The sequence below is a fragment of the Coturnix japonica genome, chromosome 1 (assembly GCF_001577835.2).
Source record: "Coturnix japonica isolate 7356 chromosome 1, Coturnix japonica 2.1, whole genome shotgun sequence".
NCBI lineage: Eukaryota > Metazoa > Chordata > Aves > Galliformes > Phasianidae > Coturnix > Coturnix japonica.
The window spans coordinates 9,507,580-9,651,758 of NC_029516.1; the positions used below are offsets into that span (position 1 = coordinate 9,507,580).

The window sequence follows — 144,179 nt, forward strand, 5'->3', positions numbered from 1 at the left end:
ATGACTTCAGCAGGATGGGTCAGGAGCTAAGGGTTTGTTTTGTTCCTTGTATCCAAACAACAAACTTTGAGAATTAAGGAAATTAATTAATGAAGCTAACTGGACTAAAGAGCTCAAGAACCTCTTTTTGTTAGGCTGGAATTTGTCTATGTTAAATGTACAAAAATTATCTGAGACTTTCATCTCATGCAGAGAGAAAAAAACAAACAAAACCTTTTAGAGGCCTAAGTGGATAAACAGCCATCTCATAAAAAGAATATTAGAAGTAAACAGGGAGCCTATTCAGAATGGAGAAAGAGCTGATCATTACAGCAGGAAAATACAAGTATAAAGTGACAATTTCAAATGTCAATTTAGGTTTTCCTTTGCCAAAGAAAATTAAAATGAGTAAAAGTCTGGAATTCTGACTCCTGTTCAGTGAAGTATAGAAATTAAAGACAACATAACACGGCATAACATGGCACCAAACCCCAACATTCAATACAGCTGGAATAAAAAGAAAGATAGAATAAAAGTGCCACATGCACAATAGATTTTAACTGAAATCTAAAATCTATAATGGGGCTATATGAGCCATAGACCATGGGCTGTTAGCAGCTGGTCTCCCTGAGGCAGCTGGGAAGGGCTTCACAATAAGGGTCCATCCTCCACAAGAAGGAGCATAGTGGGCTGGGTGCAGCTGGGGGCCAGCTCTGCCCCAGGCACTGGGCAGCTCTCTGGGGATGGAAACAAGATGTTCCTCCCGGGGTTTGGGTTGCATTCAGGCCCCATGACAGGAACCAGGGTCAGATACATACCAGGATGCCTGGGAAGGGCTGTGGGGATAGGCAAGGGCTGGACATCAGTGGGGATAGGCAAGCTGGACATCAGCCAGAGTGGGGACTGTGGTCAGGCAGGACAGGGCAGTGATATGGCTGGGAATGGCTTTCTGCAGCCTTGCTGGAACAAGGACTGATGGCACTGGGGTTGGTTTGAGGTTCTCAACCAGTAGCGTGTGGAAAGCCCTGGGTTTGGGCAGGACACTAGGATCTGTAAGTGCATTCAGAGACCTGGCAGAGTTTCATCTGCACTCAATATTTAAAACAATTAGCAGCCTGTTTCTCCCATGCTCCTTTAGAATCAATGGGAGGAAAAAGCCACTGTAAAGATCAGTTTAAACTCACTAATATCTAAACTGGAATCTGAAAATTCCCATATATCCATTGATGACTAGGTATTTGGGCAGTACCCATTCCTATGTCTTTTACACTGAAGGTAAGGCTGGTAAGTCCTAATTTTTATTTATTTATTTATTTATCATTCCTATACTGCAAGGCTTTCAGTTTTGACTTCCTAAGAACTGTAATAATATAGACATGCTATAAGTTCATACAGTGACGAGACCACAAGACTCATTATTGGTTCTCCTTCTACCATATTTTCTCTTCATTTGTTGTCCTAGTTTGTTCCAAAAGAATCCTCTTCATGGTGAAGATCATTTCCTAGAAGGAACTTATTGGACTTCAGATATTGAAGTCCAGATGGCGACCCATTACAAGTGGTGTCCCCCAGAGGTCTGTACTGGGGTCCATCCTGTTTAATATCTTTATTGATTACCTAGATGAGGGGACTGTGTACCCTCAGTAAGTTTGAAGATGACACCAACTTGGGAGCTGGTATTGACCTGCCCAAGGGTAGGGAAGCCCTTCAGAGGCATCTGGATAAGCTGGATCACTGGGCTTAGGTAAATGGGATGAACCAAATAGAATTGGTGACTACTGGGGTGGAGGGATTTCGCAAAATCCATGCCTCCAGAGAAGGGAAACAAGGGACCCAAACGGCAGTTTCACAGGTTGTGTCAGGATTGATAAGTGGATGTGAATGTAATGCTGGTCAATATCTTTGATCCTGGTAATTCATATAGACAGTGGGACTGAACAGTTTGGGAGCTCTGATATGATCTAACTTTCTCAGTATTACTGTCTGGAAAGCAGGAGCTGAGGGAAGAATGGATGATGATTTATACCTCTCATGGAAAGAATGTTAATTTAACTGAAGGAAGTGAGTGTTTCATTATTTGGATACCACCTAATTTTATGAATTGTCTGTGAGTCATCCTTTCCCTGTAAGTTTGCCCTCCATGTCATTTGCAAATATATGAAGAACACTGTGTTTGTTTTATTAATTCTAAAATATTTACACACTATCTATTTGAAAAGTAAAAAACTTAGATTAATTATTGATGATTTTAAAAACATTGTAAAGTGTTCATTGTGTAACATGCAGCAAAACTAACTTTTGCTATCATTTTCTACTAAGAAAGCATAATGTTTGCAGAGAAACTCAAGCCAAGATTCGGATACCTGAAGTTAGGCATCTATGAGACAGAAAGTTATGTATGAGATTTGTAAGATTCTATTACTATCATTAGAGATCTGGATTCACATATCTAAATGCAAATATTAGATTCAGTTAGCTGACCATTTATTTTTTTTTAAACTCTACTGACTCTGTTGCAAAATATTGTGTTCACATAGGTAGCTACTGTGATTCTAGATGCTGTTCAGTGCCCAAGATAGTTGTGTAGGTTTAGTGGACATAAAAGAGGATTTACTGGACTAAATCTGAATTGAAATCTCACTTATCTGAATAAATTTCACGCCTGAAAGTGTGAATCATGGAGTATCCTCTGGAGGTGTTGCTGAGAAATTGAAAAATCAGAACATTTTGGCCCCTTCAAGGATGTGCTTGGTAGACGGGATAGTCCCTGGAGGGAAGTGTGGCCTAGAAACACTGATACCAGGGTCAGCTATTCCAGGCTGAAGTGCAGTCCATACCAGCAAGGAGGAAGTCAGGCAAAAATGCCAGCAGGTTTATAGAGATGAACAAGGAGCTCCTGGCAAAACTCAAACAAAAAAAGGAAACATATGGAAGGGGGAAGCAGAGACAGGCCTGTGAGAAATACAGAACCATTATCTGAGCATGTAGACGTGCAGTTAGTAAGTCCAAAATCCAAACTGAATTGAATATGACAGGGAATGTGAAAGATAGAAAGAAGGGCTTCTTAAGTTTATAAGTAAGAGAAGGAAAACCTTGGAAAATAGGTATATTGTTGTATGGGGAACTTGGTGACACAGGACATGAAAAAGGATAAGGTACTGAAAGACTTTATTATTTCATTACAGAATCATAGAATCATTCACTTTGAAAAAGACCACTAAGATCATCTAGTCCAACTGCCAAACCACCATGATCATGTTCTCTAAACCACATCACTCAGTGCCATATCTATTTTCTTGAAAATCCCCAGAGACAACAACTCCACCACTTCTCTAATCAGCCTGTTTCAGTGTTTTACTCTTTCAGAGAAAAAATTTGTCCTAATATCATAGAATCATAGAATGGCCTGGGTTGAAAAGGACCACAATGATCATCTAGTTTCAACCCCCCTGCCATGGGAAGGGTTACCATCCACTAGACCAGGCTGCCCAGAGCTACATCCAGCCTGGCCTTGAATGCCTCCAGGGACGGAGGTATTCACAATCTCCTTGGGCAACCTGTTCCAGTGCATCATCACCCTCTGAGTGCAAAAACATCCTCCCAATATCTAAACTAAGTCTCCCTTGTATCAGTTTAAAATCATTCCCCCTTGTCCTATCAGTATTCACCCTTGTATCCAACCTGAATCTGAATAGCTTAAGGCCATTACTAGTTACCTGGAGAAGAGGTTCCCCCTCCCCCCACTTCCTGCCTAGCTATTCTACAACCTTCTTTCTGGTAGATGCAGAGTGATAAGGTCTTTTCTAAGTTTCCTTTTCTCCAAATTAAAAAATCCCAGTTTTCTCAGCTGCTGCTTGTAAGACTTGTGCTACAGGCCCTTTAACAGCTCCACAGCTGTACTTTGGAGGCACTCCAGAGTGCCAGTGTCTTCATCTCAGCCTTTAATAGACTTCAGAAATACTAGATCCCAGGTAAAGACATGGGAGAAGTATGAAGCAAAGAAGACCACAAGTTGGTGGAACAGGAGTAGGTCAGGGAAAACTTAATGAGTTCAATTTATATCACTCCATGTGCCCTGATGAGATGTATTTATGAGTGATCACTACTGTGTGTTTCATGCATTTGAGACTGAATTACGTGGGAAATCTGCTACTCCAAGGCATAGCAGATTTCAGATACATCTTCCTTTTCAGTTTGAAAATTCCTGGAAGAATTTCTTGTAATAGAGTCTTAGTCCAAAAATAATAATGCCTTATCTGCTCTGTGTTAGAAAGTCACAGTACTACAGGCTCTTTTCAGTGGTGTCAGCTGACAGGACAAGAGGTAGTAGAAACTTAAACAGAAGATTCCATCTGAAAATCAACATTGGTTACGCTCCATTCTTGTAGTGGTAAGCACTGAAACTGTTTACAGTTCATTCTTGTAGATACTCAAGTTGTTCGAACAGTGTCCCTCAGACACCCTGAGCAATAGGGTAAGACTAGATGTTCTTTAGAGGTCCCTTTCAAACTCAAATATTCTGTGATTCTGTGAAAGTGACAGTTTTCATTTCCATGTTCTCTTTGCCATGCTTTCTTCCTGAATAGGAAGACCTAAAATAATTTCTATAAAGAAGACTAAACATCTCTTTCCATAATGTAGATGACTAACCTTACTTTTAATTTAAGAGTATTGACTGAAAACTTAAAATAGGTGCCTTTCAAAATTTACACTGAATAATCTACAAGCACAAAAATTACAATAAAATCTTAAACAGTGTCAATCCTTAGGATTTCTGTTCATGTTAAAGTCCTAAATAAATAATAAATACTTCACTGTCTTGCATGACTTATTTCCTTTCTGAGTAAAACAATTACCAGGAAAATCTCTGGGGCAGAGCATCAGAAGACATGGAATAATTTCCTGAAAACAAAACAAGTCATGAAATTCAAAATTAGGCAGTCTGGACTTTAACAGTTGCAATTCTGCCTTGAGTAATCAAATCTAAGGACGTTGACTGAAGAGATGAAGGATAGAGTAGCACAGATAAAAGGGTTAAAGAAACAAAAATATAATTTAAAAATGATACTAGGCAAATACGTGTAATGATAAGGAAAAAAATTACAAGTATTTTTAGTGTCATATCTGTTTTTAAATTTAGGTCTCCATAAAATGCAGCTGTATGTAAGATTAACAGTTAGTCTTCAGACTGAAATCCATTTGGAGAGTGAAAGACAGAAGAGTATATTCAAGCACTTCATTGCTGAAGTTAGACCTCTACTAAAAGAAAAAGATGCATGCAGGCTCAATGAAATATTGCAGACCTCACTTCACATATTTACTTCAATCTATTAAAAGTGGGATTTTTAATAGGTAGAAACAGGTTAGAGCCGAGTGTCAGTGGCACCTTCAGTTTTTCTCAGTGATATGGATATAGGAGAGGCTGTACATTGGGATCTAGATAGAGGAGCCCTGGGCAATCGGTAATGCATGAATTTCAACAAATGTGGAAAAGAGCTGCATCTGGGATGGAGTAACGCCAGACACAAGTACAGACGGAGAGATGAGTGCCTGAGAGCAGCTCAACAGGAAGGCACGTTGGGTTGCTGATGCATTCAACACAGAACATCCAGCCAGTCAAAAGAGGTGATTCTCTCACTATATTTAGCACTAGTGCAGTCTCACCTTGAATACTGTGTGCAGTTTTGAGCTTCACAGTATAAAAAGCATGTTAAGATAATTGTGAGCGTTTGAAAGGAGGATAAAAATGCAAGTAATAGGGCTGGAAGGCATGTTCTGTGAGGAGAGAGTGAGGACACATGAGTTGTCCAGGCTGGAGGAAAAGTAAGCTGAGAGGTGACCTCATTGCTTTTTGCAACTCCCTGAGGAGGGGAAATGGAGAAGGAAGTGGCAGTCTCTTCTCCTTGGTAAACTACAATAGGGCACGTGGGAATGGCACAAAACTGTACCCATGAATGTGCAGACTGGATATTAGGAAAAATTTCTTTACTGTGAGGGTGGTCAAATGCTGGAACCAGCTTCCTAGTGACGTGATTGATGCAATGTCTGTTAGTGATCAAAGAGACATTTGGAGAATACTCTTATTAATATGCTTTAATTTTCTGTTTGCCCTGAAATGGTCAGACTGTTGGATTCAATGATATTTGAAGATCTCTTCAAACTGAACGATTCTGCCACAAAACAAAAATATTATTTTTTCTGGAATGGTTTCCTATGCAAGCATTGGGTAATCACACATTCTTGTAAAAGTCTGTGGTAAATTGCTAAGGATAATAGGACTCATGTTCCCATTTACTGCATGTTTCAGCAATGATGACTGTTACAATCTTATATTCTGTATATTTGTTATCTCCTGTCTTTTAAGTTACATGAATGATATGTCTTTAGAAACTATGCATTTTCAGTGGTGACAATAGTAAATGAAAGACGTAAGGTGCTATGATGTATTTACCTTTGACTGCAGGATTCTCTGTTTGGAGAAACAAATTTGATTCTCTGAAGTTTGCTCATATGAACAGCAGCTGTTTGCCATATGGTTCAAAACTGCAAATGAAATCATTTCCTCATGCCCATCTGATTTTCATATGCAGTCATATATCTGAATGTTTAAGTTTGTGGATCTAATGAGGGTAGTTAAGCTGAGAATTGTTTATTTTGAATTCCAGTTTTCCTCATTTATTTATTTATTTATTTATTTATTTATTTATTTATTTATTTTCTAATAGAGCCCTTCTTCAGAAAACAAAACAAAACAGAACAAAAAAACAAAAACAACCAACCAAGTTCCAAAACTACAGGTGGTGGAATAGTGAATGAGAAAAATTCTTTAATCTTAATAAATTAAACCAAATAAAATCTTCCATATGAAATTCTAGCTCCAAGACAGCAGAAAACAGTCCTTCTTGTACATTTTTGACAACTATCAATGACATCCGTAAATTAATTAAGAAAAAATGATTACGTTTGCTTGTTATAATACTAGGGCAAGTAAAATATTGTCAGAGAAGTTCCCTGTTTACTTGGTTATTATTTAAGTCTATTAAACAGGACTATGCTAGTGTAAAGAAAAAATACACTTTCCTTTTATGGGTTATCAGTCCATGAACATGTAAGTTTTTATAGTTGTAGGCTTCTAGTACAGCTCATGAATTGCTGTCATAGCAGATTTAATGCTTTAATGAATGAGCAAAGGCTTACAATACTTACTGGATATTATGGATAAAGGTTGTTGCAACTAGTAACTAAAGTGTATGACATTAAGAAATTTATTCATGGTCATAACGCATATCCAGATTTGCATATTATGTTCATATGTTCCCATATGGATTCCTACACTAATAAAGAAAATCACAGAACATCATAATAATAATAAATACATTAAAATTAGGTAAAGTTTTATTGTGTATTAATTTATAACTTCAGTGCATTGTGTTTATGACCATTACACTGGTATCATTGACCTCTCGAGCTTTTGGCTCATGACTTCTTAATCAGAATCATTTCTACACAGGAAATAATCTTCTCTTATCATAAGCTTGCTTTTTGTTTTGCTTTGTTTCTGTTTTGTTTTGTTTTACACTTCCAGTTTTTTCCCATCTTTAATGAAGTGTCTAAATCTGATATTTATAGGAACTGACATTAAAAATGTATTGAATTGAACTGCAGTAATTAAAATGATTCACACAATTTTTTATTTTTTTTTTTCTTTTTCTTTCTGTTACACATTAATCTTGACTTTCAGTATAAATAACTGGAAAATTCTTCAAACTGGGAAATGTCATTTTAAATTCTGATATCCATCAAAAAGTTCAGATTATTATATCATTTCAGAGCTTTTTTAAAACAGAATAAAGAGACTTCTGCAATGCACTTTTCCTTCAGTTTTATTTTTTGTAGTCCTTTTGATTTTAAAATGCATGACCTGCAAATTCCCAGTAATTTTTAATTAATGTCGTGACTTGTGATAGTCGATTGATGCAATACATATGTATACTATATATGATTTCAAGAGAAAATTTCTTTATTGGTGCTCTGAAAATTTAATGCATTCATAATAACATTTCAATCATTCATTTAACAGGACAACTCTGAGGTACATTCTTCAGGTTTGGAAGAGATAAATCTGTACTAGTGATGGGATGTGCCTAATAGCTGAAATTTAATCTCAGAAAATCAAATTGCCTGAAAAAAATTAATAAATGCAGGATAGCCATGTCATTCCTATTTCTAGCTCTAGAAATACATAGGTTGCTCTTAAATTAATGCCTCCTATTTCTTTCCATGAAGACTACAACACATAGAAAAAGTACAATAACTCAACTCGGTAGACCAAATTCTCAGCTACAAAACACTGCATCAAATCTTGGGGCTTCAATACAGAAAGGATGTTGGAATGGGTCCACAAGAGGGCTATGAAGATGATCAAAGGGCTGAGACATCTTTCCTATTAAGAAAATTTCAGTAAATTGGGCTTTTTAAGCTTGGAGAAGGCTCCAGGGAGACTTCATTGCAGCATTCAGGTACCTGAAGGGACTTTACTTGCAGGAGGGGTCTGGTAGAGACAGAAAAGAGGGAAAGGCCTTAAACTAAACGAGAGAAGATATAGATTAAGATTTTAGGAATAAACTTTTTCATCAGAGGGTGCTGAAGTGCTGGAACAGGTTGCCTAGAAAGACTGTGTATCCAGATGGGATCCTGGGCAGACTGATCTAGAGGGTAGCAACCCTGCCCACAGCAGGTGCGTTGGAACTAGATGATCTTTAGCATCCCCTCCAACCTAAGCCATTCTCTGATTCGATGATTTTCACTACAAGGGAACTGCAGTTCTGATGAGAAGAGATAAACATGTGAAACAAATCCCAACATACTCTAAGTAAGTTATGTATTGTTTGAACATGTTTTATTACTTTTTCAAATGCTCCGCACAGAAAAAACAATTATACTATGGAGGAAGACTGAAGTCTAGGACAAAGTCCTGTTATATCTCTTCCAAAACACAGTGGAATGAAAGTCCATGTGAATTAGGATAACAAACAGATTTTATGTGTTTTTTTCTGGAGCTATGAAGTTTTTATGTAGAAGAGAATGTCCGTATGTAAAATTTAGAAAAACTGCAGATACAACATTTTCTTCTTTTTCTCCTGAAGAGTGATACAGAGTTTATATAAGGCATACTGGGGGTAATAATCCTGATGTGTCCCACATGTTCTCTGTGCAACAGAACTTTGGAAATAAAGACGTAACAGGCTGCTGTCTATCACACTAGGTGGTTATATTGATGTAAGTGGTAGAACATTTCAAGCTGTTATTATTTGCTTACCTCTTAAAAAAATTTCTTTCAGAATATATTGCGCTTTGAGGAAGTATTTTCTCTAGTTCTGTTGAAAACTCATATTTCAGTAGTCACCTGAGAATCTGCAAAGTTGACAAAACAAGGCAATCAAGGGGATTCTAGTTAACATAGCTTGATATGCCTCCTAAAATGCCTACTAGCTGAAAGTATAGTTACTAATTTTTTTCAAGAGATTCATGATGCTTTATAAAATTTTCTTCTAGCTTGTTTTATGTAAAAATAATTTATAAAACTTTGCTTGTATAACTACACTTTTAAATTCACATTACAAGAAGTATCCTGTAGTTGTTTAATAAAACTCCCAGAAGAGAGGAAGAGAATGAGACGGAGAAAGAAATAAAAAGAAAAGGAAAGTAAATGAGAAAGGCACGGAAATAAAAGGTCAAACAGTGAAAGTAACAGAGGTAGAAAAAGAGTGAGGCAGAGAGAAGAAGAAAAATAAAGAGAAAAAATAGCAAAGGATGCAAGAAAGATACAAAGCAGTAAAAGAAAAGATCGAAGGAAGGAAGGAAGGAAGGAAGGAAGGAAGGAAGGAAGGAAGGAAGGAAGGAAGGAAGGAAGGAAGGAAAATATGTTCCATATACACTGTCATTTAACAGCAATGAATCATACAAGTGGTTTACCAGAATAAGTAGTGCTCAGTGTTTTTTAAAATGTGATATTGGTCAGTTATACCAGACCTTTCAATGGGATTGTAACAGACATCGTTGATATAGTACAGGTGGATAGTATATAGTCTGTATGTTATTTTACTTCGGGAAAATAAATGCCATTTATTTATTCATTCGTTTATTTTCCAGATAAACTATAAGAAAAGTAGTTTAAATGTTGTTCATTTTCAAGCTGAGTGACATGGCCTTCTAATTCTTGTGGGTGCTCAATCACATTAACAGTAATTTATTGAAAGTGCTTCCACAACTAAAGGACATGTGCATAAAATAATCTCAAGCATATATAAAGACAGTTTAGTACCACTATGCTCTAATATGTGAAGTGAAACCACATTGTTTGATTTACTAGAATAACTAAAGGAACACATAGGAATGGTAAAAAATAGCTAATCAGAAATGTGGCATGGAAATTTACGTATTTTCAGAAGTAATGTTTCCATTTTCTTATTCAGAAGTTGTTCAAGTTTTTGCGTGAAAATCAAGTAAATGACAGAGGTTTATTTGTTACTTGCATGTTTTAATTTCCTCTTAAGGAATGGTAATAAATTGCAATAGGAAGCACTTATCATTCCATAGAGCATGAAATGCCTATCATTTTACCAGCTTTTTATGTAAAACATTTTTGTATCATGCTCAAAAGCAACTCACAAATTGTAATAATTGAAAATTCTTTGTCTGAGTAATTTAGTTCTTTAAATATATATTTATACATATTTATATTTATATATGTCTGAGTAGTAGCTACACTGAAACTATTATAAGAGAGAATTAAGCCATAAATGAGTGCAAGAATCATTAATTTTGGAGCACAAAAAATTAGATGACCAGAAATGTACATAGTCTGGAAAATAGTTGAAGGAAGTATCACTGCAAACTTGTTCTGCTTTTATACTTTTCCCTAGACATCCTTCATGGATTACTGTCAGATAAAATTCTAGTCTACACAAATTTATCCTTCAACTCAATCTGAGGATTCTTAAAAAACAATGTTACTGATCTGTGGAGGTGAAAATATAGTGAGTATTAATTTGTACATAGCTATTTCAAGAAAGATTTCAAAACAACTTGCAAAAATAATGCAAAATAAGAAATAATGTGTATCAGTTTAGGACAGACAACAACTGCTACTCAGCAGAAAGAAAAATTGGCAGTTTTCCATATTCTTTCTGTGCTATTATAAACACATTTGTTGCTTTATGTTTGTTAATGAATTTGAAATAGTCATCAACCACTTGCTTATCAGAATTCTAAATAAGTCTAAATAAATCTAAATCATTCTAAATAAGTCAAAGACTTATTCTGTCATTAACTGATAACTTTGGACATGAAGAATGGATCACAATGTTGGGAGAGAAGAGCAAAGTTGAAGCATGTAGCCAAATGGAGAGCTTTAGAATTGTAATTTCAGATCACAGACTTCTAAATTATGTTTTAGTATTACTTTTGTTGCAGAATTTCATATCAAAATACCTGGCAGGAGACTGCAGTAAAGTAAGAATTTATGCTGTTATTTATCACTTCTATTGAATGTGTAGTTGAAGGCTAATCATCCATTTCACCTATAAGGAAAAAAAAAAAAAAAAAAAAAAAAAGGAATAAATTCTATGAAAAGTGAGATCAAATGCTTCATAGATATAGATACAAAAATAGAATAAATTGCATATGCTTCATTGACATAGCCAATGCAAAGGAATCATGTTATTACCAATGTCATTTCACTATGCAGGGCAATACCAGTGGCTGACGATTTAAGGGGCAAAACTGTGCTGAAAAGTTTCTTTTTAATATATAAATAGATGAATGCAATCAAGAAATTTCAGTTTGCTCTAGTCTTCCTTTGAGAGTCCCTATCATGATTCTGCAGCCAAATGTCTCTTTTGATTACATGACTATTTTCCAGTAGCTGCATTACAAAGCTCGTATCCCAAACAAGGAGACTTTTTGATTCAAATAAAGTACCCAAAGCTTGTTCTTGAAAAGAATTCAAGTTGAGATTCCTCCTCTGATAACATCTTTCCTGAAGTCTTGGCAAGCTTTCTGTCACTGGGGTTACAAACCTTACCAGGAAAATCAGAGCTTTAGCCATCAATTGTAAGTTCTATTCTGTTGTTTGTGTCTTCTCCAAGTTGCTATTAATATGCTTTCATGTCTGAGAGACTGCAGGGAAACTGATGAATACCCATCATACAACAAGGTTTCTTGTTATAATCTTTAACAGCACCCTAGGTAGAAGTTCTCCTCTTTGATATGAAATTCTAGATAATTTGACCTTGACAAGCAGGATTTGGAAGGCTTCAATCTCTGGAATTAGTAGGACTAATGTCCCTGTATTTTGAATTGTTGACTTCAGTCCATAATATATAATTCAGAGTAAAATTACAAATTAAGTAATGTTTCTCTAAATATATTGAAAACAAATTTTCAAAATGCTGAATGTCTACCAGCATGGGTTATTTGTATTCTTAATCAGGAATTAAAATATTAATGTTATATAACAAATTTGTTTGTTTGCATGCTTGTGTGATTTCATTTTTGGATTGTTTTAGATTTCTAAGTAAAAATGTCTTGATTTAAATTTTTTGAAAAATATTTTATTCTGATAGCAAGAAAAAATAAACAATTTTGATATTAGATTTTCCAACAGTAAGACAGAGTGAAAATAAATTATTAGTATAGTTTCCTTTGAAAGTAATTAATCTTTGTAATTTACATAATTACATAATTTTGGTATGTAAACCAGTGGAGCTGGACCAAACATTTCATTTTGAGATCACTCTGTCATGGAGAATGTATTTTCTAATAAGCATGAAAAAACACTCCTTTATTTGTTAAAAATGGAACATTTACGGAGAACACCCACACAAACATACTTGAAGAGTTAAATAATATGGAGAATAGCTATCCTCTGAGAAGTAACTCGGTAACTATGGTATGTAAATTAAGGGCTTCTGGGGTTGTTGCCTCATAATGAATGTATTCAGCTTCTGTTTGTTTTTCCAGCAGCCAGTACCACAACTTCATTTTAGCTGGGAATAAAAAAAAAAAAAAAGGTCAAAAAGAGGTTAATTTTTAATTTTTTTTTTTCTTTTACATTCTTGAACAACAACAACAAAAATCTTTTGTAAAGGTTTTGAGGAACACGTTCTGTCTTGATTAATGTAGGCTAAGTACATTAGAACTGCCAATGGCATTTACCCATTAAATAATTTTTGGCACTGCAGAAAGTGATCAATTTGAAAACAAACAAATAAAGAAATGAACAAAAAAGCAAAAAGTTTAACATTCCTAATCCATATACTCTGAGCACATACATGAAACATCTCTTAGGAGTAGAGCAAATTTTTGGTTTTTTTTAATTCTAAATTAGAAAGGTCAGATCCTAAGAATATTTAACCACAATACAAAACATTACAAAAATCTTTCATTGGATATTAAGGGGAATTTTTCTGAAAAGAATAATCTTTTCATGAAAATAGTTTGAGGGACTTAAGTCTGTGTAAATAAAGCGTGTAGGTGTTAAAACGTCTGACTTTTTTTCTGATAAATTTTGATCAGACGATTCTTACTAAAATCAACTTGGTGTGCATAATTTATATGTACATATACACAGGTATTTTTGTTTTGCTTTGCTTATCCAAAATACTGAAAGTAGTTATTTCCAAACTAATCTAGAAGGATTAGTTTGGCATCAGCTGCTGTTTGGCACTGTGCCATAAATGGCTTACATATCTTTCATACTGTAACTTCAAAGCTCTTTTGTTAGACATTTTATCTATCCCTAAACATCACATAACATACATGTAAAGAAGAGTTACAGTGTGATTTACACAGGAAAGCGCTAAAATACTTATGCTACTAAATGAGTGCAGGAATGGACACTGGATTACCTGACTAGGGTTTAGGATTCAGAACTGAGTGCCTGAGAGTTTGAATATGGGCAGCTATGAATTACATATGTTGGAATATTATGAACATATGTGAAAGGAATGGGTAGAAAGAAACACAACCAGGTAACTTCATTGCCGATGTTCCTTTTTAACCTCACCAACACCAAAACTATACATTTCATATGCCAGGAGCATATATTTGTGTATAATGTGTTAACCTAGACATTTTTAGATATATCTTGCATAATTTTTTCACGTTTTGCACCATGAAAGTGCTCAGTTGAGGTATGAAGAAAATATAAAAATTATAAAATTAAAAGCCTGCTTTTGAGTAAAGTGCATCTGCAAAGGACCAAACCCTGTGCTTATAACACCAGGTAATAATCTCTGACTAATTTTTGTTCATAAACTATGACACAAGCTGAAGGGAAAAAAAAGCTTTTTAAAGCTGGATAGTTTAGACTACTGAATCCACATGGGATTTTATCTGTGAATGTATGTAGATTACTGCCTACATCTCAGAGGGAGGTGTAGCTCTTGTCATCATCCTGGAGTCTCCCTGGTGGGTAATCATCAGCAAGAAGCCTCATCTGAGATGCCAGACTCTCCTGCTTCACTGCATGGGGGTGTAAATACTTGACTGGTGGGGTGAGTTTGCCTTCTGGGACCAGCAATTCAGATCTGCAGCATTTAATATGATGACATGCAAAATTCTTTTGGCTGAATCTAAAATGTTGGACTCAGGGGACAGCTGAGCTTCGACATTCAACTAAACATACTAATCCCTGTGCTGGGATCTTGTTATCCTCTTCTTTTCCTTTTTCCTTTCAATTTCCATCCCTCTCCCCATTTACTTTTTTTTCTTTTTAACCTGCCTAAATAAATCTGGAGCTGGAAGGTGCCATGAGACCAGCTGGTCTCTGCCTCAGGTGCCTTAGCAGGGCTAAATTCTGCTTAAACTCTGCCTTTCTAAGCAGCATTAAATCTCCCAATCCATACTTTTGTCTTTTCCTTTCCTAGTCTCAATCTCAGTTGTTTTTTGGATTTTTTTTTTTTCTAGGACAGTAAAAAAAAAAACTCCTGCTTATAAAATGAAGCATAAATGAAGCATATATATATATATATATATATATATATATAAAATAACACATATATAATATATGTGTTATATTAATAACACACACACTAACACACACACACACATATATATATGTATATATGTGTGTGTGTGTGTGTATATATATATATATATATATATGCTTCTCAAGTAGCTTGTATCTTTTTCATCAATCAGCTCAGTGTTGAATAATTACTATGCATGCTTGCTTACTTTGTTGGTCTTACTATCCAATGGAACTAGGCATAGAAATTGTTACAAAGTAGAAAGGTTTATTTTGAACACAGCCGGTGATTCACATGACAGATACTGGTTCATATAGAAAAGCTTTCCTTTAAAGTTTATTTAGACTTGGTACTACTCTTTGTGTGTGAAAATTCCTGCCGAAACAGTGAATATCTAGCATTTCTGGGTAGCAAGTTACATCTGAAAAAAAGATCCAACTGTGGTTATGGTCAGAAAACAAAATATAAAAATAGCGATTTCTATGTATTTGGTCATGTCTGCTTACTTTTCCAACCAAAATAAAACTTTTTTCAAACTCATTATTAATGTAGGCAATCCAGAGCCAATATGTCTTTGGTAAAATATGTAACTCTTTTCTTTTTAGATATAGTTAGATACTTTTTAGATATAACCGTGACACATAACAGAATATTCTCACATAAAACCCACAACTTTGGTTACTGTATAGCTCTGTAGTTTCTCTATGTGCAATCTAAGTCCTGACATGGAATTCTTTTTAGAAAGGCTAAGAATGAAATGTGATATTTGCAGACATTCTTCATACTGAATTTCATTTCAAGGTAAAATTTCATTGAGCTGAACTTAAATATTTTGTTTCTCTTGTAAAATGCATGTGGCAAGAAGACACAGAAAAAGGATTGTTCTACATTTTGCCATATACAATGCAGGTCCATAAAGCATTTTGAATTCCCGGAGCCAGATGCAAACCTATGCCTTGACTGTTTATAAATGTAGCATCTGAATGTAACACCTATAGGATATTCTCCTTTCTAATCTCTCTTCATTCTCTGGCCTTGCACTCTGAATACACTAGTTTTCTCTAGTCAAGAGCATCTGTGCCCATGATTTTAATTCAGGCAGTATACAGGACAGTGTATTAATAATGGGAATCCATATAGATAAATATTTTATCCATCAGGGAACACCCTAGTCTTTATGAGACACAGCAGAAACCCTCCTCCAGTTCAGGACAAATGTGACTACAAGACAAATAGTCCCCCTTAAGGAAGCCAATGGCAAACAATATACTTGATTTTAATGGTGCATGATTCTGTGCTTTATACAATAAAAGGTCACTCATCACATAGGTCACTCATCACATGCATGGACAAGTCAAATACATTTGGTGAACAGAACATGGATATTTTGGGCTCAGCATGGTGCTATGACTTTTTTTTTTTTTTTTTTTTTTCCTTATTGTTAATATTTATGTCCATCTTAAAGCACAGGAAGAAGAAAGCCAGAATTTGAGATACCCATATCCTATTATTCGCAGTGGACAAGGATTCCACACAAGGTCAGTGGCACTGGGAATACAACTTCTATATTCTCTCAACTCCTTGCTGTCCCCTTTCTTTTTCTTAGCAAGACAGCAGTTCTCAAATGGGAATTTTTTATTTTGCCACTAGGCAATAAATAGGGTGATAGGAAAGAAGTGTGAATATAAATACATACATAAATACATACATATATGTACACATGTAGATATAAAAGAACATATATACACATACATATACTCATATATGTATTTTTGGGGAATAAAGAAAAAGAATGAATGCAAGAAAACAATTCATACTTTTTTACTTCAAAAACATCCCCACTGTTAAGAAAAGCTGCTTATCAGCAGTTTGGGTAGTAAATCTGGGCAAGGGAAACCGGTTTGGAGAAGGAGACCCATTTATGAACCATATGGCAAGGGTCCACATGCAAGGCTCTGATTTATTTGTGGAAAATTGAGAGGAACATTTTCCTGATGCCTGTGTTGCTACATGCTCATGCTATAGACAGTAGGTGGGTGCATGGGACAAAGAAATGGTTTAAATTAAGGCAAAACTTTTCCTGAAGTGTTTATTTTTGTACACCCACATGTCGGAAGGCCAGCCTCATGACTTTAAACAAACACCAGTGCCATTGCTTCCACGAAGTTAAAATGAAGTGCAAGAGAAGAATTACAGTCATTTTGTCTGCGATGGAAGGAAGAATGAGCCTTGCTACGGACTGAGGTTTGCCACCACAGAACACCAGACAGCTGATACTTGACCTTTAGATTCTCTTGAGTTGCCACAATTTTGGGGAAGTGGCACTTGACAGATGGCCAATGAGGGTGAAGGAAAGGCCAGGCCAATGGCCAAGGGGAGTCACAGGACGAAAGGTGAGTTTCCTAAGTGGTCTGGCTTTGTCCCTGACTGTGGGGCAGGAATAGTCCTGCTGGAACAGCCATCCATGAAATTGGCTGATGAAAAGCTTGATACAAGTGTGCTTGAGAGCAGTGTACGCTTGCGGCCTGGAAGGCCAAATATATCATGGACTGCATTAAATGAAGGGTGGCCAACAGGGTGAGGAAATTGACTGACTCCCTCTGCTCTGCCCTTTTGAGGCCCCACTTGGAGTATTGTGTCCAGGCCTGGGGCCCCCAGCACTGGAAGGATGCAGAGCTGTTGGAGTGTGTCCAGAGGAGGACCTTGCAGATGATCAGAGGGCTGGAACACTTCTATGAATAAAGGTTGTGAGAGCTGGGCTTGTTCAGTATGGAGAAAGCTCAGGGGAGATCTCAGTGTGGCCTTCCAGTACTTAAATGTAGCTTATTATCGGGAGGGAGACAAACTCTTCACGTGGGCAGATAGTGATAGGACAAAGGGGAATAATTTTAAACAAAAAAGAAGGGATATTTAGTTTAGATATGTGCAGATTTTTTTTTACTTTTTTTTTATTTTTTTTACTCAGAGAGTGCTGAGGCATTAGCAGACACAGACTCAAGAAGCCAGGGATGCCCAGTCCCTGGAGATGTTCAAGGCAAGATTGGATGGAGCCCTGGTCAGCCAGATCTGGTGAGTGGCAACACTGCCTATGGCTGGAGGTTTGTAGCTGGATGATCTTTTAAGATCCCTCTCAACCTGAGCCATTCTGTGATTCTATGATTCTATGCTACCTATGAATAGGGTCAAGGGGCAGGTGGAGAAAGGGAGAAGTCACAAGGGGAGATGTCTAGAGGAAAGGAAAGGTTTGTTCTGGCTGCAGGTGAGAGAGCAAAAGGGCTGCGAGCCAGGATGCAGCAGGGTGAAAATCTGAGGGACTCTGCAGCAGCAGGGACGAGCCCTGAGACAGCGGTGGGGGACCTGGCCCGCCCGGTACTGGCCTTGAGCCCCGGGAGGAACTGCGGGAGGGAGGCGGTGGGGGGAGGAGGGAGGAAGGAGGAAGGCGGTGGGAGCCCTCTCCTTGGGCCGTCTGCGGGGCGGGTGGGGAGGCAGCTCCCGGGGAGGGGAGGGGGAGAGGAGGCAGAGAGGATATGTTGTTGAACAGTTTCTTACCGTAAGAGGGAGTTGGGACCCAGATCTTTCCAGTTAATCACACAACAAACTTAGATCATCGCAATAAAAAGCAGCTCGGCTCGCTCTGACTCCTTTAGTGACCGGCTGTGCACAGGGTCCTTCCGAGGAGACATCTCCTCCCCGCCAGCCGCCGGGGGGGGCCGCCAGCACCATGTGGGCTACCCAGCTCCTGCCAGCCTTGCTGCTCCATCAGCTGCTGCTGCCTCCCATCACCATCCCTGCGGCAGGTTAGTTCTTCTATCACTTCTTTAGAGGCACCCTCCACCCCTCGCTAGCTCACAGCTGCATCCCTGTTCCCCTCTCTCCCTCTCTCTACCCGGCGCCCCTCAGCTCTACCTGCGCTGCACCAGCACATAGCACGGCTCGGGGTGAGGTGCTGAGTGCCAGTGCCCATCCCGGGTCGTCTCGGGACAACCTGCGCTCGGCGGGGACAAGCTGGGTGGTGTAGAAGTGTTGCTGCTTCCATCACCGCCCCACTCGGTGAGGGGCGTTCGGGAGTCTCTCAGGACAGAGAGATCAGAGAGCAGGAGGAGGACGTTTCATCGTTGCCTGTAGTCAGAGTATGAGGAAACGTCTGCCTATAATTGCCAAGTGCTAGGATAAATGTTAATTTAAATAAACTGACAAGGAATACCCAAAGCATAAAATAGTATGCTGCTGAAAGGGAAAACCCTTGCTAGAGTACAGCAGCACAAACGTGCTGTTTCCAGGCTGAAGTACTTGTAATTTCATTAGACGTTCCCGATGAAATCCAGGAGCGGAGGGGGGGGGCGAGTGAGGGGGGAACAAACAAACAATAAGTAATCAAGTGCTGGAAGCTCTTTAGCTGAATTTCTTTCCTGAAGTGTCCCCCTTGGACTGGATATCTGGAGAGCTAACTCTGTATTTCTATTGGTCCTCTGGGGAGATGCTTGAGGAAGAAAGTTTGCAAAGGTTTCTACAAACCTTTCCTTCCTTCCTTCCACCAACATTGTTCGGGTCAGACCTTTGCACAGACAGAAACAAAAGCAGCCAGAATTCAGGGAAAGGATCTGCCAGGAGTGAGCAGAGAGAGAGCAGGCGCAGGCAGTGTCTGGGTCCAGGGGTAAGGCTGGAGAACATTGGATATGGCAAGTGATGTCAGTGGCTTCCAATATATGATTAGATTTTCTAGTAAAATAATAAAAATAATTGTGTATATATATATATATATATATATATATGATATAAAATATATATAGTATTTTTAAGTGGAAGAGTTTGTGCTCTGAGTGTGCAAGTCTAAAAAATGAAATAAAAATAAAATAAAATAAAATAAAATAAAATAAAATAAAATAAAATAAAATAAAATAAAATAAAGTAAAATAAAATAAAATAAAATGGGTAGCATCATATGCAATAGACATGTAATTTTTCCCCTATAGTAAGAGTGCAGTTCTGTCGTGTGCTGAACATCTCATGAGAGCTTATATGTTCAGTCTGCTCAATGCTGATTCTATTTTCATAGGCATTAGAAGCAGGTGAAACAGAGACATAGCCACTATACTACTGCACTTTTCTGAATGCCTTTTCCACATACATTACAATTTCCATTCTATGGACATGTGACCTTTCAGTAAATGTGATGACTAGAGCTAGTTAGGAATTTTCTGAGAAAATATTGTGGTGTTGTTTTTTTTTTACTAGAAAATGCTGACCCATCAAAACTTTTCCATATAGACAGAAAACTTCTTTGGCCTAGCTCCCTGATATCAAATGAAAGAGAAATTTGCATCAAGAAACATTCACAATAGCTTGGAGTACCTGATGGTGAACAGTTCTCACCTGGGATAGAAACTCATCAACTCATGAGTTTGGAAAAAAGCACAATAGCCTTGTGTAACTTCATTTGGCCAACCAGACAGAAACTGGTGTACAGCCAAGTTCATAAGCTAGGTTGTACTTAATCCCTTGATGACTAGGATGATTTCCTTGAAAGAGTCCTTGTTCTGCCTGACTGTAGTCAGATCTGTATTTTCCCAGGCTCAGTCTAATATTCTAATGGAAGAGATTGGGAGGTTGATACTATGCGTATCAGTAGACTAATGGTTATGGTTGGTTATGGTTGTACACTAACCAATGGACTCTTCAGTTTAGTGTATGGTTCATCCTGATGTGGAGGGAAATTAGATTTCCTAAACTTCAGAATTTTTCTTAGAGTAGAACTTGTTTTCTGGCCAACTTTCATAGTGGCAGTTTCTTGGCAAAACTCCCTTCCTTAACTTTCCTCCCCCACCTAACTTAATCAATCCTATATTTTTTTGTTTTCTGGACAAGAAAGATAACTCTTACCACATACTGCCATTGTAGTTACCTTGGTTTGTAAAAATAGATGATTCTCAACAAATGTTCCAGGATTTTACAATGTAAGGAAGAAGAAGAGTTTTGAATTATTTTTACTGAAAGGTTTTCAAGAAAGCTTAATATATGTCTAAGTATTTATTATTTTTATAAATGAAAAAGCTAAGTGATGAAAACAATCAATATATATATATAGATAAGAAGTAATGCATACCCATACTTTATTCTATTAATTAAAAAAATAAAAATAAAAATAAAAAGGTTGAAGAAACTTTCATGCAAGCAAGCTGTCCATCCCAAAAGTTTTGAGTTTCTTTATTATATGTAGAAAAGAAGAAGCTGATTTGTGAAAGTGATAAACATACAAGATTCCTATAGACTACTTTCCTAGTCATTGTCAACATCCTGTAAGTTTCTATCACTTGCAGAAATAAATAAATATGAAGCTAATAACTGTATGAGAACAACAAAAAAATCACACTGACATTCTTCAGTTTTCTTAGTATTTCTTTAGTGAAGTTAATCTAGTGAAACTGAGGCTGCGTGTATAATGAAACTAGACAGGTATATTGCAGAAGAAGGAATGCTAAAGATTAATCTATATTAAAGACTTTTTTTCTGAAAAAGACTGGCATCAGAGTGTTTTTTTACCATTATTTCTCAGCACTTTCTGTAGTTCTGATCATTTGAAAAGTTTCTAACGAAGATGTGGAAGTTGCACTTAGTTCCTATAAATAACTTGCTTCAAAAAATCCCAAACCAATAATCGATATATGAAAGTTGTGTATCCCTGTGGTCTGCTTAGCTGCATATATTTTAAAGTTTAATGTGATTTATACTTCCCCACCCCAGCTGTAGATAGTCATTATTCTATATACTGTCAACAAAGCAAAATGCTACTCTGCCAGTTGGAAGACTGTATTCCTTCTGTTTAATGGAATCCTTTTGGTGCTCAGTGCCAGGGGCTGCTTGTTTTGCTCTCGCATGTAATACGCTCTTACCCCGCTTAACAGATTTTCTGTTTCTATTAATGCTATTTTCATAAGCAACCTAGCAGGCGAACTTAGAGTTGAAAGACATGAGATTAAAATGTTGCATAAAACTCTGGAAAATTGTGCATTGAAGTCAAGAAACGAAAGCCTCTTATTGGAGGAGTTCATCTGTCATTATTGTAATACTTCAGCTGAGGCCAGGGTTGGAAGGGAAATTCACAGACTCCCTCAGAGAGCATAATATCTCCCTTTTGGATCTTTACACTGAACATTAGTTTGCCACTTAAGCATTTCAAACTTTTCTAAGGCAGAATAACCAGGCTTGTTGATGGGTAAAAGCTTTATGTAGGGGGGAAAGAGTTGCCATGAACTTTTTGCAATTGCATGTAGTAAATGAGTACTGGAATTTCACTTTCTTCCATCAGTCTTGAGGTGGGGGGTAGAAGGATAGAGGCTATAAGGCTGCATGGAGATGAGAAAAATTTCCACACTTGCTTGGAAAGCTGGAATAGTAGCATTGGCATCTTCCAGATGTGAGCAAAGTTTGTACACTGCAGTAAGAAATTAGGGCAGCTACAAAGCATTGTGAAGGAATGAGGATATCCTTAATTTTTCTTCATGTCTTTTCTATTTTTTTATTTTTATTTTTATTTTTTGGCAGTCCCATTAGAGGATAGTAGAACTATTCCTGTATGTGATTAGTACCCACACGTAAAGCAGTGTGCAGTGAAGCAGAGCTAGGAACATACTCGAGATTAGTCAGATGTTCTGGCAAAATCTAGCTACAGGAGACAAAGCTAAATGAATTGTGGGCCTCCACCCATGTGCTGCCTGATGTGCCTGGCCATGCCTGGCAGTCCTCAGAGCTGCTGGCACAGTGTGGGACTGGCTGCTACATCCATCTCCCATCAGCTCCAACTCTTCCTATGACTCCTTGTTTGGGCCAGCAGCACATTTTTTATGTATACAAGATGTAGCAAAGCTCTTAACTCCTCATACAGGTCCATCTTTGTTTTGCCTAAACTGCTGTCCGGTCTGCTTGTGCTTTTCTTTTTATTCCCCCCTCCAAACCCTGGCACACTAAGTTGTGGCTAAGACCCCACTGCAAATGGAGCACACAATACACAGGGTTCCTTGGAAAAAAAACATCACATATTTGTAAAGATTGTGGAATGCAATGCGAAATAGAAGGGATTTAATTATTTTGCAGATGCATAGGAAGAAAAATCTTACAAGGGAAAAAGTTCTCTGTAATTTAGCCAGAGGTTAGATACAGCAAGTCAGAGTACAAACTGCAGACTGTTTGTTTCTGCCAATGGGTCTCAGCATCCTGCTGTGCAGATAACCTTTTCCTGGAAGAGAAAGAGCTGTTCTTTTGCATCTACCATCCAATTATAGAACATGCTATCAGTTGTTAGCGTAATCCTTTGTTTCTTGAGATTTCATGCTGACTATAGGAGAGTTACAAAGGATGGACTTTACAAACACTTGAAGTTGGGTTCCAAAGAAAATGACAATCTTTGCAGCTGCTAATGAGGGATATGTGTTCATGGGTGTGTATGTGTGTGTGGGTGTGTGACTGAGTGGTAATATGCAACATAAAGCCAAAAAGAAATATATTCTTTGCATTTCCTGAATCTGCTCAACAGCTAGACTGAAAGCCAATATAAAAATAAGGAAAAAATTATCCCTATATTATATATTGTAAACTGCTTTCTAAAAATTGCAGACTTTTATTTATTTATTTATTTTTCTGTGATGGCTCTTTTGCCAAGAAAATAAATTTCGGAAAAATAATCACACGATCCTCCAGATACCTTTCTGAGAAACAATTTAATTGTGACAAGCAAGAGATGACTCTTTGGACAGCTGGTTTTATTTTGGTGACATTCCATCTGTAAGCTGACTTCAGTACTTATGGGTATGGTTGATAAACTTTTTCATGCCAAATTATTATTTTACATAAATAAACACATTAAACCTAATCTGGTTTCTAAATCTATTCAGTATAAAAAGTTATTCTCTTGGGCACATCTCAGTTGTTTCAGTTTTTCATTATGACTTTCCTTCTTTCTTTTCTTCTTTCATTCTTTCTTTTTCTTTCTTTCATTTTTTTTTTTCTTTCCTTCCTTCCTTTCTCTTTCTCCCTTGGTTCCTTGCTTGCTTATTTTTCTTCCTCTCTTTCTTTATTGCTTCTTTTCTTTCTCTCTTTCTGTCTCTCTATCTTTCCTTTCTATTCTTTCCTTCCTTCCAAATGACTTCTCATTTGGAAAAGATGTTCACTTTTTGCATTCTAGACAGGAAATTGGACATTTCTGATACTGAAACATGCATAAGGAGAAGTCTATTTTGAAATGAAAGCAAGTTGAAACTAAGTTAAAAGTAAGTTAAAATTATGAGTATTAATTCACATTATCTAATTGACTCTTCTAGACTTGATTTAAGAGAGAAAACTGTCTTGAGTGAATTTGTTTAAAAAACTGCTTTCTAACTATTCTCATAGATATCAATTATTTCATGACCAGTAAATGATTTTGATATCAACATTCACCATTTATTTATTTTCAGTTTTTACAGTGACCATACTTTTATGTATTAAATTACAGTTAGCATATCATATCTGAAACCATCTTGTGACACCCATTTTCAAGTTTGTTTTCTCTTAGTGAAGTTGGTATATTTACAGTATTATACTGGGGCCTGTATCAATACACAGTTGACCCTTGATACTTTATATCATTTGAAAAGCATTACCCTGAAGATACACTGTTGAATTTAATTCAAAATATTTCACAAATCGTATTTTATAGACATGCTGAAGACCTCACCACATGCTGAGAACTACTGTTTTATACTCAATGATTTTTTACTTTTATACAGGGTTTGCCAAGAGCACATCTATGAATAATTAAGCTTTATCTTTTACTTTTGTATTACATTTTCACTATTTACACTGAGATAAGATTTAGATTTGCTATCTCTTTCAAAAAAAAAAAAAAAGATATTGAGATACTACATCATTTTGCATAATTGTCTTTGTACACATTATCAAGTTATAAAATTTGCTTGTATTTTTCTTCCTCTCCTTCAGATAGTTATGAATATATTTTCTTGAGGATACTGTTGTTTTGTTTTTTTTTTTAAGTATAGTGTTTCTTGTTAAAAATATTGGAGATATTTACAATATTGAACTGTTCTACCTTTTATTTCAGATGAAGTTAAGCTTCTTATGCCTTTTTCCTGAAGGTCTTTTACATGATGCATGGTGATCACATATGAGAGACCTCATCAGGTCTGATGAGAGAGATGAGGTCTCTCATATGTGTGTGGCGTCCAGGGGATCAGGCCCAGCCAGCATGTGTTCATGAAAGGCAGGTCGTGCTTGAGCCAACTCATCTTCTTCTATGGCTGGGTGACCAGACTGGTAGATGAGGGAAAAGCAGTTGACTTAATCTACCTAGACTTCAGCAAAACCTATGATATTCTCTTTCACAGTATTCTCCTGAGGAAACTGGCTGCCCGTGGCCTGGACAGGTATACCCTTCTTTGGGTAAGGAACTGGCTAGAGGGCTTTGCCGAGTGGGTAGTGCTTAATGGAGTTAAGTCCATCTGGTGACCCATTACAAGTGGTGTCCCTCAGGGGTCGGTACTGGGGCCCATCTTGCTTAATATCTTCACTGATGACCTAGATGAGGGAACTGAGTGTACCCTCAGTAAGTTTGCAGATGACACCAAGGTGGGAGGTAGTGTTGATCTGACTGAGGGTAGGGAGGCCCTTCAGAGTGATCTGGATAGGCTGGATCGCTGGGCTGATGTGAATGGGATGAGGTTAAGAAGGCCAAGTGCCAGGTCCTGCACTTTTGCCACAATAACCACATGCAGCGCTATAGGCTTGGGGCTGAGTGGCTGGATGACTGTGAAGAGGAAAGGGACCTGGAGGTGTTAGTTAATGCTCAGCTGAACATGAGTCCAGTGTGACCAGCAGGTGGAGAAAGGTAATCATCCCCCTGAATTCAGCACTGGTGAGGCCGCATCTTGAGTATTGGGTTCAGTTTTGGGCTCCTCTCTACAAGAAAGACATCGAAGCCCCGGAATGTGTCCAGAGAATGGCAGTGAAACTGGTGAGGGGTCTGGAGCACAAGTCTTATGAGGAGTGTCTGAGGGAGCTGGGATTGTTTAGTCTGGAGAAGAGGAGGCTCAGGGGAGACCTCATTGCACTCTACAATTTCCTGAAGGGAGGTTGTGATGAGGAAGGGCTTGGCCTCTTCTCCCAGGCAACAAACAGGACCTGAGAAAATAGACGCAAGTTGTACCAGAAGAGGTTTAGATTGGACTTACTAAAGAACTTTTTCTCTCAGAGGGTGGTCAGGCACTGGAATGGCTGCCCAGGGAGGTGATGGAGTCACTGTCCTTAGCAGTGTTCAAGAGGCATCTGGGTGAGGAGCCATGAGATCTGTTTTAGTGGCTTGTGCTAACAACAGTAATGGGAGGATGTGGACTAGATGATCTTGTAGGTCCTTTCCAACCTTGTGATTCTATGATTCTACGATGGTAAATTTCTGATTTCTGCCTCTGCCCCATGTTCCAACAGCATCTCCCCTTCACAAATTTCATGTAAAATTCAATACTCATATTTCTATCTTTTTTTTCCTAGTTTGATGGAAAAAGTTCTGTTTACTTTGGCTTGCAATGATGATTGTTCTTTAAAACAAAAACAAAACAAAACAAAACAAAAAAGCTAATTTAACTCAATTATCTGTTGTTAAAAATAATTGAATATCTTAATTATCTTTTAATTACTCAAGGTCATTTAATTACAAATATGATACGGAAATAATGAACATCACTTTAAAATAGCTGCTGATACTACAGAAAAAATTATATATCTTCTATATTTCTGAAACAACACTTTATAATTGTTTCACTCAAATACATTTCAAATCTTAAATCTCTCTCAGTTTTATGCACAGTATATGGAAAAATAACCTCTTTTCAATTTTTCTCCCCATTGTTGTTGTATTTTGCATTTTGTTGTACTATTTGGGAGGATTGCAATTTATTCCTTAAATTTAGACATTAAGGTATCCTCCTTTTCTTGATTATTCTTTTCCTCAAAGATTTAGTTTATTTCTGACATCCAACAAACATCCAACATGAATAATGACTAGTGGTACTGCTATGGGGCTGTTATTTTCTTCGTAACTAAAAATTGTAAACATCTTTTTCTGTCTACCAAATGAAGATTTTCATCCAACTTACTTACATCAGTAGCTATCATAATAGAAGAAACATCTTTCATTATCCTAGTCAGTTGAAAGTTTAACACAACAAAACAAATAACCACTTGGGAAGTGGATGAAGTTCTGAAAGATATAATCCAGCTCTACAAGTGGTCAAGAAAAATAAGGAAATAAAACTCCTTACAAAAACAAGATTTCATTAAGGATCTTGATTCAAATGTAAACCTTGAATTTAAATTTATTTATCTTCTAATTTAGAAAATTTGGTCTTGAGGCATTATGTGTTTGTTCTAGTTAGTGAAGTGGGATGCAAAAGTAGAAAGAAAGGAATGAGACGTCTCACATTATTACAAGTCTCCATGATGTGGTTCTTTAATAAAACACTAACTATTGCATACATTGGAGTGAGCCTTGGAACCCTGAAAACTGACATGTTGAATGCATCACTAGACTTGATTAATAAAAGCTTTGTGTAGTCTATGACATGTCCACAAAAATGAAGATTTTTCAAGGGAGACAGGAGAATGTTCCAGTGCTTTGTAAGACTATAACTCCTAAGCCTAAATACACAAGTACATTTTAAAAAGTTGGACTGATGGAGGAAGGAGAAAGCAATTACCAATGAAGTGGATAATATCAGAGAATTTAACAGTAAAATTTTCCTGTAGACAATACAAGTAGTATTTTGATCTCAATATAATGTGCAAAAGTAATCTTTAGGCCTTTTGATATCCTGTATGCTCTTGATTGCTACAACATTGGTATAATTTGGGTGATATTAGTTTTTTACTATGAAATAAGTGGGAAAATAAATCCTTTTTGGTCAGACTAAAACCTGAGAGTCTGAAACTTGACTTGCTAAAGTATTTGAGCTCTAAGTGGCATGCAACTAAATTCAACCTAAACTTCCTGGCTGTCTTGTAGCTTACTATCAGACTTACTGTTTTCTACTAAGTGTAATATTTTTGACTGAAGTGTGAAACTTACTGACATAGTTTCAGGATTGGGTATGGTGGTGGTATGGCGATATTTTGAATACAAATATCTTTTTGGTGTGGGAAACAGAGCCAAGAAAAGATAAAGAATATGACTCTGCTGCAATTTCCCCACCAGACCAGTCATTATGGTTAACTAGACCAATGCATAACGGTTAAATAGGTTGTAGAATACAGGTGTGACAACCACTTAGTGAGTCTTCCAAGTATTGCTGCAAAATGATAATTTTCTTTATCACTGTTTACCTATTTGGCATAGACCAAGACCACTCCAAGAGAAGTTGTTTTTTGAAATATTTTCCCCCAGCTGTGATTAAGTTTGAGTAAACTCACTTAATACTCCATATCTCAGAAGACTATAGAAAAGGTAGTAAGAGAACCTAAGTGTTTTTTTCTTATAGCTTACAGTAACATGTCTTTCATTGTGAGAAATATTTATTTTAAAGTGAATACTTTACAGAGTTTTGGATAGTGGTAAATGCTCCAGTGGGAAAATTGTGGAGATCCTAAATGAGTTGACAACATACTCACACACTGAAGCATCCTACTAGAGTCACTGTGGTAGTTTCCATTTCCCTGTGCACTGTCTGAGCTCTGATTTTTTTCTGTCTGACCATGGTTTCTATCATGTTAAGAGGAAGGAAGAGGCATTGCCCTCAACTTTTTCAGTAATACTTTGAGTCAGTTGAGGAAATATATTCAGTTAGGGGTTGTTTCTGTTGAGTAAAAAAAAAAAAAAAAAAATAAAAAAATGTTGGTTTGTATTTGAGTACATTTTTTATGTTTGAATTAACTGTTATTATTTCCAAATTTAAGTGGAATGTCAGACTTCTTTACTAATATACATACAAATACAAGAAACATCAGAAGGCATGGCCCACAAATTAATGAATAATCAAAGTTTAAGAAGCTGAAATAAATGTCCATCACTAATTAGGAGAACTATATAGAGAATATTGCACAGTAGCCTTTAATGTAGAACGTTAATGGGACATTATTCTATTTGAGATATTATGAATTAAAAGACCTGGTCTGAACCAATAAAAACCATTTTTTGTTTTTGTTGTTGCTGTTAGAGCTGTAAAGTTAATGCTTTGCATTATTCAGATGGTTCTAACAGAGTTACACCATGTATTTGGCGCTTCGCCTTTTGGATTATAGGCAAAGTCATAGAATGTTGTTTGAAAGCTAAAGTAAATCAGGCTGTTATGAATTGCTAAATGCAAGATCAAACCCATAATCCTCTTTGGACAACTGCTCAGGGAAGAAAAAAAATAAAAAAAAAAAATAAAAGCTTTACTGTGAACTGTATTTTTCAAGCAGAACAGAATTTCTTGATTTTTTTCTGATTGATATTCTTATTTTTGCATGCTAGCTGGTGAGTTTGAAAAGCTGTTATCATAGGGAATAAAGATAATAACACTTACCAGTAGATGGGCAATGATAGCATCAGAAACTAAAAGAAAATACTTTAATATTTCTGTACAAATTCTTACCTTCACTTGACATAAAAATCTTGGCCGAGACAGTATAACAACATCTTGTAAGAAAATAGATTGAGACATTTACCACAAAAGCTTAATGGTAGACTTGTTTTTCTGTGGTTGTCTTAAAGAACAGATGCAATTCTTATTACAGCACTTTGGCTCTTTCATATGTACATAAAATAAATAAATAAATAAATAAATAATGATAATAAAAGCAAGCAGCTTCAGTGCAGACAAAATAGTTTCCAGTAACAGTACTAATACTTAAAGTCAGAGCCCTATCATAACATTTCTCTAAGCATCATGAGTCATTTGGGATATATATGTGCTGTGCAAATTCAAGGCTGAAAATGCTTACGATAACTGACATGGATCCCAGACACAGCACCAAAATTGTTAACATTTGAACTTTTCAACAAAAACTTCCTCCTGTAAAAATAATAGGTACTGAAACAGGTTGCTCAGAGAAGTTGTGGATGCCCTGTCCCTGAAGGTCAGGTTTGGATGAAGCCCAGGGCAGCCTGATCTAACAGGAGGCAACGCAGCCCATGGCAAGAGGCTTGGAACTGGATGATCTTTAAATTCCCTTTTGGCCCAAGATTTTCTATGATTCTGTTATTTGGAGGGAAATTAATAATTTGTTTTCTGAAAATACTTGTGTTTGGAATTAAAATTATAATCTATTAGGTGCAGGGGAATAGCATTGCTCACCTTCAGCAGTTTTAAAAAGAGAATGGATGAGGGATTTTTTACAGATACACTGCAACAATGAAATTATTTTACTTTGATCTTCTCTTTTTCACTTTCTCACTTAATAACTGAACTTTGATTGATTCTACTTTAAATTTTTGTTCTATTTTTAGGTGTCTTAGGGCTAACTCACCACTGAGAGGTACAGTTTAACTTAATCCAGTAAAAATGTGATCTCTTAACAATCTGAATGGATGTTCTGTGAAAGAAACATGCTTCTTCAACAGTATGTGCAGCTGTCAGTAACTTAGAGTCATGGGGACCTCAGCTATTGGAGCTTTACACTTCATGGAGTTATTCTGAAATTCTGTGCAGAGTGTACCAATGCAAATTTGCTATCTATCTATGTGCACTTTTCACCAGTATGAGAAATAACCTGTATGTTAAAGAACACTACTATCTAGGTCATTAATTAAGGAATTCATTCACTTCTTCCCCCTCTCCCCCCCAACCTCACCCCCCTACCCCCCACAGACATAAACCATCTAATCTAAAAGGATATAAGAAACTCTCTCCAAAGGTACTCATCTACCTTCACTGATAATGGAGCAGCTTATAAAGGCAGACTGCTTTCTATAAGAAAAACAAAAACATACACATACATAGAAAAAGTATATATTTTTTTTAGAATTTTTTTAGAAAATTTGTGCTTTTTTTTTTTTTTCCTTTGTAGAGTACAAAGACTTTTCCTCTTGCACTTTAACCATATTTCTCTAGACAATCTTCTCTATTTTAAACACCTCTCCTTGGGTCTTTCAACTGAGATATAGAAACAGATCTTTTTGTAGAAATCTTTCCAAAGTGTGAACTGTTTACACACTCTAGCTTATGTCTCCCCTCCTCTTTTCTGTAGGCTAACAGTTCATTGACTTCTAAACCCAACACAAAACATTGAATCTACGCTGGAATAACAAATGGCACAAGTAACTATTTTGTGTTACTTCTAGGCTCAAAATCTGTTATTAACTTGTGATTTGAAAGTTTTCTGTTTTAAAACAGTTTATCAGGTTCATATTGTGATTCTCTGCAATATTTATATCCTTCTCATTCTGATTTTAATTCCACTATCCATCAAAGGAAGACTATTGTTTAACTTTGTCACTTCAATTTTCATGGAAATATTTACCATAGAGTTTTCAAGATGCAAAACAGGCATATCTCAGGAGTTCTGAAAAAAAAAATATATATATACTCAGATGAAAAATTTTTCTCCCACCTTTTTTGAATATCATTAAATCCTAAATTTGAAATGAATTTTTCTGTTTTTTCTTCCACACCAGCATTTAAGAATGGAGATCACCATTCTCATGTATCTACTTGTACCTTTTTTATTTGCTTCTTTCTTAGAAGGTAAAGGAAAAAGGAGAAATCCTCTTCATGACTATAAAAAAACAGGCGAGTTGATGCTCATCAAAGTAAACAAAACACTGGAAGTTAAAACCAAGCTGTTAAATACCACAGAGCAGTGTGCGAAGAGATGCAGCAGGAACAAAGGCCTTTCATTCACTTGCAAGTAAGTAATGTAGCTCTATTGCTATTACATTTTTCCTAACAGATTACATAATGCTCTTTGGCAGAGCATCTTACTGTAATTTTCACCAGCTGTGGCTTGTACTGAGGACAACTTAAAGGTTGCACTTAAAAAATAAATATATATATATATATATATAGGCATTGTTCTACCTGCCCAGAGGATATCAGTCCTTTCTAAAGTTGTTCTGTCCTAGCTTGTTCAATCTATAATCCTTTCCATAATATTGCTGAAAAAATGTATGGATGTTAAGTTGTGGATGTCTTGTGCTGCACTGTAGCGTTGAGTGAATGTTTCTGGGATTTTTATATCTCTTACAAAATGGATATTGTCACACATCACAGCTGCAGTACTTCAGCACCACTTCAGACCATATTCTGTCTTCATTCTTTACACATTACTCCCACTGAAGTCAATGGGAACTTCACACATGGAGCACAGATACATGTGCTGCTAAACTTTGCTGGCAAGTACTGTGAACCTGATACAATGGAATCAAACCTTCTCAGCTACATAGTCATTATAAATACACGATAGCTATTCTGCAGCATCTGCTGTCTCTTTCAAACACATAATACAGCTGATTGCTTATCTGCCTAATACATATTCTCTATTCTCTACTATTTTTTGGAACACATCATTGTTATTTTTCAGTGTATTAGACTTGAATTGTCCCCTTGGCCTCTCTTTGTCTAGACCATTACCAATAGACGAATAACATGAACACTGGAGAATCTTGGAGAGAATGAAAGGCTCCTGTACTAGTGAGCACTGGGCTAAATGTCAGCTTTATCTTAAAATATAAGAAAATGTACTCTTGCTAAAATTGAAGCTAGATCAAACCGATAATGAAAGCTCTTTGATCCTTCTTCAAGCTTTTACTTCCAATGCTGTGAGATCTATTTTGTATTATTTCAGACTCTGCCTATTTACATATGTAAAAAACAAGCAGAGTTTACAATTTTTTGTGAAAAATATTTTCCAGACGCTAATATTTTTCACATGGTACATCTGATTCTTTTCCCTATTGGCAGACCTTCCACTGACACCATTGCCAAGTGAATCAGGTTGTACTCAGTGAACAAGAGATCCTTAAGTTCTGACGTTCAGCAGCAAGAAGTATTGTAAAATTAGATTACACAGTATAAAAAATTCTGAATAATGCCATGAAAACAACAATTCTCTATTCCAACATCTGCTCAAGGAAATTGTTTCAAACTTTTTCTGGTTGTAGCTGCTCTGACTAGTACATTTATTTGTTCTGAAAATAAGTAGGTTAATATATTCAGTAATTCTACTTTATATGAATAATAATGCAAAACATCTCTGCTTTTCCATTACTTTTTCATTTTTGAAGATTTTTTCCTATTGGGACAGTCAGTCCCTGCCACTGCCTGACAGATTCATTAAGGGGCAAACTCTGCCATAATCAGTCAATAAAAGAATAAAGAGAAACCACTAGGGACCTTGGGAACAGAGCTTGGAAGAACAGTACTCAGAGATAGCTGTATCGCAATCAGTCACATAGCTCTTTTGAACTGAAGATGAAAAATAATTATAGATCTGTCTCCTCATGCTCTGAATTACACAATTTTCTCCGCACTTGTTCAGAAGCAAAGCTAGCAGCAGAGGTGTAGTTGATTACTCTGTGCTATCACTATACAGAAAGAAAGATTCTTGGGATTTCCATTTAGCACCAGATGAATCCTGTTATAGTGTGCATGATTCTTTGATGCTACTATAAACACATGTTTGACATGTGTTCTCATTTAAAAAAACTTGTAATTACTAGCTTACTGGTATCTGTGGGAATACTAAATAAATAATACTTTTTATATATTTGATTGTATTTATTGGCATTTTCCTGACTTCATTCTAGTAATAGTACTGATCCAAACAGTACTTCTCCATCACTTAAATAATTGCACTTGTGTTGTCACTTCCTTACTTACAAAACTTTGATAGTCTTATACACTGTTATCTTTTCACATTCTGTTTTGTCTTTAAATTTCATATTTAGATAGCAAGAGATTGGATTTTAGACCACAAGACTCCAGTACCTGATCAGAAATTGTACTGATTATCTCAGTATGCATAGCAATAACAAAAAAAGTGATCAATAGTATCAGTAAAAGAAAGTCCGAGAATTTGTCTAAATATGTTGACTTAAAAACTGTAAAAATCTTCAGGATTTGTGTCCGAGAAAACAGCGGTAGAAACTTTGATGTGCAAAAGTAGATGAAGCCAAGCTGAAAGGAAACCAAAAGGCAACTGAAAGGCAAAAAATGAAAGAAATGTTTGTAAACAGTGCATTTTGCATTCCCACTTTAAAACGGAGGAGGGAAATGGAGTATGTAGTTGGAAAGGCAGGAAAGGTCAAGGTTATTTTTGTGAAGATGGAGTTGGAGGCACTTGGATATACTCATATTTGAGAACTAGCCAGGAGAGAACAGAAGGCTGAACAAAGGCAGAAGGATGAAGGTTAGCAGGTTGGAAACATTTGGAGTCAACAGAGTAGAGAGAGCAGTTGGATGAAAAATCTGTTTGGTGATGGAAAAGATAATGAAGAGGATGTTTGAAAGAGGGGAGATTGGATAGGATCTTGTAATATTTTAAACTAAAGCCAGCAAGATCTCACACAGAAAAACTTGCGTGGCAAGAGGAGAATTAAAAGGAAATCAAGAGCTGTATGTTGGAGATGCAGTGCACAGCCAAAGTAAGGATAAAGTGTAAGAATCCACATGTCTTTTGCATACTATCAGGTAGTGTTATAATGCCTTATCAGATCAGAAGAAAATAGCTGAGAATATTTGGGATTACTGATGGCTAGTACAGATTTGTTGTGGTTTATAGACAGTAGTGTCATATGAGTGATTTGTTATTTTTTTCTACTGAAAAATTAAGGGGAAAAAAAATTCTTTAGTTCTTTTACTTTTGTTGATTGGTAATTGCAATAAATGTTGTCCTCCTCCAGACAATCCATCTTCAAAAACCTTCAAATTATTTTACCTACTGTTAAGAAAATTCCTTTCAAAATACTGTTGAGAGAAGAACTCCTTATATTGGTAATTAATAATTATAGATAGATAGATAGGTAGATACACAAAAGTGGTCTTACTGTTCTAATTTCTGCTTTCTTTTTTTGTTGTTGTTGCTATTTTTTGCTCCCTTCCCCCCCCCTCCTCGCCCCCCCCAACTCCCAGTTCTGCTCAGTTCAGCACACTGTGTACTCTATCCTTGAAAAAAAACAGTTAATAATAATAATAAAATTAAAAAAAAAAAAAAAAGAAAAGAAAAAGAAAAAATAGAAGCAAAGCAAGGACAAAGTTTTGTGCACTATCAAAGTTTAGATTATTTGTAAAAATAAAAAATAATAATCTTGTTTTCAAATAGTTCTGTTGTTCTGGGCAAGAAACAGATCTTGTGCTTGAATTTTCCTCAAGCTGTGAATGTGCTATTACTGTGAGATAACTCTTTCACAGGCATATTTTAAAGGAAAACAGGAATGTTTTAGTCTTCCATTTTTGTTTTATTGTTTTCCTTCCCAGAAAGCAATGCAACTAGGGACACAAAAACTCAGTCACATTTATCTCACTTTTAAAACAAAGATCTTTAACAACAAGGGAACTCTTAGATTAGTGTGAACAACCAAGCTAGTATTTAATGTAATGGCCACATAAATTTAATTTCTTTGTTTCTTTGTTCTTGTCAACACAGTTGTGGGTTTAAATAGTAATTTGGGCTGTTTCTCTGACTTTCCCAGTAAAAATAAATCTGATGTCATTGCAATCATTGCATGCTCCTTGGCAAGCCATGTGTCATTATTATAAACCACACAGAGATTTTTTTCTCATCCAGATTTTCTTTGCAGGGCCTTTGCTTATGACAGAGTTACAAAACGGTGCCATTGGTTATCCTTCAACAGCTTGACAAATGGTGTGAGAAAGAAGCAAGACCATGCATTTGATCTGTTTGAAAAGAAGGGTAACTGATTTATTTATTTATTTTTCCAACTAAGGATGGGGGATAAAAGCTGAGGTCAGTCAGTGACTTTTTGGGTGTAGATATTTTCTGGAAATAAGGTGGTTATATGCATTCTGAACATCTTACATCTTTATTTGCAAATATCTTTTTCTTTTTTTTTTTTTTTTTTTTTTCCCATTTCTTTTTCTTTTTCTTTTCAGTGATGTTTGCATACTTGTTGTTGCTCAGTTTTCCAACCTACATATTTGCTTAACAACCCATGTAGTAGTCTACATGAGCTTACTAATTAGAATACCAGTTTTATGACTTACAATTATTTAAGTTTATTAAAAATGTATTCTTTTTATGTGAAAGCTGATGATGAGCTTTATTTTTAGATACACTGGTAAAGTGTTTAATGAAGGTCCTAATTTCCCTTCCTTTTCTTTCAATAGATTATGTCAGAAACTGTATAATTGGAAAAGGAGCTGAGTACAAAGGAACAATATCTGTTACCAAAAGCGGTATTCAGTGTCAGGCCTGGAATTCAATGATCCCCCATGAGCACAGGTAAGAGTTCAGGAGCAGAGACAGTGGGAATAATGCTCAGACAAATTCCACAAAGCACAGCTTGACTTATTAGCAGACACAGAATTTATGAGAACTATGACCTTAAACAACAAAATCTCTTAGGAGTATTCTTGCCTTTCCCTGAGAGATGCCATTCTCCAGGTTCCAGAAAAAAACAGCTTCTCAAACTTTCTCCAAAGAGTTCTCTCCAATACCAGCTTGTTTGACTGGATCCCTTCCTCTCCTGCATTGGATTTTTCAGCTGTTCATTTCCTTTTGATCTCTTAGCTCCTGGCAGTAGCAAAACAGCTGCTTTACTTCAGCCTGGAGTCTGGAAGTTTATCAGTTTTCTAATGAACTCCTAGGAAATGGGTCATTTAAAAAAATATAGCATAGGAAATGAAGAATGGTAAGAATATCAGCCCACCTATTTGATCAGTGTATAATTATTGTTACCACATTTCATATAGTTACTATTTATTCTGTTCTATTTGTAGAATATATTAAACTCTATAAAGCACTTAGACCAGGCAATAAATACATGAAAGGACTGAACAGATTATTTAAATCCTTTCCTTCAGATTGTACGAGCAATAACTAAAGACTGATGCAGTTAAACTTTTGATTTTAAGATCCGGAATTGTGAGGAAGTGAAAACATATCTACACCCTGAGAATAGCCCCATTCCAACTACATTAGGTAAAGAGAAGGGAAGAAAACAAAAAAACCTGGTGCCAGGAAGAGTAATGATAAAAGCAGATGGAACCATGGCAAAAGTTTCTGGAAACTAGCAAAAAAAAACAAAAACAAAAACTGAGGCACTTGTATACTTTTTGTCTGTTTCTGTTTGACTCTTTCCATTTGGGTTTCAACCATTTCAACGATAAACCCTACAGAGGCAAAAAAAAGATGTTTTCTCTCACCCGATAGTTTCCCATTCATACTGCTGACTTTTGATCTCTTCTCCCAACATCAGCACTTTGCCTAGCAATAGCCAAGCTGGAGACTGCTAATGAGGATCTGGGCTGTGTACTGCACAGTCCTGTCCTGACCAAATCTATCTAGAGTGCAAGACCAGAACTTGGAACAACTTTAAAGGGCAAAGGATACTTGGGATCTCTCCTCTTACAATGTGTCACAGAGTTGAGCCTCAGGCTTGAACTTGACTGGACTTGATTGCTTACAATATAGATGGTAATGTGTCTGATTTTCAGTGTTGGACCAGACCATGCTTAATTGTGAACATATGATAAATGCCATCAGCTCACACGACAATGACCTCTCGAGACTCAACACTATGAGGTATACAATATTCATCTTTAAGAAGTGAAACAATTCTCAGTAATCATGCAGGGATAAGCATTAATTTCATATAATATACTTGTGACTACATAATAAAAGAAAGAAATATGTCACTAAATTACATTTTAATACATAGCAAACATGGCTCTATATAGTACAGTTGGACAGCCACTCTTCTGTGATGAATTTTATGAGAATGACTTTTCTCCTCTCTTGTGCAATAAGTTTAATTTTTAAAAGGTCACTGGATAAATGAGGTGGCTGCTTGCTAATTTTGTTTTTCAACATCAGAAAATATGATTTCATCATCAGAGACATGAGGGAGATGGGAAGAAGCAGACAGTAGTGGTGTGTTTGGAACTTGTTATTATGAAAGGCTTAGATTTTTAGGTCAGTTTTTCTCAACATCTTATTATCACAAACTGCCAGTTAGAAAATAAATATATTTTTTCATATTCGAGGGGGAAATATATTTTACTGATTTTTTTTTCTTGATCTTTCCAGCAAAATTTGAAATAGCTTCAAGCTTTAAACTTGTGTTTAAATTTAACTAATGATACCTTTAGTTATTTTTTCTTCTGGTATCACTCACTGAAATCAGGATCAGATTATTTTAGTTCCTATCTTAACACAGATTTCAAAACTCTTTCTCAAAATTTTTGTTCCTTAAGCATTTATTACCTAAATGGCTAAATCCGTATAAAATTGGCTAAAGCCAGTATAAAAAGAGTCAAAGAGAAAAGGTCTGAGACTGGATTAGCACTTCACATTTTGCTAGTTTCCAGCTGCTTAAGCTGTGGTTAAATCTGCTTTTACTATTACTCTTGCTGGCCTCATCTTCTGGCTCTGTTTTCTTTTTCCTTGGCTAATGTAGTTGAACTTAACAAGTATACAAATTTAAAAGTGGCTCTATTGGATAATTCTGGGTGAGCCATTAATATGTCTCATCTCTTCCTTCCTCAAGAATATTGCTTCCATATATATTGAAACCAGTTATCTGTGTGACCCATCTTGACTTTTTAATGCTATCCTCTAACATTTGTTTTGATGTTTTAACAGTAGATATGACATAATTTGAGAGGCTTATATTTTCTTATGTTCATGATTTTTTAAGCTGAAAAATTTTCCAGAAGGAAAACAAAATTATTTTTTTTTTTCTAAACTGCATTGACATATCACATGAAAACATACACAGACTGTAACACCTCATCAAAAACAGTTGTCCAGGATTGTCTTTTCTTAATTTTTTTTGAGAGTTGGAAGAGGGAAAATAGAAGCAAAAGTTTAATAAGTAGTTGTCGTCAGCTACTACAGTCGCTTCCAGCATCAAAAATGATAAAAGCACTTTTAAGTACTGCTTCCACGTTGCCTTGACTAGAACCACAGTGTGATTAACAGAGGTATTTTCCACCTCAGTTAATTCAAAGATTACATTAACTAGAATAAAACATGATTGAAATGTAGCTTTGGAATTCTTGGAATTTTCTGTTTGTCTGCTTTTATATATTTATTTATTCATTCATAACATGGCATTTGCCGAGGATAATAGAGACCATATATTTGTCATTTGCTTTTGTATATAAACTAAATCAGTGTTTGTGTATAAATACTGTCCCCGGTGCTCCATTCAAATTCCTGAGCTCAAATATCTTCATTTGTTCAAAGAAAGTTAGATTAATTTTTAAAGCATTTTTTTCTTTAAAAATATAGATATTCTTGAATTCCCTTGATGATTAAATATAATAAAAAAGCCAAAAAATAAAATAAAATAAAATAAAATAAAATAAAATAAAATAAAATAAAATAAAATAAAATAAAATAAAATAAATGTTTGTTAAAAAGTGCTGGATATTTTCAGAATAAAAAGTGTGTTTTATTTGTAAACTTCCCACAATTTAAGCGTATTGAGGAAAAAATGGGACAAATGTTAGAAATCACAGAAATTAAACTAAATGTTAACTATTAAGATAAATTGCAAGCTTTTTATTCTGGTCCAGAATGTGTTTTTTTAAACTGTAGAATTTAGCACTACACTTCAATAAATCTGACAGTGAAGGAACACTGGGTTTGTCTGCAATGTGCAGGCTGAGCAGTGATGAGATCTTAGGTTGGGCTTCTTACCATGGTGTTGGCTTTTTTTGTCTCTAGAATACATAATGTTAGAGACAGTAAGAAGACAAAACCTTGATCCTGGAGACTTCATATTTGTTGGTCTGGGCATCAACAGGGAAGTATCATACTGAAAATATGGCCAAATATACATGATTTCAAATTTCAAATATGAAAATAAGGCCAAAAATACAATAACAGCACACATTTTTGCTTAAAAAAAGCCAGAGTCCTTAAGATTGCCCTGAAAACCTCTAATGTAAAGGAATAAGGCTATTGTTATTTAATAGGGCTTTATACCAAAAGAAAATACAATGAAAGGGTGAGAAAATTTTTGTCAACGAGGTAGCTCCTAAATGACCCAGAGTGTGCAATAACACTGACTAATGGGGTCTTTATGTAGCAGATCCTATGGTGACATCAGTGGGTCTTGTGTCAAAACATGCAGCAAGACACTGAAAGAGGGATCTGGGGCATTTTCTGTTTCTGGAACAAAATCCAGGCATGGCTTCAGTTAGTGAAAGCATCTTGGCATGGTGTGACACAGTGCTCAGCCATGCTCATGTGGTGCTCAATTCCAGCTGATGCCTGAGCAGGTATGGGACTTATCTGAGGTCATTATGGTGTAATGGTGTATACACCAAGCCCAGCAGGGCTGAGCATGCGACATGTCCACAAAGTGTACATGAACAGCAGGTCTTACATGCCAATGAATCGTTCTTCCATTCTCATAATAAATTTACCGTCCTTATCCTGGGGTCTTCTAGAGCCAAATAAATGGCTAAAAATACCTGAAGAATAGGAATAAAACTTGCTAGAGTAAGCTTTATTTATTATTAAGAGAAATTGTCCCAGGCGTAGGCCACTGGTTGAGTAATCCTGACCAAAGATGTGTATTTGTGTATGGACACATATTTGAATGTGTGCATTTGTGTAGGCAGGGCGGAGGGAAAAGGAAGCAGAAATCCAATTGTTTCTAACTGTTTATAAAAATAGTATGATTAACACTGAAATTTGCATGCTCTGATGCTGTAATGATTGTCATTTTAAAACTAGCTTTTTGCCTTCGAGCTATCGGGGTAAAGACCTGCGGGAAAACTACTGCCGAAACCCCCGAGGGGAAGAGGGAGGGCCATGGTGTTTCACCACCAGCCCAGAGATGCGCCATGAAGTCTGTGACATCCCCCTCTGCTCTGAAGGTAAGGCAGGGCTCAAGCCAAAAGGTGCCTTTTTTTGTACAGAGAGCAAGTACACAGAACTTCCATTAGCTTCTGTAATACTCATCTATGGTCTTTGCAGTAAGGAAAGATAACTCTTTAGCTAGAATGAATGCTGCTACACAAAAAGTAGTTTGAAGAAAATATCTTAAACAAGCTTCTGGGATCACTAGCTCTTGCTCAGATCACAGAGAATTTAGAACAATGCAGTTGTGCTGACTGCACAAACATGTCTCTTATTTCATTGTCTAATAAAGAGTGAATCCATTAACAATTTCACTACAACAGCTGATAAACTTATCTAGTGTAAAATCAGGTTTTTGCCTTTTTGATGAAAATGTATAAGTAGTGAATTACAAGGCAAATGCGTAAAGTAAAAACATATTTTGGTTTTCAAATGAATTACATAAATAAGGAAAACATTTAGGAAAGCCAGTCACATTCAGTCAGAAAGCCAGTCAGAATCTGAAATTGAATTGATGTGCCTCATCACATCTGACTTTTATGTTCTGTTATCTTTCAAACCAAGCTCTTACATCTTGCTAATCAGATAATTCACTTCTAATCAATCAATTCATTTAAATTCTCAAGATAGGATGCCTTCAACTTTCCTGCTAATGTGTTATGTGCAATAGATAAACAGTGGAAGGGGAATAAAAGGGAACAGAGAGTAGAGAATGATTTATAAGTAGTTTGCAAATCCATAAAGAGCTAACATTTAATGATCAATTTAAGGTATTTTCAAATGGGTTATGACCTGGAGCTCGCTGTGAGACCCAGACTTTAACAGTGAATGTTTTGACTGAAGAATGAGATCTATAGTTGCATAAATTATTTACCAAGTGCTCCTTAATTACAATTACTCTAATTAGGGTGCACTTGAGAAATGTGTGTCCTTAGTTAATTAGGGTGAATTTGTTACATTTTAAGATTTTCATTCCAAATTATAAAGCGTATTTTGTTTAATTGCAATTTCAAATCTTTCTGTAGCTTTACCCACTCTTCCTCCACCTTCCCACTTTCTTAAACCAAGATTGAAAATATATGATTGTTTACCAGAAAGAGTTAGTATTGAAAAGAAACAGTGTTATACACAGCTGAAAGTGCTGTGAATTTAAAGACTGTACTTCCTGAAATTTGTAATTCAGGCATTATTCTGCACCTAAACTAGTGCTGCTATTCTGCAGAGCTGTATGATTGATTTAGGATTGCAAATGCTACATACATTATATAATATCACCTCCAAATAATGCTCCTTCCTTGGCTGTGTCTCTCCATCATTAATCAAAACACTTTCTACAATATATGCAGGGAATTAGAAAGTAAAATCAGAACTCAAACAAATCTCTTTAATATGTAAGATTAAAAAGCAACTAGGAACACAAATGACTCTAGCAGCTCACACCTGCCTGCTTCCAAACTGCAAGATTCCTATGAAGTGGTACCAAATTTAGGCATCTGGATTAGATCTGAGAAAGAGACGCAATTCAATTTCAAACAAAATCTTCCATTCCAAGGAGTCAGCCCTGACTTAAAAGGTATCAACTTTTGCACCTCTCTAAGTTGGTTTCAATTTATAACAGCAGGGATGTAATTCATTATTATTATTATTATTATTTATTCTGTAATTCACCAGCATAATAAATTACTAGAAAACTATATACATTTTTTGTTTCTAGTTGAATGCATGACCTGCAATGGAGAGAGTTACAGAGGGCCAATGGATCATACTGAGACAGGCAAGGAATGTCAACGCTGGGACCTTCAGAGACCACACAAACACAAATTTCGTCCAGAGAGGTAACATCCTCCTCGCTACCATGCAAATCTGTGTGGTTTTCATTTCAAGATTATACACATTTTGGAACTAGCTGAGCAAAGTATTAGCTGGACTGAAACTCATGGACCTGGACAGTTTCAGTTATTTGGAGATCTGGCCCATGGTGTGTGCAGGTTTGTTGTAGTCATGATGGAGATACAGGGTGAAGACTAATGACTGTTCTGAGTAGCAGTGACTACATCCCAGTTCTGTTGAGTGCAGTGGCTTATGCACATTGCATTACTTCATAAAAATTCCCTCCTTTGCTTCATCATCAGTAAAAATAAAATCACCCGTGAATGCTTCTGGATATATGGTTACGCAGCTTCAGTCAGCTTAACATACCTTAAAAAAATTAGGAGTAAATAACAGTTGGATTTTTATTATTATTATTTATTAATGCAAGAGTTATTAACATGCTTTATGAATTTAAATTGCAACATTATCCAAAGATCAAGACCTTGATATATAGAATGGTTTTGAAGCTTTAGTTTGTCTGTTCTAATCAAGTTTAAGTATCTGCCAAAAAGGATTTGGGAATATTGGAAGATGGCAAACTGAACATGAGCGAGTAATATGCCCTCTCCATCCTGGGCTGCATCAAAAGAAGCATGGTAAACAGGGCAAAGCAAATGATCCTGTCCTTCTACTCTGTTCTGGTAATACCTCACCCAGAGTAATGCATCCATCTGTAGAGTTCTGTAGTGACAGCCAATGGCCGAACCCGAAGCCAACGGGATGAGGTTCAACAAGACCAAATGTTGGGTTCTGCACTTTGGCCACAACAACCCCAGGCAGCGCTATAGGCTTGGGGTGGAGTGGCTAGAGAGGTGGTAGATGCCCCATCCTTGGAGACATTCAAGGTCACACCGTACAGGGCTCTGAGCAACACCATCTATCTGTAGGTGTTGAAGGGGAGGTGGACTAGATGACTTTTTGGGGTCCCCTCCAACTCACACAATTTTATGATGACTCTATGAACCATCTTATTTGACCAAAGTATTTCCCTACTGCATGTGTCCTACCTGGAGAAACAGTTCATCATTCAACATGGATTTATGTTTTCAACTTCTCTCTATATAATGTTTTTATGAATACATGTGTATATATGCATATATGTATATGCACAGATATATGTATAATGCTAGATAAGTCAGTAAGAGCAAGAAAAATTCCCTTCCATTTTTAGCAGTTGTCCTAGAGTGTAGAATTCACCCAACTGCTAAATATCATCAATAACACTTTCTTATGAAAGAATTTTGTAACAAGTTTTAGGTCATGCAGAAGAACCTTTGTGTCTCTCTTAAACTGGACTGTTTAATTTTACTCTAGAGTTTGGATTAGCTACACATTTAAAATGAATTAAATAACCTCCAACTGCCAGCAAGTCTACAAAAATCGTCAGACTCAGAATATTTGAGATCTTCCACTAACAGAAATCTTTATATAGAAAAAAATACATATTTTCCTATACTTTGAAGTGTTCCACTGCATTTATTCTGATTTTTATACTCAGAAATACAGTAGTGTAGATGGTTGAAAGTCTTATTTTTCAGCAAAAAAGTAAGGACCTGCAGTTCCAGAGTTTCTGAGGCATAAACTCTTTTTCCTCTTGGCTAAAATGATCAGTTTTATGAATAATTAGCAGAGTCTCCTGTAGTTCTGCTACAATCAATATTTTGTATTAGCAGTCTGGGACTGAAGATAATCTGTTTCTGAGTTTTGCTCTGTACTTGCTTTATACTCTAGAATAAGTCACAAAAGGAATTTTGTTCCTTGGGCACAAAACATCTATAGAACTTCTGGGTACAAACAATAATAACTTTACTGTCTGAAGTACAAGTTTTCTTGTTCTACTAATTTTGGTTTGTTCACAAAATAACTTTTCAGACTAGCTGCAGCATCAGTCATGATCACCTTTCTAATTATAATTCCTATAGTAAACACATTCTTGATTATTTTCAAACTGTAGTTTTATTATTATTATTTTAAATAAATAATTTAAAAAAAAAACAAAAACAAAAACAAAATCACAATAATAATACATATTAATTGAACCACCTATATATGCTTTCACAACTGTAACCAGCATCCAGGACATTTCTAGTACACTGATGTTAATTAATTTTAGGAAATGTTTACTAAAGGTAGTGCCAATTACACTTGGATAGTGGTAGCTTCTAAAATAAGAGAGGAGTTTTGAAGCAAATGATATATCAATCTCCAGAGAGACTTACAATGTATTATCTAGGAGTAATTAGAAGAAACTGGAAATCAGAAAGGACTAGTGTAGTTGGGTAGATTTTAACTTACTTGTATTTATGAAGGCATAAATTAAAATACTTAAAAAAGAGAGGTAAAACTAATGATGTTTTCAAGTGCACCATAATTAGCATGCTTTCAGCTCAGAGTGAAACACACTTTTCTGTCACCTAAGTGAATTGCTCTAGATTTTTTCCTGGCAGAGTTTAGAGAAAAGAAGAGAACTGATAATATCTGTTAGAAGTGATTGAAGCTAGTAGTAGGAATACCCTGAAACAACTCAGGGATGACCCAGTTTTAACCTTTAGTGGATGCAGAATTGTCTGAAGTTCCAGGTCCCTCATGTGAGGCAGATCTATGCCTCAGTGTGAAAGAAAGACAATTGAGGATAGAGACACTGAGGGGTACTGAGAAGCAGCATTTCTTCTTACACTCATATTTTCTGCTCAAAAACAATTATGTTGTGGCAGTAAATATTATTGTTGTAGGAAAGTAGGATTGAAGTGTAATATAAGAGTTTAAGTTTTAAAGTAGGTGTTCTCTTGTTAAAAGAGAACTCTAATTTGTATCTTTGGTATAAAAACTTCATTATAGAAAAAAATCAAATTTTTAGTCCTGTGTGTCTTAGTGACAAAAATTTAAGTGAAAAGAAATTTTGATAAAGTAAGAGTTTCAGACACTCAGTTTTACTTTAGTAACAGAGGAGCTAGACACTGTCATCTGTCTGCTGTATAGAATAAACATATCTTCACCTAACTTCCTTTTCTTTTTCTGAGAAAATGAGAAAAAGCCATGATTTTGACACCAGATGTGTATCTTCATGCTTCATTTCAATTTGAGCAGTAAAGTACAGATACTACTGTTGCAAGGGTTCTGAAAGATGTTGGAAACCTTGGACTCTGTGCCCAAACGTTTTGTAAAGTTGAAGAATCTGCAGAACAAATGGAAAAGCTCTCTGAGAATTCTTCACTGTGAAATTGCATGGAATAGTCTGAAACCTCTTTGTTTATCTTACATCTTATGTATCAGAAAGGCAGGCCTGAAAATGTGAGAAGAAACAGACTGAGAAGGTTGCTGTTCACACAGAAAAACACATAGATACATAGATTGAAAGATCTGGACGTTGCTGTCTAGCAAAAATTGTCAAAGATTTATCCTTGAAGAATTATTACATCTATACTTAAGTTCTGAATACTAAATAACATTTTTGACATACTTTACAATATTAGGAATAATATTTGTCTTCTAGAAAGTGGATGCTTTACATAGACTGTTGTTCTGAATGGCTTTAGGGAGCTATGATTGCAGGGACATTGCCAATCCTGGACTTACGTTGGTTCTGAGGACATTACAGAGAGCATACAATGTCAACATCAAATTAATCCCTGAACATAGCAGGTGTCCAAAGGCATTGTGTTTTTATCTATACCTTTTTTTTGTTTGTTTGTTTGTGGGTTTTTTTTTTTGTTTTCTTTGTCTATTTGAATCCTGTTCCCATCCCTTGCATAGATGAAGGAGCCTGTTTCAACTGAAAGGAGATCGTGTTGCATATATATGAGTTGATAATAGGATAATTGTTTGATAGAAAAAGCATCTTAGCAAAAACATATGCTTGTAAATCATATCTTCCAATGCTTGTGTGAAACACATCTGCTTGCAGTTGTAAATGGGTTCAGGTTCCCAGGTAGTTACGTTCTTTGTTTGCTTACAGACTTTATGTTTTCCTCAGGGGAAAATCTACTTTTTGTTTCTTTTACAAACATGTTTCCTTAAAATGGAAAACCAAGAAAATTTGTATACACTGGGGAAAATAATAATAATAAAATTATACATTAATCTCCTTAAGTTTATAGATGTCTGTATGGTACTTTTATTGAAAAAGAACCTCCTTATCTCGAATCCCTTCCTGACAGTTCAGTGATGGCAGTAGGAACATGGAAATAATTAAATGGCAGAATGGTTTCAAATCTTAATGAGATAAAGTGAGACGGAAGTTAATTTCTTATTTTTCTCCTTTTTCCCCCAATGCATGAAATAAGGGCATGACCTAGAACAAGCTCTGTTACAAAAATGGAGCTATCATTAGTAACAGAGCTATTCAAAATAGCTTCCAGTCTGAACCCAGGGCTGTTGCACTGAAGAACCTGCTTTCTTAATGAGTCCGGCCTGCCAGGCAGTGTTTATATAATCCACACTTAATTGGGCTGTTTCAAAAAAAAATGAGTGGCTTTAGAGTCTGGTCATCGATTGACAGACAAAGAGCAAGAGTTTAGCAATTAGCAGAGTTACCCCATCCGGTGGCCTGTGCATTAGCTCAGCAGGGAATCCCCTCTGTGGAAGCTTGATTTTGCTGCACACTTAGAAAGAGATTTTATGTTATTAACCTACTAATAGCGTTAAAGACTATTTGCATCCATCTCACAGGATCAGACCAGAGTTTAATAGGAACTGGCTCTTATTTTTCTCTGCTAGAGCTAGTCCTTTATGTACCTTGTACAAACCTGTGTACTACTGCCAGGAAGGCTTGCCTGACACATTTCGTGTTGTGGTTTGCAGATATCCTGACAAGGGCTTTGATGATAATTACTGCCGCAATCCTGATGGCAAGCTGAGACCATGGTGCTACACTCTTGACCCTAACACCCCCTGGGAGTTCTGTGCGATTAAAACCTGTGGTAAGTTAAAGCAGAATTTATTACTTCCTTTTCCCTTTCAAAATTTGGACACAGACCACAGACAGTTCAAGCAATATAGGACCATAGCTATATCATTAATTGCACTTTGGTGGCACTTTTCAAAGAGCGCTTCCTACAATGACATTATTTTTATTTTGAATGAGAAATAAAAGAGGTGTGAGTTACTTAGCACATGAATATGTATATGTGTGTATCATAGATGCAGGAAATTGTTTAAAAATGTAGAAAAAATCAAGAACTAACAAAGTCAAGCAAGTTAAGCATGATGATCTAATATACAATAATAGTTTGGCCATGTTGGGTCTCTGCATATCAGTTTGGGTGTAGATTCATACATAATGCTTTGGAGCAGACCTTCTTCCCTGCTCTATCAACATATCTTTGCTTTACATATTGTGTGGTTCTAGGTCTTGGTTCCTGCATGCTATTCAACCTTGTGTTGAAGACAAAAATATTAATTTATTCATGTGTTCCTCTGTGATGTTTATCCTTTCAATATCAGTGGCCCACAGTCAATTGATATATTTCCATACTATAACAACAAGATGGTGGCTTTTGTTATTTTCACTTCACATACAGAGGATTGAAGTGATACTAAATGATATTAAGATATGCATAGATGCCTACTCTGAGATGCATTAGTTCACAATTTGTAAAGATTTTACCTCTGAGGAGCACATGCTATGTTCAAAGTCCAGATTCTGCTGATTTTTGTGGTACATCTGCCAGCTCTATTCTACTGACAATTAGATGTTTTAATTGAGAAATACAAGGACAATGAGGAAGGTAAAATTATTGGACTCCTCTTGAAAACTGTGGTGAAGTAATTTTATGGGAATGTTGGGGCAGAGGAAGCTTCTAAAATTATGTTTTGTAGTGGCATTTTTTTTTTTAATTAGGAAATCAGGATTTGCATCCTTACTTTGTTTGAAGAGTGTAACTTGTGCAACAAATGAAATGCAGGATCTACAGGTGGTAATCTCCTCTCTTATCTCCTATAATTTTCAGTGCCAGATCTGGGATACAAATTTTGCTCTATAGAGCTACCATCCTACAAAATAATCAGCATGTAAGCATAATATTAAAGACCATTTAACAGTACTCATAACAGTTTTCTTTATTTGATTTACACAAAGTACTGTGTTGAAAACATTTTGGGAGTAGAGGCAAAGTCTGAAAACAAGACATGACATGTCAGAATCCCCACTACTTCATTATCGCTGAGCTGGGAGGAACACAGACAGGAAAGGAAAACAGTCTTGGGATTTTTTGTGGAGTGAAGGGGAAGCTTCTGAGTGAAGATCTCAGTGTCCTGTTAGCTCATGAGAAAGTCAGTTTCTCTGAGATCTGCAAAGTTTGGGAAATTACAAATTCCTTTGTAGTTCTGCTTCATTTTAACCAAAATTAAGTGTTAAAAAGAAGTCTTAAAAAACAGACTTTCTGGTTTTCATCTAGCTCATCTAGCTCTAAGTGTCACTTCAGAAGGCATGTATCATTGTAAAATTCATTTAGCTCTCCTAGGTGGAGGACAGAAGACTAGATTCTATTAAAAACAACATTTTAAGCTCACCTAGAACTGAATTTACATGAGAATTCAAAAATGGAAAAAAAATAAAAACCATTACAGGAGTAAGTTTCATTGATTTAAATTCTTCAATTCTCAAAGTTCTCTGTATTTATTTATTTATTTAATAAGAACAAGACAAACAACTACTAGTATATCTCAAATCTAGTCAAAATAGAGACAGTAATGGATATTTTAAAAAGTATGTTTTAATAATGTAACTCTGTTTTCTTTTTTGCCCTTAACATTGGATAAATATGTATGTCACAGAATTACAGTCTGACTGAGGTTGGCAGGAACTGCTGTATACATCTAGCACAACGCGTGGCTCAAGTAGGAACACCCAAGTCAGAGTGACCAACACTATGTTCATGTGGCTTTTGAAGACAGCTTATAGAAGAGTCCCTACAGGCTCTCTGCACCATTGTTTTGTCACCAGAGCAGTAATGAAGTGATTATTGATGTGTAGATAAAACATTTTTTGTTCCAGTTTGTGCCCATTGCCTGTTTCCTAGTAGAGAGCACCACTGAAAAACGCTTGGCTCCATCCTCTTTGCACCCACCCTTCATGTGTTTATGGCTCTGGCATGAACCATTACATATGAGCAGCGTCGAACTTAAAGTGGAAGTATGGGATTCTCTGTTTTCACTGTGTAATTCTTAGCAAATCAAATGCTACCTTTTCTTGTTCATCCAGCATTCATAGTTCAGATTATTCTTTCCTTGCCAGTTCTTGGTTTTGGCCAGTGTGAAGTCTTGGGGTGTCAGTCTCTTCTTACCCAAAATGCTTACAGTCCAAAGGTTGAGATGAATACTCTGAATGTATTCCCTGGCAGGGAGTAAGTGAATTTATTCCAAACTATCATAAGTCATTATAAATCCACTATAAGGTAGTTAAAATTAGTAAAATTATTTCGCTGTGAAAAAGTGAAGATAATTTGCCACTTTGGATAATGTCTGTAATCAGGCTCTCCAGAGACAGAAGAAACTACTGCTTGTTTTTTATTAGGCAGCCATTAAGACACACTCATGTTGAAGATCTTGCCTGTGAACTACAGTACTAAATCATGTAATCATATCTAGATTTTTTTATAATTTGAACATTTAAGTTCAGCCTTTTCCTAGTATACACACAGTCTTGTTCAGCTCTGAAGCTGAATTGTCTTTCATTAAGCAATTGTTTATTTTTTAATTAAACTGAACTGAGCTTCCTTTTCTATTTATTTTTTAAATATTCAATAAAATATGAATCATACATAGCATAATAGAGCTATTCTTTTCCACTGTTAGAAGTGAGTTTATTATGAAAATAAAAATAGTTCGAAGTTACAGCTGACTGTTTCACAAATGAAACTTTTATAAACCTCTATCCTTTGGCATTTCCTGAGCTGATGTGTCAGTGTTCTGAGGATTCACATCTGGCTTTGCTGGTCACGTAAGCTTACAGTCCATGTAACTCTCAGTATAAAGTCATGTGGTGGGAGAACTTACTTCTGCAAACTACTGTAGTGTTATCTTTGTATCACTTACAGTTACACTATAATTCCGGAGAAAAAGTAATTCCCAAACCAGTATCACCAAAATAAAATAAATAAACAAACAAATAAATAAAAGTTCCAACAATATAATGATTTTAATGTGATGAAAATATTAGCCTGATTTCTAGGCAGATGCTGATAACATTAAGTGTGAATTCTTCCTTTAGTTTTTTTATATTAAGGTCAAAATATAGGAGAATTCCCTTAAGTGAATAGAAACTATATTAAGATCAGTGGAAATTTCATATGTAAAACTGCAGTTTCACAGCAGAAATCTGTAAATCTTTGGAAATAACTGAAGGAATCTATGCTAATAAGAATACAGAAGTAATGATCTTGAAAGTGCACCATGTAGCTGATATTTTCAAAGGATATTTAGCACAGGTTTATGGCCCTACCCTCTACACAAAATGCAGTGCTTTCACTGCTTTCTTTTATAAACTCAAGAGGGAATTTATTGGAGATATTACAGTTATATCATCAGCTCAGTGACTGGAATGTGAATGTAAAATGTCAGAGCCCTGTTTTGAGTTTTCTGTCATTCTTGAGGCACATAGAAAAACTGTTTTCCCACCTCCTAGCAGGGAGCCCAAAACACTAGACCATTCTGGGTTTCAGTGGCTGCTCTGTTTTCTGAAGCTCTGGCTGTGTACAATTTCGGTACACTAAAAAGAGAACATCATGTGTTATATGTCTTTATAGCTTTGTGGTTTGGATTCCCACACAGATTTTTAATTCCTATGATGAGGACTGTTTATATATTTTACAAGAAATACTAATTAGAAAAAGTGCTCTGCAAATCCAAACCCTTGGACCCCGTACAAAAACGTAGGTGTCCTCTCTTCAGGGGAGTGACCACAAGGCAGCATGCTGTTTGTGGTTTTAGCTACATGTCATGAGTGCTAGTATGCTCTATAGCCAAAATGCTGACAACAGCTCATATACAAAATTTTAAGCAAAAAAGTCACTGGAAGGAAGCATTCAGAAAATAAATATGTTTTTAAGACTGAGGAGACAGGAGGGCATTGTAACTTTATTTCCAAGCACAGAAGGCAGCATAAAACATGGTGGCTTACAGCCAAGGCTGTGAGAAAGAGATGACAGGAGCAATTAGGGATTAGAGATGGCTCAAGCTGCAAAAATTGGATCTGGATTAAGACTTCAGGGACCCCAGGATTGGTTTGAAGTTGCTCACATATGTGTCTGTGGTTTTGGCTTGAGACAATTTTTAGTTAGAAAAGAGGATAAAAGAACAACTATAAGAATGAGAATAAGAAGTGTAGGATGAAATGAAGAAATGCAAGCAATGACAGCAAATAAGCACTAAAGAAAATAGCTATTACTTTGTTATGAATGATGATATGGACTACAGGAAGGACAGCTACTTTAAAATAAAATTAAAAATTTAAAAACAACAACAAAAACAACAACAACAAAACTACATTTCTATGGATGAGGCCCAGAAAGGAGAAAAAAACTTACGTCAGTCATTTGAGAGTTGCAGACCTGCACACAATTACCATGTTAAGGAAAGTGTTTGGTTGCCACCTATGTGATTTCCAACCAGCTCAGTTGATGTTAGCATGGATCTAGCCTTTGCTTTCACTGCTCATAGGAAATAGGCAGGTGTGACTGGAGACCTCAGTGTTCTAAAATAATTCAATAACAGACTGGGTTTAATGCTAAGTTTGATGGAAGGGGTCTAGCAATAAAGTAGCAAAGTGAGAAGTCTGGATGTAAAGAAAACAACAACAACAATAAACCATTGCAGGTTTGGGAAGTCAGAGAACCACCAGAATTAGATTACTCATATTTTAAAAACAGAGATTTAAATGGACCACTTGAATGGGCCATTTGAATGTGAAATTCTTATTAAGAGTATATATATATATATATATATATATATATATATATATATGGATTTAAAGCTTGGTTGTTTGTGTTGGAACAACTCAGAAAAGTCTCTGTTTCTTCAAGGTGTGACTTTGTGTAGGTCTGCAAGTCTTCAGTAACAATGTATTCTTCAGTACTGCCATTCTTGAGCCTGGATCTAATTTATTTCTTCACTTTCTTTTATGTTCTCAGTGAAACAGTACAAAAGTACAAAAAACCCACTTTTTTGTCAAGGCTACAAGCACAGGATTTGCTTGTTTCTTTGTTTTCCCATGTTTTGCATCCTATGAGATACTACAGTGTAGAAAGCAGGGAAAAAAGGAACTGTCACACAAGTACATTGAACTTGAGGTGGGGATGGCTGGACGCAACCTCACTAAGCGAGAGCAGCTTATTCCTTGAAAATCACTGACATGCTGAACTGTGTTGGTCAGAGGGATGTTATTGTTTTCAGTATTGTTTCTACACTGAGTTAAGCAGCTCTTTCAAAATATACCTTTTAAGTTCTTTCATTATAACTCTGGGCATATTTTGTTATGTTTGAGGAAAAATATTGCAACTAGGTAAGCTATTGTAGATTTTTTTTTCCTAACAAAAGCATGCAGGACTACATTTCTTTTCCAACTAGATCTTTTCCAACTATATTTAAATAGTCTTATCATGAAAGAACAGTAATAGTCTAGCAAAATCTCTGTCTTCATTTAAGTTAGTAGGAGTTTATCCACTGAACTAACATTTGTGCAGGATTTGCTTCTGGCTGGTTGCTTCAGCTGTAGAATGACTCAAGGCCCCTGCTGATTCCCTCATGCTGGCATTAGTGTGAGAACCAGTACTGAGAAGACTGTCTGTGGCTTTACACATGAAGCTCTGGATAATGTTATGGCTCTTTCCTCAAGCTCCTATGAATATATGAGCTGTCCATTACTAATAGTTATTTAAGATACCAAAATAAGGAAGGTTTTATGGAAAAAGTGTACCTCTGATTACTGAATTTTCACTGAAGACCTCAGCCTGGACATGTCAAAGTTCAAATACAGCTGTTTGAATTGCATGTTTAATTTCAGTCTCACAGAATTTAAAAATAATTTAATCAAATTTTAAAAGTGGATAAGTGTTACTGACATTTAATAAATTATTCAGTGCATAATGTAGTTTTGTACGGCAATAAAAAGTGACAATCAATAAAGCATAGATAGCAGTCTTTCATATGATGATTTTTATGTGATCTTCCTTTGAGAGCATTCTTCCTCACAGTTCAGAAGGTTGAACTTGAACAACAACAAAAAAAGTTTTTCTAATAGGATATAAATCTACCTGTCTGCGTAGAAATTGTGTATTGATCATGAATTCATCTTCCAACTTCATAAATAATTATTTTCTTATTAAAAAAAACAAACAAAAAAGAAAACATGGTAATCCAGGTTCTTATTTTAAAGGCATGTCTAGGATGTATATGAGGTGTCTTACTGATTACTGGTGTCATTGTGTGTCTTTCTGAGAAAACTGGTGAGTGTGCTCTCAGAAGTAGGACTTATTCATCAGTGCACTCCTCGCCTTGTATCCATGCTTGGAATTACTGTATTTGGCTGTGTGTGTGACAGGAGTAATTAGCCTCAAGAGCAAGACCAGTACGAGTGAAGATGACAATTTAAGCTGTAGTCGTAGATAACTTGGACATTTCTTAAAGTTTGGCAACTGTATTATGGTCTGCAGAACACCTCTGTAATGCCTAGTAAGGCAGTCAATTTTCTACATGCTGTTGCATGTCTCTATGTGTGCCCAGTTTACCCTTTGTTCCTGTGAACAGGGAGACAGTTCCCATAGTATCTGTGGAAATCACCAGCTGAAATTGTTGAGGCTTTTTTGATCATTTCTCAGCTTCTTCTGGGATTCAAAAGAAAGAATGGGAGAAGTTGTTTCTGAGGACCAAAGTCAAGAGAACTTCAGGTTTAAATTTCAGAATTATATTTCAGTAATATTTTTTTTTGTATCATTTTTCATATTTGAAAACTAGAAGTTTCCAGAAAATAGAGGTGGTCTCGCAAGAAACCTTGTGGAATGATAGAACTGATTTGTTAACTCAAATTAAAAATATTTTAAAGATCCTCTTCATTACTCGAATTCTCACTGAGATGTGCCACAAAATAGTGGGAGTAGATAATCCACCATGCATTATGGATCCTGAAATAATTTCTCTCTTAGCCATTACAGTGACTTGGTTTTGCAAGTATTTAACTGATAATAGGATAGACAAGGTTGTCTGGTTAGAAGGTCATTTAAAGAGAATATTTTAAAACAAATTGATGTAAAAGCTGATCTATATGAAGTTGAGATTTGTATCCTTAGATGAACAAGAAGGAAAACTCTAAAAAAAAAAAAAAGCTGTGACATTGCTTAAATCAGTTGGTGCATTAGCTGTTTCAATTAAGGTGTGCAATAAAAACAAACAAACAAACAAACAAACAAATAAAAAGCTTGTTCATATAGAGCTTGTTTGGAGTAAAAAACTGCATTACATTGAATTTTCCTGCTATTAGGAAGGCTTTTTACTGGAGTTATACAGTAGTAACTTTGGAATTAGTATGCAGCCAGGATGCCATATGTATGCTGAAATACATCTTGGTGACTGACTTTCTTATTCCAAATTGTACATCTTTTTTTTTTCTTTTTTTTTTTTTTCCTTTTTCCACTTTTTAAGAAAGAGATGCATATCTTTTTTTCAATGGAAAATAGGTATTTGAACATGGTATAGTGATATTCAATTTAATCAGTTTCAGAAGTTTTAAGAATATAATTCCAATTTTTTTTCATACCCTAGTGATAGTAGAAAACTGAAATATGCAGCTGCTTATTTCTAATAGATGTACAAATTTGTCCTTTGTTGTTTTTGCCATTGTCCAGTTGTTTATAAAATGAATACTAATGATTAAAAATCTCGCTACAAGTCCATTTGACTACTTGTCTGGAAAGACTGCATTTATCAGCTTGCAGAAGTCTGCTTGTGACACCCTTTGTGATTTTAGAATTGACAATCTCAATGAAACAGGTCAACATTTGCAGACAAATCACCTTGGAAAGGAAGGACAAAAAGTTAATTTGACATTGAAACTGGATGTAAAAATATCAGACAGATGAAGAGAAAAAGGAAAAAATTCTGTATCATGTAGAAATGTATAATTCAATTGCACAACTTGACGTTATCCTCTGACAGAGAAGTGGTCTTTAACATAGAAGATTAGACAGCAAATCAACCAAACCCATCTGTTATGACATTTGGTTTCCTGAAGAACCATATTCTCCACAAGTTCACAGAACTGGCTAAAGTTAGTAGGCATGAACTATATATGAGTAAAACACAGGAATATTTTTCTAGTCACTGGACTATTTGAAGAAAAGTAATTTGAAAAGTTTATTAACATACTTACTGCTGACAACAATACTTTAGGATAATTAATAAATTTATTCTTGTAAAAAACAGCAATTACAAAAAGATGAACAGTTACTTAAAATAAAAGTCTTATGTTGAGAGCTTTTGGGGGCACTGCAGAAGCATTATTGTAGTGTATTTAGTTTTGTATTACTTTGTATATAGCTGATGCAATATCTGTGCCATTAATTTTCAATTATGAAGATTGCATAAGAAATAGAAAGACTTTCAAGTTATGTGAATGAGTCATTTCAGAAACCACTGTTTTTCTGAATTTAGTTCAAGGCAACCCACACCAGGATGAATGCAGAGTATATCAACATCTGTAAAAGATCTTGAGTCTGATGAATTTTCTTGGTCTTTAAAACATTTGTCTCTCTTTAGAGAATAATGATCTTTGATTTCCAAAAGCAAGGCTATTTTTTTTCTCCAAATATATGAGGCATACAAAGAGAAGCTTCAAGGAATATTTAGCATGTTACTTTAGAATAAGATTTATCTCTCTTTATTTTATTTTATTTTATTTTATTTTATTTTATTTTATTTTATTTTATTTTATTTTATTTTATTTTATTTTATTTTATTTTATTTATTTTTTTCTGAACTACATAAGGAGGAGCTGCCTTCGGTTTCATGTTTATCTGGTTGTCTAATCTTGGGTCACAGGTGAGCTTAAATCAGAGCTTCAGTGATATTTATCTGATTGAGTCTGAGTTGTGGTGCAAGATCGTGATGATATCTAAAAAATCATTTGAGAACAGTCATCTTATCCCCTGGTTGTGAGGAGTTACCTTTTGTGCTCCCTCAATTTCATTGTTTTCTTAAGATGGAGATTGTTCAGGCAATCCGGTTAGCTGAAATAGTATCTGTTTTTTATTAGGCTGAAGACTGCCTGTGTATTTTGAGTGTCTTTCAGTGCTTGTGGGAATATGTACGGTTATAAATCACAGAAAGAAAACACCGGAGCACTTCAATAAAACAGCCTGCTCTCCAGTGTCTGGGACAGAGAACATGAGCGTTTCACTGCTTTCATGGAACATAAGTCACTCAGAAGGCAAAGTACTTACATTTTCTGGTTATAACATCCATGGGCAGGATTCCCTTCCAGGGCAGAAGTCAAAGGACCTGCACAGTGATCTCCCTTCTCTAGAACAGGTACAAGTTCAGATGTTTCCCTGCATCAGGAACTTTCTTGGTTTTGCTGCTCAGCACCACCGAAAGTCATTGGNTTATTTTATTTTATTTTATTTTATTTTATTTTATTTTATTTTATTTTATTTTATTTTATTTTATTTTATTTTATTTTATTTATTTTTTTATTTTCATCGTTTCTATGACTTGATATTCTGGGAATTCTTTGGAGAAAACCAGTTAGGTTATTCTCGTCCTGCAAACATGTTTTAATATATTTAACAGTGTGAACATGGGTCATACATGTTGTGTGTTGTATAAAGCTAAGCAAAAGAAAAAAAAAAATTGCTGAACTGAACACAATAACTAAGAATATTGCCTGACTTTCAGTGTTATAGAATGAGTGTCTAAACATTCCTAAACATTACACAGCTGTTAGATTCTTGGCCTGCAAGTGGGGAAACTAGCATAAAGCCTACTACCTATTCTGATTTTACAAATGTTGTCAATGGGAAGAGGAGATCATTATTCTTTAAAAGACAGATTGACAAAGGACTTCAGTTCCACAATTTGGAATGCAGTGTAGATTTCAAACCCTAAATCCTGATCCGGGATCATTTTTATGAAAACAAAACAGCATCTCTTCTCTGCATTTGCAGATGTTGGCATCCTGAACAGCACAGAGGCAGTGGCTGAGACAACAACATGCATCCAGGGGCAGGGTGAGGGCTACCGTGGCACAGTCAACACTATATGGAGTGGGATCCAGTGCCAGCGGTGGGACTCCCAATTTCCTCATCAGCACAACATCACTCCTGAGAACTTCAAGTGCAAGTGAGTAGAGACAATGAGTGTTTATGCACTTGGCTAAGAACAATTCCTGCTGTTTTTTAAAATTCACACTGCCAAAGTAGGCAGTGGGATCCCTGTCCCTCACTCTGCACATACATTTCTTTCTGGAAAATATTTGAATCTGGGAAAATAAATTACTCCTGTCTCAAAACATTAGATCTAGGTGAATTTAGGTAAAAATGTTGGTGTTTTTGTTTTTCAATAAACTTTGGCAATACTTTTAAAATATTTTTTTTCAAAAAAAATAAAAATTGACAATACTTGGTATTTACAATATTTGACAACACTTCTTTTATTTTCCATGTTTTTAATCATATTTTTTTTCACTTACTTACTAAATGTATTTACACAATTAAAACAGATTTTACCACTGGGCTTCTAAGTTTATGTAGAGTACATAAAAGGAGCGATACATTCACAGCATGTGAATCATCTACTTTTTTTTTGGCAGTTAAGTTACCTTAATCATAATCTTTCATACTTTTTTTTTTTTTTAATTTTTTTTTTTTTCACTGAGCATAGAAGAAACCTAGCTAATTAGCATTGAGTCAAAGTTTACACTTCAAGTCTTTATAAATACTATATATACATATATCTGTGTATATATATTTAAATAACTGTCTTTATTTATGGCTGCCAGCAAATAGGAAATGACCCTGAAGCTCCTCTGTTAATTGTAGTACCATCTTGAATTGACTTGTACATTTGTGCTTGAGCATGACCCCACAGCATTCCTCAAACAATCTACCATTTAAATCAGTCTGTGCTGTACCTGTGCTGCAGGTTTAGGTCCTTATGTGGTTTTAACAGTTTTCCTAACAGTATAGTGGCTAAAACATTAGGACTTTTTCTTCAGCTGATGTCTGAGTGCATTGTAGCTATTTAGGACTATAAACTGAGTAAAATTAATGGAATCAAGTATATGGATGTTCAGAACACAGAGGAAGAATTACAGCATTAGACCAATTATTTCCATAGTCTGTTATCAGTAAGTGATGCAGATGGAAAAATGCAATGAAATATGGCATTGCAGAGAACATAGCAACAAATGTCAGGAGATGAAAAATAAAACATTTAAGAGGTTTGATTATTTAATTCAAGCTGCATGATACATTTAAATATGTTCCCTTGTGGCCAACTTTAAATTTAACAGCTGTATAGGATTTCAATGTACTTTTTTTTTTTTTTTTTTTTTTTTTCCCATGTTCTAAGATTCAGTTTCTTAAATGAATCACTGACAATCATAAGGACTTTGTTCCTCTAAGCTCAGCAGAACCATTGAAGCACAGGGAATTTTAAGCACTCTGGTAATGTTTGTGTTTAAAAGCGCTTGTAATGGATTGCAGGTGTATCCAATGTCAGCTTGCATGCAAATTCTGATGGAGAATCCTGAATAAAAATAAGCTATATTGAAAATATTGTTAATCTTCAAATGCAATCTCATAGCTAGTCAAAACATAAGTCCACTGAAAATGAATTCCCATAATCATTTTCTCATTACAATTACTACATTTTCTGGTATATGTAATCTTACTGCTTCCTCAACTCCCTGCACTTGACACTGATCAAGTTGCACACAGACCTTTAGGAGCCTTTATTATTACTAATTCATAATAAAATCTGATAGAATGCATCAGTGGTTTTAGGTGATCCCCTCTGTGAGCTAACATATTTATTTTTATAGGGATTTGAGGGAGAACTACTGTCGAAATCCAGATGGATCTGAATCACCCTGGTGTTTTACTACTGACCCAAACATCCGGGTTGGTTATTGCTCCCAGATTCCTAAGTGCGATGTATCAAATGAACAAGGTAACAGAGGGAAAGGTGATAACATGATCTTAAGTGAATGCTGTACTGTTCCAAATGGTAGATATGCAAGCATGAGAGCTGGAGAAGCTGATCTCAGTACATCTGCATTACACCTGTGTAGTTATGCTTTAGTGTTATTTGCATACTTGGGATTCATCATGGTGTAAATGAGATTCATTTCTCAGTTCATGTTTCAGTTCCAGCAGGGAAAGTTGCAGCAAAGATTTGCTGTTGGATCTGATTTTTAGACTAGTTTAATCTTAACTCTATTACCACTCTTAATTTGGAAGGCCTTTCCCACAGCTGAGATGATTTCTTATGATTTCTTGGTTAGCTTCTTTCTTTTTTGTGTGTATAAGGCCGTTAACATTTGTTATTTTCCCCATATACCCCCTTAACTAAAAGACTAAAAGAAATCCCACATGGGATTTCCCATATACCCTGAGAACTCATATCAACCAAGATATAACCTGAGTTTCAAACTTGTAATCTGTTACCCCAGTGGCGCAGTGGTAGGAATGACGCTTTGCAACACCGAGGCCCGGGTTCAAATCCCCCTGTGGTGCAAGTGGTAGAAGTGCCGCTCTGCTACACAGGAGGCTCCAATCCCAGGGGTTGGACTCAATGATCTCTAAGGTCCCTTCCAACTCGCATGAGACTATGATACTATGATGATGATACCTTACTTGACCATATATTAAAGTTGGCTACTTTAGTTTTTAAATAATTTATCTCTTAAGATATAAAGAACCACAACTGCAAGAATTCAGTTAGAGCAAGGGTTATGTTTTTACTTTCATTTAGTAGTGGGATTTTTTGTTTTTGTTTTTTTTTGTTTTCTTTTTTTTTAAGTATCAGTTATTAAAAAGTAAAAATTCTGATGAATATGAAATGAAACGCTTAATACAGAATTCTTTAGAGTAATGCTCATTTTAAATAATCTTCTTGAAAAGTCTCAGAAAAGCTTGTGATTAAAGATTATGAATTAAACATGACTTCTACTGGAGGCAACAGGCAAGATTCTGAATTTCATTAAAATTGAAGTCGTAGATTTTTCAATTTTGCCAAAGTAGAACTTAAATCGAGAATTATGTTCTATAGCCAATATCCAGAGTTTACGTGAAGGTAGGTTGTTGAAGATAGGCAGGTGGAAAACCTGTTTTTGAGGAGGGAGGATAAAAGATAGGGTTTGCTTTGTTTTGTATAAAACGGCTCTTGACAACTTTCAGAACATTCGGTGCAACCATTATAAATTATACACAACATAACTACTTTTGAAAGAAAATGTCCCAATTTATCCATGCAAGATGACATTTAAAATGCTACTGTACTGAGAACAAAGGCCTCAAGCAAAAGATTATGTATCTAAATTTGAAAACTCTGCCATGTTCTTTCTCATTTGATTTATACTGATGCCTGATTTATATCATAAAGTGTTTGCTACATGTAAAACTTTAATTATTGGAATTAATGATGGAAAGGAAGAGTTTTCTGTTCAGTGTTGCACAGTTGCCCTCCACTTCTCTTTGTCTCAACATTTCGTATTCAGATTGTTATCGTGGCAATGGAAAGAGTTACACGGGGAATCTGTCCAAGACAAGATTTGGACTAACTTGCTCCACATGGGACAAGAATATTGAAGACTTACGTAGGTGAGTACATACAAAAGAGATTGTTCAGTGAGTCCTGAATAAATACTGACTCCAGATGGCATCTCAATTTCTTTTGCAGTGATTCTAAAATAACCCCATATGCCCCGAAACTCCTTCTTTCCTTTCCTTCCCTTCCCTCCACTCCCCTCCCTCCTCTTTTTTTCTTTCTTTTCATGACTTTTCCTGACTTTTCCTGACTTTTCCTGTCTTTTCCTGTCTTTTCTTGTCTTTTTTTCTTGTCTTGTAGTGTCTTGTTAAAATATATTACACAACATGTCTTTTTTCAAACTAACCACTAATTGCAGGCTTTGGGATGTTTCTTAGTGTTTAGTTTACTGGTCGCATTTTCCTCTTTGGCCTTGAAAGGTTTTTTTGTTTGTTTGTTTTTGTTTTTTGTTTGTTTGTTTTTTGTTTTTTTTTTTTTTCATATGAGAGAATAGCAGGAATGAAGAAGGAAATGGTCATGTTACATTTGCTCAATATTTATATTTTTCTAAGTTCTGAAAACCAGAAATTCCTGAGCAATTTGATCTCTTCTCTTAGCTCATCCTGTTTGAAGCAGGATGTTGGACTTGATACCTACTGAGTCCCCTGCAAACTGAAATTGAACTGTGAGTCTAAAATCTAATGACACTGTCATTAAGTGCCATTAAAGCAAATTACAGTTTCTACTGTTTATCACTGCTTTGGCTTCTGAATTCTAAGCAGTGGAAATAGCAAGTTTGTTTAACTTACCTGCTAAGGCAAGAATGATTCAGCAAAAATTACAAAAGACTTTCTCAATTACTCCAGGATCCTCATTGTTGTCTCTGTTCAGAAGTGTAGATTAATAAATTTCAGGAGTAATAGGATCAATGTAAGTCAGTAAGTGAACCTTCAGGAAAGCTGTGTTACAAAAAACAAAAAAACAAAAAAAAACATTTTTCAGTGGCACTGTCTGGAATCACAGGCTGGACTATGTGTTATTTACCCTACCCAGGGTCAGAGACAGGATATATATTCCAGCCTACTTACTATCTAAAGGAGGAGATTTAAGACTGGGACTTCAGAGAGCTCAGATATGTTCTCTGTTACCTGTGAAGGATACAGCTTGATCCTTGTACCAACTGGATGTATGATGCAGGTGTATTCATGAATACAGATCAGCCTTTCTTCTCTTACTGCCACTAATTTTCCACCCAGGAAAGACTGGGAAATTACCTGTCTTACCTTAGCAATTACTCTGGTTTGGGAAAGTCAGAAGTAGTGCACCTGGTTGTTTATGAGCTTAGAGGGAAGCAAAGCTGTAACTTAAGTAGTCTGTATGCTACTATCTGACAAACCAAAATAAACAGCTTTCTCCACTTCAGATCATCACTCTGCACTTTCACCTTTAGTTAAATGCTTTGTGTAGGTCTGCTGCTTAGATCACTTATAACTAGAATTTGAGCCATTCCATTCATGTTTCTCCTTGCCTGTTGCTTTGTCTGCTTAACTTCCTTGCATTTTGCTTCCTTTACCTGCAGTTTAGTTTTCCTCTATACAGTATCAGTGTTCTCTTCTGCTAACCTGCAGGGAAAAGATACATAGGTTCCCAGGCAGATTTGCTGAATGCAGCATAAGCACTGTTCAAATCAGTTTAAAGATTTCTCCTGCAGGTATACATGGATTTAAGTTTGAATGAGAGGTCTAGAAATCTCCCAGCTGTCCACTGGATTCAGTGCTTAAAATACTAACCAGAGGAAAGTTGGACACAGATCCAGCAAATATTTGTCTCAGCTTCCCTTTGATTTTAACCAACTCTGAACCCTACCTGCAGGCTCAATCAGCTAATATTACAGTGCAGAGCAAAGCAATATTTAACCTCTGAAAATCTCAGTTATAGCATAAAGTTTTTCAGAACCTTGATATATTTTTTTTTCCCCCTATAGGCATATACAAATATTCAGAGAACCAGATGTTAGTAAACTGAAGAAAAACTACTGCCGCAATCCAGATGATGATTTTCATGGTCCCTGGTGTTACACAGATGATCCTCTCATTCCCTGGGATTACTGCCCTATTTCTCGATGTGAGTACTTATGATGCCTCAGGCACTGTCAGCTGTATTCTCAGTAAAGATGTGGTATGTATATACATTTCCATTGTCGTTTGTGGCAGCAGAAATAATGTAACTCAAGAATCAAGAATCAATTGTGCATGACTGAGAAGGACTGGAGGAAGCTGCTTCTGAAATATATGAACAAGAAGTCCTTTTCCTTAACCAGCTTGGAGATTTCAAGACATATTTATAAAGTAGGAGCATAAAAGCTCTATTACAGATGGTCATTTTCCAGCAGATCTAGCTATTGAATGAGGGCTGGATGGAGACAATGAATTGTCTAGTGGTCAGAATGCTGGCTATGGCCTTAAGAAACCCAGGGACAGCAGCTATCTGTGCTGCAAAAGCTTCATAGTCTGTCTGTGTGTTCTGAATTTGTGCTTAGAGTGAGGATAGCTCACTATACATATGCTGATGTGTAAATGTCCTATATATATTAGATCCTGCTTGTGGATGCTTGTGGGATGATTTAACTCTTGGCAAAAAATTAGGAAAATCACTTCTTTAAAGTTGCATATTATAAGGCTACATAGCATAACTAAACAGAAATAAAAATCATGGGGAATTCAGTAATAAGCTGGATCTAGGTGGGGAAAAAAATATAGAATTATGCCTAAGAATGTGCAATTCACATGTAGATTCAAGATTTTTTTTCATTACTTCCTATTTCTAAATCACTTACCTATATATTATGGGAGGACATTTAAATGGTAACTTAGACTTTTGAATTGATATGTCTGTGATGTCTAGAGTTTGAGGATGATGTTAAATCTATTCTTAGCAGCAGTTTGCTGCATTTCCTCATATTCTGAACTACAGTATCTTTAAGAGATGATGTAAGAAGTTGTACGTTTCTGTGTGTGTGTGTTGTTTTGTTTTGTTTTGTAATTTAAGTGAAGAGTAAACAAATCACGTGAAAGGTTATGTGGATGAAGAACAATAACTGAAGAAATATAAATTTTATTCACTCAGTCCAAGTTTTTTATCTCAACTTATCAATTCCTAAGGAAGTGTTCACAAAAGCCACTTGTAGAGTAATGCCTGTATTGTCAGCTGTGGTATTACAATTTTTGGATTCAAATGCCAAAGCTGGAATATGTCTGTTTTAGAACTGTAAGTTGTATGGAGTAGTGTTAAACTACAAGAGCTTGCTTTCACACTAGTAACCAGTTTAACTGATACAGACAAAATGTTGGCAATTGCCAACTCTACTTGGTGACTTTAACCAGGCTGCTCAAACTTTGTCGTACGTATAGGCACAGGCATGTATAGATACATATACATGTACATCTTTATACACATGGAAAATAACTATATACATAACCATATAAATTTACATATATATACAGATGATGACGGAAATGGAGTTACATGAGGCAGCTTAACATTTGTTATTTCAAAGTTTCCGCAGCTGCACCCATACATCTAGCGCATACCACTGGGCAACAACTGTAGACTTTACTGGAGGCAAAACTTCTGAATAAAATTTAAGCAACTTTCTTGTAACTGCATTGTTACTTGGACTAGATGAAAGAACAAAGCCAGAGTTTGGGGAGCACATCTTGATAAAGATAAGTTCATGCTGAATGCAACATTAACTTTTGAAGTTTCAAAGATATTTAGGGCAATTAGAAAAATTCTTCAAAACTGATCTGGATTAAATCATACTACTTCTACAGTTTCTGAAAACTTAGAGAAAAAATCCTGATTTCTTTTCTCTGCCTTGTCATGTTTAACTGAAATGTAGAAACTGAACATGACAGATAGTCTGATGTATTCAGGATTCAGCCAAGAAGAAAAATGCTTGAAACTTCTGTTGCAGAATGTTTAATTCTTACTCCTTTCTATTGGAATGAAATCCTTCCATCTTGTTAAATCTTGTCAAATTGTAATTTTTATAGAGTATTACTGAAACTACTGCTGTTTTAAACTAAATGAAATATTAAAATTAACAATATGCCATTTGCTGTTTGTTATGACTATATTCAAGTATAAGATGTGTTTTAGTTTTGTATTAAGGATATCTTATTTGTCTGTCTAGGTAATGGTGACACAACTCCTACTACAACCAGTTTGGATGGTAAGTTAGTTTGCTGATTTACTGTGCATTGCATGTATTTTGTCTTCCAAGACTAGCCATTTATTTTTTAGTGAAAATGAAAAACAAACAACAACAATAACAATAACAAAATACAAAACAAAACAAAAAACAAACAAAAAAAAAACAGTTGAAAAATAGAAAATATACATATTGGAAAAAAATATTTTTACAAAAGACAAATGTAGAATTGCTTTATTGCATTTTTTATTCTCATCTTTCTGTCTTGCAAAGGGTGAGATACTGTAACAACTTTCATTATTTGCTTTATGAATTTGGAAATGCTTGTAATAAATTTTAAAAGGTGTTTATTTCTTTTAATATTCCTGACTAAATCTATATGGACTGAACCGAACTTCTTTGAAGTAGTTTTGATGTGTTAGTAATATACTTCATTAGCTCAGTAAGGAGTACACTATCCATGATAAATATTGACCTTCTTGTGGTCCTTATGTGTAACTGTACAGGTTTCCTACCGCTGTTTTTAGTAAAATGTGATCTCTGGACCTGCTTTCAGATACTGTCATTCCTTGTGCTTCAACAAAACATTTGAGAGTTGTAAATGGAATCCCAACACAAACTAACGAAGGATGGGTGGTTAGTTTGACATACAGGTAACTATCATGTTGATAAGGACAATGCATCTAGTAGGATGTTGTTTTTTTCAAACTGTAGAAAGCATTGATTGGAATAAGAATGCTTCTAAAATGTAGCTAAATCCTATAAAGACATTTAAAAATTAGCAATCCTGGGACATTTGGTATTTCCATCTTGTTACATATTGCTCCACCAGTGAAAAGGTTCTATGTTCATTATTGCTGAGTTGTATGTATGAGCTTCTAAAGCATCCATAGCATTCTGCTCTTTAGATTGGCAACTGCATACCTTTTCACATCATTGGCTCCCCATTGAGCCTTAAACTGCTTCTTTTATAGCTTATGGTAAGAAAACTGAGTTTCATGTCAATGTTTAATTTTTAACAGCAGTGCATTTAGGAAAGGATTCATGTTATATACCCATATGTAGTTTTGCTTTCTGTTCTTATCATTTAATGCAATTAAATGGTATTTTGTATTAAAAAATAAGTGGCAACTCTAAGACCTAGCATGCACATCTGGAATTGTGTATTGCATTATGTCACATCTTAGTTTGCTACCGTGTAAAAGCCAGAACACAGAACTGTTGTCTCTTCTGTTCATAACTCATCAGCTAGAAGTGTAAATTGGTAATGAATAACAGGAAATAGATCTCATGCATCTTTTTTTCCTTGTCTACTTGAGGAAATACAGTGCATGTTATTACTATTAGCTTATGTGTTTTGTCACTGCTTTAAAAACTGTGTTGTAAAGTAGGTATCCACAAATACTCTGGGAAAAAAAGAAAACAAACAAACAAAAAAATAAATAAAAATTTTAAAAAATCTATTTTCTGCATTACTTTACTGCTGAAGAAATCCTGTGAGCTGTTACCAGCCCTGGCAATGTTTCTAGCTCCTGGGCTGAGATCAGAACTAGAATATTCTAAAAGTTTAGCAGATAGATAGTCCAGAAATAAATTCTAGAGTAACATCATTAGACTAAATAAACAGAAGGGTGGGCTGGAATGCTGAATCTCTGTGGTAAAGCTTATGATGCCATCATTTTTAAAGCAGCCTGAATGACTGGGGAGCATTTTGCCAGGAAAGGAGAATTAAAGCTCGTGCCTAAAATTTAAATAGCTAATAAGAAATAATGTTAAGCTAATAGAAAATGGATTTTGTGTGATACTACAGAATTCCATTAAGCAGATGAGTGCATAAAATACTGAAGATTATTTTATGAAAAAGAGATTCCTGAAATACTCCAGCAGAAAAATATATTTTGAAATATTACATATAAGCATAAAAATGTACTTTTATTGTGTACTGGTACCAGTGAAGCAGGCAGCCTTTTGTATGAAACAGTATCTTGATGATTCCAAGATTTTTTTTTTGTGAAGGATTTAAGAATTTCATAAAGCATGCTGTATCCTAACTTTTAGTCTGCAAAAAACTAGCTGTACATCTCAAAATGGAACTGCAATGACAAATTCTTACTTGTGTTTACAAATTACTGTTCATACTTGGCAACTGAGGTCCACTTCTGAATGTTAAATTAATTAACAATATATTTTCCTAATTATCTGGTGCAGATTCTGTTATCAGGAATATTTAAATATATTTGGAGAAAATTCATTCATTTCAGGAAATCAGTTCTGGATTTGTGTTTTGTTTAAATGTTAGGCTTAACATTCTGTACTAGTCAGTCTCGTGAAGCACTAGATGCAATCTTGTGAAGTTATACTAGTAAGTAGTGAAACTAACAGGCAGGAACACATGCTCCTGTGTGAAATGTGTATAATAAAACTCAGAATCATGGAATCTCAGAATCGTTTGGGTTGGAAAGGACCTTTAAGATGATTTAGTTCCAACCCCTTGCAATTGGTAGGAATACTGTCCTCTACTGGAGGTTGCTTAGAGTCATGATTTTATAAAGAATCCAGTCTTTTGGATCCAGCCCCCCTCCCCCCCCCCAAACCAACAACAACAAAAACCAACTGAAACCAATCCAACAACAAACAAACGAAAAAACAACACAATAAAAGCAGTCAAGCACCTCTGTTATTCTGATTTCTTTGAACTCAGTGCAGAATCTGGGCTCCTTCCAGCATTTTTAACAAAGTATTTAATCTTTGTTGATTTGAATTTATAAATTCTGAGTTTTTTTGTGTGTTTTTTTTTTCCACAAATCATTGAAGATTATTATTCATTTTTTTAAAGAGCTGTAGAAAATAAATGTGACTTTGGAGGCACAATGAAGGAAACTAATTAATCTGCATTCCACAGTCATTTTTATTTCTGAAAGAACTGCCAAGCTTAATTGTTTGAATTTTACTTGATATATTATGCTTCAGATTTTCTATAATTGTGTAGGATGTCATATATTGCAGATTGTTTCCAACTGAAGTATGTGCACACAGAAATCTCATAGGATTGGTAACCAAATAGTAACTCTCCACCTTGAGGTCAATGCTTTGTACAATACCTATGTGAAAAATGTTGTTTACATGTGGCAGCTGTCTGGGAACTGTTTCAGTCCAATTGGTATTAAAAAGAGGTTCACTTTTTAAGCATAAATTAAAATATCTCTCATTATAGATCCACCTCTGAAACAACTAAATGAACAGAGTAACTGAATTTCTCTTTTCTCTTGGCTCATGCAAATTGCAGCAAATCTGCAAAGCTGTGCTGCCACATGTATTCAAACTGTGGGATAAAGGGACAGCAAAATGGTTCCACAGGCTGTCATTCAGCCACCTTTCCCTTCACCAGGGGAGTATCTAAGTGAAAGCTTGCAGCAGTGATCTGTAAAGGTTTTGTCTGGGTTGGAAAAGAAGTATCCTTATTTATGTATGTATTTTTTTATTCTACAGGAATAAGCATATCTGTGGAGGCACTCTGGTAAAGGAAGAGTGGGTTCTCACAGCAAGGCAGTGTTTCCCTTCTCGGTACAGTAGTCTGTAGTTCTGCAATATTGAAATACATGCATTTTATGTAACTTAGTAGCACAACACTTGCATTTAAATGCAGGAGTTTTCACTCCTGTTTGTCTTTAACACTGCTCTTTTGATGTCAAAATTCCTGAGAGGCCTTGGTATTTTCAGTTTTTATCATTGTTAATCTAAAAGAAGTCTGGCTGTTTTACACAGAAGTACAAACATTATCCAAGTGTAGTAGTTACGCGGTCGCCTCTTTGTGGAAATAATTTTATGCTTTTTCTGAACTGGACAGAATAAAGTAGGAGTCTTGGGCAAACTTTGAAAAGTTTGAAGGTTTACACTTTCCAAAGATTTTAATGCTTGCATTCTAGTAGAAAACAAAATCACATTTTGGTCACACTTAATGATGAAATTATGCACTGGCTTCAGACCAAAAACTTATATTTGAGGATGTTGATTTTGGAGTAGAAATTGGCAGTGTTATCTGACTTCAAGTAAAGTGTTAGTTAAGATCTTGTAGTATAATCATGTTAAGCAGAGTTCTTTTGGAGTTACTTTATTATCCATGCAGCAAAATCCTAACTTACTTTGCCTAATTTAGTTACAAAGATTTGAAAGACTACAAAGCCTGGCTTGGAGTCCATAACATCAAAGGAAAGGGAGAAGAGAAGCACAGGCAAGTTCGAAATATCTCCCAGCTGGTATATGGTCCGGCAGGATCCGATCTGGTTTTACTAAAACTTAGCAGGTTAGTAGCTACTAGTGCTAATTCCAGGTTTTTCACCTATGAATGAAACTCATCCTAAATAAGAATGACAAATTCAGTTCTGTACTGTTGCAATACTGCAGATGACATTTCTATAGGATAAAATTCCAATTATAAGAAGTTCATGTCAGTTGTTTCTTGGCACAACTCATAAAGCATGAATGTATTAAGAAAATGGATGAATTTCACTTGAAATGTCCAGCAATGGTGGCTCTTTTACTCAGAAATCAGATGTTAATTTTGAAAAATCATGGCTATCTTTTTCCCAATTACCAGGTTTAGCTTATTTCTTTATTTTAATATTCATTGAAAAGTATGTGCTTTCCATTTATAGATTAAATAGCAGATAGCAACTAAGATATCTGTTTACATATAAACTTTAAAACTTTCTCAATATTAAAAAAGCAATACCTACATATTCAAATGAAATGCCATCATTACTTACTTTTAAGATGAAAAACCAAGTTAAATAACATAAAAGTAGTGACAGTGTTTCAAGAAATCTCTTGACAGTTCACAAATGTAAGACACACACACACTCAAAAAAAAAAAAAAAAAAGAATCCACCATACTCTTCAAAGATGGAAAATAAAGGAAAAGAATTGGCACAATTTTTTAACTTCTGTGAATATTATTTTAAGGATAGACTCTAGAAGGTAAAATAAAAACCATCATATGTACTGTTTGTTTACTCTTTTCAGACCTGCTGTATTGACAAATTTTGTAGAAATAATCCGATTGCCCATTTCTGGATGTACCATACCAGAGAAGACCAGTTGCAGTGTTTATGGATGGGGATACACTGGATGTAAGAAATTATTTTTAAAAACTAAATGAATACGTTGACAACTTACTCCCTTCCTCTTGTCATTATAGGTGAGACTGCTGGTATTGCCTGATGCCACACTTGTCCAACACTTTTCATAATGAAATGCAGTTTCACCTTTTTATTATTATATTTTTTAATTTTGTAAATCTTTATGTATTTTATCAAAGCTAAATTAATGTGAAACATTTTTTATTAATCCATTCTTTTTTTTTTTTTTTTTTTCCCTTGAGAGAAGAAAAAATGATTCAAACATTTCAAAGAACAAACTGCCAGAACAAAATTGATTTACATATTTAAAGAAAAATAAAAAATCTGGCATAATTGTTTTGAAGAGTTCTAAACCTGTTTAGAAAAATTCTGATTCATCCACATGATTATTTCTGTATCTCAAAGCAGACCACGTGGTAGAAAACCAATACAGAATAATTAACGTTAAGATAATTAATGTACACAAAGACAGTGTTAATGATTTACAAGTAGCAGTATGTCTGGCATTTCCTAACTCTTGAGTGCTTGACTTCATAGCCTTACTAACAAGTATTAAACACAGATTCTGTGCGAAGTAAATAGAAATATTTTGTTGAAAAGACATTTATTTAGGCTGGTAAATATTATATCTGGCTCATTATATGTTGATGATAAACTTAGTAGCTGTCAGTTAACAATAATTACTGCAGTAATTATTGTACTCAGATGCCGTTTTGCCACAGATCCTTAGATATCCTCTGAAGAGAATGGCTGTCTAAGGGAAGTAGGGCTGGGACATAGTACAGCGTCACAGGAAAGCTTAGTTTAAGAGAATAAATACGGGAATTTACACTGTTGCAGAGTTACATAATACCATAAATACATAACATCCATCATCCAAGGGCTTTGTACCATATTTTGTATTCTACTTAATGCAATCCTCATAACATCACAGTCAGGGACAGAAGAATTACTGCATTCATTTTTCTATTCAAGTAAACAGAATAACAATTCTGTGAAAGACAAAGCTTACACTTTTTATTGATCACTGTGCAGAGAATGGTCAGGTCCCGGCCCTCTGTTTTAATTCTTAGCTTGTACAGACTTGTCCTTTGACATGCGGACAAGAACAAGCTCCATGGGGCTCCTGCTTCCTGACCTTCACACTGATGAGAATGGAGATTGCATTAAGCAGTGTCTCTGCTCTTGCAGGTACAAAGTCATTCAGCATAGCTGAGCCAGTGCAGAATAAGAAAAAAACTGTACTGCTATGATATTTTTCAAGTTAGACATCCTTTCTTAGACCATGGCAGCCACCATTACATGTTAACCCTTGTTTAAGGCAGGCAGTGAAATCCTCGCTCTGCTAACAGGAGTGACAACATTTCACACTTTTCCTGATTTCTGTGATATGCCAAAGCAAGCTGGCAGTAGAATCTACTGCTTTCTTCCAATACTGAAAAACTCTTCAGATATTCTCAGAGAACTAAAGAGACTTGTTCATCAAGAACATTTATTGCAAATTTTGTTTGGAACAAATATAAAAAAAATCCTTAAAGGAGAAATTATTGATATCAGTGAGGATGAATAAAAATATGAGTACACTGGGACAAAGTACGGTGAATTAAGTTATGAGAGTAAATTCATCCAGATTGCATCTTCAATGTCTTCAATGTCTTTTTTTTTTTTTTTTTTTTTAACCTAAAATAGAATAAAGTCTGTATTCTCTTTTCAATCCTAGTAGCTAACTATGATGGCCTTCTCCGGGTAGCAAACCTGTTTATTCTGGGAAATGAGAAATGCAACCAGTATCTCAAAGGGAAGATCACTGTGAATGAGTCAGAAATCTGTGCTGTGGCTGAAACCACTGGTGCTGGGCCTTGTGAGGTAAATATTACATTTTATAAGAGTGTATTAAGAACCGTCATTACTTTTTCTTCCTGTGAAATAATTTACTTGATTTTTTATTTTATTTATTTTTTTAATAATTATTCTCTCTACATCAAACTTATATACAAAAATTGTATACGAATCTTCTGCATTAGAAAATGATCTGTGTTTCTAATTATGTATTTGCTGCTAAAGTGAGGGAAGAAGTTTCTTTCTGTAAGTTACTTTCTGCTACTACTCATGTTTAATAGACTTCAGTACCCAAACACTTTGCTAGATTGAAATAAATTTGTTGCCTGTATAATAAGGACTAAAGTAAGTTGTGTGGTAGTAACAGCAATTTATTTTGATTGAGCAGCAAGTAAGGTTTCGAGCAAATTGAACTCCTTAGCTAGATGAGGATTTCCATGCAACATCCAAAACAAGCAAACAAACAAAAACAAAACAAACAACAACAATAACAAAATGTTCACTGCTTAGTGGAGTTAATAAAGTTATGAAATATACAGAAAGATCCAAAAACGTACTGAGATACAGTATTATTCAGAGGAGTGAGTAGTTTGGTCTCCCTAAGAAAACCTGAGCCATATCTTACTGAGTAGAGGAGAAAGTGATGCTTTGGTAATAATAGAGTTTAATACAGTTGGTTTTCTTGGGACTAGAATTGATGGAGAAAAGACATCTGCGGAGAAATGGTATAAATCATTAGTTATAGGAAGACATCTTTTTTTTCTGTGTTGAAAATCTGTCTGATGAGGTGATATCTAGAAGGAAGGCAGTCCTGAGTATCATAATGCATTTAATATCTGGAGAAAAATATGATTTCCTAGCACTAATGTGAATTATTCCCTACCCATGGATACTACCAACCCATAGGAGAAACAGTTCTTCATCAAGATGAAGTCTGTTCCATTTACTATTAATATATCACAGGATCCACTTTATTACTACATTTATTTTTTCCTTAAAAATTAAATATTTCATCTTAAATGGGCTCTTAGACATGTGAAGTTTTATAAATGAAACATCTGGATGGAGGCCTGTTGGGGATCCTGCATTTTGTCTTCCCTTACAATGAGAAATCGACTGATTAGTATTAGCAATCAGTCTTAATCAATGTACGGTTTTCTGCTCCCCTTTGAAGCCATTTTCCTCACTAAAGAATAAGCAGAGAAACCAAATCAGATTGGCAGATAAAACTCCACTCTTGAAAGTGTTTTATGAGTGGCTTTGATGATACTGACAATTGTTTATTGTTTATAATCTGCTGCCAGCTAGAAAAACAAAACTGAAAAAGAAATAAAGGTCAAACATCAAATCATAGAATCATAGAATGGTTTGGGTTGGAAGGAACCTCAAAGTTCATCTAGTTCAAAACCCATACTGTAGGCAGAGTTGCCAACCACTAAATAAAGCACGTTGTTGTTTGCCTGCTAAGCCAGAGAAGAGTCCTAAACATTAGCTTTTATTTTTTGAAACAGTATCTCACTATGTGATACAAATATTTACTAGTTCTGCCTAGTTTTGCAGCTAGTTTACTTGATTCAGTATAAATTTCACCTGGATTAATACTGCAGTGTCTGTGTTCAAGTCCTGGTTCTGTGTGAATGTATCTAAATTACAATTTCATAGTAAAAGCCCCACTATATGGCTTACACCTATGACCCCAGAAGTCCATTTAGAAGTTTCCTACTGCAGTCACAATACTACTCAATACCCTACTACTCAAATTAGGCAAGTATGGTATCATACATTACATTACCTTACTAATAGGACCCCTATCAGACCACCTAAATTTTCTTTTTCTAAGCCTAGACCGAAGAGGAACACTGATGACCATCTCAGTCTGTCAATACAAAGATTGCTTATTCATCTGTATGCTATGTAGGTTTGGTCATTGCTGCAAGAATAATCCAAATCTTCTGATAAGTCTCAGGGCTATAACTGTGATAATCTCCCATGGATTTTGTATTTTGTACTATTTTGCCAAGTCAACACAAACTACAAATGCACAGAGCAAAAACCTGATCTTTACATGGCCTACAACCACTACAACCACTGCTATTCCTCATGAGGTAGCTACCTCATGATTGCTATCAAATTGTTTGTTTGTTAAAACAAATAAAGGTCAAGCACTGTCATTTCTCTAGTGAAATGAATGAAAAAAAGATATTAGAGGCTGGGTTTTGTCCTGTGGCAAAGATAATTTTACTGCCTGTTCACTGAGCTTTGTCCAGCCCAAGAGAAAGCAAGCAAGCAAGCAGTAGGGGGTAGATAGGCACTGTGGGCACTGTGTCTTGAAGCATTTTAGGTGATGTTCTTTTTTTTTTCTTTATCAAATTAATTTTTGTTTTCTTTCTCTTCCCAAGCGTGATTATGGTGGTCCCCTGGTTTGTGAACAAAACAGGCTAAAAATAGTAGTGGGTGTCATCGTTCCTGGCCGTGGATGTGCCATTCGCAATCGTCCTGGGATTTTTGTTCGAGTCTCTTATTACTCCCGGTGGATACACAAGATTATGATGACCTACAGAAAACCCTGAAGAACTCAACAGCTTCCATTTACAGAGAGATTTTGGACAGCATAGAATTAAGGTGTAATGTAAAGATCAACCATTTTTAAACTACTTGATAGTCAAGTTTGTTGAACTTCTTTTAATATTTATGGGTGTTATTGGTGTTTTGTCTATCAGTGTTGTTTTATAAATATTGAAGTAACTTACAGTATATGCAAGTATAGTGACATATCTCCTGAAGATACTTGAATGGGTAAAAAATTTTGCAAAGATATTATTACTGGATGATTAATGGTTTTGTACAAAAAGATCACATGACCTTTTTTGGTTTTTTTGTTTTTTTTTTTTTTGCTGCTCTTCAGATTATCTTAGAAGGAGTAACATATTATAGCTTTATTTAACACAACTTCTTTTTATGAGCCATACACTTCTCTTCAGATATGACGATAGTTCTACAGGGAGATGTATAAATCTATCAAAGACAGCATACATGATCCTATTTCTCATACCCCCTTAAGAGAGGTCAAAAAATGGCAATATTCCATTACAAAAATCATCCCTTTTGACATTAATCTTTTCATTGTTAACAAACTTTGACAAGACTTCAATCAGTGGAGTTCTCACAGAAGTCAGTATCACTTCCTGTTACACAGTGCTTATAGGCTCTATTTCTGTACTTGGTCCCTTTCGTGTGAAGGTGGTCCTCTAAGAGAAATCTCAAAAAACTCTCTGGATGTGCAAAGAGATGTTGAAATGAACTCGTTAGCAAACTGTTGATCAGTTGTTCAAAGTCACAGAACTAACTGTGAATTTACTGTGTAAGAATGTGTATCTGATCGGATTTGAAAAATTAGTCTTGATTTGCCACTGATGGACTTTTGCCACTAAAAGGTATTTAAAATAAATATGTCCAAATCCTTCTCAAGAGGTGTTGAAAGGATTCTACATATTTATTTAAAAGTAACTTTGATGACAGGAGGAAAAAAAAAAAAAAAAAAAGTTGATTCTGGCACCTGGATGAAAGACAGTAGGAGGAAAATTAGGTATATATTGAAAAACTTTTCAAGGACTTCAGATATGTAATAAGATTTTACCTAAATCTAGTCAAAAAAGTGTCCTTGGTATAGTCCCTTTCAGGGCAATAAAATTATTGCAGGGAGATGATCTTGTATAAAATAGGGAAAACATCTCTAGTAGTTAAGCACCTTGTGTTTCTTGCCTGCATGTAGATCTATCATTTCCCTTTATGCTGATTTGGAAAAGGGACAAATAATCAGCATCTGTGAAAAGTGCATGTTCCGTTTTAGATGTGTAACTGTATGTCTGGAATTATTATACATTTAGCAGCTGGCAATACAATAAAAATTGTGCCCTGGGGGCGCAGTGGTAGGAATACCTCTTTGCAACACCGGGGCCCAGGTTCGAATCCCCCCTGTGGCACATGTGGTAGAAGTGCCGCGCTGCTACACAGGAGGCTCAAATCCCAGCATTTGGACTCGATGATCTCTAAGGTCCCTTCCAACCCACACAAGACTATGATACTATGATACTATGAGTATGTTATAGGTGGCACCGACAACCCTGTAAATTCTAGGAAGCGGATACAACACATATCCAGTTATTTTTACTACTGTACATGCAATTGCGTAAGTAACTGCACTATTACTTCACTTGTGACAGTGTAATTGTATATGTTTCCAGCAGCAAGTTATAAGGTATATAGATCATATCTAACTGCATAGCCTCTAAGCTGACATGATGATGTAGACATATAAAAGAACATTTTATTTCACTCAAAAGACGCAGGGCTGAATTCTGCCCTGGCAGAAAGAAATCATGTAATGGGAAGCCATTCTCATGTTAACTCACCGAATTATTTTCTTCATCAGTGCACTTTGGCTACAGTGAGACTCAAATATGCTTACATCTCCTAGTCAACTAGGATGAATTTCAGCCCAAGCTTAAATGTCCTGGCTTGCTGAGATTTGTGTCAAGCATCCAGCAACATCTACTGGTGCATAGGAAGAAATATTTTAGGAAGTAGAGCATCTGCAATTCCTCTTGATGTAAATAGTTTCTTTGGAACAGAAGCAACTTCCCTGTACTGGAGACCTGAAGGTGTGAATGCTACATGGACAGTCTATTTATCCTGGCTGGTTCTGAACCCTTCATATTCCTTTTTGTCTCTCTTACTGGCTTAAAGAGGGCAGGATTTAGCCTTTGTATTTACAATTAATTATTGCCATTTATGTAAAGACTGTATTCTTACTAAGTATATACTGAACACAGCATATTGAAACAATTAACTTTTTGAGAGAGACTTTTGAAAAACTCCAAGTGAGTTTTGTTTTCAGTCAGTAGAATGTGGATAAAATACATAATTCCATGTTCACTCTTTGTACCCTAGGAATTGTTATGTGCTCCCTGTATTACATGTGCTGGTGTTTTGTTATGTCTATCTGAAAAATTAAATCTTAAAATATTTTAGTTATAATCTTCTGCTGTGCAGAAGACTGTGATTTTTATATATATATACACACACGCATATATATATATGATAAAAAAATACTGTTTTTTGTTAGACAATGTGTAAGGATTTTTACCTGTTTGTTCTGGGCATCACCTCAGTAAAATAAGTTGTGCAGAGTTGATGCTCCAGAACTTAACATGTTTGTATGCACTTGCTTATCAGGTGCTCTTGCTCTCCCTATCTATATGGAGAGCACACGAGACTCTGAAAAGCAAGGAAGAGAAGAATAATGATACGTGGTAATGAATTTGTACTTCATTTATTCCTGTGAATATTTCTTGTTGGTACCAATGGTACCGTGCCAGGCAACTGTTATAACAACAGGATTCTCTTAAGAAAGGACACTCTACAGATATTCATTCATTGTTCTAACATTTCTCTATATAATAACAGGTGGGCGTACTTTGGTACCCATCTAAATTTCTGAAAAGCCTCTTATTAACTTTTGTGGGATCTGGACTTTACTTTGCAGATGTGATTTTGTTCATATTATAATTAAGGGATACAGAACCTAAACTCTTATCTAGGGACGTTCTAAAATTCCTTTGAATTTCATCTTCCTTTTCCTAGCTGCAACATAGATTTATGGACTCTGAAAAGGGTAATAACTGGATACAAAATTTTCAAACCTAAGACCTGAGTTTTAGCTGCTGAAGTAAGTTTGACTCAATGACTGATTTTCTTTGGGCACTGAAACTGGCTGACACTTCTTTGTCTCCTTAATGAAAACATTTCTTCCTTTAAAATATATATATGTATATTTTTTATTTTTTTTTTATTTTATTTTTTTCCCCTCTCTTTTCCCCTCCTAAATCTAATGATCCTCAGAGAAACTATAGCTCTCACTGGTAATATACTGGTCCAAATCTTTGCTGCTACGGCCAAAATCTTCTGTAATTTGAAAATAAAATTCTCCCAGGCATTCTGCAGACCTTTGCTGTGTGTAATGCCAGTGTACTTGACAGAGCTACTCACTTGAGTTAGGGTTTTTCAGACAAGGGCCCAAATATACTTCTGACGGTCAAAATCTACTCAGGCAAAATGTCCCTTGAAATCAATGAATGTGATTATCAAAGTAGGGGCTGAAATTTGCTCAATGCTTTTCCCTACAGCTGTGCACTGAACTACATGCTTGCTTTACAACGAAAAGCACACCGGTTCTGGACTACACAGCAACTGCAACAGCAGGTGAGGCTTTATTGCCAACTTTATGGAAGGCTGGTTGTAAACCAGTTCACTCCCACGAAACCTATATAAAACCAATAGTATTGATTGTTCAGTCTTCTTTCCTTATCAGTTATTTTCTTCCTCCTTCACATGCACTGGTATATTATTGTTTTATGAATGTTAGGTCTGCTGGCAGGAACTGACATGGCTTTTCATCCTAAAATTTTGCGGTGATCCTTTTTAGATGTACTCTTGGGCATTTGTGTATGGTGTTTCCTTGTGTGGGATCAATTCAGGGAGCTGCCTGTGGAATTCAGTGTATGATAAGAGTATTTTTTCATATTTAAGTGGGAAAAATAATGCTTCCATTAATGATAACTGACCAAATGCCTAACAAAAAGGGAACACTGTGGTTATAACCTGTATAATGATCTTCTGTAATTAATGGCATCTTCACTAGTTAATAAAGTTGGTATTTTTGTAACCTTGTTTACTCTTATTATTCTTAATAAAATATTTTATAAAAAATATCAACCTAATTAGCACTATATTTCTTATTTAAAGAAGAATCTTTGGAACTGCATTAACTGCAAGGAAAAAGCCTTAGTAAAATGAATGTCTGCCACTCCTAATTTCAATAAAGGATTTTACTGTGCCAAATAAAGAGGACTGATATTTTAAAGATCTTCATGCATCCAATACTGAGACCACGCATAAAATGAAGGATAAAATAAATAAATAAAAAGATGTGATCCTGTTGAGCCTCTCCAAGAGATTCATACTGGACTTCTGCATAGACAATGACTAAAGCGTACTGTGGGAAGAATAATTTGGACTGAAAAGCTCGTGCTTAATCTAAAAATGAACATTTGACACAAAGCTTGCAGTTTCTTACAATTCCACTGTGCTAGGTTTGGCATTTAGAATATGTCTCTTAATATGATCTCTATGATCATCTCAGGAAAAACCCTCCATTACTATGTCATTTAGTATTACCAGCAGTACATAAGTTGATCCAAAGAGAACAAATCTAGATGCTATACTAGATGTACCTAATATCAAGAAAAGTCAACAGAAATTGCTAGGGGAAAAATAAATAAATAAATAAATAAGTAAACAATTGTGAACCTTACTAGCATCACTGGGTGAGTATCTCTGTATCTCTGTCCACTTGAGTATTGTCAAGGTCCTTTAGCATCATGGCATTCTCATTCAGCAAGTTCAAGTAAGGGTCAGTAAGTTCATGGCTTGTTTTTCATTATCAAAATGAAATTTCTAAGTTCTGTGCATTTCTGGTTATGCTGAAATTTTGGTACTTTAAATACATATTTTCCACAACTCCACCTATATAAATAATAAATAATTCTTCAAATGATTTAATGTACAGAGTGTTTGAAGTTGGATTATGAATCTTCCATTGCAAATATTTCATTATTTTTAATTGTAGTCCAAAAAGGGGATTTTCTAATTGGTTCATACAATCAGTGGATGTTATGAAGAACTCCTTAAACCAATGGGAAGCTTGCCAGTAACTTCAACCATGAAGGCAAGCTTCCAAATCATAAAAATTTAGATGCAGTCTGTATGTCAAAACTTGTTTTTGCTATAGTTTTACAAAGTGTTAAGAATGTTTGTGTCACCTGTCTACTTCCTGGGAGCCACGAGAATTAACTGCTTGCACAACAAAGATCTACAAAGGGATACTGCCTTTCTATTACAGTCTCCTGTTAAGGTTTTATCTCCTGCAGTTGCAAGAACACTGTACTCTGAAGATGATAAATGATGAAAACCACACAGATGATCAGTACTTGATTTCTGCTCTTTGTTATTTAGCAAGCCTCATGTAAACAGAGCAGGCAGTTTAGGAGAGTTCAGTTGTGTATCAACTCTGCCTTCAAAAGCACCGACTTCTGGACAACTATGTGCCAATAAAAACCACTTACAATAAATAGGAAAGAAAACAGCTGGGAGGAAAAAAGCAAATCATAAAAAGGTCAAGACCAAAGTAAGCCCTAAAATGAACAGACAAATTTTTCAGTCTCAATTTTTATACCATAGGGTATGTGGTGTGAAAAGTTGCAACAGAAGAACTTAAGAGCTGGTTCAGCCTGGTTCAGGATACTTGAGAAAGTGCAGTGACACCATATGGTCGCAGAAGATGTTATACATGTTGTGTTTCTATTTCTGAAGATCTAATCCTACTTGCACTGAAATTAATGTCAGCCCATTATCTAGGGCTAGTGGGCAGACCCTAAATCCTCTTCCTGAACCTTTTGGCCATCCTCACAAATGCTCAGATTCTTTTTCAAACACTCAAGACATGTTCCAAACTGATCCTGTGTGGCAGAGAAGAAAAGTATATGCTTTCATTCAAACATGGTCATTGAAGTTCCACTGAAGCTTTACTTAGAGCAACTTGCTTCCAATTAAAATATTTTTTCATTAAAATGATGACAATGACAAAAATAATAACAGCAACATTATGTATGGAGTTAGTTTTAATGTATTTTTTTAGAGCAAAAGCAATAAAGGAAAAACCTGTAAAACTGCAAAACCTAAGAAATGTTAGAGAAGTCTCAATATATATATATATGAGTTCTGCCTCCAGTTTGGTTAACGTGAAATATCTTACTGGAAGAGAAGTTATACAAGAGAGTGCAATTCACAACATTTTATTTAAAACAAGGCAGAAAACATGGCATTAGGAGAACAGATTGGATTAGAGGAGGCTAGCTGAACAATGAGTGGTATAGTCCTTTTCTCAGATTAAGAGAATTTTTACCTTAAGTAACATGAGTTTATGGTGTTTAATTCAGTTCAGATTATATTAACTGAAAATTTTCCAGATGGTTTTCTTTCCTTGTGTATTAATGTCATCATGATACACAATCTGAGGAAACAAGCATTTACATCAACATTACTGCTGCAAACCATGTCAACAATTGTCTCACGTCTTGGGCGTAAATATACCATCTGCTGCTTAGCATTGAGTTTAAGACTACTGGAACTCCATGTAGTAGTTACAAAACTACCATCACCACATAATTTCTTCTCTCAGTCTCTGTCTTAAATCAAAACTGAGAAAAGCAGCTGCTTCACCACAAGACAGATGAGTACCCATGTCCGCCTGATTCCATCATTTTTTGAAGTTTCTGTTTGAAAAGTCCCCACAGAACATTACTTTTTTTTCTGCATTTCAGCATCTTCAGTATATGTTTCCAAGAATACGTATAGGATGTGAAAAACACTTGCTACCAGGACATCCACACAGATGTTCCTAAATTGTGATCAAGTGTATTAACACAAGGGAAATGTAGATACTAGGGGCTTCTACATATTCCACATCAGTGAGGCTCAGTTATCTGTGGGGAGATGCTCTGCAGCCATCTATTCCAAACTGTTCATAATAGCCAGAAACTTGCACAAACTGATACAGACTACATGTGGGCAAATGACCATATGTGCACCATACTCATTCAAATGCATGCAGCTGCCTTTGCAATGTTATCTAGCTGATAATTCAGAAGTCCTTGGTCCACGCAGACACTTCAGGAGAAAAGTTACAACCTGGGATTTCTCTGTACTCCAAAATGCCAACTGGAATGCCTTGATTTTGGAATAGGACAATCTGAGGACTGTTTATTTTTTGTCCAATGATCAAGAATAACAAGAGTAAGCTTAATGGTGACACTTAGTGGTATGAATTTTTCACATCCTGATTTTGTGCTCTTGTGATGGCAGAATTCTGTAGTAGAAACCAGAACTGTGAGTGAGGGACTTGTGTGCTGCACTTGCCCTCAACTGGTTTTCTTCATTTCCTCCTGAATCTTTTCAGTCCTAACACACAGAATACTTTGTCCAGTGCCATGGCTGGGAGAAGAGCAGTGTGACTACCTGGATAAAATGCACTGAAATTAGTTCCTACAAACACAATACATAACAGCTGGTTCAAGCCAATCCATTCGGTTCTGCCCTGGCAGCCTGTTTACATATGTATTTGTGCATGCATTTTTCTCTTGGTGTGCAAGCACAAGTATCTGTTTTGCCTAAAGCAGTATATAGGCCCTCTGGTGCTTATTGTCCTGGAAGCAGATGAATAGACTCGATTAGTGTTCAACCAGCTGTGTTCAAGTTTGGACTCAACAGTGCAACTGTAGGCTGCACATCAAGGCCCTAAACGAACAAGCTCAGCCCTGCTTCTGAAGGTGTCCAAACAGTCTAGTGAATCAATACTAAACATGTGCACACACGGTGTTTATTGAAATGGTGAACAGGCCCTTAGAGACCCCTCCAGATGCTTTTTCCCTTTTATTGCACTTTAATTGTGTTAGTTATCAGTAAGGGCAGGGCTTAGTGCTAAGTCTGTTTTTAAAGCAAAATGTTTTCCTGTAGAAACCTGCTTCCTTACTAGAGCACTTTCCGGGCTGCTATCCTAATCAGTTTGGTTATGAATCGCCTCTACAGTGCTGGATGAGTTTTCCAGGCTGACATCCTACTTTATCTTAGCAAAAAGACTATAAACATGGTATTCTATATCTCTGGTTCTACTTAGTGTTATTAACTTTCTAGTCTGTGCAACTCCATAACGCTAATTGTTGAGTTTAAAATTCTTCTGAAGTTTTCATTTAGCTGTACCTTTCTTTCTTGTTTACACACATGCTTAAAATATATATATATATATATATATATATATATATATATATTTTTTTTCTTTAGATAGCCTTTGCATTAAATCTACCTCCAAATGTTCTTATCAGCAAGTTTTTCATCATGACATACTGATCTTACCAACTCTGTCTGCAGGAGTATGTCAGTTTTACTACTATGTTTGATGGAGACCAGGCTGTTTTCCAACTGAAATCTATTTGTTTTCTTTCCAGCCTGCCTCCCAAGGATCCCTTTCTGTGTAGTTTCCTCTGGAGAGGTAATTCCCTGCCTATTTGATTATGGATTGTGCATTCCCTTTTCAAAGCAGCAGCAGGGTTTTGTACTCTTCCACCCCGTAAGTGTTAGGGCAGACTTCTGAGAGGCTAGTGGTCATGGCAGTTCCAGACTCCACACTGAGTACAGAAATTGTTTCCCATTTCACTGACAAATTCTTCACTTCACAAAATATTCCTTACCTGTAAAGCAGTTTCTAACTAAATACAGGAAGGAGTCTGTGAAGCTCGTGTGAGCTCAAGTAACGAAGATTTACTGGAAGACACCTCATCTGGGTACCAAACAAAAATTCTGGATGTGCTTCTCTCTGAAACATTTAAATGCATCTTTGTCATTCTCCTACTCCTCTGAATGTTTATTTAAGACACTTCGTGCAAGACTTCCCCTCCTGGAATGGAGGCAGATGAGCTACTGGCATTTGCATAGGCACAGTGTGGCCCAAGAGATTCCTCAACACTGCTAGCAAACAACTCAAATTCTTTTTCTTCTCAGCTATGTTTTCTTGCTCATATTTGTTTGCTTGCTGCTTTATTATTCTATTTAAATGCTGACCAGGAGAAAATAAACAGGGAAGAGTAAGACTGGTACAAGTGATGTGCTTGAACATTGAGTAAGACATGACCTGCTAAAGGCAGCATTTTGGAAAGCTTTTCTACTCTCTCCCCTCTTGGCAGTTTTATTGCCCTACTTAGTTGCCTGAAGACATTTCACTTTCTCTGTTTCAAATGCGTCTTCTGCACTATATTCTTAGTAAGATCAGATGTGATTAAGTCCTTTTTTTAATTATTATTTTTTCCCCCACTCTGCATTGCTCTCTGTGACCCTCAGCACAGATTTAGCAACAGTACTTCTATGGCAGGACATTTTTATTCTGCAAACTACAGAGCAAATAATTCCTTGAGCATGATGAAGAATGAAGAGCTGTGATCACACCATGCTGCACTTGTGCATTTGCCTTCCTCTCTTCAAAGACCATGCCTGTAAACACTAAGCTCTGTGGTGTGTGTGAGAGAAGAAAAATAATACTCGCTCTAGAAAAGACAGTGACTTTTAGAAGAGGTTGCTCCTTATGCAGTTTTTTTATTTCTCTTCAAGATGGGCTACCACTTGCACATGACTAGAGAATTAAAGTCTGACTTGAAATAGAAAAGTTCTGTAGAGACAGAGCTGAAAGAATATTTTCAGGGCTACACTCAGGGAGATTTATGAATAAGAAAGTAGGACAGTAAATTTAGTTCTCAGGGCACCAAGCTGTAAGAAAGTAGCTTAGGAATCATGCAGGTTTTGATCACAGCTTATGAAACCTGTTGCTGTTAGGTCTCTTTCTCTGGAAGATCCACATACAAAAAGCAATGCAGAAAGGAAAAATTACAGTATGGCACTGACTTCCCTGTGGCAAGCCCTTAGTACATGAGGTTTAAAGACCTTTTGATTTGGTTTGATTTGTTTTCTACCTGCAATGGGAAGATGATTGAAAAAGCAGCTTGAACCAATTTATGTCTGTGTGTGCATTTATTTAGGCTTTTGAACCCAATTTAGGAGATGAAAATCAAGGCAAGAGAACATTAAAAAGCAATGTTTTCTTTCAAGCCACATCCTTTCTTTACCACTTTCCCAGTTTCACACATTCATTAAAAGTGGAGATATACTGCAGAGATAAAACAAACCAACCCATCCAAGTTAGAACGTATTGCTATTTGACTTAGAAACACTCCTTTTAGGGCTTAGAGTCTATAAAAATCACATCAAGAGAATACTGTACTCTGTGGTTGTGTTTCAGTAAAGCTGACAGGAAATCAAAACTGAAAGGATTCTTCTGTAAAGCCAACTTGCAGTAATTGAAGCCAGGGGAAATATATTTATCTGTTTACTTAACTAAGAAGAAAGAAACAAAAACATATTTTCCTCCAATAGTACAGGGGGATTAGATTGTTATTAGTCACTTGTGTGCTGGATTTCCCTCCAGAATCTTTCCTAATATTTTGTCTTAAGTTCAAAACAAACACAATGTCAGCTCTAAGGAAATTAAAATATTTCATAGAATATAAAGACCAGGAAGATCTTCAAGTACCTAACATTTCACTTTTGAAGCCCAAGGAATATTGCCTACTATTTCACATTATTGAGGATGGCCCTTGAGTAGATTTTTTCATAATAAAACACTGCCTGACTGCAATCGGGAACAAAACTGCAGCTGCAGAGATGGACAGTCTGTGTAGTGGTATATTAAGACATGACTAAATGGGCTAGAGTTTCCCAAAATAACTTGAAAGTTTATTCCAGTAAAGAGATAGCATGAGGTAGAATTGATCTGATCACAGGAGATTCTGTCACCTTAGTAGTTATTGTAATAGGTGGAAGAGGGTCTGTCAGCTCTGTCACATAGGATTAATATTACTATTCATGCAGGTGATCTCTAGAGTTCTATCTCTAGAGTTCTAGAATCAGTTAAATGATGATGTGAAGTATAAAAATATTCTGAAATATGCCAAGGTCAGGCTCAGCAGCAGATTTTGTCTTTGCTATGTGTCTCTGACGATACAGAGCTGCCATAAATTTCTTCAACTGCTGTACAGTTTCAAGCTGCCACATAGCAGTCAAAAGCAGCTGGCAAATCTCATCAGAGATATTTCATTTGATTAATTCTTGTGTATGGGCAAATGTAGTGCAGTCTGTCAAACCATGAAATTATATATATATATAGAATACAGGGACTGTATCCTAGGGACTCTGCTGCTAGCTGTGTGAGGCTTTGGTAGCTGGAAGAGTACAAGAATCAACAGTGGATATTTCTCCTTACAGGATATCTTTGATGTGAATCCTAACATAACTGTTTTTGGACATATTGCATGACAGAAAGCGGTCAGTTTATCATGTACAAGATAGCTAAGCAAGATAACTAATACATTAGGTTTCATCCAATTTAAACATTTCACAGCAGGAAACATCATATGTCTAGCAAGACAAGAATCTGTACATTTTATCACCATCCTGTGTGTTTCTAAGCTATTCAATTCTGTCATAATGTTCAAAGTGTTGAGAGAGAATCTCATGTAGACTTTGTGATATTCATTCTGTATACTGAATATGCCTACAGAGATTCAGTCAAAATCAGTAGATTACTCATCTCCTGACACATTTAGCACCATAATAACAACATGAATGGATAACACAGCCCCTTAATATCTGATGTGTCCCTTTATAAACAAACATACATTTAGTTTCAAGCATAAACTTAAGTTCCATTGAAAAGTGCCTCCCTTTGAAGACACAATTAAGCCAGTTACATTTATAAAGTACTGTAACTTTGGGTGAATGTGGGTAACGATTGCAGAAGGGACTTGTTTATACAGTACCTAAGTCAGAAACACCACAAACATAAGTAAGAGTTCCAAAACTGACATTAAAAATATTAATGGCTCCCACACATTCCTTATCTCTTTTTAAGAATACAGCATAGTCTGACACTGAAAGTCTCAAAAAATGGAACTGTATGGATGAGGGTACACATTCAAATTTTCTTTTGGGTTAATCTCAGTTTGCATAACTCTATGTCCAGGTAGACACCAGTGAAAAGTGGTGTGCCCAAAAAGCCTGACTTGGGACCAGTACTATTTGATATCTGTATCAGTGACACAGATGATAGGACCAAGTGCACCCTCAGGAACACTACAGTGTCCAGGCCTGGGGTCCCCAACTCAAAAGAGCTTTTGGACTCCAGAGGAGAGTTGTGAAGATGATCAGAGGGCTGGAGCATCTCTCCTGCAGAGACAGACTGAGTTGGGAGTTCAGCCTAGAGAAGAGAAGGATCCAGAGAGAATTTATTATGACCTTCTAGTATTTAAAGGGAGATTATAAACAGGAGGGTAATCCAGTTTTTAGATGAGTAGATAATGATAGGATATTTTTTATGTTAAATATGTTTTAAATAAAAGAGGAGAGATTTAGATTAGATGTTGGGGAGGTTTTTTACTCACAGGTGCTGGCACAAGATGCCCAGAAAGGCTGTGGATGCCACATCCCTGGAAGTGTTCAAGACCAGGTTGGATGAGCCCTGGGCAATCTTATGCATGATTTACTGGCTGGCAACCCTGCCTGAGGCAGAGGGGTTGGAACTCGATGATCCTTCTGATACAAGCCATTCTCTGATTCTCTAAACTCCCACAGAAATAGACAAGGTGCAGTTGCTTATTATTCAGAGACTTATTATATGTCTTTGTATAGATGAAAGACAGTGCAGAAAAAAAACACTAATATATTTACATTAAGTCCAGTTATTTCAGAGTCTGTGGGGAACACCTATAACTGGCCTCTGCTCTGGAGCAGAATTTGGAGTATATATCTTTCCAGCATCTATATTACTTGTCTAGACACATCTCTTAGGATTCAGAATTACAAATGACAGATTGTATACCAGACCTGACATTTATTTGATAGAATATAGAGATATATTTATAACATGACGATAGCTGTACCTGATACGTGCTTCATCTAAGATCAGAATATAGTCCAAAACATTCACATGTGGCAGGGTCAAAACCTTTTTATGATTACATTATAGAATACAAGTTTACATGTGCATGTGTAAAAGTCCCAAATCTTGGTATTCCTAACTTGAATTAAACTGTAGTCTGCTTAAAGTATATTAGAAATGAAGGAAAAATGTGGAACAAATGCTGAAATTAAACAAATTGCTTGATCAAGACAACCAAATAATATTACAAAAAAACAACATCCTAAGTCAAATAAAGCTTGATTCCACAGCTCTACAAACAGGGAAAAATCTTTAAGGTTAGCATGAAGGATTTATGGACTGAAAGTAAATGTTGATGACAAGTGGAGGATTCATGGGGAAGAACCTGGAAATTATGCTACTCCATAGAGGTTGCTGAGTTGAATGGTTCTTAAATAGCCCTTTGCAATCCATCTATTTATCTTTTTTTTTTTTTAATGGTTAAACTTTTTCTTTTCTCTCTCTCTCTCTCTCTTTTTTTTTTTTTTTTTTTTTTTTTTGAGACAGTACAAACCATAAAACTGTTTTTGTTTGTTGTTGTTGTTGTTGTTGTTTGTTTTTTGTGTGGGTTTTTTGTTTGTTTGTTTGTTTGTTTGTTGTTTGGTTTTTTTAACTGTTGTTGGTTTGTTTTTGTTTTCTGAATTTCTTCTCTATGAAGATTACTCATGGGCCCTAATGTCCCTGCCCAACCACTAGGCTTTCCTGACCCCCACCCATGGCCCTGGACTCAGGAATCTCTCTCAAGTCTCCAGGACCATTGGTCCCTACTCTAGCAAGTTTACAGGATACTGTCTCCAGCTCTACCACAGACCCTCCCTGTTCTGTTCAGGCCTCAGCCCACCCTGGCCCCAGGGAGGTACCCAGTTCTCCATGTCTGGGACAGTCCCGGCTGCCTCCAGCCTACCTTGCTGCTGGCAGAGGGTGGTGGGCTTTGGTTGTCAGGCCATGCCCTTAGGCCCAGGGAGGTCCTAGAGCCCTTTGGGCTTCCATTCTTTATTTGTAAATAATGATAATGCAGTTTTCTTTTGTTTATTGGAAATATAAAATCAAAGGGTCTGATACATCTTCCGGCTGTCAACGTTTTGAGCCCATGAGAAGGAATATCCACCTGAGATTTGTTTGACGTGAAACATACTTCACAATCTGTGAAACATACTTCACAATCCTTCCAACTACCCAATAATTTAAATCTTAAAATTCCCATTAAAAAGAAAGAAAGAAAGAAAGAAAGAAAGAAAGAAAGAAAGAAAGAAAGAAAGAAAGAAAGAAAGAAAGAAAAAAAGAATCGTTAAGAGACATTTTTTGTCTTCTTTACTAGGAAAGTGGTGAGGTCCTGGAACAGGCTTCCCAGGGAGGTTGTGGATGCCCCATCCCTGGAGGTGTTCAAGGCCAGGTTGGATGGTGGGACCATGGGCAACCTGATCTTGTAAACATGGAAGTTTGGTGGCCCTGCCCAGCAGGGGGGTTGGAGCTTCATGATCCTTGAGGTACCTTCCAACCCGGGCCATTCTGTGATTCTGTGATTGATTCTGTGATTGATTCTGTGATTCTGTGAGTCTGTGATTCTGTGATTGTTTCAGAATGAAAACAATACACTCACCATTAGAAACTGTAGAAATAAAATTGCTTGGAGCTTCCTGAATAATACTTTTCATCTTAGAAATCCTCCCTTTTAATAAACATCTTTCATCCTAATTCAGCTGCAATTCATCTAGTTCAAATACAAACATTTCCTTCTTTGAGTGTGAGCTTTGAGCTCACATGAGAAGTCTGCATTATATTTAACTTTACAGAGTGCTCTACATTACCTTGTTCTCACTAAACCATAGGAAGGTAATAAGCTGATATTGCCTTAGAAGATATAACTGAAATCCGAACCTCTAAGTCTTCTGAGTTTTAGCTATTAATTGCTATACACAGCAAAAATTGTGAATTGGAAATGAAAAAATTGCCAAAATCTTTGAAAATTTATAGATAAGCACCAGAAGATTGCTAAATCCCTTAGATGCATTTATAAAAAAACAGCCAACTAACAAACAGTAAATGCTGTCTTTGTGTTTATCTTGATCTCCTGCAGAATATTTTACAGACTTAGGAACTGTTAAATAGCAGTGAATTTTTTGTATTTGACTAATTAACCAAGCAGAGATATTGATGTAAATACATGAACAACAAAACAGAGGCATCCTTTTGTCCAGCTTAGTGATTATTGGGCATGATACTAATTTTAAATATCTATCAGAGAAAAACAATTTCTTTTTTTTTTTTTTTTCTTTTTTTTTTAATTCTTTCTTCTTAAAATTAATTACATTTCCACCTACTCAGCACTGATTTAAAAACACTGAAAAATATTTCAGGATACTGTCGGATTTTCTCCTCACCTCAGACTATTCTTACAGAAGACTTTTCAAAATAACTTTTATACTGACAAACAAACTAAATAAATGATGATATCCACCATATTTTGTACAGCAGCTAAGTGCAAAAGTGTAGCACATAAAATAAATTATCTGTGTTACACTGAAAGTGCTAGGGAAATTCTAAGGAGGTAGAATGTAACTAAAATTGAAAGTTGGCAAAGACATTGCACAGTTTAACACAAGCTGTTCCTCTCTAATATCATAGTGACAGTTTCATAAAAATGACATTTTCTGAGTAATAAAATGAAAAATACATCATTAAAATTAGAGACAGATTGCTAAATAGATTAGACTGCATGTATCTTGCTTTTTCCTTTTTTCCTGTACATGCATATTTCATCTTGCTGAAAAATTATATGCCAGTGTTTTTCAGATTGCCAGATTTTAAAATGAGTTTTAAAATTCTTTCAGTTCTACCACACAGCAGTTCTTTGAAGAAAGGAAATTCAGAACTATTTCTATTTTAGTATTTTTGAACAACCACTGCAGACTGTATTCTGCAAATTCTTCAATGTGAGACGGGCCAGTCACTTATAGGAGTCTGGTACAGAACCACAGAATCATATGATCATAGGAATTGAAAGGGACCTGTGAAGATTATCTGGTCCCACCCCATGCTAAATCAGTACATTGCACAGGAAAGTATTCAGGTGGGTTTTGAATATCTCCAGAGAAGGAGACTCACAGATTCTCTGGGCAGGTTCTTCCTGTTTTCTATCACCCTTTAAGTAAACAATTTTCCCCTCATGTTCACATCGAATTTCTTGTGTTCCAGTTTGTGCTTGTTATGTCTTCTCTTGTTTCTGGGCACCAATGAAAAGAGCCTGGCGCTATCCACTTGATTCCATTTAGATCACTGATATGATCCCCCATCAGCCTTCTCTTTTCCAGGCTGAGCAGCCCCAAGCTCTCAGTCTTTGCTCAAAAAGGAGATGCTCCAGGCATCTATCTTTGTGACCCTCTGATCGAAATCTCTCCAGCAATTCCCTGTATTTCTTGATCTAGTGAGCCCAGAACTGGACATGATATCCCACATATGGCCCCACTAGGGCGGAGTAGAAGGGGAAGATCTCCTCCCTCAACCTGTTGGGCACAACCTTTTTCATGCACCATGGAATACCATTGGTCTTCTTGGCCACAAGGGTGCAGTGCTGCCTCATGGCCAACCTGTTGTCCACCAAACAACTAGTCATTCTCCTCAGAGCTCCTTTCCAGCAGGTGAGCTGCTAACCTGTACTGATTGATGCCTGTGATTATTCCTCCCCAGGTGTAGGACTCTGACTTGCCTTTTTTGATCCTCGTAGTGTTCCTCCCACCCAACTCACCAGTCTGTCCAGGTCTTGCTGAATGGAAGCAAAACCTTCCATTGTGTCAGTCATTCCTCGCAGCTTTGTATCATCAGCAGATTTGCTGAGAAACCACTCTATCCCTTCATCCCAGCCATTGATTAATATGTTAAACAAGACCAGATCCAGTCATCCTGGGCAACCTGCTCTTGGTGACTCTGGTTTGAGTAGGGCTTCCTGGATCAGACATCCCCTAGAGGTCCTTTCTAACCTCAGACATTCTACAATTCTATAAATCTGTAAGATTTCTTCCTTAGGAAACTCACCTCTAGGTGTATGTATAAAATGTCTGCAGCTATTTTTTATTCACTCACTCTCATGGAGCAAGTAAATTTGCTTACTGGAGGTTATTCACAAATTCTACAAAACCCACAATTTTTAAAATATGTAGAGACAGATAATGAATGGGGAAAAAAAAAAAAAAAAAGAAAGAAAAAAAGAAAAAAGAAAAAAGAAAGAAGAAAAAAGAAAAAAGAAAAACATTGTCAGAAACCGTCAGATTTTTTAGCAGTATCATAAGTTTATCTGCCAGTGCTGTGCTAACCCAAATTGTCATCTGTGGTAACAAAATGTGAAATGTAAGTTATATTTTCCTAGAGAAACCAACGATCATCTTATGAGGCAACATTTTTATTTTTTTTTTTTTCATTTTCATTCCATTGGAAACAAATGGAGATTCATTTTAGAATTATTGACTACAGGGGAAAGGAAATGAAAAATTATATTTGAACTTGTTCTCTGTCAAAACCGTACTTCTGCTGTGGATATTATGTATTCCGTTGATAAAGGCATCCTGCATGCGTAAGTTTAACTCACTTTGAATGTGTTTCTATCTTTGTTGAATTTGCAAGCTATTAAAAAGGCAGACTTCATAAAATTAACGATAAAGGAGTATGAACATCATGTACAAACTAAAGCTATTTTGTTGCTAGGTAGATTCCACCTTTTGTTAGAGGCCTCTACAGATAGGTGCATAGTTATCAATGCCTTGGCACTGTGTTTGAAATCATCTTCAGGATAGCATAAGTTTTGAAAATTGTATAAAACTGTCTTTATATCAAGACACAAGAGAGACAAACTGAAATCTTTTCTCTGAAAAGAATTGTATAACCTAAGCATGACAAGTACCAAATCCATCTGGTGAAGAACTAAGGGCTCTTGGCTTCATCTAAAACAAAGAACTGTGCTGTATGAGGTCCTCATTTTGTAAACTAGTCTTCTGACTATGCCTGTTCTATTTTCCCTTCTTCTGAAATGAGTGTGAGCACATCAGCATCTGTAAATGTCAGACGAGTGATCTGCAGTATTGAACCGTCTCAGCTTAAATCTGTCTAATGCATGCCTTGTCTTAGTGAAGATACAGATGCTTTCTGTAGTCCTATAAAAATGTGCAGTTTAATGACGAATGGGAGAGTTTATAGCTCCAATTACTCTTGTCTCCTTTGAAGCAGGAAAACTGGCAACCCCTTATCTAGACTTTAACAGGTTGAGATAAACCTTGATAGCAAGAAGTATCTGGATTGTCAGAGCTTTTAGCAACAGTAAACTGCTTAAACTAAAAGCAGCTGTTGGACCAAAAAATAAATAAAATAAAATAAAATAAAAAACCACAAAAAAACACAACAACAACAACAACAACAAAAAGACCACCAAAACAACAACAACAAAACAGCAACAATACATAATCATTTGTAAGATATTCTGTACTGGCTAGCATAGTATTTAATGACTTTTTTTCTTTTAGACTCACATGCATAAACATGCACACACAGTAATTTAAAGCTTCATTTTTGAAGATATGTTGTTTAATTAATACACAGAAGTCATCTGGAGGAAACAAACCATGGAGATCAGTGTGTTCAGAGAACTATAGTTTAGTTCCAACAGTGTAACAGTGAGATTACACTCATCGTTATGAAAATATTTTGGTTCTATCTACAGAAGTATTATTCCCATGTGGTGTCTGGAATTGCAGAAATGTCCTGAGTGAGAAGAAATATTCTGTCTGCTTCTTTTTTGTTCTTAAATATATTGAAATTACATGGACAGTTCAGACTTCTGTCATGACTTTTGAATCATCACCAGAGTATTTTATTGTATTACATAAGACAATAATTTTGATTCCCTGTGGGTTCTGTACTTGGTTCCTGCCAAGTTTTTATAAAGCTTTCTGGTGTAAATTTAAGCCTGTGTCTTAGTTAGTATGTCAAAGTGAAGAAGGAAAGGAACTAGTCCAGTTCGTAATACATCTTTGGTGTGCTCACTTTATGGATGAAACACTGTTCAGCAATTTAAAAATGCTAGATGGACCTGTTTGGTTGACTGTGAAGCCTTCTGAGTTTATGAAATATCTTCATTAGGACTCTGAAAAAAATTATATTATGCACACTGTTGCTCTAGTATCCTCTTTTCTTACTGTAAGAGATGCAGTTCTACTTGACTTTAACATGGTTTCTGTGCACTGTTCTGCACTCACAGATCATCCAGCTTTGCTTGGATTACAGCCCTGTTTCCCTTTAAAATCAATTTGGTTACTTGTTAAACTCAGTTCCTTCTCAAATAGTGCTTTGTACAACCTATCCTGAGCCTCTTCTTTCTGCTGAATAATGCCAGCTCTTTCAGCCTTTTTTAATTGTTGAAGTGCTCCAGTCCCTTTATCACCCTAGTGGCCCTCTGTCAGGCTTTTTCTAATATGTCTGTGTCTTTATCATATCATAGGCAGTGGAACTGGACACTGTACCCCAGTAGAACTAAAAGACATTTTCCTTTTTATCCATTTCTGTGAAAGGTGTTGATTCATTTCTGAGAAGTCTGGATCTCTCCATTAGACTCCTATTCTCAATCCTAAATAAATAATTTATTTATTTGTATGTATATTTTTTTCTAACAGAGAGAGGAAACTGCTGTAAGTTGAGTTTTAACCTCACCCTTTTCCTCATATTTAATGATAAAAGAAGAGCACCCCAATTTTCCAGATAGATTTTTGTATTTTCTTAGGCAATTTCTTATTCTTGACACGGCAGGTTGATTCGCAGTTATGGTCTTCCATTTCAGACAGGTATTTTTATGCTTCTCATGTAAACCAAAGACTAGCATTCCTTCTTTCAAAATTTAGTGCTACAATGTGTTGGAGTCCAGTATATCAAGCTTAGGCACTGGTCATTTCCAGTTTGAAGTACCAGGCCCCAGAAATGGGAAGAAGCAAAATCTGACCCTACTTAATGTAACTTTCTGCATCCTATGAACAGTTTAATTAAAGAAATAAGCATTTATGAATGCTTCTGGTGTTGCTTGTGAACACTTAGACAGCTTTCTAGTGTGGTCACCTCTAAAATGTACTGTAGCAGAGCATTTGCTTGTTTTTGAAAAACTGTCATCTATCTCATCAGAAAAAGTACTTGTGATGAAGCTGAAGTGAGCTCCTTGCTTGTCAAGGAAGATTACAAAAACAGGATTAGGTTGTCCCAGAAAATAGAACTACTAATTTCAACATGGTAGCCTGTGGAGGACTAAGTCACATCAAATCTGAGATTTATGACATCCTCTTCTGTTCAGTATTTTGTATTTCCTGCACTGCATCTCATTCTGTCCACCAGATACCTACTGCTGGTCGATGCAACGCATCTTGTTAGATAGGCACTAATGAAGTGCGTAGTATCATACTCATGAACAAAATCTGAATTTTATACTCTTGATAACTTCAATTGTGCATTCCACCCATGCAACAGTTCTCCATTTTCCAGTGAAATAAGGCATATATGAAGATAGCTGCAAGAGTGAAATCTAATTTTTAAAATACAAGTTAAAAAAATAAAAAGAGAGAGAAAAGACAGACAAATGTTGCTTTTAATAGAAATGTAGATAAAAATACTGTATTATCTTCTGTGTTTTTATCACTGTGATGCCAGAGTTGCTGATCCTGCCCAAGCCAATCAGATTAGATGGAAATATTATCCTGGTTTGCAGCCAAGAATTAGGTATAAAATCAGAACTGTTTAGATCTTCCTGAAATGTATTGAAATTGTGGGTTATATTATGCAATATATAATTAGACTGCTATAGTAATTATTCCAATTTATTTCACATCAAAACTTTTGCACTGTATCCTTCCATGCTCCTTTGCTTCAAGGCAGAACAAAACAATATTTGTTATGTCCTATCCTTCTAGAGAACAATTATTTGTATCTGTCCTCTGCTAACAGCCAACTCCTGATGCCTCAAATGATGACAGCATTTCAGAAGAGCCCAGAATGTTTGTAGATGGTGTCTGAACATGGGAAAGGGAGAACCTGACTTTTCTGAAGGGTCATTTAAAACAGTCATCATCCATTCATTTCTAAATTACTTTTTTGACTGAGTACATCTCGAAGTGTCATTTAAGTATGTCTGTGAAAAAATGATTTTACAAAACTGAGTAATTAATATTATGTTTTGGAGGTTTTTTTGAGTGTATGTGTGTGTTTTTGTGGAGTTTTTGTTTGTTTGTTTGTTTTCTGACTGTAGCAGAAACCTTTTCCTATCTGCCAGCCTTGCATTCATGGCCTTCCTTCAAGATCTAGTTCTGAGAGACCTAAGTTGACTCAATGTGTCTATTTAGTTGAGCTGCACAGAACAGGACACAAAATGTACAAACAGCATCTGAGCTTGGAAGCTATTGAATAAAAATATATATATAGTAAAAATATTGTTTTCCAAATGAAATGAGATAAGCTGTGGGAAGGCATATATATGTTGATAAAGGAGATACATTATGTATGGTGTTTGTTGTGTATCTGTTTCTTCAATGAATTCTAGACAAATGCTGTTTCCATCCAGCTGTTGTGAACCTTAGCAAATCTTGAAGGTAATTTGCCCCTAAATGTCATAACACTCTTTTCTTGTGGTCATCCAAAACACTTCACCCTGGCAGTACTGGCAGTATTTCTATATTTTGGGGCTACTAGATGTTATAACAGGCTTTAATACTCTGATTTTTTAAATAACATTCTTAAAAAGCTGATCACAATTCTGCAATGCTTGGAATATTATTTTATTGTTATAGTCCCTACATTTTATCCATTCTGGACATCCATGGTGTACTATAGCACAAGTCGTGCCTCTGCAACTTACTGCAAGATAATTTATTTTTTCCCCTGGAAATGCTAAAATGGAATATACATGATACCTCATCTTAGTTCATAGTAAGACTACTCTCTTGAACATGGGCTGTCTATTTTTAGTTCATATAGTACTAAAGCTGTTTGTAAAATAAAATACCATATATTTTATTGGCACTTTTCTATCATTTCGGGAGCATTGGTTATATGCTTATCTTCACATAATCGATATATAAAATTTACCTCTAAAATACTGGAGACTATTTCAGACTGGGAGGAAGGCATGATTTTTGAGAATGTAGTGATTAGAGAAAAGAATGAAATATAAATTCAGTAATATTTGATTTGAATTATCTATGATTATTTTGTATGTTCATTCACTGTGATTATGTGTTAATACTTGTTTGCCATTGGATAAACTGCTCAGTGCTACTGAGGCTGTAAGTGCTATAAGGATGAAAGTATACGATTTATCTATTTACGTAGTGAGATGCTGAGGTCACATCCTAGCTCTTAAAGTCTTAACTACAGAACTTTTAAACTCATAAATTAAGTTCATCTTCATGGCGTGTTATGTGATTATTCTGTTGAAATATCCCATCAAAATAACATTTGTGTTTTGGGTGATAAGTCTTGTCAAGAAATATTCTTAATAAATCACAGTTGTACTATTACTATGGAAAGTGACAGAAGATGGGATACCAAAGCTATTTTTTCACTGACGTGATTCTGAGAACACGGATCCATGAAATTTATACACTAGAAATAAACCTTATTGCTCAGTAAAAGATTGTCTAGCACAGAAATTCGTACTCGAATGCAACTAAAACATACTTGATATTGTCATAAAAAAGGTGAAAAAGGAAGATTAGGCAAAAAATGAATATACAAGTAGAAAGAGGAATACACATCACTGAACGTTACAGTGATGTTGTTGTGTTGTAGTACAGACTATACTTAACAGCTAGAACATTCTGTCTCTTACCAGTAGAACAGTATACTTGTGAATATAATGATAGGCACTGTGGGGCCATGTGTGCCCTCACAGAATATTGTTTTCCTCTGTTCCCTTTTGTTCTGCCAACACAACACCAGGAGATGCTCATTTTTGCCTTACTCATTGATCTAGTTATTTTGTCTTGCATTTTTAATTTATTTATTTTCTTTTTATAAGGAGACACAACCTGACTTCAGAGCATCTCTTGTTCCTAGAAACCTAACAAATGCATCACACAGCCTCCCCCATCAACCTTTTACTGCCTAGGCAACACCTTCTCAAAGAAAGTATAAGGCAGAGAGAAGAATTTAGAGTAACAGATAAGAAAGAAGAATAACCCCAGATTTCATAAGGATGAGATCTGCAGGAATGTGAAGAAGCAGAGTAGGAGGAATCAGAAAAGCTCCATCTTCAAGGGAGAACACATCACTGGAAATGGAAATGTGCTGTGGAAATGAGGGGAAGGTATGGAAAAATAATTCTCATAATGATAACTTATAATGCTTTCTAATCTATCAAAACCCTTGAGAACAATAATATCAGTGCTTTTTGATTACAGCCCTAGTTGCCAAATCAAACAATAAGTCACAAGCATTGTCCTTATCAAGATATGCTCGCCTAGCCTTTTGCCTTTGACTAAATATAGTTAGAATGGAATCTGTGCTGGCTTGAATGACTAAGCATTTCTTCAGAAACTAGAAAAAAAGACACGCAAACTTAGATTGTGAAAGTACCATTGCTGCGGTTTATCTCTTGTATAAACAAATTCTTAGTCCCAGTGTTCTCTGATTATCAGAGGATGACATGATCTTTGTTCAGTGAAGTTCCCCAATGACTCCAGCAGGAAAGCAAATAACTGATTGAGCCATTTGTCATTATTTCTGGATACCAAAGACACAAGGTTTTATTTTGAACAAAATTCCTGATTTCAAAATCCATATTTTAATTCCACTCATTTTCATGGAAACTCTGAGAATCCAAAGAAACCTATATACTGTTTAATATTTCCTTTTACTTATCTATTGACAATGTAAGTCTACTAATAGATCTGCGAAGAGACATAACATTTATCACAATGACAACTGAGGTAATGTGTAAACCTGCTTCCAAAAGATGCACTCAGTACCCACACTTGTGTCCAATTTGTGTTAGCAATACTAATGTACTAATGTAATGTTGTCATCTCTGTAAAAGTAACTTACTCCTGTATTAAAATCTTACTAGACTGATAATGTATTTTAATCACGATTTCAGACATTGTTTCCAATGCTGTCAGGGCAAAACAACCTTACCTACTTCATGACATAGTTTCATTTAATTTTGTAAATTTAACACCAGCTGCAATAAATAAATAATTTTTAAAAAAAAAATTTAAAAAAAAAAAAGAGAGGAAATGTGCTCTCATCTCCATTTATGCCCTCTGTCCAAAGACTTTAATAGATAGCATATTCAATTCTTAGTCCTACTCTAATGTGAAGGGCATGAGTTAAAGTTGCATCATGTGGCAGTGGAGTAAAAAGCTGAATACTCCATCATCTGAATGATCAAGTACAGAAAATAAATTGGAGCAGATTAAAAGCTGCATGTCATCCACCTGATTTGCATGTACTCTGAACTTGCTTGTTAGCTGACATCAGAGGGTCAAATACTGCTTTTCTATGAGTCAGGAGAAAAGTGCAAATTTAAAGTGTTTTACTCAAACTGTTCACATCTAAATTCTAATAGAGTTCCAAACACTTCAAAACTGGAACAGAAAAATCTTGTGTGACTTGAAAATCTTGTGTGGCACTTGTGTGGGGATTATGGAAAGTGAATAGTTAGTCTAAAACATTGTATCTAAACTGGTTAAAGCTAACTGAGGTGAACAGAAACCACCAACAGTTTTTAGTAGAAACTGGATTTACATCTTAGCCTGCTTTGTGAGTCAGGCCAAAGTGCCTGTTGCAACTAAGGAAGTTATTTGAGACCTTCTAGGGACTAGATCTATGGAGACGTACTCAAATAGCTGACTCCTCACATTCTAACTAATGTCAAAGGCACTTTGGAGAAAGGTCAAAATCTTGACCAACTCTTTTCAGTTTATCAGGTCCACGACATTTTCCTGTTATCATAGTAGCAGAGGATGAGGATTCCTCATTAGTTAAATGGGCTGTCTTAGATTAAAGGTTAGTTTTGACAGGGAGGTCCATCATCAGCTAATTTGTTTGTCTGCTTGGCAGACTGTTATTTGCTGTGGAAAAACCTAAAGCCCGCAATACACAGGCATTACTGTCTGGTATTCGTAATTCTAGCCACACAGTCCTCTTTCTCCAAAATTCATCTGCTCATTATTTGTTGAAGCCAAATTTATTTTTTCTTCAAGATGCAACAATAAGTAAACAACATATGTTGTTAATTCAAAGAATTAACAAAAGAGTGGGTTTCTTTCATACTAAAAATTCCTCTCTGTTGAGTGTGTGCAATGTACTTTCTGCATTCACTGTTTTATCCTGTTTCTAAGTATTTGCATTCAGAAGCTGAAAAGGGCTTAGATGTTAATTACATGTATGTTTTGAGTCATTAATTGTCCTTCTAAATATACTCTGTATACACTCATACAAAATTTTTTCTTAATCTTTCAGTCACTGTAGAAATAATACAAGACTTGATCTTTAAGAAACTGTTGTGTATTGTTGGGTAAACTGAAGTTCCTGTTTTCTCCATTGGAGTATGATTTCATTTCTGGATTAGTAACACCATGTTTAGTGTACATGTAACTTAGTAGCCAGCAACTTGAGCCTGCTCTTTCTGACATTTTTTTTCAGTAGAGCAGAATTGTACCCAAATGCCATCACATTTTCTGCTTTAAGATTCCAGGTATATTATAAATGCAGGAGTAGAAAAATAATTTTTTGTATTATACACAAAATCATACTGAAGATAATAGCATTAAAATCAGTAACATTTCACTAAAATATATAAATGGAATAACCCAAGTGATTTTTGGATGATTGTTTTCAGCAAGCAAAAGTAGAGATGTAGCTTTATTGTATGCTCAGTTCTTTCCATTAATCTTACCCACCTACACAGTTTGCAGGAAAGCATCTGATTCATATATTTATTAATATTCTCCAGTTCTTACTTTGTCCAAATTGTTCTTTGGCTTGGAAGAACATTTCTTTTAATTCCGTTTGTGTATGTGTTCATCTAAATCTCAATTCACGGAATTCTTTACATATAGAATTATAATTAAATATCAGTAAGCATCATTTTTGTATTAAATAGTGAGCTAGACATGAGATAGAACCTCATGAGAATTTCTTGGCCAATCAGAAGTTCTGAGTAATCTATAACGAATCATATGAATTTTCAGACAGAGAAGATGGCATACTGTCTGAAAATCACATAATGAAAAGTTAAAAAGTACTCAGTATTGAAGTATTATAAATTAAGACTCATTTAGTAAAATTAAACTACACCCTGGCATAATAACGTTGTTAAAATCTTTTATTTATCTGAATGTCAAATCTGTAGTAAAACATCCAGAAGAAAAGAAAGAAACTGATGTAATGTAAAAAGTTCAAAAGCTTTTTTTTTTTTTTTTTTTTTTTAACTGGTACTCCATCTAAAAACAGAGAATGTGTATAACTATTTTCTTGCAAATTTTCACAAAATACTAGTACATGATGTGCACATTGAGTATTACTCAGTTACACAACCATCAGTTAGAAAGTCCATTTTTTATTTTTTTTTAAATGTGTATGTATTCTCTGTGGACGCTGTGCTCTTAAATTGTGCTTACCCATTTGTATAGAATGCTGTCAATTGTTTGTACTATGATGTAGTCTGCATTTCATTGTCTCCATCTACTCAGTTAATTCTAAATTTTCTTGACAACTTGTCCACGAAGACCTTTCTGAAATCAGGCATCTGCTTTTGATTAGAATCAGTTGTGATTTACACGTATCAACTTCTAATCTTGCATTAGACACTGGACCTTCGTGTGGTCACTTGTCCCTACTGGCTGAATGATTTCTAATTTGATTATCCTGCATTAGTCACCATCTACCAGATGTAGACATGAAAAATTTCCCAGTGGGTTTATAAAGTCATTTATGACAGGAAGCAATTTCTCAGTGCATTCATCACTTCAGTCTCTATCATGCCATTTCTTTCAACAAAGTGTTTTTGAAACATAATACAGAAAAAGGTGAAATGATACAGCTCCATCTATAATTGTAATGGTGATGTCTGCAAGTTCTTTATATAGCTAAAACTCAGCTGGACTGTTCACTGAAAAGTTAGTTTTCTACTTCCTAAACCATTAATACTAACTATTTTTATTTGTCATTTTCAGTGCTTGTTATATCTGTGAATGCATTTAATTTCAGTGATGAGGTATAATTCTGTTAAACAGGCAAGCATCACAGAGCCTCTTGAGCCTCTTGCTCGCTCCCCCTGCAGTGGAATGGGGAAGAAAATCAGAAGGGTAAAACACGAAGTGTATTGAGAAAAGGACAGTTTGCTATAACTTAAATAAATAAATGAAAGCAAAGCAATAAATAAATAAATAAATAAATAAATATCCACTTCCCAACAGCAGGCAGAGGTACAGTTACATCCAGATAAAGAGGCCTCAGAATTCTGTCTCTACAAACAGACTCCCACATCTTCCTTTCATTCATCTTTTATCACTGAACACAATGTCATATGGTATGGAACATCCCTTTGCTCAGTTGAAGTCAGCTGTCCTGTGTTCCCTCTCAGTGTGCATGCCCAGCCTACTTGTTGGCAAGGCAGTGTGAAAAAAACAGAGATTATGGTGGCACTATGTAGCACTAGATAAATCATCACTGTGCTCTCAAAGTCACAAAATGATCACGTGGCCCAATCTTTCCTGAAGCAGGGACACCCAGAGCAGGGTGCCAGGACCATCCAGGTGGCTTCTGAAGATCTCCAAGGAGGTAACACCACATTTTCCAGACAACTTATGCCAGTGCTCCATCACCCACACAGTGAAGTTCTTCCTGATGTTCGGATGGAACCTCCCATTTTACAGTTTGTGCCTATTGCCTCTTTTTCTGTCACTTGGCCCCACTGAGAAGAGCCTAGCTCTGTCCTCTTTGCACTCCCTCATCTGGTGTTTATAGACCTTGATTAGAAGTTGCTGAACCTCCTTTTCTCTAGGCTGTGTTATCAATTAGATCTTTAGGGAGAAAGGATACTACCTGTGAAACAAAGAGGAGGGAAGAGGTATTTACATGGGAAGGAGCACTAAGTTATCTATACTATATGGGAGAGAAAAAGGAGGCAGATGACTTATTTCCTGTGGGACGGGGAAAAGGAAGAAATATAATGTGTCATGATATTCTTGAGAAATGTTAGTTTTCCAAGTGCTTCTTAGAGGTAAAAATAAACAAAACTGCCTCATGACTGGGTCTTGGATTGAGTGAAATGTATATTTAAAAAAAAATATATATTAATCTTGACTTTTCATCCAAGAAGAACAAGATGTACTTTGCATTTAAATATCAGGCCTGAAATCTTGTCAGCCATTCAAGACTTCTTTTTCTCACATCAGGAAAGTTAGTTCACCTGTTTTTTCTGGAAGACTTTATTCCCCTGTGTCTATCTAAAAGATTACACAAAAGCAGACTGACTTGAAAACACTGTGTAGATTTTGATGAATATCTGAGGCAAGACAAAATTAGATTTTACAAAGTTGAGAATGTGGTAATGAAAGAAAGATAGAGGAGGTAGAAGCAGAGATGTAATTCCTGTTTTGAATTTTCTTCCTGGTAGATATCATCCAAACTTACTTTGCTAATACATGCACTTTCAAAAAATCTTTCCCTTTTCATACACTAATTCAGTAATAACAATACTAATAAAAAATCCTTTTTGCTTAAATATTTTTGTGTGGTGTGGAGTTGGAGAGTCCAAAGGGAATAGCCTAAATGTTAACCACATAGCTTATCTCCCTTATCTGCCGAGTAAAAGGACGAAAAAAGGTAATCACTTGTAACAAGGAGAACTTTGTTTTTTGTTTTGTTTCCTTTCTTTCTTCCCCTCCTCCTTCATTCCTTTCTTTCTTCCTTTTATACTTTCCTCCTTTTATCCTTTCTTCCTTCCTTTCTTTCTTTTTTTTCCCAATACTTATTTCAGTGCTATAAACTATTTTCATTTTTCCTAATTGCATGAATATAAGTCTGAGAAATGTGTTTAGCCCTGGAAAAATAAATTTATAATATTTTCCTGGACCTTGTGGGAAGCTTCAGTTCTTCATGGCTGCTATATCCAGCCACAGGAGAATACCTTGAGCAGAATGAGATCCAGCATTCATTGAATATATTTGGCCTTGAATTCTACAGTTTATTTTAATATAAGATAATTAAGTGTTGCCTAGGGCAAGGAGATATGTGCATCCTTTTGTTTCAGGGGTACCTTGGTAATAGTATGAGTTGGCCTGCTCCTGGAAGGCTTTTCTGTTTATACTCATATTCAGCGCTAGCTCATATTTCTGTTTGTTTCTCCATGGGCCACTTTGAGTAAAGCAGATATGTATTTACTTTGTGATCTACAGTCTTACAGAAATAAGGCACATTTTCTTGCTTGAGATCTGGCTGAATCTGAGCTGAAATCTGACATGTGGTTTATTTTAATGGGAAATTTCTTTTGTTTCACCAGGGTATTTGTCATCTCAAAGTAACTGCAAGTTTTACTTGTACATCCTCTCTCATGTGTGGGATTTCCCCTGTGATGGGAAAAATAGCAGTGTGTCATGAAATTTGAGTACTGAAAGGGAACACCTTTTCTCAATCTTCTACAATTTGAAACACAAAGTGATAGGATCTCAGCAACAAAATAGGAAGGGTAATACTGCCGCTTCCTTTTTTTCTTTTCTTTTCTTTTCTTTTCTTTTCTTTTCTTTTCTTTTCTTTTCTTTTCTTTTCTTTTCTTTTCTTTTCTTTTCTTTTCTTNTTCTTTTCTTTTCTTTTCTTTTCTTTTCTTTTCTTTTCTTTTCTTTTCTTTTCTTTTCTTTTCTTTTCTTTTCTTTTCTTTTCTTTTCTTTTCTCTTTTCTTTTTTTCCATTCTACATTGACATAGTACAAGCAGAATGTCACAGGTGCTGCTGTGATATAAAAATACAGTTCATAGAATCATAGAATGGCCTGGGTTGAAAAGGACCACAATGATCATCTAGTTTCAACCCCCCTGGTCACCAACCACAAGACCAGGCTGCCCAGAGACACATCAAGCTTCCCAAGCCCTCCAAAAGAAAAGATATGCTAACATTTTCAAACATATGTAATGTTCTACTTTTATCAAGAGAATCTCAGTAAAAGGCTGTTTATGCTTTACCTATGAAAATCAGGGCACTTTTCCATAAGATAACATTGTTCCACCGAAGTTTAGAACTATAGTTAAGGACATGAAGTCATTGAAACTATTACCTGGATTATGCATGGCAGATTTTGAGAACTGGCTTTGGAGACCTAAAAGACAACTGTAAGTCCTTGACCTATGTAAAGTGATCAGTTGATTTGAAAATTCAAAGTCTATAATAGCAACTTAAAGCCTTTCTGATTTTTTCATATGAGGATGGACTTGCCCATGAAGTAAGCTGGAGAGCAATCTGCAGAAGCATATACCCCTGTTATATCAAAACATGAGTATCAGTCTCTTAGTGAAAAATGACGTTCTGATATAAGATATAAGTTAGCATAGCATTTTGGTCACAAAAACCCCAGGCAACCCTACAGGCTTGGGGAAGTGTGGCTGGAAAGCTGCCAGACAGAAAGGGACCTTGGTGTGCTGATGGACAGTCAGCTGAATATGAGCCAGCAGTGTGCCCAGGCAGCCAAGAGGGCCAATGAATCCTAGCTTGAATGGTGTGGTGAGCAGGACTAGGGAAGTCATTCTGCCCCTGTACTTGGCATTGGTGAGGCCTCACCTCGAGTACTGTGTTCAGTTTTGGACACCTCAGCACAGGAAAGATATGGAGGTACTGGAGCAGGTCCAGAAAAGGGCAATGAGGCTCATGAAGGGCTGGGAAAATCAACCCTGTGAGGAGAGGCTAAGGCTGTTTAGTCTGGGGAAAAGGAGGCTGAGGGGAGACCTTATCACTCTCTTCCAGTACCTGAAAGGTGCTTACAGTGAGAGTGGGGCAAGTCTCTTCTCACTGGTGACAAGTGACAGGACGAGGGGAAATGGCCTCAAGTTGCGCCAGGGAAAGCTTAGGTTTCATATTAGGAAACACTTATTTACAGAAAGTGCAGTTAAGTACTGGAATAAGCTCCCCAGGGAGGTGGTTGAATCGCCATCCCTGGATGTGTTTAAGAGCCATTTGGATGTGGTGCTCAGGGTTATGATTTAGCAGAAGGTTGTTAGAGTTAAGGTTCTATGGTTAGGCTGCAGTTGGGCTTGATGATCTTCAAGGTCTTTTCCAACCTGGGTAATTCTATGATTCTATGATTCTACAATAGTGAGGAAAAAAATAAAAAAAAAATAAAAAAAAATAAAAAATTAAAAAAAAATTAAAAATTGTTTGGCTGAATCTCTTCATCTATATGCCCCTTCCAACCCAGACCATTCTGTGATTCAGACAGATGCTTGATGCTTTACTTAGGTGACTTTTGCTCATTATACACTCATTATAATACCAAAACACACCTCCATCCCAAAAGCTACCTGCCTCCAAGGTATGACCACTTCTCACTGAGCATACATTCTGAAATTTTTAACCTATACCTTTAATGACTGGAGTCACTGAAGTCACTCACCCAATAGATTCCTATTGTGATGCCTAGGGATCCATAATCATAATTCATGCACTGAACACTACCCAACTTAGTGTCAGATTAAGCCTCGCTCAGTGTGTTGCCTCTAACACAATACAGTCATTAATGATGATTTCAACTTCTTTTATAACTTACCACTCACAATTTCCCCAGTTGTTTCTAAATTTCTTTTCACCTTTTTCTCACCACCTCCTATTTTATTTTATTTTATTTTATTTTATTTTATTTTATTTTATTTTATTTTATTTTATTTTATTTTATTTTATTTTATTTTATTTTTATTATTATTTTTAAACAAAATCAAAGCAATCTAAACCTATTTTACTTTCCAGATCTGCCCTACTCAACTGTCAACAAGGAACCGAGAGATCTAATTTAAAAACTTCAGTGGGTCAAGGAAAAAGACAAATACCTCTAGAGGGAAAAAATATATGTATAAAAAATCATGCTCAGATTGATATCATTTGAACTAAATCATCATCACTTTCATAGGCATAATTCAAAAGGATGAAGACAATGAAGAATATACATATGCAACATATAATATAAATAATAATATAATAAAATAACAAATCAAACTGAACGAAGATTATTACCAGTGACTGAATATAAGGGGAGTGATCCTCAGGAATTTTTCTTGGGGTGAAGGGAATTTGCTAGAAATTGTAACAAAATGTATTTATGAATATGACTGTATGAATACAAGAATATCTGTTTTGAGCCTCAGACTCAGCTGTGCCTACATCACAGTGTTGATGGTGGTCAGCAAATGCTTCAATAACTGTTCAGCCATGAAACTTCCAGTTATCTCTGACTGGAGATTTCTCAAACTGAAGATTGGCACCACCTCATCAGGTTTATTAGATTCTGATGGATATTCCATTCCTAAATTTGTTTAATGTGTTTTCAAGCCTATTTACAGTTTTGCAATGAAAGAAATCTGTAAGACTGAGTTCCAAAGTATAATGAGGTGTTATGTGAAAAAGTACTCCTTTTATTCCCTTTAGACCTAGCGCGTGGTAATTCCACTTGGTGGTTTCTGATCCTCATTTTATAAGATAGAGCGAATGATTATTCCCTTGTCACCTTTTCTACCCCCTTCATGATTTTTCTGCCTATCAGATCACCCTCAGTTGTCTCTTTTCATGGGAAGAGTTCTAGTCTATTTAAAATCTTTTCATACAGAAAGTATTTTTTGCCTCTTACCGTTCTTACAGTTCTATGCCTTTCCAACATTCACTGTATATTTTTGGAGAACAGTATGAAGATTATTTTACCTAGAACAGAAGGCCTGTGTTTGCTGCAGATTTTACAGTAGTGCAAGTCTTATTCTGTCTTTACTGACATTCTACTTTTCTCTGAATGCTGATGATCTGATCTGATGGTTACAGAGAAACAACAATGAACACCCGTTCTCACTGAGAGCAGTTTATTAGACTGCATCATGATGTATATAAGTAAATACAATTTCTTTCAATCATTTTGTATTTCCAATTGAATTTTCATTTGACTTCTTAATATTCAGTCATCCCATACCCTAAAATTAGTCTTCAACTACTTTGCATTTCTTCCTTGAAATGTATATCTGTCTACAATGTTTTTGTTTTTCTCTTCACTCCAAGCCATTTCGTGTTTAGCCAGATGTGTAGATTCTCATGAACTACCACTAGATTAATTATTTGTTTTTGATACTGATTTCCCAACTTTTAACTAAGCACTGATCTCTGAGGGGACTTATCCTGCTAAGAACTTTGATTGGGAACATTTGAAAAATCTTTGAAAATTCAGGTGTAGGATATTAATTAGCTAACCTGTAATTTTTATCTTTCTCAGACAATCTGCATCTTCCATAATCTCATACTGACTGTTACTTACTTTTTAATGTTGTCCAAGGGCATCATTTAGGAAGGAGGATCTTACTGCTGTGTGCTTTCCTGTATTTCTTCTGACCTATTCCTTATAAACTCACTATCTCATTCAGTATCTTCATTCTTACAGAATCCAGGATGATTTGAAAAATTCTGACAATCTCAAACATAACCTGGTTTTGAAATTTCAAGGAAAAAAATATTTTTATGTTAACAATGATAAAAAGTTCATCAGAACTCCAAAAGTCACCTAAGTGTGCTTCAGTATGAGTTATTTACTTGAATTTGTGTGCCTTCAAGAAAGGCTCAGCATTTGTTCTTACTTGTGCGCCTCTATACTGAACACCAAGGCAAATAATTCTCTTACCATTTCTTCTATGGCTGTATCTTGTTGGAGTCATTCTATGATGTCATTTATATTATTCATCAGCCCTGAAGAGAGACTGGCAAGCATCCTAGTTTTTATATGTTTAAAGTTTTATTAGTAGCTTTTATCCCTTATGCAATTATTCAGCAAGGAGATTTTTTGCCTCTCTTATTCCAGACTTGCCAGAGTTTACAGTTTGTTTGACTTCCCTTGCTTGAAAGCGTTTTCTTCTTCTTGATGAATATCGTTCCATTTCTAAAACCTTATGCATATTTTCTGTGATGAATTTTTTTGTATCTCTTAAAGTCTCTTTGGACAGGAGGCTCATATTTACTAGAGGTCTTACGTTGTTTTAAAACAGTTTCCTTGCCACCTGTAAGCAGTTGTTTGCAGAGAGTGTGGGAGACACACATCTATTAAGAACAGATTTGAAGAAAAGATTTTGTATTACAGAAGCTCAAATGTTTCATTGTATCTGAGACTAGGATTCACAGCTTTGAAAACAATTTTATGCTACTAATTAGAAAAAGAAAAAGAAAAAAATAAAATAAAAATGCATCAGTAGAAGCATTGTTTCAGGTCATATGAAATGCTCAGTGTTCCTCCTCCTAACAAAAGACCAATGTATTTTCTTAATTTTTCAAAAGGTATCTTCATTAGTTTGTTGAATGTGAAGAAAGGATTGAAATGACTGCAAAATATATTTTGATAAGGGTTCCAATTTTTAGTTCCTTCTCCAAAGCTCCCTATTTAGGGAGGAATTGTGTAAAACTTTAAGAGTTAACCCTAGATGGTAGCTAAGCATCAAACATCCATTTGCTCACTCTACCAAAGTAGTATGGGGAAGAAATTCAGAAGGGTAAAGCTGAGAAAAAAAAAGACTTAGGTGTGGTGTAAGAGATGAAGCAAAAGTTGTACATATGATAGTATGCATACACTGATCAGAGACAGCTGTAACATCAGTGTTCATTATTTTGTTCACAGATCCAAAACATAGCACCACTGGAGCAACTGTAAAGTTAACTCTGTCCCAGCCAAAAAGCAATGCAAAACATCAGAAACATTAAGGGGAACAGAGGATCTTATCAGGTGCACATTTTGCTCACAGACTGGAAGAATTAAGTTTCTTTTTCTCCAAATCCAGACAGAAGTTGTTTCAGAAACTTGGGATGAGCAGGCAACATCTTACACTAGTAGTTCCTCCTCTTGAAAGAGGAATATGTTTAATAGAGCTCACTTCTGAGGAACTTTGCATCCAAGTTTCTTGCTTCAGTATATTATCTGGCACTGAGGAAAACATCAAGAAAAGAACATCGTTTTTTTTCCCCTGGCAGCCGCTTTTCTGAATATATCATTTATGTCTTCAAGAGAAATCAGCACTTCTAAGTAGAATTAAACATTTTCTGAACTGCAGAACCAGTACCTCCAGGATAAAATCTTTTACAAGATATGTGGAATGTTTGACATGAGATATTTTATTTCAGTTGACAATCAAAGGTGTCAATCAAAACAATGTAATAAATACTCTATGTTTAGGTTGAGGAATAGCCTGCAGTTTGCAGAGATATTTCCAGTTCTTAACTTGATAATGAGTAGAACATCTTATGTTGGCATCAGGCTCTGAAAACGGTGCTAAGGTTGTTAATAGGAAGTGCCAAAGATGGTAGTTTAATTGATATCCTCGCCTCAATTGTGGTTTTTTTTTTTTTTTTTTTTTTTTTTTTTTTGGTTATACAACTTAATGCCGAGGTTCCGAACATTTATGAAACTGCAGTTTAGTGTTTGAAGTGCTTTTCCAGTTTTAAGTGTTAGTTGTTTATTTTCTTAATATACATAGCTGCTAGTGGAATTCTTTTCTCATTTTCACTTAATTCTTCCGAGTATTTCCTAGGAAGCTGCTAACCACTTTTACTGAATCTCCATCTTGTTATTATACAAGCTTTCAGAGTTACTCTTCAGTGATATATTACTTTCTCCATTATCTGTTTTCAGTAAGTCTGGGTCAGAAAGCTGGTTGAATCTTTGAAGCACTTGATCTAATTCTTCATCACTTAAAACTGTTAGTAGAGCCCAAGCTCTCTGTGCTAGCATTTCCTAAAAGAAGAGTGAAAGTGTGAATAAATAACATATTTCATACTAGCCATGGGTGATTCTGCCATCTAACAGTTCCACATCTGGAAAGTCTCTCTAGATCTCTCTCTCTCAAAATAAATAAATAAATAAATAAATAATGCTGAACAGATGTGCAGGACTTGTTTGTCATCACTGTCTAATGCCATTTCCACTGCTGTATGCATCCCACTTGCTCCACAGCTTCTGTTTCAGGAAGGCAGAGGTCCCACAGGTCCTGTGGCACTGGGTTGCTAAGACACCATCCATCATATCTGAGAAGTGATTTCAGTCTGGTGTAGTTCACAGTGACTAAAAAAGAGAAAATGTAATCCCAATTTTTAGAAAGTAATAAATAAATAAATAAATAAATAAATAATAACCGGGAATTTACAGGCCAGTTAATTTCACCTTTGTGCCAATCAATATCACGAAGCAGATTCTCCTGCAAATTATACTAAGGAAAATGGAGAACAGAGAAGTGATTTGTGATAACTAACATGGCTTCAGTAAGGGAAAATAATGCTTTTATCATAAGTTCACAGCATTAGTGAGTAAGGGAAGAACAACTGATGTAATCTGCCTGGACTTGTGTGAAGCATTTGACACTATCTTGTATGTCGTTCCTTTCTCCAAATTGGAGAGGCATGGATTTGACAGATGGACCACTTGATGCATGAGGAACTGGCTGTATGGTCATACCAAAGAGCTGTGGCCAATGACTTGATGATGTCTAGATGAGGACTGGTGTTGTTTTTCAGGGATTAGTATTGGGGCTGATAATATTTAACATTTTTATCAGAGACATGGAAAGTGGAACTGAGCATATCTCCAGCAAGTTTCTGGATGATATGAATGCTGGAGGGAAGCAGTGTCATCCAGAGGAACCTTGAAAAGTTTGAGAATTGGGGATGTGCAAACAGTGTGAAGTTTAATAAGGCAAAGCACAATAAGGTCCTGCATATGTGCGGAAGAAATCCCTAATGTGAATACAGGCTGGATGATGAATGGATTGAGGGCAGTCGTGAGAATACTGGTGGATGAAAATCTCAACATGAACGAACAGTGCATGCTTTCAGCTCAGAAAGCCAATCATAATGTGGGCTATATCAAAATAAGTGTAGCTGATATGGTGAAGAATGGTTGAAAGAACTGGGGTTGTTCATACAAAGAGAAGGCTCCAGGGAGACTTTTTAGCAAACTTCCAGTACCTAAAAGGGACCTAGAGGGAAGATGGAGTAGGATTCTTTATCAAGGAGTGTAGTGTTAGGACAAGGGTAACTGTTTTAAAGTAAAAGAGTGTAGGTGTAGATTATATATAATGAAGAAACTATTCACTTTTAGGGTGATGAGACACTGTAACTGGTTGCCCACAGAAGTTGTGTATGTCCTGGAAGCAATTAAGTCCATCTTGAGCTGGGCTTTGGGCAGGCTGGTGTAGTAGAATGTGTCCTTGCTAATGGCAGGGCAGTTGGAACTAGACGATCTTCAAGGTCTTTTCCAACCCCAGTCATTCTAAGAACTGATGATTTTCAAGTATTGATTTCTTACCAACAATCTCAAGCAACATATCTAGAAGTAGAAATGGTTCCACTTTTGAAAAATATAGCTGGTCCTTTACTGGGGGGGAAGAAAAAGAAAAAAAAAATGTCTGTGTTTGGAACTCAGACTTTTTATTTAATTCATTGAAGAAGGCAATTTGTAACTCTTCCCCGTTGCCTCTTTGGTACAGTAATTTTAGAAAGTACCAGCTGAAAAACACCATAAGTGACAATGCAGTGTATAAGTCAGTACAAAAATGTATTTGCTGTTCCTTGTGTGTTAGGATGTTTAGAATCCATGTTCAAACCCCCAAAAGCATCCCTTTATTTATTTATTTCTTCATAGAAACTCTTTTCACCTGTACATGTAGGAAGGAAATCACTGAAGGAACTCTTTATAAATTAAATGCATTTCTTATGTGAAACATTTAATTCACTGGGTGGTTTACTTATCCTTTGAAGTCTGTAAGCTTATGTTTTTGTATATGTTTTAATTTATTGTGCATGGTCTTAAAGTTTTATCACACAAGAAAAAGAACACTGTTAGTAGGCAGAGCACTGATACAAAACAATTTTCCCTGAAATCTCCTGTACACAGAGGATGATTAATTTCACAGCTGTGAATAAGATCTGGCCTTATTTAGTATATACAGTCTATAAACAATGTATGTACAAATTTATATGTAATGAAACAAATAAAATAGCATAGAATTTACTTGGCTAAGAACAAATGTTGCATCAGTCTAATATCCAAAATTCTCTAGAGATAGGATGTAGTTCCCAGCTTTTCAAGATGATAATTTGATGGTCTAATAGTTTTTCATATAGCTGTTATAATACTAGGCAGATGTTTAATTCCCATGTAGTCTATGGTATAGAAATCATGTGTTTTCATGTAATACAACTATCACCAGGTTGCAGTAGATGCATTTGGTTTTAATCAGGAAGTTTTGTTTCCAAACAATGTACTATTTCAAAAATAATCTGGAGGATAAGAACACAATGTTTCTTAAGTTCTCTCAGTCCATTCTCTTTGACTGAGAGAAGTGATAAAAAATGGGATTACATTTTTTACATAATTTTTATAAAAATTCAGAAAGTAAATATAGAAAAGAAAATAAAAGGACTGTGGGAAATATGTATTTTAGAATATAACAGACCATTGGATGCCAAATATGACATATCATAATAATGCATCCTGTATACACTGAAATAACATCCTTTACATTTATTTATCACATTTTTCTTTTTTCTTTCTTTATTTTATTTTTTTTTTTTTTTGAGAATTGACTAAAGCATATCTCATGTGTTGTATCTTTTCCATTATTTTCCTTCTGATTCTCTTCCAAGGTAATGAGAAAGACATTAGTAACGTGACAGAATCATAGAATCATGGAATCATCAGGTTTGTGTTGGAAGAGACCTGAAAGATCATCTTGCCATGGGCCTGGAAGTGGGTGATCCATATTGTCCAATGGCAGAGACAGAATGAGCATCTAAATGTCCAGAATCCCCAGCAATGGTTGTATAAGGTATGTATGTTTTATGTTCAGCATTTAATTTCATCTTTCTCTTAATTAATTATTAACTATTATTATTAATCACCTTAATTACTTTTTTTTTTTTTTGCATATTCCCAGTTAATTTATTCAATATCTTGATAGATTAATATCTGGTTAGCACTGAAATATGTGGATTTAATGATTTAATGAATGCAATAACTATCTCATGCTTGGATCATCAGGAGAAAAAACAAACAAACAAACAAAAACTTACTGTTCTCCTTGGACTAAGTTATCAGTTAAGTTATCAGTTCAGAAGATCTCCAGTTGTTCACGAAATGTTTGAACTTTTGCTGTGAGGGAAAGACAACAGAATGATTCACTGCCTGAGTCAGATCTCCCTTTCCTTTCTCTCTCTTTCCCTTTCCCTCCCCATTACTCTCTTCATGCACTCCTGGCACTCTTAAAATATTTCTTTCCTTTTGAAAGCTGAAAAGAAATGATTGATAGCAGCAAGCTACTTGGCTACTCTGCCTCAGTCCTATGTTCTTAGTAACTGAATCAATCCTGTTTTCAGCTGTTCTGGGGAAGTCTGAGACTTGCATGTGATGGTGAGTGCTGTCTGGAGTAGTAACTCTGCATCTGTATGTAATAATCCTGGAAAAGCACAGCTAGCCTGAGGTTAGATTGTTTTTATGTGCTGAAAAACAGCAACACCAATTCAAGCCACTGAGTACCTGACTGTACAGCGTTATGTGATTTTAATGCAAGGGTTTTATTTTGATGACAATATTGTATATAAAAACATATGGGAATCTACTGACCTCATTTGAAGGTGTGCCTGATAGCTTTTCAACAAGGCCTGAAGAGAAACTTCCCACCTCTTAAGCAAGCATTTAAAGCTTTATTCACATCTGATTTCACCTGTCTCTTTGAATGGCTCCAGTGATATTATTGCTATCTACTGTGAATAAAGGAGACAGAATTTGAACCTAAGTAACTCTGTGTGTGTAAGAGAGAGAAAGAGAGGTTGAAATAATTTTTCTGAAACTAGAGTCTCAGCTGATTATGTTGAATGTTCCTGTCTGTGGTACAAATTCTTCTGCCTCAGTCAATTCAAAGTTTGTCCAAATCAATAGGTTTTGGGTCTCTGTCATCTGCAGCTATGACAGACAAACAAAACAAACTGATATCAACTGTAATATGACCTAAGAATTTGCAGACCCCTAGGAAAAAAGAAAAAAAAAAAAAAAGAAAAAAGAGAGAAAAAATGTAAAGCTGTAAAGCTTACTGAACTGTTTGTTTTGGTTGTGTTTTGTTTCTAAGCAATTTCCTATAAAGAGAGCAGGAGAAAATATAAGTTCACATTCAGTTTTTCAGAGCATGTAGGAGCAGGTTTGTGCACAGTTTTAAAACAATATTGTTTCCTGATCTTCTAATATTCTTAAGCAATTTTAGCAGTACTTTGAGGACAGAAAGTCACCAGATGTCCAAACAAACAAGAAGAGAAAAAGTAAAATTTGCTTGAAAATATCCAAAGGAAGTATTACGTGTTGAGTTGGCCTGAGCTATTGTTGCTTCCTTGAAACACTGGTTAGAACCCAGCTCTGTGTATTTCATTTCATCTAAGTGCTTGAGATCCATGGCAACAAGGCCCTGAGCATATCATCAGTAGTTTTTATGAAAGTGTAGATATTCTGAATATGAAATAACAAAGCTTGAGACAGAGTAAGCATCTGACAACCTTCAGTTTGTTCTCTTTCCTCTGCAAACTATTGGGGTACCTCCTCATTTTTTAACTGAAAGTGACTAGGTAGTCATTTGCTCTTTGAAAAATAATTTCTTGGTAGTCAAAAGAGAGAAAAAATAGAAGATATTACATACACTATTTAGTCTCTGGTTGGCATAATGTGACCAATGACTGTACAAGTATACTATAATGAGAGATACAAAACAAAAAGTGTAACACTGAAAAATATTTTATTTAAAGTGATCAAAATAAGCTACTAAACCCCACAGGACTGACAGTTCTAATTTTTACCTCACTGCTTTGCTGGACAGTCTGGAAATGAGCAGCAGAAGAAACAAATATGTTTGCAACTCTGAAAGTAGAATTGATGGAGTTGCACAAAAAAAAAAAAAAAAAAAAAAAAAAAAAGCAGAAACATGAGGGGCTTATGCCATAAACTGACCTTAAACTGATGCAGCTGCTTGGTTTGCTGCAGGGGTGTCAGAGCTTGAATAAGAAGTTCAACTGGGAGACTAAGCATAGGACTTAAGGAAGAACTTAGTTCAAGTGCTAAGTTGCACCAGTCAACCAAACCGGCACAAAGATGTTATTGTTTTCTTCTTCCTTTAGAAGTGTTCTGACTTGCTCCAGTCTTTATTTATCATGATCCCTAATGTTACAGCTGATCTCACTATTTATCACTGGCTCAGTGAGCCTCAGAAAGATGAAGTCTATAGAACTAAGCCAAACTTCTGATCCTGTTGCTGTTGGAAGGAAAAAAAATCTTACCAAATTGTTGGCAGCATACAAGAATTCAACACTGACTGGAGTGAGTTCTGGATTTTCTTCATACTCAATCACTTAAGAACACTGGACAAAGTCAAATTTGGAGTCTGTGTTCATTCCACGAACACAGCTTCCAAAATATTCTGCTTTATAAAAGACATTCCACAGGCATGATCAAGTGGAACACACTCCTGTTCTACTACAAGCTACTTCATTAAAGGAAACTTTATAAGTTTATGCAGAAGCTTCAGAAGAAATAGGCAGAAGTCCCTTTAATAAGCCACAGTTCTACAAGGCCGCAAGCCCCTCAGGGATTTCTACTGTTTTAAAACAGAAGGTGTAAAGGTAGGTTTAAAATCGTAGTTTATAAATGGAAGCTACCTGTGCCACTGATGCATGAACCCAAATCAAGGTGTGAGAGTATTTAACTAAAAGATGTAGTTTTGGAACCTTACCTCCTCCGTGTCTTCTTTGCTTGCTAAAGTCTTCTGCTTGAATTATGATTTAATTATATCTCATATAAATTCTCTTTATAAATGTGAGCTTTCAAATTATCTGGGAAGCATGTGAAATCCTTTTAAATACCATAATAAAAGAAAATACTTCAGCTTTCAGGAAAAGTACACACATTTTCTAAATGTGCTTATTTACATCTTTTTACTCAGGTGCTAGTGTCATTACAAATAATTGCATAATTGTACTGATATAAAAAGTTGTGAACTGACAATCTAAAACAGTTCTTTTTATATATTTTTATTTATTCCCCACTTCCCTAAACTACCCTCCCAGTGGGAAAGAAAGCACTTCAGAATAAATATCTTTTTAGTTTTTTGGTAAACAAACACACAACTAATTGTAAATTTACTGAAAGAACATGTGAATGGCGATGTTGCTTTTTGCTATCAAAACTTTCCTTTGTATGTGGTGAAATATGAATGACAAGAGCTTTCTGAGAGGAAAGAGCCCTGCCTGCCTTATGTCAGAGACATACATCAGGGCCTTTCAAGAAATGATCCAGGAACTCTCCTAGGATAGTACCTTAGGGGGAAGTTCCTAGGCAAGCATCCTGTCTGGCCAGTTTTAAGGCAGTCACAGGACAATATCATTGTAGCTTTTAGTAGCAAGTACAGCTGTGTTTCCCCTGGAGCATGAAACGTGGCCAGGAGTGTGCTACTGAAGGTAAATCAGGTATAAGTGAAAATGTGGTGATTATTTTTGACTCGCAGACAATTCTGCAGTTATGCTAACTCTCATGCAGAAGTAATACATAATGAAAGTCTTGAAATATCCCAGTTCTTTTTTGCAACATAATTCTTGGAGGCTTATTTCCCATATAGGAGAAAAATTCAGACCTCATATTTTGATTTGTCTTTGAGAATACTCAGAGAGTAGTGTGAATTAGGTAGAGTTCATTGCAACATTGTACTTCTTCGGGCACTGACATTAGTGGGGAACTAAGAGCTCTTAGTGAGGAATTCATTATTTTTACTGATTGCTAATTCAATTTAAATGGCTACAGATTTTTCACATTATAGACTGAGCTCATCATTACAACAAAACCACATTGATAACTCCCCTCTGGTATTATTATCATAAAAATAATTCAAGATAAAATCTGATTAATGAAAATCAGTTAAACCAAATAGAAATGTATTCACTTACTGAGGATGTGGAAAACAAATAAGAAAACTTTAGAGTTAGGCTTTAGCTGGATTTCCAACTCTGTCCAGAATAGTTTTCATGTGATTTCCAGTGCAAAAAAAAGATAAAATAAGTACCAGAACTTTTGGAAAACTCATTCCACTTGGACTGAAGTTCTGAAAAATTTTTCTAAACAGTTTTGAAACTCATGTTTTATGAAACAGTAGACATATGAAATTGTATCTCTAGTGGTCATATTTTATATTATTTAATATTTTATCTTAGTGCCTATGAATATATTTACTTCTTTAATTTAGAGAAAAATATATATTAATGAGAATTATACAATCTTAAGGATTTACTTTGCAGATGAGAAGTTTGAAAATATTGACAAATAAGGAGGGGAACAGGGTAAAGAGAATGAAGTATCTCTTCATACTGTGTTGTGATTGAAAGAAAATTGCTCTATGCAAGTATTAGTTGATCACTTCTTGAAAAATTTTGGAAGCAGAGAGCAAATGGGAGTTTCCAGTAAGGGTGACAAAATATTTCACGTTACTCAGAGAAGCATGCACGTGTAGATATACATTAAATGTATAGTCAAATGAGAGACTAGTGTTTTATTACTTATAACAGTTATTCCTTCAGGGAAGTAATTCTTCCCAACTTGATGTCCTTTACTATGAGAAGATGATGTTGAAAACTGTGACTAAGAAAGGCAATGGATGCAGAACAAGCTTTTATTTAATATTCAAACACATTTCATTTACCTGGTAAAAATGTTGTTCACGTCAGTTTGTATGTAAAAGTCTGGCTTGGGAGTAAAAGACGCCAGAGCCTTCTCTAGATTAAATAAGCCTTTGATGTAGGTTGTTTCTTGTGCATTCTATTAATTTGATAAAAAATAGACCTGCTGGAATGAATCTAAGAAGACTGAAAGGAACTGACAGAGTTGTAAATAGTCTTATCACCTGTTCATGTTCTGTTTAACAGTTTTTGTCTTGGATCTTAGAAAGTCCAGTATTTTTTTATTTCTACATATGAATGATAAGATTTTGGTTTCTACAGAATTTTTAGATTCATAAGGTTAAAGTTAATTTAGCATTTAAGAGACAAAGGAATTCAGTATTAATATAGCAAAGGTTTTTCATTATAAAAATTTACTTACTGGCCGGTTCAGAAGTTGAAAATACCATGAAGAATGCAGGAGACACTAATCTCATTTGTGACAGTGACAACTCCCAGAGTTGTTTAGTACCAGTAAATATTCTCATGTATTTGAAATAGAACAGTATTTAATATGGATAGAGTCCAAAATACTACAGTTCTTCAAATTTAAAAGCATTTTATTGGGTTTGTTCTTCTAACTCAGATGGTAATCTTATATTTTGAGACCAAAAATAGATTGCAGGATGATTTTCGTAGATACTTGTTGTCACTGCAAGTCAGCAGAACTAGAACAATCTACCCTGAGAAGTTACAGCTGAGGAACCACCCTAAAGAGTTGTCAAAATATCTTCTCTACTGAACAAGTTTGATACTTTTTTTATTTCTGCAGCAAAGTTCTTTGAAGCCCAGATGTCTTTTCCTGTTTCTAAAGCAGCATTATAAGCTGCTCTTTATCTCTTTATTCTGCAGTGTTTCAGTGCACTTACTCATGCTTCTACATAATCTCTCACGTTATTTATGTTCTGTACAACTTTTGATCTTATTTTATTTTAATATTTTCCAAATACATGATCTTTTTTTTTCCTGCTTCTAAAATATTTCAGCTTTTGAATCAACAGAATTTTAGCCTTAATTCAATATTTTCTTGATTTCAGTTCAATTTTAAAACTAATATATTTTTCAAATGTGGAATTTCTAGAGTTCCAAGCATTCTTCATGGTTTTGATAAAATGCATTTCAGCTAAGAATTTCAGTACCAAAATAAATTTGTTAGCAAAGCAAGAATTAATACCAATATTCCCACCTGTTCATCATTATTGTACTTAACCACACGCAAGTTAACACAAATTTCAATGAAAAGCACATTGATAATAATAATGAGAATACTGATGGTTATATTAATACTCACAAATATATTTTAAATAATTAAATAAATAAATCCCTAACTGGAAACTTTGATGTCTGTTCAGCTTTAAGTCTGTAGATGGCATAAAGCAGCTATGCTGACTGTAGACTATCTGGAAATTTCTCTACTGTGAAAGAATTTTAGTTGGGCAGTACAGAGATCTGCTATAATGATTATCAATATTTGAAGCACCTCTTTCTATAAGCTTATAAATGATACATTTTCTTTTACCTAAACTGCTGCTAATATATATATGTACATATATTATATGTGAATTGATTTCTGCGTTTAACATGTCCTATTGACAAGAACTGATTTAAACTGATTTTCCCACTAAGCATGCTAAGCCATTTTAAAAATTATTAACTACTTTACTTTAAAATAAGAATTAAATGATGGGCAGTCATTCTCAGATATTGCTAACAGTTAAAGCAGCTACCATCACAGCAGTAACCGCTGGTGTGATCTTACTTATTTCCCCTCCTAAATAAGAAAATAAGTATCTGGTAAGTAGCATGGTACATCATCTGTCTGTTTGACAATAACGAGAATCCCAGTGTTCACCCAGTGCCTCTGAAGTTCAGAGATACCAGAATTTCTAAGTTCCATTCTATGCACTAATGAATAATGTGAACATAAACCATGTGTTGTTTTTTTTCTACATGAGTGGGCAAGTTAGCATTGAACATCAAAGTTTATTCAATTGTACAGTGTGATTCAAACATAAATTAGCTTACAGAGAAGGCTTTTATAAGCTACTGTCTTTCATAAATGTTATACTGCCTTTGTTGTATACAGTAAAACTGAAATGACAGCAAATATAAGGTTGTTAATATGAAAAGGAGAAAACAAATCCTACAACATGCTACACAAGAACTAAAGATTAACAATACAAGACCACACCACTATACCTAATGCAGCATTTCATCATGTCTGTTCAGATAGCTCCTTGAGAAAACTTAGGTCTAGTCACCGACTTCAAGTAAATTCAGTCTATTTAGGTGGAGTGCAATGGAACTGAGGGTCTGGAAATCATCCCTGTCAAGATGACAGTAAGAATACATGCCTTTTGCATAACCCCTCACTTCAGAGCTACTTTTCAAAACATTGCCTGGTTATATCCACTTTTTGCTAGCTCTGCTAAGAGCACGTGGTACAGGATCTGTTTGAACAAGTGCCCTGGATTCTCTTTTGAGGTATTAAGCCAACCTTCTGTAGCAGCCAATGTAGATTTGGCTTGAAAAAATTTTCCAGGGTACAAAAAACAAGTATGCTGTGCAAATTCTTACTATACCCTCTGTTTTATTTGCATGATATGTCTAATCTTTGCAATTTGGTAAATGCAATATTATAGGCACATCTGATAATTCTTTTGCTGTCCTGAGGAAAAGTATCTAGGCAGACATAATGTATATTTAACAATGTGAAGCATATCAATGCCTTACACAAAGTAGCACCTTGTTCAGTGGACCAGAACCTTAGCATGACAGCTGTCCAAGGGTACAAATTAATTTCTGAGCTGTAGAATGCAGTTTGAGACAAGAAATATGCTACAGAAACATGATAAATTGGAGAGACACATTATAATGAAACTGTTCACAATTGTAGTCAGCTGGCAAATTTTCTGGAGCAGTTTTTAGCTAAAGGGAAAAAATTAAGGAACAGAATAAAGGAACATCATGAGATAGTAAAGCAAATGTTTGTGATAAGTCCTTTCTAACCAAGGCAGATAAGTAAATATCTGAACAAGATGGTTATGTGGAATAACACTCTAAATACGATGGATTAAAGAGCAGATATTCTGAGGTTAAATGAGAAATAACAGGAACAGTATGTAATAGTTGTTTAAAGTGAATATATTTTCATCTTCCCTGAAGGGGATAAGCAAAAGACCTCTTCCATCATGGATCATAGAGTCACAAAGTGATTTATTTTAGAAGTGACCACAAAAATCATCTACTGCCACCCCACTGCCACAAACAGGAACACCATCCACTTGAAGATAGGCATCTGGAAAGTCCACAGTAGCTTCTAATTCTTCTGTGTTCTGAGAAGTGTTAAGATAAAATAGTTCAAGTGAATTGTATCTGAGGCATGAATTAAAATGCATCAGTAGCTTCAGCCTTCAAATTCTGAACTGACTTTTAATTGAAAGACTGTCATCTTATGTCACATATTGCCTTTGTTGGACAAGGAGATTTAACTATACTTGGATGTTTATTCATTTTTCCTCTTTGAGTTAATTTAATCTATTTTATTATTAATTTAATTGAAATCCATTATTACTTTGCTAGCTTTTGTCTCATGACCTGAAATATTCAGTGCTGACAGTATTTCTGCAATGTATATTTAGATGTTAATAAAATCAGACCTTTCAAAAATTAGCAATTCACTGACACTTTGAAAACTTGTTTCAGTCAATGTAGTTTGTCCCAAATGCTATTTCATTGCTTAGACATTTCAGTATCAAGTTCTAAAATGTATGTCTTCAGTAGTTGTCTACAGTTGCTTCATGAGATCCATATCATAAAGAAACCATTGAGGTAGATTATAAGACACATTGAAAGAATTTCCTACATATTCTGCTGCGCACTTTTAGTCAGACTTCTCATTGGCTATGCCTGGATAGAGACCTTCCATAGCGAGACAGCTAAAATGAGGTGGTATGAACCTTCTCCAGGAGAAGGAGTTGGTATAAGTCAGCACATAGGAATGTCTATGCAGTGCCTCCACTTGAACCATAGGTATGCCATTTTGAACAATTTACCCTCTGAAAAGACAAAGATAAGCGTAGGTCCATCTAAATTCTCTCACACGAAAAAAAATGAGGGAAGTAGCCCTGCTAAGATGCTGAAGCCTGTTAAGTCTGTCAAACTAAGCTTGAGTGCCCTTGGTTGAAACAGCACTTGAACAGATGGATATTTGAGCATAAATGCTATTTAGGTGTAAGCATTAGGGCACTCATTTATCAGCATAGAACACATATGTTGTAAGAGAGAATCATTGCTTAAAGAATGGATTTTTGGTTAATTTTACACATGGCTGAATGAAAATGTCAATTATTTTAATTTCTGCTTTATTAAATATTCATACTTTTTTTTTTTTTCTTTTTTTTTTTTTTGTTCCCTCCCATAATTCTTTGCATGTACATTGCAGGGAAAATTGGGCAGAATACAACTCTTTCATTTCAGCGTGAATTGTGTAGATACATGAGACTGTCTGATGGAATACATTGTAGGATCAAGGACATGGAAATCCTGCTAATATTCCTAGTTTGCATTAGTTTTTTCAATACCTTAAAATAAAACAAAATGCCTCTTTGGAGATTTTATGGTTTTAATATCATCTTTTTTTTTTGTCTTTATAGTCAGTCCAGAGTTGAATTGTGAAGCTCATGGTGCTCTTGTGAAAATGATGCGGCTCATAGCAATAAGGTTGTTGACCATTACTGTTTTGGAAACTGTACCCAGAGAGTGGCAGTCAGTAGCTCAATGTCTGGAGGGAGATCAGTGACAAATGGCGTCCCTCAGGGGTCAGTTCTAGAATGGATACTTTTTATCTTCATCAGTGACATTGGGGGTGGGATAGAGCACACCCTCACTAAGTTTGCAGATGACACCAGGCTGTGTGGAGTGATTGATACACCCAAGATCCAGGCAGTCTGGAGAAATGTATCCTGGAGAAATGTATCCATCCTCATGAGTTTCAACAAAGTGAAGTGCAAGGTCTTTTGTCTGGGTCATAGCAACCCCCACTATCAGTACAAGCTGTGGGATGTAAGGATAGAGCACAGCCTTGTTAAAAAACCCTGAGAGTGCTAATGAATAGCAAGCTGGATGTGTGCTACCAATGTTCCCTCACAGCTCAGAAAGCCAACCATATTCTGTGCTGCATCAAAAGAAGTGTGGCCAGCCAGACGAGGGAGGTGATCCTGCCCCTCTACTCCACGCAGCCGAGACCTCACCTGGAGTACTCCATCCAGATGTGGATTCCTCAGCACAGGAGAGACATGGACCTGTTGGAGGACATCCTGAGAAGGGAGATTTAAATTAAATATAAGGAAAAAGTTTGTCACAAGATTGATAAGGCACTGGAACAGGTTGCCAGAGAGTTGTTGGATGTCCCATCCCTGGAGACTTTCAGGGCTCTGAGCAACCTGATATAGCTCTAGATGTCCCTGTTCATTGTAGTGGAGTTGGGTGATGGCCTTTATGGATCGTTTTCAACTCAAACAATTATCTGTTTGGTTCTCTGGAGTCTGTGTAAATTGCACACATTTTCTTCCAAATTATTTAAATGTTTAAATGTATTTTAAACAAAAGAAAACTTTTATTAATTTAGTCCTATTGCTAGATGGAAGTTTTTTATGCTTATGTGGGGAAAGCAGATTTATTTCGTGTTTCTATGTTGTATTTGAAACAAAGCAAGATCCTTTGTGTGCAATGATGAGTCTGAGAATTTGTTGATGAAAATGATTATTTTTATTATGATAATAGTTTGTGTTGGAAAATAAATAAATAAATAAAATAAAAATAAAAATTACTCCATTTCCACAATAGAACTTTGGGCTGAACAATAGCAATAGAAAAACAATTTAACAACCAAAGAGAACCAATGACCAGACTAAGAACTAACTGTGAATAAAGTTCATACACAGTCATATAAAACTAGGAACACTTGATCCCCTTCCTACGAGTCTTACAGTAAATTGCAGTTACAAAACAGAAACAGTATGGAGTATATGACTCAAAGAGATTATAATATCAATCCTCTTTTTTTCTGAACCAAGAACTTTATTTATTGTTCAAAGTTTGAGTAAAATAACAGTCCAGATCTTCCCAATCGAGACTGACTAGTCATATCTAAGCAAGGGCAACTTCACATACTCTTTTGTTATCACATTTGTATAAGGAAAGATTTTCTTCTGCTAGCATGTAATTCCAAACAGTAGAGCATACAAATATGAAACAGATTTTCTTCTGCATTCATAAATCCTAAGACTCAAAGGCTGTAAAATAAAATGATTTATAGCTCTGAGCATTATCAAAAATAAATGTTACAGTATAAAAATGGTTTGAAAGCATGGAAATGAAAATTTAACAGGATTCACAGTCCTTCTGAAGTTTGGAACTGGATCACTAGCCTTTTTTTTTTTTTTTTTTTTTTAACTAGATCTGTCTTCATATGATTAATATCAATTCACAGAATGTTATTTTCAAGAGTACTTTTTTAAAAAGACATGAGGAAAAAAAATCATGTTGTTCATTTAACCATTTTGTTTTTCATTTTTCTTTGCTTCATTCTTTAGCTAAAACAGCTACATTCTTTATAGTGGATCCAGATAGTGAATGATTTATAAAAGCTCTGAACCAGCTCTGGATTATGAAACTGACTCTAAAGTAAGACTACAAAATGATCTATAAACAATGTTTATTCCCTCATTTTTTTTTCTTTGTTAAACTATTTCTTTCTATTGATTTCAAAGAAGAATTTTGCTTTAAGATATATTTTGCAATAAAAGTCCTATGAAAAGGGTAAGAATGCTAGACAATAGGAGTGGCAAGGTTTCAGACAAAATTTACTCCGGGTATTTCCGCTATCTCTTATTATATATGACAATTACCTTGTAGTTTACCAGTTAACATATGACTGAACTTAAAATTTATAAAACAATTTTCTCAATTCAGAATTATATCCTAACGTACATTTTCACTACAAGCTCCTCAGATCTGAAGTTGAGGAGAGATGCTTTGGAAACCCATACCTCACAAAAACAAAGATTAGACACAACTCCAGTGCACATACTTGGGAGACTATCTGTTGCTCTCAAACTGAATCATAACATATTTAATGCTAATTCTAAATGGATTCTGTCAAAAAACATGAAATGAGAGTATCAGAATCTCCTCACTGTGGTAAATATAAGATAATCCAGTGTAATCTGTGGAATGCATACTATTACAGCCTACAAAAAGGCAGACATTGAGAGAAAGACACATACAGGGAAATGTTTAATTGAATTTTTTAGATTATTAGATTACTAGCTTTGAATTAAATAGTACTTATTTATATTTAGTGCAATCTATTTCATTAATCACCTCCTTGGAGCACCTAATTTTTCACATTAACCACAATGAAGCTTTTTATTTTATTTTATTTTATTTTATTTTATTTTATTTTATTTTATTTTATTTTATTTTATTTTATTTTATTTTATTTATTTTACTTGGTAATAAATATCAGTCTCCCTGAAGGTATGCTGTATCTATCACACGTGTCATGTCATGTGTCTCTGGAGGTCTGAAGGCAAAGCCGACAGTGCCATATTTCCTTGATCTCACTGGGCACAAGAAAGAATGCAAGAACTCTACAGCTTCTCAGAGAAGATGGGAAAATTACAAATAATTTTAGAAAAGCTGTATAAATTATAATATGACTTTGCTGTTCTAGTTTATACGGCTTCTTATAACATATTAATTTCTCTGGTGGCTTTACATATTTTAGTCCTGTTTAAACTGAATTGGCTAGAATACTCATTTCTGTATTTTCTTCCGAGGAAAGCAGGTTATACAGATGAATATTTTAAACAGCTATTCACATATATATCTAATAAGAACACGAGATGAAGGGGAATAACTATCCAGTGGGAATTTAAAGTTTGTCTTAACTGAGACCTGAAGTATGTATTTTTTCAGTGTAGCCATCTTTTTAAAGAAAACGGTAACTTTCATATTTTCACAACAGGATCAGCTTATGAGCAATTTTAATGGTGGTCAATATGCACAAACTCCTACCTGTGCAGCTCTCTCAGTAATATCACACTGTGATAACCAGAAACACTTCTTGTAGAGCCAATATTCTGGAAAGATGGCATCAAGTCTTTCTTAGAAAAATCCCAGCTGTTGAGTCCAAGTAAAAAAAAAAAAAAAAAAAAAAAAATCATTAAAAATCTCAGATGAATGCATTTCCTGTTCTGTCTAGTGTCTTCTAGCAACTCTAGAAACACATTAATGTGCAATGTGTAACATATCTAGTCTGCCTCCTTATAGCGTCTCATCTTCTTCTAGCATGAATGGTTTCTTCTGCGCTTCCTACAATGATAAAGTCCCATTTCCCACCTTTCCATAGTGTTGGTTCAACCAGTCCAGCTTTGGGAATTTCCTATGGTGTTAGTGCTCTTCAATATCTTCATCAATGACACAGATGATGGTATCAAGTGCACCCTCAACAAGTTTGCTTATGACACCAAGTTAAATGGTGCAGTTGATATACTGGAAGGAAGGGAAGCCATCCAGAGGGACTTGGACAGGCTGGAGAAGTGGACCCATCTTGCAGGGTGATGCACTTGGGCTGAGACAATCCCAGGTATTTGTATAAACCGGGAGAAGAACCCCTTGAGAGCAGCTCTGCGGAGGACTTGGGGGTCTGGTGGACAAGAAGCTGGACATGAGCCATCAGTGTGCACTGGCAGACAGGAAGGCCAAGTATATCCTGGGCTGTATTAAAAGAGCCAGCAGGGAGAGGGAGGCGATTGTCCCCCTCTCTTCATTTCTTGTGAGGCCCCATCTGGAGTACTGTGTCCAGGCCTGGAGTCTCTGAAGGATGTGGAGCTTTTGGAGTGGGTGCAAAGAAGAGCCACTAAGATGATCAGAGGGCTGGAGCACCTCTGCTCTGAGCAAAGGTTGAGGGAACTGGGCTTGTGTACCTTGGAGGAGGCTCAGAGGAGACCTCATCGTGGCCTCCCAGTATTTGAAAGGAGTGTGTAAACAGGAGAGAGGACAGTGATAGAACAAGGGGGTATGGTCTTAAACTAAGGCAGGGGAGGTTTAGGTTAGATATTAGGAGGAAGTTCGTCACACAGAGGGTGGTGATGCACTGGAACAGGTTGCCCAAGGAGGTTGTGGATGCCCCATCCCTGAAAGCATTCAAGGCCAGTCTGGACGTGGCATTGAGCAGCCTGGTCTGGTGGTTGATAACTTTGCACATAGCAGGGGGGTTGAAACTTAAGATGATCATTGTGGTCATTTTCATCCCAGGCCATTCTATAATTCTATGATTCTATTAATTATCAACCTAACCATACAACCGTAACTCTAACAACCAAATACTAAATCATGTCCCTGAGCACCACATTGGTCATCTAGTAAACTGTAAAGGCAGTAGGGACAGAATTATATACTTAACTCTTACAGAGATGAAACATTACAAAAACAAAAATCAAATGACAATTGAGAAGTGCAACTGACGTACAAAAGAACAGCCCCAAATGAAGAAAGTCTGAAGAAGAATCATACTGTTTCTGGGTATATATCATTATTCTTTTATGCATTTTAGCATTTCCAGATTGACAAAAACTATAGGAACACAAATCAACAAATAAAAGTACTAAATCATACACTGATTCACAATGAGGACCAAAGCTGTAAATGATGAGGATGTATTTTTTTGTGTAGATAATTACTTCTGTTATCATCCTTCTGGGATTACTGCTCTGAAACACATTTAACCACATAGTAAACAGACAGCTAAGAGACCTTTATGTCTTTTTCTTATTTTTCCTCTTCATTAGTATTTTAACAAGCACAATTTTTTAGTGCTTTATAAAAATATATTTTTCAAATATGGTAAAAGCCACAGTTTGATTACCACTTCCTCATAATTTAATCAATAGTTTCTTGTCCTAGTTACAGATGTTAAACATTTCTGAATGACTTATGATATGAAAATCTGATAAATAAGTTAATTACACTACACTGAGTATACAGACGTCAGATTACATAAAACCAAATGGTGTTTGGCCTTAAACTATTGTGTGCATTTCGTGCACAGATTTCTATGGAAGGCATACTGAAAATGAGAAAGATTAAAAAAAAAAATAATGGAAGGTAAAACTGAGAAATATAGTAAGATATTAAAAATGTGATAAAGCAGGAAAGAATGAGAAGCAGTACTACAAAAAGGAAGAGAACTGTAGAGAAACAGGTTGATGATGAGGCTGAGATGATGGCATGTGTTTAATATTTTTAGAAGAAGCATATTTCCAGGAAACAAACAAACAAACAAACAAAATAAAAATAACTACGTATCTGTTTGTATTGATTATTTTTATTTTGGAACATAGTTCCTTTGTTCCACTGTTCAAATTTCTGGAACTTCTCGAATATATCTTTCTACAAAATTAGTTTCCAAGACGTCATTACATGTTTTTTTCTAACTTGAAGATTTTTCATATTTATACAGCTTCCATTTAGAATCAAAATTGTAATAAGAATTTTACTTTATAGGGAAGAAAAAAATCTTGCACAAATTCTGGCCAGGACAAATGGATGTAGGAGCACTCCCAGAGCATATGGGTTAAATTAGTGCCTGCTGTGTTGCAGTGCCAGCATTTGTCTGCTTAATGACATGATTTTAAATAATTGGAGGGGGGTCTTGAGCATCCTCCATGTGATTTTCTGATGGATTAATTTTAAACAGAGGGCCAGGGAACATTTGGGACCACTAGTATGAATGTGTTTCTGTTGGTTAACAGCTAATAATTGGCCTAGTTTCTTGTCCCATTTCTTCTTCAGGAAAACATAATTAATTCAAATGTAAAGGCCACTGATATGCATAGCATGTGCTAATGTAAAAAACTGTAAAAAAGGGGGAACCTCTGGAGTAAAAAAAAGCAGGTCATATGGTCAGGAGTGGGATAGACAGCAAGATTGAATTAAAAAATAACAATTTGATCAAGCTCGTCTATCACTTTTTCTCAGGCCATGAATTTTTAAAAATATTAAGAGTTTGCAGTTAAATACTAATAATAAAATAAAATAATACTAGAGGTGAAAATTTAGATACCAATCATTCTTCTGAAGTTCAAGAGTGAAAACAAAAAAAGGAATTTGTCTATTCCCAGTGGCTGAAGAGTTCTTCCTAATAGAGAAAAGAAATAACCACAATGTTATTTTCAATTAGTGCTTCAAAACTGTTCTTTTAATTCAGCCTTAAGAAAAGAAATCTCTTCTGCTTCTTGGTGTTAAATATTATCTGTTTTTAAATTATTACAATTGATAAAATGCTGTAATTATTATTTTGCTGGCATACGGAAGCAGCTATAAATCTGAAGTTTCAGTCATGTAATTGAAGTCAGAATCTGAACAAAAAGTTGTTTTATGGAAATCTTTGAATGGATTATAAGTTTATGCATTGAACACAGACCTTTAAGAAGGAAAAATGAATAATCTAACCATACTAAGTCATAATCTTACACATTAAATCACCCAAATATTTGGAAATTAATACGTATTGGCTAGTAATAGAGATCTTAGATTAACAGTATTTGTTAGAGATGCAGGATCCAAACCTAACTATGAATTTATGAACATGTATAGAAGGCTTTTTGCATGCAAAGATAATGAAATAGATTCCTTCATATTTTATAAACTACTATAACACAAAAGAAAAAACGTAGATTTATTACGTTGTGCTACATCTTTATTAATTTTGTGGGCGGGGGGAGGAGAGTGGGGGAGGTATAGAAATCTGAGACCATGAAAATCAGCACATTCACTGAAAGTCCAAAATTGAACATGCAGTGTGACTTACAATGCATTGATAAGAATGATTATAGTTTGTCTTAATATTTAGCTCACTTTAAAATCCTTTGGTTTTTTGCACAGTGATGCTATGTTTCAGATAAAAATATGGATTATTAGAGTCCAGAAATAAAAACTAGAGGGGTGGAAGACTGGGTGCTTACTCATTTAAACATCTACCTCACAGGCTGAGTATATTTTTGAAGCTTGAATAATATATATATATAATTTCTATTGTGCAGAATTTTAACTTTGCCTGAATAGGATTAGATTTACTGACAGGAAATATAATTGTGGCTTATTCAGTAAAGGACTACAGCTTTTTACTTTTGAAAGTAATTACAGACTATATGAAATTTCCCATGTTCATGGTTATAAAATAATTTGCCCTGTATTTCTGTCTGATTAGTTAAACAATGTAATGCAAGAAAATAAAACAAATGGAAATTTCCCTTTTTCCAAGTGGAATCACTTTAATTTCACAAATATTTTTTTAGAAAAATTGAACTTTTAGGAGTATTGTGGTTTTGTAATTTTTGCTATTGATATTCCATATCACAACATCATGTGGAGCACAGGGAAGAAGAACTACACATCCCAGAGGACCTCACGGTCAGAGAGGAAATACGTCACAGAAGTGACACTTGCTCTCTCTCTCACTGCCTGGCAGCAGGTATGGTTGTGCTTCCAAACCGTGCCCCTTCAATTTAAAAGTAGGCTTCTTGGTCCTCAGAAAACTCGCTCTCTCTTATTTTACTTGATTTATTAGCCTCGGTTTCAATTATATTTTATTATAGTGTGTTATCTCGCATTCTGATATCATAGTAAAATAAGTTTTCCTCTTTAGATCGTTGCCGCTGCTGTGTTTGTTTCCTTGAGCTTGTCTTACTCCAATTTATAGGAGGGAGTCAAGGTTCTTTTGATATAAAATACCCAGCATGAGATTGAGAAATAACGGTTTGACCAGTTTATTACAAATAATAATTAAATGAGAAGATGGGGAAGGGAGAGTGGTGACTACTGAGAATTAGGGTGATGGGGAGGGGAAAGCGGGCAATAGGAAAGGTAGGAAGAAAGCAAGAATTGCATAAAGTGGGGATAGTCACCACCTGGATGCATCAGCGTCCACAAGTCGTTCCATTGGTCCGAGGCAAAAATGCAGGGACGAGCAGCAGCAGAAGGGAGCAGCAGCGGAGTGACTGGCCACAAGCAGCAAGCCGATGAAACGCAGAGCAGGTGGTGGAAGAAGCAGCAGGGTCTAACAGAGCAAGGTCCCACAAAGCAGGTGCAGGAGAGTCCGCTGGCAGCAGTAGGGCAGCAGTAGGGCAGCAGTAGAGCAGCAGCAAGTTATCTGAAGCCAGACACATTTCTTGTTCTTCAGCATGCAGGCATCTTCTTCAGCATGCAGGTGTCAGGTTGTGAGGAATCTGATGCCAGAAAACCTTCTTCTTCATGTTGTGAGGAATCTGATGTCAGAAAACTGAACTTAATGCTGATCCCTCTTTTTATCCTCCTGTCTCCTGTCTACGTGACATTCCTGGGTGCTTGGCTAAGAGTCATGTGCAGCACCCCCTGAAATGGCCATCTTCATTGAGATAAGCCCACACAAAAGACCACTTCACAGCCATTCCTCTGCAGTTTATCTTTCTCTTGTGTCTCCTGGCCTTGTCCATCTGCGTCCCTCAGACAAAGGATTTCTAAGCTCTTGCCCAGGACTTGCTTGGACTTGTCCATCCTCAGCAAACTTTGAGGCAATAGTAAAAACTGTGGCCTCTTACAGAGCTCAGCTCCCATCTCCCTATCCCTTCCCATTTTCCCTTCCCATTTTTGGTGCCAGGGGGCCAAAGGGCCTACTGTCATGGACCTAGACTGATCCAGATAACTCCATGACACAGAGCAAACAAGATAATCTTCATTCGCTTACAGATGTGTCAGTAAAACAAATCTAACCATTTATGGCCAGTAGTAATGGCCTCATTATGACCTCTTACATAAATATAATTTACAGAAAATTAGAGAAGGTAAATCTGACTGTTAAGATCAAAAGTTGACGTTGCCTCTTTAAATTATTATTACTGTACACTACCTACACCTGGAAAAAGTAACTGTGTTGCTGTATTTTGAAAAGAAAGGACTACAAATTGTTAGCAGTAAATAAGTTTGCAAGTATTTTCCTCATCAACTACTCTGCGTTTTTTCTTAGCACAGTACAAACAAGGATGGTAGGGAACTGATAGTAGTCTATATTCTGACCTTGACTTCTGAAATTGATAATTAAGAGTAATATATCATTATATAATTACATAATTATAATTTAATGGCTTGACCTACATTATTTTAAGATAGAATATACCATATATTTTATTTACTTATTTTGGAATACAAAACCATGAAGCTTAAGCTGAAGTTTTACACATTTCAGATAGTAGTATTCATATTACCATTCACGGTATAATGTTATAGACTTAAAAGGAAAACACTGTCCAATATCCATGGTTGACCTAAGGGGGCTGTGACAGAGTCAAAACGTGTTTTTAAAACCTTACTGAACTGTTTCACATTGCTCATCTTCCCACTCTGTGAAAGTTTGTTAGCTATATAAAATACACGTATAGAGGAAACTGAAAAAAAAAAAAGAAAGAAAAAAAATCACCAAAATTTTGATGAAGATTATGATGCCTTCCATAAGATTTATTCTTCATGTTCTCTGTTCTCTCCCAGTGCTTAATGATCACAGTAAGAGTGAGCTTAAAATAGCTCTGTTCTGGCCATGTGCAGAACAGTGACTCAAATCAACCATTTCCCTGTTATCCATTTTGTTTCAGCTATCACATGGGAGAGCTCCTAGAAGTGTTGGGCCATGGAAGGGTGAAGTCATGCTATTCTTAATGTAAAATTTCTTCCAAGGATTTTTTTATTTTTCTTTTTTTTTTTTTTTTTTTTTTTCAAACACTGAAGGCCAGTTTGCATGGATCCATTGCATTCCTAATTAGTCCCAGGATCAGATCCCAGATTAAAATCAATATTTATTTATTTATTTATTTATTTTCATTCTAAACATGCAGTTTGAGGAATTCAATAGCAGTAAACACAAATTCTGAAAACAAAAAGCTTTTCAGAATGAGTCCTATATTAAAGCCCAGAGCACAGACAAGATTATTCACATAGTACAGTAAACAATGGAGACCAGCTTCATTTCAGTAGGTTTTTAGATATTAACTGATATAGCAGATAAAGCCACATGATTTTTGTTAAGATGTTGTAAGAGGCCTTTTCCACTTCAGTGGTTCCTTGAGTATTATGTTCTATTTTTTATGGCTCTATACAGCATACTTCAAAAGAAATTTCAATACCCATCTGATTTATCTACACATGTAGTTATTCCCTCCTAATACTTCTCATTCAGATATTATTTGTTTATAATTTCTTCATGTTATGAAGACTTTGCTGCTTCTCATGAGAGTGCTTCAGTAAGGGCAGTGATAGCAACAGAAAACCTTTAACAGCTGCAAAAGTAACCACTATTTCAAATAAAGTAGATGATAAGCCCTTTTTTTCAGCATTTTTCTGTGTTCTGTCACCTCACAACCATCTTGAATGTCAGGCTAACATCAACAATGCATTTTGCATTAAGTATACTTGTGAAAACTGGAAAAATAACAAGAAAAACACATGGCTTCTCTGCGTAAGACACATAGACTATATTTACTTCCAACTCATTGAGAGTCAGTTGAAGCAGATGGAGTTCATAATTCACTAGGTCTGGGGCTTCCATTAACTTGGAGTGAAAGTCTCAAGCCAAATCCTAATATGTATGTCTTTAATTTTTTAGTTAACTCTTCTAGTAAAACATACTACAATGAAGACTGTCCCTTCTCAGTACTGCTGTTTGCTTCTCCAAGTCAGTGCTGATACTCAGTCAGGGTAGAACTCAGCTTATCATGGTTATTTGGAATAGAAAACTGTTTTTTGTTTTTTTTATCCCTCCAGTTCTCACAGCTCAGATGTGCCATGGATGTTCAGTGCTGTTTCAACAGAAGAAAGTGTTTATAGCCTTTTTAATGAAGCTTTATTATCTATTCTTTGCCTTGTGTTTGTTTGTTTGTTTGTTTTCTTCCCTGATGTTAACTTCTATCATTTGGCTTTTCATTTTTCATCAAGTCACAAGTTTCTTTAAGATATTCATAATATCACAAGTTCAAAAACAGTTGGGGATTCCCAGGGTTGCTTTCCTCAGCCAGGTAGGCAGTATCTGGTTAGATCAATAATCCGTTTTCATAGAAAGTGGAGATTTTGGGACAGCTGCAACTAAATACCTTTTTAATTACAACACATGGTTGGGAGATAAACTGTGATTGCATGTGTAGTCACATAATATTTATGTAAATAAAGTTTGTGGTCTCCTGAGAGCCTGCTCAAATTAAATAGCTACCTTATTTTTCTATCTCAGTTAAACTGGTGACACCATATTAATTTTAATTATTATTTCCCAGGAAGACAACATGTCAAAAGTTGTATTACCCTACTGCCTGTATGTTTATAGGAAAGACCAAACCCCTGCTCATGCTAGCTTTCTGAATGTATTCCTCAAGTATATAGTTTTGATCTTCCCAAAACAGGTTACCTTCAAGTTCTCCTTGTTACCTTCCTTAGTGAGGCTAGAGGTAGAACAGACTCCAGGAACATTCTCCCCATGGATTTAATGCTTTAGAGAGTTTTCTGATTTAAAAAGTACTCTATGTACTAATGAAATTATAATAAGTATTTCAGTCATATTGCCTGATTTATGATGACACTTTCACATAAATAAAGTCTGCACTGCTTATCTTTCACTCATGAGAGCAACTTGTGACTCCACTTGGGATGCTGTTCAATGTGATGAGAGAAGGGCTGGAAATACTCCATATAATGGAAAAGGTTTTTTTGAATGCTGGATGGGCATGCTGAGCTCCTTTAACCTTTTCAGCAATCTCATGATTTCTCACAGGAATGAGCAAGCACTTTCCTTTCAAAGGATTCATTGGCAGAGAGCATGCATGTATTTGTCTTGTCTATCACCTCCACAGTCCACAACAATCAGTTGAGCAGCATAGCTGTGAACCTTCCTTTAAAAAAGTTTCAACAGTCTCACTCTTTGTTTTTCATTAAGCTCTAAGCTTAAATATTAACACATTTTAGACTGGTAGTAATGTGAGATTTATTTATTTATTTATTTGTGTCTTTGGAGACTGCTATAAAAATTGATTTCTTCTTATTTAGAATTAAATTCAAACCAAATTGACATCTTAAAATGATTCTTCACAACGACATACCAGATAGCATGGTGAGCACATGCTGGAATGGAAACATTTTGGATCACTCTGTCTCTGTGTATTATACTAAGACTAGGTCTGTACTGGCAAATAAAACAGACATCTATTTGACACCTATAAATGAATAGAAAATCATGTGGGAGTGTTCTCAGCATAGTTTATGTATGAGTTATCACTTCCCCCAAATGTCCAAGATGGCATAACTGCATGCAAACCATTCTGGGATTGTGAAATTCCTCAAGGTGCCCCTGAACACTGGGAAAGCTCCAACTGTCATGGTCCAAAACCATGCCATAGTAATGTATTAACTGGTTTGCTTGATTGTAGGACAGTGATCTAGCTCATGCCTTAGATCTGCCTAAATATTTTTGGAGCCTAATTATCTGCAAGGTACCAAACTGAAGTACAGAGCTATTTTGTGCGTGTGGGAGGAATATAAAAAACAGATAATGTTCTTTAACCCCTTTGTCATGGATGAAAAACACAGGAATATAGTCTGATTCCAATTACATTTATAAGAAACAAAACTTCACTCCTGGGCAGGAAACTCACAGCCCATTTCCAGCTTTAAGCAAAATGTCATAGCCAACTTATGAACTGCTTAAAAATGGCTTTATGTAATGAAAGTGCTGACAGACCTTTAATTATATCCGTGAGTGTGACTATATAGCAGAATAATTTTGAATTCTTCTTTGATTCTTGAGGTCTGAAGCAATTTTAATTCACTGTGAAGTGACATCTACCAGAGTACCAGTGTGAGACACTTTATTTTAATATTTAGCATATGGAATTACAAGCTGATCATTTCCTAATGTCCCTAACTTCTGACCTGGCTCCAAATTTATCAATTAAATTAAATGTATTACCATTAATAACAAATGGATTCTTTTGTCTGTGGAAAAGGGGGGATAAGATATTAATAATCTTACTGATTTTTACATAATATATTCTACATAATGATTACAACTATAGCAGCAGGAAAATTCATATAGCATTACCTATTGCTTGAAGATATATGACCTTTTATAAGCATATTGTAATTTTGCCAGAATTTGACAGTTTGTTGCAAACTTGCCCCTGCCAAGCATCTACATAAGTGTGAAGGATTTTCTCTTTTTCCTTCGCATTCTGTCTCTTTTTGTAATTTGAGTATTACAAACTACTGAATTAAAGGAAGTGCAACTTTATAAGGCTGTGATAAACTGGGGACTCGTGTACAGTTAAGTTTCAGCCCAGCAAAGAACTATATGTTTATCTAATGTTATGCCCAGTAAATAGACCCAATTATTCTAACTATATACACTTATGCCATGTAAAATAATGATTGTCTATATCTATGTCTATAGAAAGAAAGGGGAAAAAAAAGGGAAAAAAAAAGAATTTATTTTACACATTAGCCATGTAATGATTTCAGCATAATTAAACATAAATGCAAATAAAATATGTATAAGTTATGTATCTGATGGAAGGATGCTGTCACAAACAGAAGTTCAAAGAGAATGGAGATAGGTGTTTCTCAGTGGTACCCAGTGCCAGGACAAGAGGCAATGAACCCAAAAGGAGACACAGGAGGGTTTTTTACTGTGAGGGTGATGAAGCACTGGCATAGGTTGCCCAGAGGGGCTGTGGAGATAATCAAAAGCCACCTGGAGGTGGTCCTGGACACCCAGCTCTAGGCATTCCTGCTTGGGCAGTGGGTGGAGCAGATGGACTCAGATGTCTCTGTCAACATCAGCCAGTCTGTGATTCTGTGTGTTGTACCAATGACAAAAACATTAAATTCATGCAGTCATTTTCTTTGACTTAGTAGTCACTGGATCAAACCACTAGCACGTCTTCTTTTAGGTGCTTTCAAAGACATTTGTCCACAAATAATAGACTACACTCCCATGTAGTTTAGCTTAGGTATGTAGATATATTTTTAGTGAGGGAGCAGGGGCACAAAACTATAAGGCAATAAAACTCTAAAACAAGGCACTTCTCAGCAACTGAGGCAAGGACAGAGAATCATGATACTAAATCAATACTAAATCAATAACATTACTTCTGCCTTTTTATCATACTCCAGCATAAATGGTCATCTAGTGAACATGTAAATGCCAGATATATTTTACAGATTATTAATACTGGGTTTATACTTCTATATATAAACAAGAACAAATCATTAGTTCAAAGCAGCATACTTCTGTGTGGGGATTGCTTTGATTTAGGCTGGCTAAATGGATCTGAGCGCAACACAATAGCTGGAGAATTTAGGGCACATTGGGGTCCTTTTTGATGAGGAGCACAGGCAGAGAGGTCATAGTGTTAAGGTCAGCTGCCAAAACTCTGGCAACTTCAGACTCATTAGAACAGCACGGTGCTCAGCCTTGGGCTGAGGCTGAGCAGGCTCAGCAGCTGTCACACAGCATCTCTCCCCAGAGAGACCCACAGGCTTTTGCTGCTCCAGGAGGTGCAGCACTGCACTGCCAGCACAGGAGTTGGGATGTATTTGGAAAAGCACATAAATGTACACATGGGAGAAAAACAGGAATTTTCCTTTCAGGGCTTCTTAGAAGCTACAAAGATTATTTATTTATTTACCCATCCTCTTATTTACTTTTGTCAGATTTCTTCTGTGATTTGTGTTGTCCTGTCTCCCAGTATGTTTAATCATGATGATAATCACAATTTGGCTTGTATTTATGTCACAGTTACTGTAAAAGTGATTTGTATGAATGTGCATGCTTCCACTGCCTGCACAAACTTGTTTAATGCTTTTGATAACAGCCGCCCAAACTCCCTGTGCAGCAGAGCTGCATTTGTCAATCAGGCCTGGCCAGCTTTAGTAAGTTCAAAGTGCTATTTCTGGAGGCAGTTTGGAAAACTCTTGAGCTTTACTTGGAACCATACATAGAGTCTACCCTTTCTTAAAAATCTGTACAGCTTAATCTAACAGAGTAAACCTATTATAAAATCTTTGCTTTTTTTCTTTAATCTTTCAATTGTATATCTACAGTAATAAATGATGGTCTAAAATGATACAAAGTTTTATATTCAAATAAAATTTAGTTAAATCATGTACCTAGATCTTTTGTGTCCTATTCCATGCTTAACGAATCACTACAGATTTGTAGTTATTTACTCTGCCAAATACAAGATTTTAGTCACACCAATAACTGAAAATAAATCTGAAAAAATCAGAATCAATATTCTGTCATAGATAAAACTTGAATATCAGGCCTGATCTCATCAGACACAAAACTGCTTTTGCCATCATTACAATGTAATTATTTGTATGTTTTCAACTCTAGTAAAATAAAGTCTCATTTTACCAAGGAGACAGAAAGCAATACTAAAACTAAGGAAGTAAAGTTAGTAATAGCACATGTAATTATACTTTCTTTTCCACTTCTTGAGCATGCAGAGAATATAACTTCATGTATGTGCCTATGGTCATATGTAGATACCTTCTGTTTTCTAAGATAGAGATGGCACATGTGTACATAGTAAAGACTGAACAGGTACACCATGAATATAAAATGAACTGGATATTCAAGTTCTAACTAAAATATAAACATTTTACTTATATTCCTTGACAACATGATATTTTTCTAACGTATACACACATGCATACACACACACATGAATCACTGAATCATGCAATGGCCTGGGTTGAAAAAAAACATAATGTTAATCTAATTTCAACCCCCCGCTATGTGCAGGATCACCAACCATTTGACAAGGCTGCCCAGAGCCACATCCATCCTGGACTCAAATGCCTCCAGGGATGGGGCATCCACACTCTCCTTGGGTAACCTTTTCCAGTGCATCACCATCCTCTGAGTAAAAAGCTTCCTCCTAATATCTAACCTAAACCTCCCCTGTCTTAGTTTCCCCCTTGTCCTATCACTGTCTACCCTCAAAAACAGTCATTAAATGCAAAATGAGAACACATTTTCAATATTTATTTTCTGTTTAGCAAGACATAATCATGTATCCTGTATCACCTCATATTATTTCTTTTATACATCAGTGTATGGGCTCTTATTCCAAACTATTTTGTAAAATACACTCTAAGTGCATTTTGCATTGCATGTCATGAAGCACAGAGTTTCATTCACTGTAAGTTATGATTGGTTAAACATGAGCGAATGAATGATCTCTAGAGAAATTACAAGAAGAGAATATATACAGAGCAGAAGCAGGGAATGTACACCCAGAAGAAAAGTGTGAAGGACTGCACAAATACTTTTGGAATTAAGAGGGGTAAACCATGAGTTGGCTTGATTTGGAACTAATGAAGGGTGTTAATAGCAGTCTATTATTATTGCTTACCACCAGCTGCAGATGTACCATCACAAGACCATGTGAGTCCATGTCCATAAGATGTAGAAGGCATGCTTTTGAAGAACTGTCAAAGAAAGAAAATGTAATGGTCAACTTCAGGAAGGAAAACAGTATATTGGAAACCACTGGCTTACAAGTCTCACCTTGGTGCCTTGGAAAATTATGGTGCATGTCCTTATGAATGCCAGCATTGAGAACTTGTAGGGCAGGAAAATGACTTGTTCAGCAGGAAGCTACCTGGTGGTTCCCACAACCCACAATTGCTTTTTATGATGAAATAATTAATTAAGATGTGTTGGTTACTTTAACTTCAATAAGGTTTTTAGTTTCATATCTCACAGTTTTCTTGTATCCAAACTGAGGAAATACAGTCTGCTGGACTATATTAGGTGTGTGAAAAACTGTCAGGACTGCTGGTCTCAAAGTGTTGGTCAATTTTTTGGCTTCTGACTGATGGCCTTTCTCAGGAGTCAGCACTAGGGACAACTCTGTTTAAAACCTTCAGAAGTGATATGAATGTGGAAGTAAAACACCATTGTGATTTAACCCTGGCAGGCAGCTCAGCACCACCCAATCACTTTCTGCAGCTTGGAAGGAGGAAAGAAATTATAGAGTAAAATTGAGAAAACTCATGGGTTGAAACAATGATTTTTCACTATCATTTACAAATCTGCACAAGCAATCAAAGCAAAACAAGGAATTCATTTGCTGCTTCCCATTGGCAGGCAGTTGTTCAACCACTTCCAGGAAAGCAAGGCTCATCACACAAAACGGTTTCCTGGAAAACAAACTCTATCATTGCAAACATCTGTCCCCCTCACCATTCTTTACCATAGTTTTATTGCTGAGCATGACCCCACATAGTATGGAAAATTGCTTTGGTCAGTATGGGTTAGCTGTCAATGCTGAATGTCCTCTTAGATCCTTGTAAATCCCCAGTCACCTTGCTGACAGCACAGCATAAGAATCAGAAAAGTGCTGGCTCTATTGATCAGCATTGATCAGTAACAACTAAAAATACATTTATATTATTACAACTGTTTTCATCAAAAATCCAAAACACAGCATCATAAGAGCCTCTACGAAGAAAATAAACTATCCCTGTCAAAACCAAGTTTGTACTTCAGAAAAAGATTGAAGAGAGCATTAGTTATGGGAAAAGGGCAGAGCTGTTCCTCAGAGACCTAAGAGATTTGGAGGACTGGGATAATAGATAATTTAGAGCAAAGGCAAATGCAAAGCCTTGCACATTGGATGGGTCAATGCAGATTGCTATATAGCAGCCTTGCTGAAAATGACTTAAAGTGTTAGATGGTAAGTTAAGCACAACTTAGCAGAGTACCTTTGTGTCAGTAAAGGCTAATTGCATGCCTGACTTCATCAGGAAGAGCTTAGCCAATGGAAGCAATATATATACATTTATATATTTCCACTAAGAACTCATGTTTTCAGCTTTAATGTGGTGCCCTGCTTTGTGTTGTCATGTGAGGGACAGATTGAAAAGCTGGAGAGAGTTCTGTGGAAGGCCACTTACTTTAAGTGACTGAGACAAAAAAAGAAGCTAAGAGATCTACATTTGTTCAGTCTAAGAATGAGGACTAACAGGTGACCTATTTGAAGTCTCCAACCAAGAGGGATGCAAATCAAGAAGACAAAAAGCAGCAGTCATAGATTTCAACAACATGAATTCTGACTAGTTACAGAGAATGACAAATACGCCATACACCAAGTAAAAGCATGGACAGCAGGCTCCTTAGTGAAGCTGGAGAGCTTCCATCCTTAGAGATCTGTGCAAGCAGACCTACTCTTATCCTGGGCCTGGAATAGATTACATGGAGTCTGTTTTTTGGGTTTGTTTTTTTTGGGGTTTTTTTTGTTTGTTTGTTGTTTGTCTGTTTGTTTTTTTTTCCTGTGATTTCCAATGATTGTTCAGATACAACAGTTTTTGTTGTTGTTTTTGTTTTTGTTGATTGTTTTTGTTTGTTTGTTTTTAAATAAATGAAAACATCGACCCATAGGATGAGACATAAATATTATTTTTTCTGATGTACCAGAAAGTAAGCTGTATTTCATGCTTTAATAGTCATGACTTTTCTTACTTTTGTTTACTGCTTGGTTTACCATTTGTTAAGTTACAGACTTTTAAATGACATTTTCTGTTGCTATGACTCACCCTTTTTAAACAATACAATACCATGTAAGTTGAGAACACTTAATATAAAATACTCAATCACACTCTATGTTTTTCTTAAAATAAACATTTTCATTTATTTTTTCTGTCTTGGTGCAATCTATCTTGCTTAACTCCACCAAAAGCTGTGCTTGGAATGTGTTAGTAATTATTGACTATGCATGGAGGCACTGATCCTGGAAGCACTGAAATGTTGTCAGTACTAAAGACACGAGTAGTTATTAACTCAGATAAGCTTACAGAATCTTCTTCCTTTTCTGCCCTTTCTCTCCTTTGTGGTAAAGTGAGTACAGTGACAATAAAGATTAAATGATTTAGCAATTTTGTAGCCTTCCAAATCCTCTTCTCACTGTCTTTTCTCTAGATCAATGTTTTAGTATGTCATCATGCTATAGTCTTATACAACATGTCTCAGCTGTCCAAGAATGCTTTGAACAAACTGCAACAAAACCTCAAAAGAGAGGTAGTTCACAGATGGAGAGAGACAAATTGCTTTAGAGGTCTCTACTGAGAAGCTTGAATTCCGCAACAATCCTGTCCCTGGACTGAAGAACTGGCAAGAATGATGCATTTCTGAAGTTCTCCAAAAAGAAAAAAGCCCTGAGCAAGCAACTGCCTAGAGGTAGGAAACAACTTGGATACAAGGAGTTATCTAGAAGAGAGGTAAATCATCTTGGTGTGTCCTCCCTGACAAATTTTCACATCAAAAAGTAGAAGGACATTTTGAATGATAAATATTCAAATGTATTTTTTCAGGTTTTGTTCTAAATTAAAATATTTAGTGTTGGGCTGGAAGCCAGTTTCCTCTTACAGATGTCACACTCCGTACCCAAGGAAATTTATATCAGTAGTAATTTTTTTCATTCAGGCTTCACATATACAGTTGGAATGTCACCACTGAATTTCAGTGACAGTCTAGAACTCTGCACTTGAGCTATTCTGCTTAGCCTGAGGGAGAAAAATAAATCAAAAGACCTTAGACAGTTTCACTATGTCAGA

The 144,179-nt window shown here is 35.7% G+C and overlaps 1 protein-coding gene and 1 long non-coding RNA gene across 6 annotated transcripts in view; one reads left to right on the forward strand and one right to left on the reverse strand.

The window, feature by feature from the left end:
• The first annotated feature begins 18,552 nt into the window (after nucleotides 1-18,552).
• HGF (hepatocyte growth factor) lies at nucleotides 18,553-79,592 on the forward strand. Of its 5 annotated transcripts, none has more exons than XM_015878467.2 (18): nucleotides 18,554-18,808; nucleotides 31,712-31,877; nucleotides 35,767-35,879; nucleotides 36,314-36,428; nucleotides 40,896-41,038; nucleotides 42,736-42,856; nucleotides 47,694-47,812; nucleotides 58,046-58,220; nucleotides 59,923-60,050; nucleotides 61,600-61,702; nucleotides 63,613-63,752; nucleotides 65,824-65,862; nucleotides 66,398-66,494; nucleotides 69,331-69,405; nucleotides 69,998-70,144; nucleotides 70,864-70,970; nucleotides 72,703-72,845; nucleotides 75,218-79,592. In XM_015878467.2, the coding sequence occupies exons 1-18, from the start codon at nucleotides 18,733-18,735 to the stop codon at nucleotides 75,386-75,388; spliced, it is 2,178 nt and encodes a 725-aa protein (XP_015733953.1). In that variant the 5' UTR covers nucleotides 18,554-18,732; the 3' UTR covers nucleotides 75,389-79,592. The 5 variants fall into 5 exon arrangements, 4 of the variants coding, with proteins under 4 accessions (XP_015734132.1, XP_015733953.1, XP_015734027.1 ...); XM_015878541.2 differs by having other exon boundaries at nucleotides 40,911-41,038; nucleotides 72,700-72,845; XM_015878383.2 differs by having other exon boundaries at nucleotides 18,555-18,808; nucleotides 72,700-72,845.
• A 52,821-nt stretch (nucleotides 79,593-132,413) lies between these two features.
• Nucleotides 132,414-144,179, reverse strand: part of LOC116652787 — a 62,044-nt gene continuing 50,278 nt past the window's right edge. The window contains exons 2-3 of the long non-coding RNA XR_004306000.1: nucleotides 140,978-141,053; nucleotides 132,414-132,814 (exon numbers count right to left, since the gene is read on the reverse strand). This is a non-coding gene — a long non-coding RNA (uncharacterized LOC116652787). The remainder of the gene's footprint in view (nucleotides 132,815-140,977; nucleotides 141,054-144,179) is intronic.

Bases quoted from the DNA above. Each gene is read 5' to 3' on its own strand.
- HGF (XM_015878383.2), top strand. From the start codon at position 18,733: ATGTGGGCTACCCAGCTCCTGCCAGCCTTGCTGCTCCATCAGCTGCTG. The intron at 66,495-69,330 runs GTAACTATCATG...TTTATTCTACAG, and splicing joins GTGGTTAGTTTGACATACAG to GAATAAGCATATCTGTGGAG. The intron at 72,846-75,217 runs GTAAATATTACA...TCTCTTCCCAAG, and splicing joins CTGGTGCTGGGCCTTGTGAG to CGTGATTATGGTGGTCCCCT.